Here is a 144,179-nt window from a genome sequence, read left to right as displayed (position 1 = left end):
AAAGGAAAAAACTAAGGAGGGGAGTGGATGGGTTAATGAATTGGAGGAATTCCATGTGAACTGGAATGACTTCCAGGAATTGATGCAGAGTGAAAGGAACAGAACCAGGAGAACATTGTACACAGATACTGATACACTGTGGTACAATCAAATGTAATGGACTTCTCTAGTAATAGCAATGTAATGATCCAGAACAATTTGGAGGGACTTATGTGAAAGAATGCTATTCACATTCAGAGGAAGAACTGTGGGAATAGAAACACAGAAGAAAAACAACTGCTTGATCACATGGGTTGATGAGGATATGATTTGGGATGTAGACTCTAAATGATCATCCTAGTTCAAATATCAATAATATGGAAATAGGTCTTGATCAATGACACATGTAAAACCCAGTGGAATTGCACATCAGCTACAAGAGGGGATTGGTGGGAGGGAAGGGAAAGAACATGAGTCTTATAACCATGGAAAAATATTCTAAATTAACTAATTAAATAAAATTTTAAAAAAGAAAATATTGGGAACTGTTTTTACATGTAATTGGGGGGGAAATAAAATAAAATTTAATCTCATAAAAAAAGAAAAATGAACCGGAGAAGAAAATGGCAAAGCACTCCAGTATCTTTGATCTATATCCCTGAGCACATCAGCTCACCCTGTTTGCCTCAGTTTCCATATCAGAAAAATAAACTGGAGAAGGAAATGGCAAACCACTTAAGTCTCTTTGCCAAGAAAACCCCAAAAGGGGTCACAAAGAGTTGGACACAATTGAACAACAGCTAACTCATAATAAATCTTAACTGAAGAAAGGTAGGGTTATTTTTGTTGGAGTAGAATGTTGTGCAAAAAGCCATCAAGTAATAAAGTCAGGTACTTTGTTGTTGAGAAAAGTAGGGCAAAATTTTCCAGTCCTTTTCTATCTTCTCTAACTAGTATAGGCCATGTAATTTGCTTAAAACACAAGGGGTAGGGTAGGAGAGTTAAAAGTCATTTCCTCATCAGCTTCACACAGTTTGCAGATTGCCAAATAGAGTCCTGGGAATATTTGCTGGAATCATGTAGTAATGTACCAAAACCAAAGGGGATTTATGGCCATGATTCAGATGAGAATTATATTGAAAGAGTCCGAGAATGTGACAGAATAACAGAAGTCCTCAAGGAACTATCATTTTAACCTGGGGGCTTTTGTTAGCTGCCTACTTGGGAATAGTGGTTTGGGGTATACCTAAACAAACCTTTAGCCCATTTTTGCTAAGGAGTTAGCAGATGGCCCTGATGAGGTTGAATAGTTTAAACCCAGCAAATGGAAGCAAAGGACACTTTAGGGACCACAGTCCTGTGTCAATGTCCAGCAGAGATGATTTAACAGAAAGTAAAGACTCAATGCCTGGCAATGCCTTATTACTGCTGAGGGTACCACATCTTCCCAATCAGCTAGGCTCACAATCTAGATATTCTCCTCAACTTTTCACTCTCTTATCTCTGCATCAAATCATTTGTTAAATTCTTTTCTACTTTTGTGGTATTCCTGTAGCTCTCTCTCTCTCTCTCTCTCTCTCTCTCTCTCTCTCTCTCTCTCTCTCTCTCTCTCTCTCTCTCTCTCTCTCTCTCTCTTTTCTCTCTCTCTCTCTCACACACACACACACACACACACACACACACACACACACACCAGTGAGGGAATCAACAGTATTCATATAATATCAAGTGGTTGATTATCTCAATTCAACAGATATTTAGTACCTATTGTGTACTAGACTTTATGCTAGATGCTAGTGTAAAACACACACACACACACACCAAAAAACAAAACATCAGATACTAAACTATTTCAGTCCTTCCAATTCTGAGATTCTGAGATCCTATGCTCTTGTGATATAGTTGATGCCCTTAGAAAGCTTACCATCTAATAGGAGGAATGACATATAGGCAAATAACCATAATGCAAATTGAAAGAGAGGAGTGGGTCTGTGATTTCACCCATGTGGGTGACTATTGTATTAGCAAGGGGGACTTTGAAAAGGAGGAACTAAAAAGTTCATCTAATTGGGGGAATCAATATATGGTGACACTTCTTTCTTTCCTCCACTCCCCCCCAAGTTGAGCTGTTACCAATGGAGTCAGTCAGTCTAGACTGTAGGGTAAGTCAAATTTTCTCTTAGTCTCCTTCTTGTAATGATGGATTTTTTTGAAGCTTCCCTCCTAACACATCGACTCTGATTCAAGTTCTATTATAAATTAAGATATATAATTTATTTGGGTATAAAGAATTGGAAGGATAATGGAAAAGGACAGTGGGAAGAGGAGGTCCCTAAAATATCATCCCTATATAGCTTTTGAGGGTTTTGACCCAAGTAATCTTCTTTAGAAATAAGCACTGGGATCCCTTAAGGGAAAAAGAGAGTCTTTATCCCAAAGACTTGGTCCAGTTGAGAATTTGAGATCTTCTTCTGTTCAAGCAAAGCATTGAGAGATTTTGGATATTCCCAGCCAAGTAGTTCTCCCTTCCTGCTCCAAAGAATCCAAGATAAGAAGAACTTTGATTTTTCTCCTCCAACTGCTTTTGAGCCTGGCTGGAATCCATCCCATCCCCCCAGGTCTTGTGGGGTTCCATTTGCTCCTCTTCTGAGCATTTCTTCCAAATTCAAATCTTCTTTGCTTCTGGATCATTCCTTTGCACACATTACTTGTGTGGAAATTACCCTGCTGATACAGACCAACAATTCTTTGGAAATTTAGAGTCTTAGAGAGTTGCCCAGACCATTATGAGATTAAGTGGCATGTCTGTGGTCACACAGCCAGGATGTTTCAGAAGCAGGAGTTGAACCTAACTCTTTCTGATTCCAAGAATGGCTCTCTATTACTTTTATACCAGTAGTTCTTAGCTTTTATACCAGTAGTTCTTAGCTTTTTTTGTGTGTCACAGACCCTTTGTGCAATCTGGTGATGTCAATGGATTCCCCAGGATAATGTTTTCAAATGCATAAGACAAAATACACAATTTTACAAAAACAACTATGATGAAATACAGTTATCAAAATATATTTTAAAAAATAAACCAAAGTCACAGGCCTCAGGTTTACAACTTCTGCTCTAGACTCTAATTAGAAGAGGTTGAATTAAGTGGCATTAAAGAATAAGAGGAGAGCCTCAGAGTAATTTCCATTTAGTTTTGGAATAAATTTGAATATGAATGTGTTTAATGTTCAAGTGTTTTACAAGAGTGTGCGTAGCAAGGGTGAATAAAGGAACCTCTGAATTGGTGGACTTTGGGCACCTCCAAAGGAGCTAGATATGCATCCTGGCCCCTTTTCTGAGAGACATGAACTTTCCTTACTGGGGTGACACAGGCTATTCCTGATTGATCTCCAGTGACTGTGATTGCATTGGAAGCTGATTAGAGAATGAGTTAGGAGGATAGTCTTTCCTAGGGAGAAGCTGCTTTTTCTGGTTGTGTGAAAAGCCTCCACTTTCTTTTGTTACTCTTTTCCAATGTTTTCTCTCCCATGGACTTTTCAGCAAGTTTGGAGTAGTATTTTTGCTACATAGGACCATTGCTGCTGGGATAGGAGAAGCAAAGGGCAGGAGTATAGGTATAATAATTTGGGAAGTGCCTCTGTCTAGCATGTTAATTCCCTAGATCATCCCTACTATGTTTAACCCATGTACTGAAGTCTTACTATGAAGTATTGGGAGAGGAAATGTAAAGCTATCCAGTTTCCCCAACCCAAGCCCTGGTCTCTTTCTACCTTATCCCCATCTCTATTGAGAATAGAGAGTATCACCTCTCAGACTGTTACCAAGAACTCACCTTTGCAGATCTTTCTGCTCCCTTTGCCTTTCTTCTCTAGACTGCCTGGACACGAAGAGTAAACAGAGATGGTAATGATGTCAACAAAGAATTTATTTAATCAGAGGTGGTGATAATGTCAACAGAGCTTGAAAACAAGGCTCGCCCTGAATAAACTATAATTCAGATAATGAAGATAATCAAGAGCTAACAGGAATTTGTTTTTTGTACTTTAAAAGATTATATATAAATCCTGATAAAAACTAATGGTGTAATGAGCACTGTGGGAGATATAGCTCCCTGGCAACTTTATGGGTATCCATCAGAGACTGAAAGTCTTGTTCGCAGGAAACTTCATTCACATTTAATGCCGAGCAAATGAGTAGGAAACAAAAGGCAGCATTTAATTAGAATGTAATTATTCATCCATAGTGGGCTCCCAGCACCATGTCCTGTTCTCATTAGAGGAACATCATCTCTTCATTAGCAAGCAGAGGCACTTCCCAATTTCACCTGCCTGAGGGAGGAATGGCTTTTTGGAAGGAACACCAGCTGTAGGAAATCACCATGGTGTGCCCCATGGTAGGCATTGAGTGATGGAACAGGGAAAAGGCCCTTCCTAGAAAGTTCCTTAGAAGTCACTTGTAAAGGCTACTCGGAGACCCAAGGAACAAGAAGTATTCCTGTGGAGAAGAGGGCTTCATGGAAAGTGTGATGGACTTGAACACATCTTAAGGCTGGATTCACTTATAGGGTGTGCCAGAGACTCATTCCAAGCCCTCAGTGGAAAACTTTGTCCTATGACATCTCTTGGCAAAGGGAGCAATATTGGAGGATTAAACAAGGAGGAAGAGTATGCAGTGAACAATCAGATCTTATTCTGAAAGATAATACTTATCCAGAAATCATAATAATGAGAATAAAGTGTGTATAAGGTTAAGAATAGCAAATAGGTCCTGATTAGAACTTGTGAACAATTATGATGCTAGAAGCTAGGTCTTAATTGGTGTTGACAAGATCCTTAGTGTAGTTGTATCATCCTCATCCTCATCATTTGTCAAAATTAAAATTATTTGTAAAATAAGGCAATTGGACTGAAAGTATAATTATATATAAATTGGTTCCATCCCAATTTGAATAGTGTGACCATTTCTCAGGATTCATTATCCATATTAATTTGATCTAACTGTAGTAATAGTAGTAAAGTAGATGACAATGATTTTCAAAGTATCAAATAAAAATACATTCAATGTTACCAAAACAGAGTTGGCTTTCCCAAGGCCATTAACAAAAAGATGAATACTTCATTAAAAAAAGGAAAAGGACTAATAGGTATGTATCCAGTTGATTGAAGAACAGGTCAAACATTTACAAGAATATTTCCTGAACCACTTCATTAGGATGTAAAATTATTCAATAGTACTTCAATATATTCAATAATAATTTAATAGTAAAAGTAGGATAATAGATACATATCACTAGGCTTACTGATTATAAATGGCATTGGTTCCCTTTGGGCTGGAGTATGGAACAGCTAAGAACCAAAAGTATAACAGCCACGTGAACTCAATCACACATGAACTCAACCACATATATTCTCACTATGTCTACAAAGAAGTATTGAACAAATGGCTCGAGTCAATCATATTTGTTTCTAGAAATAAAGGAGTTTATTATAACAATATGAGACTAAGAATTATTAAAAGTCTATCTGTAAGGAGCTTGAACTTAAGAGAACTGATTGCTACAATTCCATTTTTCAAGGAACTAGTAGAAATTGTCCAATATGTCAGTGTAGGTTACAAAACTTTAATACCTATTTAATACTTTAAAAAATATGATCAAAAGGGCTAAATTATATGCCTGGAGCTCTCTGTTTCCACTGTCTCTTTACTAGAAATACAAACCCCAAAATAACCGTAAGAATTAAACAAAAAAATCTGCCCCAGAACCAGAGTATTATCACAAGCAAAACTGTAACCCATCACATATAATATTAGATATAATATCGATCCACTCAATTTTAAGAACAATGTTCTTTTAATTTCTATTTTTTTAATTGCATGCAGAAACAATTTTGGACAATTGTTTTCTGACATTTTGCCCTTTAGATTCTCTTCCTCCCTTCTCATCACCCTCCCAGGCAATAAATAGTCTGAGATAGATTACACCAGTGCTTTCATGCAACACATATTTTCATATTCCCCATTTCATGACTGAAGACATATATTACACATACAAAAAGAAACTCATGAAGGAAATAAAATGAAGGACAGCATGCTTTGATTTGCATTCAAATTCCAACAATTACTTCTTTGTGGATAATGGGTTTTTTTGTTGTTGTTTTTTTTAGAATGAGTCTCTTGGAGTCATCTTAGAACCTTGTTTTGCTAATAATAGTTTAGTCCTTCACAGTTGGCCATCATATAATATTGCTGTTAACTGTATACTCTATTCAACTGGTTCTGCTTATTTCACTTTGCATCAATTCATATAAATCTTTCCAGGTTTTTCTGAACTTATTCTGTTTATCGTTTCTTATGGTGCAATAGTTTTCCATTTCAACATATACTACAACTTGTTCAACCATTTCCTAATTAATAAATCCCTGTAAGTTTCCAATTCTTTGCCACTACAAAAAGAGTAGCTAAAAATATTTTGGAACATTTTCCCCAATCTCTGATCTCCTTGGGATACAGATCCAATACTGGTATTGCTGGGTCAAAAGGTATGCATAGTTTTATGACCCTTTGTGTGTAGTTCCATGTTGTTCTGCAGAATGGTTATCAGTTCACAGTTCTACCAACAGTACATTAGTGCCTCAATTTTCCCACATCCCCTCTAACATTTATAATTTTCCTTTTTGGTCATATTAGCCACTTGATAGCTGTTAAGTGGTATCTCAGAGTTACTTTAATTTGCATTTCGCTAATCAGTAGTGATTTGGAACATTTCTTCATATGACTGTAGATAGTTTTAGTTTTTTTCATTTGAGAACTGCCAATTCATACTTTGACCTTTATCAATTGGGGAATATTTTGTATTCTTAGAAACTTGATTTAGTTCTTTATATATTTGAGAAATAAGGTCTTTGTCAGACAGACTATAAAAATTCCCCTTCCCCAATTTGTTGTTTTCCTTCTAATCTTGGTTGCATTGATTTTGTTTGTGTAGAAACTTTTAAATTAATGTAATAAAAATATACACTTTTCAAAATGTTCTCTATGTCTTGTTTGTTCATAAATTCTTTCATTATCAATAAGCCTGACAGGTAAATTTTTCTATGTTCCCCTAATTTGTTTATGGTGTCACTCTTTATTTTTAGATCAAGTATGTATCTAGATTTTATCTTTGTATAAGGTGTGAGATGTTGGCCTATGCTTAGCTTCTGCCATATTATTTTCATTTTCCTAGTAGTTTTTGTCAAACAATGAGTTCTTCCCCTCTAAAGCTTAGATCTTTGGATTTACTGAACACTAGGTTACTATGGCTATTAACTACTATGTGTTGATTTCCTAATCTAATCCATTGATCCACTATTTTATTTATTATTCAGGATCAGATTGTTCTGATAATTACTGCTTTATACTATAGTTTGAGAAATTTGTTATAGCTAGGTCTTCTTCCTTCATAATTTTTTTCATTAATTCCCTTGATATTCTTGACCTTTGGTCTTCCAGGTGAATTTTGTTTTTATTTTTTTCAAGTTCTAGGAAATAAGTTTTGTATGGCATTGAATAAGTAAATTAAGTTAAGTAGGATTATAATTTTTATTATATTGGCTTGGCCTATTCATGAGCAATTAGTATTTTTCTAGTTGCTTAGGTCTGACTTTATTTGTGTGAAAAGTGTTTATATATATAAATATAATATATATTATGCACATATATATGTGTTTATATAGTTTCTGGGGATTTATACATATATATATATATGTGTATGTGTTTATATAGTTGCTGGGTTTGTTTGGGTAAGTATATTCCTAGGTATTTTATTTTGTCTACAGTTATTTTAAATGGAATTTCCTTTCCTATCCCTTACTGTTGAATTTTATTGGTGGTAAAAAAAAAAAGCTGATGATTTAAGTGGGTTTCTTAGAACAATGCTGGGTTTTTTTCCTTTTGCTATATAACATTCTATCAATGACTTAGATAACTGCATACTCAATCATCATATAATAATGGACATTTATATGTTGCCTTAAGATTTATATGGCACTTTATTTACATAGATGACATATTTTCTATATTTGGAGATGACAAAAATATAAGGTGATTCCCATGCTGATAATTCTCAGACCTATACATGCAACCTTAATTTTTCTCCAGATCTCCACTCCTTTTTTTGAGCTACCATTCATTTTAATGTTTTATATATAACATATAGCAAAACAATACTATATGTTAATTATTATAAATAAGTAATAAATTATAACAAATATGTTTATCCAAGAAAAACAAATTCTCATGTTGGCTACATCCAAAGATTTATGTCTTATTCTTTTTTCCCTTCTCTCCCACTGATTTTGTGTTTGTCATTTATTATGGCACAATAGTATTCCATTGCTAATATAAACTACAACTTTTTCAGCCATTCTTCAATTGATGGACATGCCTTCAGTTTCTAGGGGATTTTTTTTGCCATCTTTTCTTTGCTACTTATTCTTTTTTCTCCCTCCTTCCCACTGTTCCCCCTTTCCCAAGAAGACAGGTAATATGATACAGGCTGTATATTTATTATCATAAAAGACATATTTCCCTGTTCCTCATGTTATGAAACAAGGCACATATTGCTTACACTAGAGAAAAATTCATGGAGGAAATAAAGTGAAGAATGGTATTTTTAAAAGAGCTACTATAAATATTTTAGAACATATAGTTCCCCCCTCCTTTTTCTTTGCTTATCTCAGGAAATAAATCAAATAAAGGTATTACTGGATCAAAAGGTATATATACAGTTTTATAACTTTTTGAGTATAATTTTTTAAAAATTGATGGTGCCATAATAAACACTTAAAACCTCCAAATTATGTCAAATGGAAAGCTCTCAAAATATAGAGAGTAAAGTTTCAGAGGGCATAGTGGAAAGGAAGACAAGAGAGGAATGACTGGGGGAGTATTAGGGCTGAGTTTTCTGTGGGTGGTTTGAGGGATGGCAGTGGGCAGTCAAGGCTAGGAGTGAGCAGCATTGGTTACTGATTCCTCTAGTCCATCCTGCACTAATTCCCCAGGGTTAGCCCACCTTATCATGATGAGAAGGCCTCCAAAGAGAGTCTGTGGTACCCTAGAGATACAGACTGAGAGCTAGGGAGAAAAGCTGGCAAGTTAGATAATCAGCAATGCAATCCCTACACTGTCCCAGACCTCATCCTCTAGGGGAAGAATCTTACTTCCTGGGAAGATATTAGCATCAGAGGTATAGCTATAGTCACTTCATGCTAATTCAGCTCTGGCTAAAATACATCATTCTTTCATTTAGGAGAGAACCAAGAGTAACAGGTGGAAGTTTCAAAAAAGTATTTTTAGTCTTCTTGTAAGGAAAAAACGTCTTAAAACTTAAAGCTACTTCAAAAGTAGAGTGATCCGCTTCAGGAGGCGCTTTAGTTCTCCAAGCAAAGACTAGACTTGTGTTGTAGGAGGGATTCATGTTGAAGCATGTGTGGCATTAGACTAGGGATTCTTAACATTTTTATATGTCAAGGATACCTTTGACAGTCTGTAAAAGCTTAAAGATACTCTCCCAGAATAGCATTTTTAAATTCATTTAAGGGAGCAGCTAGATGGCTCAGGGAATTGTGAGCCAGGCCAAAACCAGAAGGTCCTGGGTTCAAATGTGATCTCAGACACTTCTTGGGTGTGTGACCTTGGGCAAGTCACTTAATTCTCATTGCCTAGCCCTTACCGCTCTTCTGCTTTGGAACTAATACACAGCATTGATTCTATGATGGAAAGTAAGGGTTTAAACATTTTTTTAAATAAGTGAACAAATTAATTTTAAAGAAACTAGTTATATTATTACATATAGAAACATAATAAAATATTCACAATAATAGATCCTAGGTTAAGAATTCATGACTTCCACAATTTCTAAAGTCTCTACCATCTCTGATTCTGGTGGCAGGTGGGGAGGGGGTCTTGGAAACCATGCCATATTAAACTGTTCAAGAAAATGAAGATTGGTGGCCTACAGAGGAGAAGATTCAGGATGGTAGACAAACTCGCTATTTTCAAATATTTACGTTTGTTATGTGGAAGAGATATTATGTATCTTTTTTGACCCTAGAGAAGATAATTAGGACCACTGAATAAAATTTACAAAGTGACAGTTTTCTGTTCAAGATAAGCAATTCCTTGCAAGTAGTTTAAAAGAATATGAAATAACCTACCTCAAGGGTGAGTGCCCAACACTGAAGGCATTCAAATAGAGGCTAGAGGATCACTTGTCAGGAATGCTGTCAGGAGCTGGGAGAAGGTTCTTGCTTGGTTGATTTAATTCTGTTGAAAATGCTTCTGTGCTCTGGTACTTCTCTTGGTCAACATGACCTTTCTGATTTAGTTGGAATAGCATTCTCAAAAGTTTCTTAACCATGAATTTCATCTTACTCCACCTATGGGCTGCTTCCCATACTACCACTTACAGGTTGGGTTCAATGGGTGACTATTACTTCAATTTCTAAGTATATCCCTTTGACTCTGTAGTTCTAATGATTTTGCTCATGAGCCCCCACCAGTATGCTTTCCATTAATAATAAGGCAGCAGACTCAATTAACTCTTAGAAAAGTCACCTACAAAGATGGCATAGAAAGAACAGTAACTATGAAGAATCTCTCTCCCCAAACCTGGGATTCCCTCTCCCACAAAATATACACTGTGTTCGTGGGAAAAGTAATATCAACCTTAGAGTATAGTTATAATGAGGTACTTATGTGACATTCCTTGTGGCAAAGACAACTCATAACTTCTGGTATTGCAAGGTCTTTAAGTCCTTTCTTTCTTCATAGAATCTTGTGCTAGGTCCTTAAAGTCTATTCCTTTAGAGGTCCAAGTTACATCCTCCCTCAGATGATTGTCCCTCTATTTCTATGTCTATCTGCTCCCAGATAGTTACAAGATCACTGACTGGTTCCTTACCCTCTTCTTCTCCTACGGGGTGTTTGCTCTACTCCTGCCTTTTAAAGTCCCAGAAATTTTGCACTTCTGGATGGAGTGTTGCTTATCTGAGACTAGACACCATGACTGGTGGAAGAGAAAGAGGAAAGGGAAATCCCCTATTATTCCTCCCAGGGGTCTTAGTCCACAACTCTTCTGAGCTTTGAGTGCCTTGGTCTCCTCAGGGCTTAGTGATTTATGGCCCCATAGAGGCATGGTCAATTTATTTCCTCAGTCAGTCTCTGTTGTTCTCTTTTTGACTCAAAGATTCTTGCATTTCATAGAATTACTTAAACACTTCCTTAGTTTATCATTACATGGTAGGTCTTCTGTGACTACATCAATGGAAGCAGGGGAACTCAAGGGTATGCTGGTAAATGTTTAACAGAGAGCTCTCTGAAAAGAATGTATGTTGGACACATTTTAAAGTTTAATATACATTATTAATATTTTCTCTATCACTTTCATAAGTCAACAATCAGCAACACCACAAGTCAAAACTTGATTTGTAGTGTTTGTTGATTTCAAAGGTATAAATGCTCATGCTGAAAACTTGACAGTCAACTCTCAGAGCCAGTAAGGGCTGACCCCAACACACCTCTAGGGAACTCCATCACTTATACTGAAAAAATAAAAGCAAAGCACAACTCTGAGCACTTAATAAATTCTCATTGAATTGAATCCGAGTTCAAAGCCATTAGATTTGAGTTTTAAAAAAATTTTGGAGAAAAAACTGAGAGCCATCATATTTACATAAATAAGAGTTCTCTTCTCATTTCCCAACACTTTCCTTTACATGTCCACAGGTGATTGGCAGATAGATAATTATATCTTGCCTAGCAAGAAACCAGGTAGACGACTCTAAAAAGAAAGAGAAGGCCATGAAGGCTTGAAACAGAATTGGAAAGAATTAGAAACGGAGAGAGAGGAAAGAAAACATACATGAAGCCAAGCAGCTTTTCCCTGCTGCTACTAACAGGAGGCATTCCATACCTCCTCATAAACAAAGACACATATATAAACACTCACTTCCAAAAGGAAGCAACAAGGTCCTTAAAATACTTCTAGATTATGAAGGCACTGATGGAAAGGCACGTACTTCCCAGACTTTGGTGCTTCCAAGACTACAGAGATAGTTAGAGATTCAAGAGAAGGAAAAGTGACTCTGAAAAGAATTTGGGGGAGAAAAGAGACTTGTGGTAGCAATTGTTGAGGAAATGAATAAATAGAATGGAGTACTATGAATATCATGCTCTATCTACCTTGCCAAACCAAGAGTAAAAAGGTGACCCAAGAAACCACTTTTTGATGTCAACTTCCTTACAGATCTGTTCTCACCAGATAGGACAGACAATGTGTTCATTCAAGAGTCAACTATTTCTGAGTTCAAGTTGGCCTCAGATACTTCCTACCTGTGTGACCCTGGGCAAGTCCCTTAACTCCCATTGCCTTAGCCCTTATCGCTCTTCTGCTTTAGAATCAATATACAGTATTCATTCTAAGGCAGAAGGTAAGGTGTTTTTTTTTTAAAAAGAGTTAATTGTTGCTTCATTTAGTCACATGGGAGGTAGCAACCTTTTATTTCTAGAATAAGTACTAGGAATGCTTCCTATTTGACTTAACTCCTTGTCAGGGTTAAACAAACATTTATTAAGCTTTTATTATTTACCAGGTGCCAAGCTAAAAGGCAGAGATAGAAAGAAAAGTAAAAACACTTATTCTTGTCTTTAATTTTAAGTAAAAAAAAAAAACTTACATTGGTGCCATGTTTAATCCTGGTTGGCTATTGGAACATTAGAGGGGGAAATGAGGGGCTCTAAGGTAGTGATATATTTATGGTGAACCCAAATGGATTCTAGGAATTGATGTGTATATGTTGGGGGTCGGGGGTAGCACACATAGCTCTTTTATGTTTGTAAAACATTTTCCTTACCACAAATCCACCCTTGTTCTACCTGTGAAGAAATGGAGGTCCAGAAAGGTTAAATGACCCATCTACAGTCATGTAGATCCAAACATACTTGAATCCATGTCTCCTGATTCTAAATCTAGTCTTATTTCTCTACCTATCCTGGTTGATATACAAACATTTTTGGCTAACAGAAGACCCTAGAAAGGCAACAGAAAGAAAAGGATAAAAAATCCCATTTCCTCTCATTTTCCATTTCTTAAGTACCTCTCACTTCATTCTGAAAAAGAATTTCACTTTCTTCAATTTGGTTCTTGCCAGAGAGGTTAGGGAGGCACTCTTCCCAATCTTGCCAACAGTTTCTGAGCTTCGTCTCATCTCCATGTTTAAGTCAAGGACCTGAAAGGCCTGTGTACAGGATGCTGATTTTCAATAAACCAATGGGATGCTCTGCAAAGTCTCTCTAGATAATGTGCTGAAACATATTCTTCTAAAATATGAAACCGATAAGCAAAATAGCTTTTATTCTAACGTGCTCTGTTTCCTTGAACAGTCTTGCAGTAACAGCTCTTGCAGATTGAGCTGTCGTAGCCAAAGGCTCTGAAATTAATGGGAAGCAATTTTCTGCCATTTGTGATAAATTTCTTGCCTTTCTGTGCCTATGAAAGTCTTGGGGAAGAACAGCAGCAAAAATACAAGACAGGAGGACTTTTCAGCTGTGCTTCCTCCAGCCATTCCTCTATTGTTTTTTCCTGTGACGGGTGCCCTCAGCATTTTATTTCATACTGAATAGTTATAAAATAAATAAATAAATAAGAAACAATGTAATGTCACTGCTCAGTCGACAATGCAAACAGAATAAAAATGGTCTTTCAGACAAAGAGCTGAAGAATTTGGTTAAGAAAAATCATCCTGGAACTTCACAAAAAAAGTCACAGCAAAAGAACAAAGGCTATGAGAATAATGTACCTTTTCCAAGTGAGACAAAAGGACTCCTCAAAATGAGTCACTGGAATTTTATTTTTGCTTCTCTTACATCATTAGGTATTGTATCCAAACAACCCAATTCTTCTCCCAATTCTTCTCCCAAGAGCTTCTGGATTTGGTGACTTATTAAAAGCCCTACTTTCTTCCCCATGTGCCATTCCCTGAAATGTTGATAGAAGGCACCATAGAGATCTAATCTTAGATAGAAGTCTGATTAGCTTACTCTGAGGCCAGTTCTCATCAGTGGTCATCTCTCAGTCATATGACTGGTAGGGGGCTATTTATTGGTTTTATCCTGCTACCTACAGACCAATAGAGCCTCTACCCAGAGGTTCTTGTTCTCCCATAAACATAAAAATAGAACATGTTTCTCTGCTGTTAGCCCTAAATGGACTCACCCAGAGACACAGGCACAAAATCACTTAATGGGTCTGTTAAGAGAGAGGGATTGTGTACAATAAATAAGGGGAATTCCCTAGTGAAGAATGTAAGCAGTCACCATATAAGATTGAAAGTGTTGATGAAGTAATAGAAATGGTCAGTTTGTCCAGCAGCCTGTACCTTGCTTCTTGGTCTAATATTGAATTCCTACTCTTATTTCATACTCTAGCAACAAGAATTTCTATCTAACTTAAACTTAGATCGTTGAATTTTGGCTTTCTGAAAAACACCATTACTGGTTTATACTGGCTTTTTGGTTGGCACTTGCATGGATCCCAACTTGGACCTCATTCCTCCTCAAGGGGCAGGATATGCATTCGTCTGTTCTGGTATTTGCCTGATCACCAGGCATTTATTAGCCTTCCTACCACCCCTGTGAGGTGTATAGAACCACCATCTGACTCCTTTAATACATGCCTTACAGAGGCTAGGTATTCATTTGTCAGGGATGCTGTAATTTGCAATGGCATGGCTTCTTGCTGTGCAGTAGGACTCCCTAGCAGGAGGTTCAGAGACTAAGTACCTGGAGAAATAGTTGTCTCAGATGCCTAAGGAACTGATTCCCTTGTAAGGTGCATTTGCTATTATGATGGAAGTGAATTTGTAGTCAAACAATTAGATGGAGTCACTGACTTTGACTCCACATCTTATGTGGAGTCCCCAAACACTTTCATTGATTGGATGGGTCCACTCTCCAGATTTTTGGTACAATGCAAATTGTGGAATCTCTAACTTGTGCCAGATTCCCAATACCTTGGTGATTTCTAACTAGTGAGAGATCTTTCCTGTCTCATAGAAAATAACACACAATTGGTCTATGTGCCTTCAGGTGCCTATGGAGAACTTCATATGGAGAACCTTCCCCTCCCCCCAATTAGAACCAAGATTTCTAACAACATTTTCAAGATTCATTAGATCTGAAAGATGACAAAAGTGCAAAGTTTTCAGAGTAACGGAATTCCAGAGTTGGAAGGGACTTCCATAACCATCTTCTCCAAGTCATTCCTGAAAAAGAATTCTCTCTATAATATACTCGACAAATGATTATCCAGACTTTAATTAAAGAAATCCAGAGAGGGGGAACTCATTGCCATCTAAGCATTTCAACCTTTAGCACTTCTGTGAGGGAATTAAAAAAAAATTTACATCTTAATTTTCTTTTTCACAACTGTCACCCATTAATCTCAGTTCTATTTTTCCTCTAGATAAAAAAGCCAATTTATTCAGTCAATCACTATAGAACATTATCTTTAGATCCTTCATTATTTGGGTTTCCCCTTTTCTAGACAGTCTCTGATTTACCATTCCATGTGGCACCCAGCAGAAAAAACAAATAGGTGCCCTTCTATTGGAGGAAAGCTAGACAAATTACAGCATGCAAATGTAATTTAATATTGCTGCATTATCAAAAGTGAACAAATATAGAGAATTCAGAGAAACAGAGAACCATTTATCAACCGATACATAATAAAGTGAGAAGAACCAGAAAAATAGTATACACAATGTCTGATTTGCTCTGGTGTCTTTCTTAGGATACATACCAGAACACAAAGTGTCATTTACTCCACTATTTGCCATGTCAAGCTGATCATCACAGTTTTGAAGAGGGTCAGTCCATAACCTTAGACTGTCTAGTCTGTTTCTTAGATTCATAGGAGGACTTTCATCATATTGGTTAAGATGATTACTCAATAATACCAGAATGCAATAAACAAAATTTTAGGATTCTGGTCAGACCTCCACAGTTATTATGGTAGTATCATAGCACCCTAGAGTCCCTACTGTACATCATCTTTGCCACTATTGTCTTATTTTTCCATTATTTTCCCTATAATATGAATTATGGGCTAGACTTTGGGGGGATTCTGATAAAAATTCTCTATCCTGATATTATTCTTTTTATTTTTTAACCCTTACTTTTTGTCTTAACAACAAATCTAAGAGAGAAGGGCAAGAACTGGGCAAATGAGGTTGTGATTCACTGGGTCACACAGCTAGCAAGTGTCTGAGGACAGATTTGAACCTGGTTCCTCCCAACTCCAGGCCTGACACTTTATTTGCTATACCATTTAGCCATCCCTTTTGTATTATTCTTTAAACTTTTTATTTTTAAAAAATATTTTTCCATGTTGACTTGATTCATTTTCTTTTCCTCCCCCCTCCCAGAGTTGACAAGCAATTCCACTGTGTTGTACAAATGTTATCATTTGATACTTATTTCCATATTATTCATATTATTCTTAAATATTTAATATTCTGTAGGGGGATAAAATTATGATCTTTTGTAATTGAATAAAGATAATAAGAATCTATAGTATCACTGAAAAGATCTTTAGGATAGCTTCAGTAATTAGCATACAGGGTCACAGAAATGGCATGTACTCTGTCTTCGTGGTTTTCATCTCTTTTAATGTCTATATTTTTAAAGCTTTTTATTCCATGAAATTTGGAGATGATGAGTATTCAACATGGAAAAATGTATTAAAAACTTTATTCCAGGTATTTTGGGGTGGATTCCATATTCAATGTTATGTCTAGGCATTTGTGGTCAGCAGTTCTACCTATAATGATGCTCTTACTCCAGTATGCTTCATTTGCTAAAATATATTTTGGGGTTTATATTTGTAGTATGGGAATTTTTCAGCTTTATTTTGTAAAGGAAACAAGGTTTGGGCATATACTTCTAGATACCTGCTTTTATCTTCCTGGGCATCTAGTAGATGCTAAGAATCTGCAACCTGTAGTGCTATGTTGTATAGTTTCCACCACTTCATTGTATAAGCTGTGTTGATCAATAAGCCTGAGATCCTTGAGGATAACCTTTCTGTAATTTCTTGTGGTAACCTGAACTTGAATCATTATCATTATTACCAAACACTTAAATGGATACGTAGTCTGAGTATTTTAAAAGTTCCCTCTACTATGGCAAGTTGTAGCCCATCCATACTTGCCTAACCTGTGAAATCCTTGTCTACATCTTCCGATTTCCTCACTTGTTTCTGACATTGAGAAGATGCCAGTGGAACACTCTTGCTATCAGCCTGTCATTCCTTGCTCTCATCATAGAGCCTGTCCATTTTCTTTTCCTATCATATAATTCCTTTTGATGACATATTTTAACAACAACAACAACTACTACTACTACTACTACTACTACTACTACTACTACTACCACAACTACTGCTATTATTACTGTGCCTGCTGCTACTACTAATGTCGTTTTTCTACATGCCATCTCTCTCACATCATTTCTAATCATGGTCCCCAGTTTATCACACACTTCTGTTCTGTACTATTCAAAGCTCTCTAGGTAAAGATCCACCTCCTTCTATGATATGTCATTTCCAGATTGATGGTTGGGCAGAAAATATGAAATAAAGTTTTAAACAATGTCTCTAGTGATGCATTTTGTATCATCAGATTATTGGGCTACTCTACAGCTTGCCATAGAGTTTTCTTTTAAATGATTCATTTCATTCATCCAGATATGGACTATGGCTTTTGCCAGCAGTTTTTTTTCCTATATTCATCTTTCATACTTCAGTTTCTGTGATCAATAACTGCCTAAGGGCTGATGAAAGCTACCCAGATGGGTTTGAAATAAGCCTAAAAATTTCAAAGAGAGTACAGTCTAAGGAGTAACCACCATTGTAACCACAAAGAACCCTTATGCATAGGGGATTAGATCTGGTTATCTTTCTCATAAACTCCTATAAAGACCTTCCTGGAAGCTTCTGGAAAACATGGTGGACTCCTTTCCCATAAATCAAATGGTAAGTCCTATAGCCTACTAGCCAGGGCTAACCTTGTTATTCCATGTATACCTCCCAGTTTTATTCCCTTTTTTTAGGATAGGATCACCTTGAGCTAATCTATAAGCTTCAAGTTCTTACCCATCACTGCTAATTATAAATAGACCAGAGAAGTATATTGTTTAAAATACTCTCAACATAGGATAGGATGTGGCCCTGAGGAGTAGATATGAACATGACTCAGGCAATACACACACCCTGGAGTTGATAGAAGTCTTTGACTTGTATCATACCACCAGATTCCATCTGAGCAAAAGAAAGCCCAGCAAAAGAAGGCAGATAGGGTACTCTTCCTCTACTCCAGTTCTCTCATTTGCCCAATCCATCCAAGCATTAGGGGACCCAATGGGAATTGGCAGTGTGGGAGATCTCACAAACTTCCCATTAATTCTTCATTGCTTCTTCCATCTAAACACTGACGCCCTCCTCATTTCCTACTTTCATGAAGGAACTGAGAGTCCCTTCTGATCCTTAAACCCATTATTTCTTTCCCAAAAGTAGTGGGTTGGACACCCTTAACTGCTACCCCATCGCCCACAAAGTGGATATAATCACTCATCCTGCCACTTGGTCTGCCAATGCACACTAAGGACCCCTGAAATCTTAACATCTTTCTTGTCAATAAACCCCTTAGTTTGCCAGACACTTTTATTTGCTCTTCAACTGAACCTTCTTAAATATGTGGTTTCCCCACACTACAATTTAGGACCCTTGAAAAAAAGAGATTGTTTTATTTTTCTATATCCCTAGTACCCACTAGAGAACTTTACACATGTTTTTTATATAATTAAAATGCTTAATAAATGAGTTTTCATTCACTTCACTCATTCACTCAGCCATTGCCTTGAAGTCCAATAAAGCATTCTGTGTGGAAGGATAGTGCCTGATGATTATCCTTACTAACAGTTGAATTATGAGGTATTGTGTCAGATCTAACCTAGAACTACACTGAATATCAGTATTAGAGATAGATAGGGGATTCAAGCATCTTCCATAAGACCGGGAATTTAGGGAGGTAATTTGAGGCAGACAAATCAATTTCTTAACATTTTTCCTCATCCACAACTGACCTTCTGGCCCAAAGAACTGTCCAGAAAATTCACTTTACCCCACATCTCACCCCCTTAGTTTTCAGCATTCCAAGGAAACCCTGGTACCAATCTATTTCTGACTTCTTGGTTTATGCTTGTGTTGATTCCAGTTTGGATCTTGCTTTTCTCCCCATGAGGGGATTGTCCTTCTTCCAGTTGAGGGTTTGGCTAATCATCATCATATAATGACCTTCCCTGGACAATTCAAACCACCATAGATCATTAGCATTAGAGGTGTCTGACATTTATTTTTATAGGCTCAGGCTAATGATCACCAATTGGAGTAGGAGTTGATAACAGCTGTACCGTCCATATGATCATTCTCCCTTTGCCATATGCCTGCTCTCTTTCAATCTTTTTGCTCTCCCTGTGTTGACAGTCAGCACTGCTGACTATAATTGCACGGTGTATATACCTTTCACTCGGGATTTGCTCACTTCTGAGCTAAGTGTTGGCTCCCAGAGCCCTGGGATGTTTCCTTCTTGTCAACCTCAATGAGCTTCGGTTGCTGAATCTATTCCCTCAGTCTAGAAGTCCAGATCATCTCTGAGCCTGACCTGAACATGCCAGTCAGTTAAAAAAACATTTGTAGAACAGCTGGTAATAAAAGAAATTATATAGCCAATATGAATATAACCAGGGCTTTAAAGTTTACAAACCATTTTTATATACACATGATCGTATTTTAGCCTCACAACAGTGGTATGAGGGGAATATTATAGATACTAGTATCCTAACTTTGTAAATTTAAAAGATCAGTTGGTTAACCCAGTGGAAAATTCCATGGTGATTTGTGTATACCCTATTGGGTGCTGACACCATCTGTCTTATGTAACCCTGGGTAATCGATCAGTCAGCAAGTATTTATAAAACTCCTACTATGCATGCAGCACTAGACTTAAACTTGGTTTCAAATTCCAGCTCTGCTATTTACTTTTTTTTACCTTGGGCAATTTATGTAACCTGCAATGTTTCCTTGGCTATTAAATGATGGAGTTAGACAAGGTGATTTTAGAGATCCTGATTAAGCTAAGATCTAAGATCCCATGAGTACTGTGGAACTTCCATTATGGAGTTCGTTAGATTGGTTCCATTCAGTAGACGGTAACTACCTTGGGGGTAAAGTCTATGTTGTTTTTGTTTTTGTATCTCTAATACCTGGCTTTATATATATGCTTGATAAATGTTTGGTGAAATAAATTAAATTGAACAAAGAGGGTGAAAAAGAAAACTACCTCCCAAAGGAGATATATTGATTGGGAAGGACCTAGATGGATTAGTGATGGAAAAAACCCAACTAGGGACCTACCCAGGGCCAATAAAGCACAAAACCCTTGAGACTATAGGAAACCAAGTTTATTTTACTTATTGAGGTTAGGGAAATGATAGATAAACTCTACTGGGTCCCTGTCTCTAAAAAGCTCAACCTCCACCTACTTTTCTATGCTCCCCTCACAAGGATGCTCTTCTGGTCTTCTCAAGCCTACTTAACAGCTTCCTGATCTTTCTAAACCCAAAACACCATCTGACTACCTTGCTAAACTAAATATCCTAGACTGTCTCTAAAAGGCTGAGGAAACAGGATTCACAGGAAGACAGAGTCCTTCCACAAGCCTAGGCTTGGCTTCCTAGGTAAAACCTAAAGTCCCAGATGTAAAACCCTCTGCTTTACCTTAGCCAAATTGTCACAGCCAAATTATTCATAACACTTTATGGAAACACAGATCTCCTCCAAGGTATTCCTCCAGACCCAAGAACCTCCTAGTTTTTCCACAAAACTAGTTAATTCCCAGGAGTTGATGGAGTAGCTGTTCTCCCTTCCAGCTCAGAGAGAAAGCAGTTCAGGAGAGACTGTTTTTCTCAGTAAATTCCCCAAACCCCCTTTTGCAGAGCTCCCCCTCCTAGAATCTTTTCCCTGGGTTTGTGGCTAAATTCTCTTCTCTTCCTCTTAGAGACAACCTTTGCATTTTTCCCTATACCTTATCCCTTATCCTTACAAGGGAACTAAAGGTAGGATGCTAGACCAGCTTGAGTCCCTGGGATGGTAGAACTCAGTGGAAGTTTTAAGGGTTCCTACTTGCCTTTTTTGATGAATTTTGTCTCATCTACTCTTTTTATATAATATAGATGCCAATTTATAGCTTGAGTTGTCCATTATTGTGTCTCATTCTTACTATATGATTAGCTTGCCTTCTTCAGTCATAAAAGTACTTCTCATATTAAAATTACCTTTGGTGATATGCTGTAATTTTGCTATTTTCTGATTAACTGAAATACATGTGTATATGTATATATATATATATACATATACACATGTATATATTTACATATTCCACTATTGAAGGAAATCTCAGAGGTCCATCTGTATAGGAAACTCCTCTAAAAAATCAATTGTTTCCCAAATTTCTCAGTTCCTGTCAAGGGCACAGATATCCTTTAGGTCACTTGGATTCACAGCCTTGGAGTCATCTTCAAATTTTACTCTCTCTCACTCCCAACAGATATCTAGTCTGTGGAAAAGAAGGTTTAAAGGGAACAGAACAATAAAAATAAATAAATGACATAGCAATACTTAGGGGAAATACAGTAATTAAAAATAACTGACATATATAGGACTATAAAGTTTACAAAGTACTTTACATACATTGAGCCTCACAACAACTTTATACGTTTGGTATTTTAGATAATAATAACGGCTAGCATTTCATTTTTCATTTCCCTTGAGCCTAACAACAACCCTGTTAAAGAGCTACTATTATTATTCCTGGGGGCAGCTAGATGGTGCAATAGATAGAGCACCAAGCTTGAAATAGGAAAACTACTCATCTTTCTGAGTTCAAATCTAGCCTCAGACATTTACTAGCTGTGTAATCCTGGACAAGTCATTTAAACCTGTTTGCCTCAGTTCCTCATCTGTAAAATGAGCTGGAGAAGGAAATGGCAAACCACTTCAGGATCTTTGCCCAAAAAAATCCCAAAAGGGGTCACAAAGAGTTAACTAAAGGAAACATCAAATCACTCCAGTATCTTTGTCAAGAAAACACTAAAATGGAGTCAAGAAAAGCTGAACATGACTGAACAACTAATATCCTCATTTTACAACTGAGGAAACTGAGGCTAAAAGAAGTTAAATAACTTGCCTGAGGTCACATTTCTAGTGTCTAAGACAGAATTTAAATCAAGTCTTTTCATTCTAAATCCTGAACTTTAAAATTTTCTATGCCACCTAAATGCTACATGTTACTGCCTTCATTTTATATATGAGAAAACCAAGGTTCTAAAAAATTAAATAATTTTTCTATGGTTGCACAGTTAATAAATATCTGAGGCAAGATCTGCACCCTAATCTTCTTTCTGACTTCAACTCCAGTGCTCACTCCTTCAATTATTTGAAAGATCACCCTGTGGAGAAAATATGAAATTTATTCTAACTGACCTGAGAGAGAAGAACTAGCAGTATTATTGAGAAGATACAGAGAGACAGATTTAGGTTCAATGTAAGGAGAGTCTACCTAACTGTTAGACTTTTCTCAAAGTGGAATTAATAGCTTTGGAAGTAGGTACTCCATCTCTCGAGCTATTCAAACAGAATCTAGATGATTCCTCTTCAGATGGAAAGTTGGACTATATGTTCTTTGACGCCTTTTTCAACTCTGAGTTAAAATTTTAAGATCTACCAGGATATTTCCTTTGACTGGTCAAGGACTCCTGTGCCAGGAGCTCCATAAAGAAGGATCTATACCTCCTCCTTCCTTTGTACCTTTATCCACAGTACCTAATTTCCAGCTAGATACATAGGGAATTTTCAAGATAAGGTAGAGATTACCTTGGCTTCCCAAAGGATATCTAATCTTTCAGGAAAAATATATCTGTGTAAAATAATCATCTAATTAATTTAAAACATCTATTAAGTGTGGAATCTGTGCCAATCACTGGGCTAAGTACTGGGTATTCAAATCCAAAAAAGGGAGACAGTCTCTTTTCTCAAAGAGTTTTCCTTTCAGCAAGAGAAGATAACACACATGGTAGTCAGGGGAAAATATCTGGGTCTGGGAGGAGTAATTAGCATTTATATAGATCTTACTATATGTGCCAGGCACTGTGTTAAGCACTTTACAAATATTATCTCAGTTGATCTTTACAACATCGCTGTGAGTTTGCTAGTATTCACCCCATTTTACAATTAGGAAACTGAGGTAAATAAAGATTGAGTGACTTACCCAAAATCACATAGCTAGTAAGTATCTGATGCTGTATTTGAATTTAAGTTTTCTTGACTTCCGGATAGTAACTAGGTGGGATAGAGTGTCATGCTTGGGATCAGGAAGACTCAGCTTCCTGAGTTCAAGTTTGACTTTAGACCCTAGCTGTGAGACTTTAGGCAAGTTGCTTAATCCTCTTTGCCTCCGTTTCCTTATCTGGAAGATGAGCTGGAAAAGGAAATGGCAACCCATTCCAGCATCTTTGCTAAGAAAACCCCAGATGGAGTCATGAAGACTCGGATATGATCAGACCTACTGAACAACTTCCTGTCCCCAGGTCCAGAACTCAGTCTACTGTACCACTTAGCTGCTATTTGAGAATTGACAGTCATGCACTTGACAAACATTTACTAAGCACCTATTATGTGTCAGACTCTGTGCTAAGATTAATTTACAGGAATAGTGAGTGGAGTACATGAGTCTATTGAAACTTCCTTTCCAAATGAGGGGGTGTCCCTCAGTTGGGGAATGGCTGGACAAATTGTGGTGTATGATGGTGATGGAATACTATTGTGCTGTAAGGAATGAGGATCTGGAGGATTTCTATATGAACTGGAAGAACCTCAGTGAACTGATGCAGAGTAAAATGAGCAGAACCAAGAGAACATTGTACGCAGAAAGTGAAACATTGTGGAACAAGCCAAAGTAATGGATTTTGCTACTAGTAGCAATGCAATGATCCAGGAAAATCCTGAAGGACTTATGAGAAAGAACGCTATCCTCATCCAGAGAGAGAACTGTGGGAGCAGAAACACAGAAGAAAAACATATGACTTATCACTTGTTTATATGGGTATGTGAGTATTTTATGAGTATTATTATATTATATATTATATATATAATGAGTATTATATGACTATTTTGGTTTTAAAAGATTACCCTATTGCAAAAAATGAATAATATGGAAGTAGGTATCAAGTGATAACATTTGTATCACCCAGGGGGAATTGCTTGTCAGGTCTAGGAGGGGGGAGGAAAGAAGGGAGGGAAAGAAAATGAATCATGGAAACATGGGAAAATAGTTTTTAAAAAATACAAACTTAAAAAAACCCAAACAATAAACTTTTAATAGAAATGTCAAAAAAGAAAGAAACTTCCTTTCCAGAAACAATGTTAGCACTGGTTTGATTTCTATGCCCAGTGCAAGAAGTGAAAGTGGGTATATGAGAGATGGGGGAAAGGGCTGAGCCAGCAGAGTAGTAAACAAAAAAATGACCAGAGTAGCTGGTTGGACCAAATGGTTATCGAGATGGTCTAGCGTTGGCTAGATATAGAAGGGTTATGTGGTGTTGCCCTCACACAACCTGTTCTAGTCAGGAGTTCTAAAGCTGAATGCATTAAGACTCCCAAGGCATAGTCTCTAGAGGTTCAGGATTCTAATGCTAGGTAGATGGCAAGAATATAGTTGGAGCGATCAGTATATGACCATGTCAAATCCCAGACGATAGTATCTCAACACTAGTAGACTGATGGATGCCCGGCTTTGACTTTGCTCTGGTTAGTATTACTTGTCCCCAAATAAAGCATGTAGGTATCATTGATGCCCATATTAGCACTTGCAAAAACCTTCAGATGACTTTTTTCTGTTCTGGGATTAGGGGCAAGGGCAGGGAGCTCTGACCCTTACACCTAAGGAATTCCTTTAGAGAAGAATTTCCCATCAATTATGAATCTGTAACCTTTCAGCAATTAATTAATCCCGCTGTTGAATGGGCTGTGCTCCTCCATTAGGCCTCTGGGGGACCAACTCTGTTTGCAGTCATGAAGACCAGGGCCTGGGGTTCCTGCTTTAATCCTAGGCTAGCCCATTTGCCCCCCCCCCCAAAAGAGAAACTTCTCTCTATTTTGAAGGTCACAACCCAGCCCAGAAGCTGGGCACCCTTTGGGGCTTTCCTAATCCCTCTGACCTTTGCATAAGCAACTAATCTCTTTAGCAGACCAGAATTATCTTCTGTCCTTTTAAAACTTATTTACATGTTGTGTCTTATTAATAAATCTATCACGTTTATATGTTTGCATAATCGCATCTTGATTAACGTACAAACTGAGACACAAAACACACATACACACAAGTCTTTCATCCAGAATAGCAAGGCATATAATATGGGGCTACGGGAAGGGGAGATATTACTAGTATAGAGGCAATATATATGTAATAGCTCTCATACTTATGTAGCACCATAAAGCTTTCAATGTACTTTCTGATGTACATATACAAAATAATTTTTGCAATAAGGACTGGCATTTTTAGAGAGCTTTAAGGTTTACAGAATACTTTAAAATTTTCATTTTCTTCTTTCAACAACCCTGTGAGGTAGGTGCTATTATTATCTTTGTTACATAGTTGGGAAAACTGAGGCTATGAAACCATTAAGCAATTTACCCAGGGTCATCTGACTAGTAAGTATCTGAGGCAGGATTTAAACTCATATCTTCTTGACTCCAGGTCGAGTATTCTATCCATGAAACCATCTAGCTTCCTTCATAAGGAGGTACTACAAATCTTTTTTGTCCTCATTCTACAGATGAGGAAACTGAGGCTCAGAGCAATGAAGTCTGATACCCAGAATATGTAGATAATCGCTGTTTTGTTTTATATTGTGATCCAGTAGTAGATATTGAAGCATTATCTGGTCACACCTGAAAGAGCGTGTCTCAGAGCCCTAGACTTAGAGTCAAAAGATGCCAAAGACCAAAGTTTTAGTCTCTATTCTGCCATTTGTTAACTGAATGACCTAAGATGGGTCTCTTTTCTGACCCCAAAGCTAGATCATCCCCCACTTCCTCCTCCACTCTTCTTCCTTCCTTCCTTCCTTCCTTCCTTCCTTCCTTCCTTCCTTCCTTCCTTCCTTCCTTCCTTCCTTCCTTCCTTCCTTCCTCCCTCCCTTCTTTCCTTCTTTCCTTCCTTCCTTCCTTCCTTCCTTCCTTTCTTCCTTCCTTCCTTCCTTTCTTCCTTCCTTCCTTTCTTTCTTCCTTCCTTCCCTCCTTCCTTTCTTACTTCATTCTTCCTCTTCTCTCTTTCCTCCCTTCTTTTCTTCTCCCACCCTCCTCTCTTTCCTTCCTTCTTGTATAGATAGAGATAGCCTTATATCCCTCTTTAGAGAAGAGCAGAGTGACCAAGCTTCTGATCCCAACTTTCTGCTTCCATTCCTGGCAGGAATTAAATTCTTCCTTGGAAGACAGTCAAGTGACAACAGGCTAGAGATGTCTATTCTGCTTCCCTTTGAGTCACACAACAATACCCTCATGCTACATATGGGGAAGACAGTCTCACTGCATACATATCTAAAAATAGATATTGTTATAGGCAGATATATCATATAACTTAAAATTTTGTAGCCATATATCTGTGGTATCTATAGATATGTGTGTGAATATATATGTATGGGCATACATAGACATATACACATAAATGTATTTCTATATATACAATATAATTTCTGGTAGTAGAAAGCACTAACAACTTGGGGCATCAGTAATATCTCTTATAGGAAGGGGAATCTAACTGAGCCATGGAAGAAGTAAAGGATTCTATGAAATGGAACAGCAAATAGGCTTAAGTAGAATAAGTGGATGGTGCATAGTAATTCCAGATGGATAAGCTAGAACCAGATTGTGAGGGGCATCAAGAATCAAACAGATGACTTTGTATCTTATTCTGGGGGAAATAGGGAGTCACTGAAGCTCTTGAGGCATAGAAGCACCATGGTCAGATCAGTGTCTTAGGCATAGAAATTTCGCAGCTATTGGGGAAAGGAGGATAGAGTGGAGAGGGGAAAGACTGGAAACAGACTGATTAAGAGGCTAAATAAATAGTCCAAGTCAGAAAAGATAAGGACCCAAACCAGAACTGTAACTATGTTGACAAGGGGTTGAATATGAGGGATGTTTTAGAGACTAAAACACCAGATTTGTAGAACAATTGTATATGAGAGAGAGGGCAGAGAACAGGATGACTGAGATAAGTCTTCCTCATTACCCCAATCCTCCTCAAAGGAAATAGTGAAACTTGGGGTCAAGAGATAGTGTTAGGAAGAAGATAGTGAATTCCATTTGGAACATATTTGCCATGCTGATTGATGGGGTATCCAGGTGGAAGTATCCAGTAGGTAGTTGGTGATGTGGGACTGAAGTTTAGGGAAAAGAGTAGGGCTGGGGCAGCTGGGGGATTCAGTATCTGATAGAGTGCCAGGTCTAGAGTCAGGAGGATCTGGGTTTCAATGTGGTCTCAAACACTTCCTAGCTGTGTGACTCTGAGCAAGTCACTTAACTCTATTTGCCCAGCCCTTGCCCTTCTGTCTTAGAGTAGTTGCTAGGACAGAAAATAAGGTTTAAAAATAGGGCTGAATATATAAATGTAGGAGTTCCTTTTAGAGATTATAATTGTACTGATGGGGCCTATATAAGTCACTAAGAGAGTACAAAGAGAAGAGATGAGGGGACCCAGGACAGAGCTTTGGAGGATGTCTATATCCCCAATGTATGGATGATGATCCTAAAAAAGGAAAGGAGTGATCAGAAAGGAAAAACAAGTGAAAGCAGTGTCAGGGAGGACTTGGGAGGAGAGAGTATTCAAGAGGAGAGGGTGGTTGACTGTCAAAAACTGCAAGGAGGTCAAGTATAATGAGGAGTATGAAAAAGCCATTATATTTAGCAGTTAAGAGGTCATTTGTAAAGAAAAAGAAAGAGTAGTTTCAGTTGATTGGTGGGGTCAGAGCCAGATTTAAGGGGCTGAGAAATGAGTGGGGGATGAGAAATTGGAATAACACAATGCAGATTACTTTCCCTAGATAAAGATGACAGTTAGATAGACAAATAGTCAGACAATAGATAGAAAGACAGACAGACAGATGACAGATAGACAGTCAGAGAGATAGGCAAATAGACAGATGATAAATAGCAAGAGAGTCCGACAGATAGTCAGAGACAGACAGACAGACATAAGATAGATAGATCAACAGACAGATAGACAAAAGATATAGATAATTGATAGATGGATGGATAGATAGATAGATAACAAATATGTAGATGATAGAGATAGACAGGTAGATAGCTAGGTGGATAGAAGGGAAAAGGGAAAGAGGGATAGACAAACAGATGGACAAATGGATGGACAGACAGACAGATTTATTAAACACGAATTCAAGTAAAAAGTGTTTAAACAGTCCCTAAACTTAAGGAATTTATATTCTAATATGGAAACAGCATGCAAACAAATATATATATATACATATGTGTCTGCATATATATTTACATATATATGTGTGTGTATAGATGTAGATCTATATCAGAGTACATGAATGATCCTCTGGGAGGGGAGGATGTGCTGGAGGCAACCTAGAAAGGCTTTCTGAAGTATGTGGAAATTGAGCTGAGTCTTGAAGGAAGTCAAGGAAACAAGGGAGGACTGAGCATTCCAGGTGGAGAATCAGAGGTGAGGGGTGAATGGTAGATAAGGATAGCTAGTAGAAAAGAAATAAGATGAAGTTCTGTGTTTGAGAAACAGCAAGCAGGCCAGTATTTCTGGAATGTAGAATACATGGAGGTGACTAAAATATCATGCAATGTGATTAAATAATAGTTTTATCCAATGGGCCCACTTACATGAGCCCCCAAATCATAAACTGACAATAAAAAACAAGTGACATTATTACAGTAAGGTATAAACAAAACCCACACTGTGGAAGGACCTCCTATCTTTCACCTAAGTGTGTCAAACAGCCCACTTCTCTCACTTGACTCGATTCTCTAAGGGCCATAAGATGGGAGCAGGAACAGAAGCCAAGGAAGTTCCTTCATTATGGAACAGGTATTCCAGAGGGTACAGTGGAGAGGGCAGGCACATGTGAATGGGACCTAGTCTGCAGGAAGGTGGAGGAGAGTTGAGGTAGATAGATTAAGAGAGTTGAACTTGGAGAAAGGGGTTTGTAGGTTGGCAGCTGGGAAGTTCAGAATCACCAGGACAGGAAGAGGCCAGGGATATGCTAAACATTGAGGGGTGAGGACAGGCAGAGCATCAGTGTTTGGACAGTGATCATTCTCCAACTTTGGGCATGGCATAATACAAGTCTTCTCTTGAGGTTCATCCTGGTAGCAGAGGTGATGCTCTATGTCTTGTGAAGCCCCAAGAGCCCAATTGCAAAGTAAATAGAAGAATCAGAAACTTGGTCAGGAGGCTAGGGTTCCTTACTTGCTGTGAGAAGGAGTTGAAAGAACTTCTACTCCCAGAAGCCAGAGGACCTCATTGCCAAGGAAGGTGGTCAGTGAATTAGATACCAGAGCCTGAGGAGACAACAGTCAGGTGATTTTTTAAAGGATAGGGTATATCTGGATACATTTGTAGGCAGCAGAGAAGGAGCCAGCAGAGGAAGAGTCACTGAAGACAAAACAGAATTATGGGAACAAAGGGGCAAACTCCCCAGCAAAATGGGAGAGGGAAGTGTTAAAAGTACAAGTAGAAGGGCAGGCTTTGGGGGTGGGGGGTGGGGGGGTGAGGAATGTTCTACTTTTGCCTCAGAAATGAGTAAAAGAGGAATAAAGAGGTAGGGAGAAGCAGGGACTCATAGTTGTTGGCTTCTATTTTTTCATCAACACATGAAGAGAAATCCTCAGCTGAGCATCAGAGAAGAGGTTGTATAAGTACTTGAGGGCAGAAAAGAAGGCTTGAAACTCTCAACTACTGAAACATCTGCCTCTCAGGCTACCATCCATCTGCTCTTTATGTATCTTTGATCTTCCTATTGATACAGTATAGGTTATCTTCCTTATTAGAATATAAGCTCTCTGAGGGCAGGGATTATTTTTTGCCTTTGTATCATCAGCACTCAGTCCAATGCCTTGTACATATTGACTCTGTTTTGTTGGTTTTTTTAACCCTTTCTGTCTTGGTAACAATTCTAAGACAGAAGGGCAAAGGCTAAGCAAACAGGGTTAAATGACTTGCTCAGGATGTGTCAGAGATCAAATTTGAAACCAGGTCCTTCTGAATCCAGACCTGTCTCTCTAGCCACTGAGCCACCTAGCTATCCTCCATAGCATTTTAAAAGCTTGTTTTTCTTTAAAAAATATTATTATTTCTTAATAAAAACTTATTGATTGATTGATGTGTGGGAACATATGATAAGTAATCAGGGAATAATAAAAGAAGTGTGAAAAGTATTGAGGAACCAATTATGATTAGATAACAATAATTTGTGGGGGCAACTAGGTGGCTTAATGGATAGAGTACCAGACCTGGAATTAGGAACACTCATCTCTCAAAAGTTCAGGTCTGGCCTCAGACACTTACTAACAGTGTGACCCTAGGCAAGTTGCTTAATCTTTTTTGCCTCAGTTACCTCATCTGTAAAATGAGCTAGAAAAGAAAATGGCAAACCACTCCAGTATCTTAGCCAAAAAAAAAATGGAGTCACAAAGAGATGTGTGTGTGTGTGTGTGTGTGTGTGTGTGTGTGTGTAAAACCCAGGATTGGAGTTTGTTGGGGGCAATATGAGAAGATGTCAAGAGATCCAAAGGTGGAAGATAGTGTGTTGTTAAGCTGACCAAGAGGAACAAAGAGGCAAGGTCATAGTCAGGTGATAGAATGGCAGAATGAGGAGAAGTGGGAGGATTGAAGTTGAAGATGAGATGTGAAATACTGGAAAATGATGAAAGGGTTGGAGACTATGATGCATGGGAAGAATTTCAGAATTCAGGTCATGGAATGTTGTGATTGATGGTAACATCTAAGGTGTGTCCATCCCTGTGGTAGAGGAAAGATGTAGGTCATGGAAGGGCAGAGAAGCTTGGCAAACTGGGTCCACAAGACCACAAGCATAAAGGCAGGGGTTGAAATAGAAGGGAAGAGTATGAACCAGGACTGGGCACCTCCTAGGAGCTTAATAAAGGCTATGGGCAGGGGGGCAGCTAGATAGCACAGTAGATAGGACTCCACCAGTCCTGGAGTCTATTTGAAAATCAGTTGAAATATGGCCTCAGAAACTTCCCCAGGTGTGTGACTCTGGGCAAGTCACAACTCCATTTGCCTAGCCCTTGCCCTTCTGTCTTAGAGTTATTAGTAGGACAGAAGGTACTGCTTTTTCAAGCTATGAGAAGGAAAAGAAAAGGCTACAATAGATGGATGAGTGCTGAGCAAATATGTAGTGATCTTGCCTGAGCAGGGTTAACTGTTGAGTCTTCACAGGGAGATGGGTTTTGAGCTATTTGGGGGAGGTGAAAGCTGGGCAGGTGTCCCAGGTTCCCTGAGCACGTTCACCTGTAGGTTGCCTGAAGTTACCAAAAACACAACATGGTAACCAGTCCCTAGGTCTTCATAGGAAATTGAAAAGACTTTCAACAGAAACAACTGACTTCCCTTTATTGTGTTTTTTGGCTCAGTTTAGTCCAATGAATAATGAACACAACACATACACATGCCCACCCTCCAGGTGAGCACAGCTGTGAGGGAAATTATGGGTTTTTGCCAATTTTCAGGTACAAGTCAAAGAGAAGTGGAGACAGATAGTACAAGACAGGGCATCCAATCCACCTCCCGCCAGAGGTTGGGATATTCATGATGATATCCATTTCTCAACCCCTCTACCTCATCACCTTATCTCCCCTCTCCATGGATGCTTTCTTTGGCACTTGGACTGTATGGCTCTTTGATATTTTGTCCTTTGATTCTGCACCATCTTTGCCCTCTCCCCTTCTATAACTCTCCGGAGTAATGACTCCTCTTCCATCCTTTCTTTTTTGGCACCAGTCTTAACTCTTCTGATCCTCCTGCTTCCCCTCATCCCTGGGATGGCCGTTTAGTGAGGAATGCATAGGACCATATAAATTTGGTATCTGAATGCTACATGGCTCTTCCCTGGAGAAGTGGGTGAGTCGAATCCTCAGCACTAAAAAGATGGAAGCTATGTTGGAGGCCTTGGAACCCTGAGAGCAATTCTGGATTATCTAGTAAGTATTCAAGCCCCTTTCCTAGGGGCAGTCAGGTGCCTAGCTACCCAAATTTAGACAGAGGGAAGCGAGCAGCCTGAGTCCCTCTCTTCACAGGTCAAGAATTTCCCTTTGCATATCCCTAGGGTGAATAGGCATGGAACAACTTCTGTTCCACTTAACTCAAAGTCTAAGGAATATAGACTGTTCAGGGATTGGGAGGTATAGATACAAGGAGGAATACAGAGGCTTTGGCTCCTCAGTGACTCATAAGAACCATGATCACACAGAAAGTGGTCATAGGGTCAGAGGCAAAGAGATGGAAAGTCTTTGGTCATTTTGTCCAACTCTCTTATTTTACAGATAAGGAAATTATGGCCCATAAATGTTATGACTAACCCAAAGTCATGTGGGTAGAAAGTAGCAGAGTTTGGGATACTAAGTCAAGTTGTCTGGCTGCCAATCCAAAAGTCTTTCTACAGTACCTTGATAGGACTTCCTTCATGGAGAAGAATGCAGACTAGAAAATCCCATTTCCTTTTCTTCTATGAGATATTTCTGACTACTTTCAAGAATTTAGACGTCAATGAAGATCTTAAAAATAACTTACAAATAAAATAAGAACACCATAAATCTGATGTCTACTTTTTATGTATTATAATTTTATGATTTTTTTAAGTGAGAAGCAGAATGATTTAATGGATGAAAGTAGGACTCAGACATAAGGATCTGGGTTCAAGTTCTGTCTCAGGCATGAAATGACTGTTTGGACTTTGGATAAGTAATTTAACCTATTAGAGCCAAAGGCAACTGATAAATTATAGATCTCAACAGTAGGGAATCTTTCTTCACCAGAAAGGATTTGTTTATGCTAATGAAATCACAGCTTAACACCCATTTTCTAAAGTTTTCCAGGATATCTTAGTTTTGATTTCCTTGTATTTAGGTCACAAACTAAAGTTGAGACTCATGAAATCTAGGAGCCAAGGATCCTAGAATAGCTGTCATAATGTCAGTATAAGTCATAGAGTTAGCTGCTGTCATAATCTCCCATCTGGAGCCTTCTTTCTGTGGATCTTTCCCTACTCTCCTTCATAGCCCTGTGGTGTCTACTACCTTGCTGCTGCTTAACACCAACTCAGAAATTCTAGGAAAGTCTATCCTCCCAGCTATATTCCCCACCACTTTCTTCTTCTTCTTAAAATTGTATCTTCTTTCTAAGGACTGATAATAAATAGCAGTTCCAAGACAGAAGAATAGTAAGGGCTAGACAATTTGGGGTTAAGTGGCTTGTCCAGGGTCAAAGTAGCTGAGGCCAAATTTGAATCTAGGATATCCTATCTCTAGGCCTAGGTTTCTATCCACTGAGTCACCCAGCTGCCCCCCCCATCCCATACCAATTTTTTCTCATCGCTCCCTATGCCACCTCCACCAAAAACAAAGCAAAAGTGATGAGGTCTCCTTAGAAGCAATTGACTACCCAGTGGGATAGCAGTTACCTGTAGCCAGAAACTTTATTGGCATGTCAGTGACACTGTCAGGTTGTTTGAGGGATCTGGCTGAGAAACACATGCAGTGATGTGTACGTAGGATCAAAATTACTAAAATGCAACAAAATATTTTCCCATCGGGAGCCTCCTCAGCCTTATTACTGGAATTCTTGAATAAACACTGTCCTCAAAGCAAGTTGGGCAAATCTCTACATCATGGGTTATAGAATTGAGAGTCAGAAGGGACTTTAGAGTCAGGCTGGTTCAGTTGCCTTGTTTTATAGAGGAGGAAACTGAAGCCCAGAATGTTGGTAATTTGTTTCAGATCAGATAGATAGAATCAGAACCAGAATGTGATCCCAGATTCTCTGATTCTAGATGCAGTATTTTTCTCCTCACCAAACTTAGTCCAAACATGATAGATTAGCCCACCAGTAGTGGCACTGAGGTCATTTGTTTTTCCTGAAAAAAAATTTTTTAATGCTCATGTTATTCTTCTCACCCACTCAGAACCTAGTATGGTTCCTTGTAAATAGTATGTGTAAACCCTGTCCCAAAGACCATTGGTATGAAACTCTCTCTTTACTAGTGGAAATGGAGGTCCTTCCCTGCATGAGGGGAAGAGCAGAGTTGGCAAGAGCTTCAGTTTTCAGTTAGTTCCTATTTGGAGACTCTTCATGCAAGAGTTCCCCTTTGGAATTCTCCAAGCTAAAGTCTTTTTTGAGTTCAATTCTATTTTGGACAGAGAAGATGAAAGAGGCCAACTTCAAGAAGAAGAAGCATTTTGGGAGATATGAGAAGATATGGGAGAAATGTCCCATATCCAGCTTGCTATTTAGAGACTTCAGGGAGTTTTTTCTTGGACATTTGGTTGAGCTTAGTTATTGCAACCCCAATAGGAGAGATCCTTCCCTCTGTATTGTCTGATATATATTCTCCTATGAATACCTTCTCTGATTTCTGTTTTATTATTATTTGGATTAAGAGATTCTTTACTATTCACTATGTATGTCCATTGTGGAATTGGTATTAGATAGGAAAGGAGTCAAGATAGATAGACAGACAGACAGACAGACAGACAGACAGACAGAGATAGAGATAGAGAGCTTGGAGTCGCCCTTCCCCTAAAATGACAAAGTGATCAAAAGCCAAATAGAACTTGATCATATGCCTTAAACAAAAAATATTTAAGGAAGTAGAAAAATATACTTCTAGACCAGGATCCCTTCTCTTTGAGGAGAGCAAAGTGACCTCCAGCTCCAACTTCCTGTTCCTCTTTCTGGCAGGAATGAAAAAGTCCCTCTGAGAAGAGTGGGGGGAAGAAGCTAGAAATGTCCATTTCTCCCTTTCAGCAACACACAAAGACAGTGTCCTCAAAAATATACATGAGGTCCCTTTCTAACTTAGACAATGAATAAATGTCAACTGAATAATAAAGAAAGGAAACAGGAATTTACTTAACATTTACAACTAGGCAAGTTTTCCCAATAAAACAGGTAAAAGATTTCCTTCTTTCCACTATTATTTGACAGTTCTTGAAATGGTAGGGATAACAATAAAATAAGAGGAAAAATAAAGATAAACATTAGCAAAGAATGAACAAAATTTAAATTATCCCTATGTGTATATGACATGATGCTTTACTTAGAAAATCTCAAAGAGGCAGAAAAATAATTGAGATAATCAATTACCTCTGTAAAGAAGCAGGATTTGAAATCAATCCACAAAAATCACAAGTATTTCCATGTAGAAAATAATAAATCTAAGGACTAACAGAAGGAGAACTTCCATTTAAAATAATTATAAAATATATAACATATCTGGGAGTCAATCTATCACAATCAAGACAAAAATAAAATTGCAAAATATTCTTTCCAGAAATACAGAACGATAAAAACTCTACTAGCCTCTAGATCATTCTTCTTCCTTTTTTGAGTTCAGTACCTGGTTCATTGTCTTCCACCCCTACCCAATTCTTGCCATTATAACTGGGGACTCCAGTTAATGTTGATACTCACAGTGCCTGGACCATAGCAGATATTTTCTAAATGTTTATTGATTAGTTGATAATTGGAGGAATATTCATTGCTTATAGTTGGGCCAGACCATTATAATAAAAATGATGATACTACTTAAATTAATTTACAGATTTCCTGCTCTAGCAATCAAACAAATTTCAAGTTTCACCTGTTAAAAGGAAATGTTAAGTTAAGGAGGAAAGTGTGTACGTTTACAAAGGGGAGTGGCATGAGACCAGCAGAAAAGATTCTGGAACTTGGAAGGAAGGGTTAGACTGCTACTGAGGCTGTTAGTTGTCTCCCTCTGGAGATATCTAGAGGTGGTGGCTGCATTTCCTTAGTGGTTGATGCTATGCTTGTTCCTGTCCTGCTTGCTGTCTTGTGTGCTGGATTTCATCGAAGCAGAACCTGGTGATCCTGCCCAACTGTCTGTAGTGATTGTGAGACCAGATCAGGTCCTTTTGGATCCAGACCTTCCCTGGGCCCTACTAAGCTTACCCAGACCAGTTCCTTATGCCAACTAAGGGGGGGTTTTAGTTGTAGCTTAGCCAAGAACAGGGATGGGCGTTTTTTTTAGGAAGGGAGGAGAGGATTAGAGTAGAAAACCCACTCTATGAAGAATCTCCTTCTGAAGACATTAGATCTTTGGGGGTCTTAGAAGTTTAGCTGTAGGATTATTTGTACCCCCTTTACCTAGTCTCTTTAATTAAACCTACTTTCCCATTTCACTGAGTGGTCTGTGTGTGTAATCTCAGACCAGGCTCTGCCTGTCTGGATTTTGTTGGCCTTCCCAAATCACAGATAAACTTCTGACACTGGTCCAACACATCCCTTCACATCCCTAAACTGCCCTCCCTTTTACACATCTCACACTTGGCAAATAGCAAAGATGACAAAAGATGTAAATGATCAATAGTGGTGGTGCTGCAGGAATAGAGACACTCTGATATACTCTCCGTGGAACTGGGAATCTAAACATTTCTGGGAAGCAACTTTGAGTTGGGTGAAAAAAATGACTAAAAAAAGATGTCACTGCTAGGCACATGCTCAAAGGAAAGCAAAGATAGAAAGAAAGGCCCGTATACCCAAAACTGCTCATAACATCAATCCTATGGTAGTAAAGAGGAGGAAAAAGAGTAGGTGTTTATTGACTAGGAAATGCCTAAACAAATTGTGGCAAATGAACATAAAGGAATATTTTGTCTCATAAGAAACAACAAATAGGAAGAATTCCAAGAAGCAGAGGTGCCGGGGAGGCAGGGAAGGGAATGAGGTAGCTAGGTTGCACAGTGGTTAGAGCATTAGGCCTGGGGGGCTGAAAGATCTGAGTTCAAATTTGACTTCAGATACTTACTAGTTGTGTGAACCTGGACAAGTCACATTTTGTGCCTTGGTTTCTTTACGTATAAAATGAGCTGAAGAAGGAAATGGCAAATCACTCTAGTATCTTTGCCAAGAAAATCCTAAATGGGGTCATGAAAAGCCAGGCTGAAATAACACAACAACAAACAAAATTAGAAGATATATGAACTGGTCCATAGTGAAGAGGACAGAAATCAATAAAATAACACCAACTGTAAACAAAGGACAAAAACATGTTTTTACTGTAATTACAATTATCAAATCTGGCCCCAGAGAAGACTGAGGAAAAATGTAGCTCCTTCCCCTTAAGTACTGAGATAGGGAATATAGTTACAGAATATTGACAGACTCTGCAGATGTTTGTTTTTTTTTCATTTTATTAAACTTTTTTTTTCTTATTTTATCTTTTTTTGTAAGGGATGGCTTACTGGGTAGGGATACAGGGAGGGATGTATTCAGAAATTAATGTAGTATGAAAACAAAAAGCATTAATAAATATAAGATTAAAAATTAAATAAATAACAAAGGAAGCTTTAGAGGGGATTTTTAGAAACAAAAAAAGTATGAAGCCAGAGAGATCTCTTTTCAACTGGGGAAACAATTAAGGACAGTTTCATCAAGAAGGTAATACTTGAGCTGAGTCTTAAAGATAAAAGACTTCCAACTGGCCAAGTTGTGGAGTATGTTATGCTTGGAGGGTCACCTGCCAAGGATGAGCAGAGGTGGGAGAGGGCAGGATAAGATCAAGAGACAGTTGGGAGTCTAGTCTGGCTGAAATTTCCTGAGCATCAAATGTAATAATGGATGTGAAAGCTCTTTGTAGCCATAACTTGCCATGTGAATATGAATTGTCATTGTGCTTTTCACAGAATGTCTGTTGTTTTCTCTCTTGTCCTGCTTATCTTCTGCTTTCCTTTGCTCTGTTTTCTCAGCCCATTAGGTGTCATTCCCTGGTTTTGCAGCCCTGGGATTAATGTCACCATTTTCAGTAGAATTAGAGCTGTGGTTGGGAGGTGATATTAAGAAGACTTGGTGGGACAACAGAGCGAAAGGAGCAGAACCAGGAAAACATGGTACACAGAGACTGATACACTGTGGTACAATCGAACTTAATGGAATTCTCCATTAGTGTCAATGCAATGTCCCTGAACAACCTGCAGGGATCTATGAGAAAAAACACTATCCACATTCAGAGGACAAATGTTGGGAACAAAAACATGGAAGAAAGGCAACTGCTTGACTACAGGGGCTGAGGGGATATGATTGGGGATGTAGACTCTAAATGAACATCCTAGTGCAAATACCAACAACATGGAAATGGGTTCAGATTGGGGACACATGTGATACTCAGTGGAATCGCGCATTTGGCTATGGAAGGGGTAGAGGGAGGGGAGGGAGGAAAAGAAAATGATTTTTTAATTCAATGAATAATGTTTGAAATTGACCAAATAAAAATAATGTTTAAAATCTAAAAGAAAGAAAGAGAGAGAGAAAGAGAGAGAGAGAGAGAGAGAGAGAGAGAGAGAGAGAGAGAGAGAGAGAGAGAGAGAGAAAGAAAGAAAGAAGAAAGAAAGAAAGAAAGAAAGAAAGAAAGAAAGAAAGAAAGAAAGAAAGAAAGAAAGAAAGAAAGAAAGAAAGAAAGAAAGAAAGAAAGAAAGAAAGAAAGAAAGAAAGAAAGAAAGAAAGAAAGAAAGAAAGAAAGAAAGAAAGAAAGAAAGAAAGAAAGAAAGAAAGGAAGGAAGGAAGGAAGGAAGGAAGGAAGGAAGGAAGGAAGGAAGGAAGGAAGGAAGGAAGGAAGAGAGAGAGAAAGAAAGAGAGAAAGAGCAAGAAAGAAGGAAAGAAAAAAGGAAAGAAAGAAAGTTGCTAAGAAAAAAAAAGAAGAAAACTTGGGAGGCAAAGAGATCAAATAAAGAGGGGAGTGATCCATAAGTACAAAAAATTTTATAGCAGTTTTCTTTTTGTAGATGCAAAGTAGATGCTTAGAAGGGACTGGTTGAACAAATTATTGTATATAAATATAATAGAATACTAATGTGCTATAAGAAATAATAAAAGGAATAGTTTTCAGAGAAACTGGGAAAATCTGTATGAACTATCAGAATGAAGTGATCAGAACCAGGGGAATAATTTATATGATAACAATATTGTAAAGACAAACTACTTGGAATTAAGAATTCTGATCAACACAATGAACACTAGCCAGAATTCCAGAGAACTCATAATGAAACATATTGCCCACCTCCTGGTGGATGATGGACTTCAGGGTGCAGATTGAGACATATTTTGGACACAGCCAATGTAGGAATTTGTTTTCCTTGATTACGTATATTTGTTACAAGGTTTTTTAATTTTTATTTTTTAGAGCAGGGGGGAGGTGGAGGGGGACAAAAACAGAGAGAGAGAGAGAGAGAGAGAGAGAGAGAGAGAGAGAGAGAGAGAGAGAGAGAGAGAGAGAGAGAGAGAATAAATACTTGTTAATTGAAAAAAATAAAACATTTGAAAAAAAGACTTGAGAGGATTGCCACAGAAGGGAGAGAGGGGTTCCACACATTCCCCATTAACAGAGCTAATTGCTCAGTAATGCCTTTGTGTCATTATCAGAAATGTATCTGGGAAAACAGTCAGATGCCCCAGCAGACGCTCATTCTTTGCACAGAGATACTTGCATGACATTTCAGAACAAATGAGCAATTTCTTCTTGTGGAGAGAAACTTTTCAAGACCAAAAATTTGGCTCTAATTTGATCTATTGGGAGCTTCATGGGGGAGGAGGATCTGAGAGTCTTAGTGGCTCAGCACCTTTCCTCCCTGCTTCCTTTCCCTTTAGTATCTTCAGCTCACAAGTTCTTAGAATGGGGCAATGTCTTCTATGTCCTTTGAAGAACAGCTCCTATTTACTGTATATTCCTTATCTTTTATATCCCCCAAGCAAACTTTGTATTGGAGAGGGGTCAGAAATGTGTCCCTTTTAAAGAAGAGAAAGCTAAGGATCATGGAGTTTAAGTTATATGTGCAAAATAAGAACAGTGTTATCAGGCTAGGAAAGCCAGGGAAAATCTATGTGGCGTAGTAAAATGAATTCTGAATCTGGAGTCAGAGGATCTGAGATCTAGTCCTGTTTTTGTCAATTACTCCATGTGGGCCATTGGGTAAGTCAGTCTTGCTCCCCAGACCTCAGTTTCTTCATCTAAAAAATTAAGATATTAGCCTTCTAGGTGATTTTTCAGGTCTCTTTAGACTCTAAATCTTGTGATCTGAGAGACAAGTGGAAGCTCTAGGCAATATCCCCCAAAGTGACACGAGCCCCTCTCTTGTACTTTGAGGCTGCCTGCATGTAGCAAATGCAGTCAAGGAATGGCAGAACAGTGTTACAGGATGGCCTGTTACATTGTGGTTGAATAGCTGACACCATTGGGATAGAGTGAGATGAAACCTCTTCATGGCAAATCAAAATAGTTTTAAAAATCAAGGGTCTAAATTTCCTAGTATTCCTCAGCATCACGGACTGACTGCTGTAAGTTGTCTAAGGTTTAGGGTTCAGTGACCAATGAAGGGTTTGAGGGGAATATCAATAACAGTAACTAGCAAATATCAGTAACAATGGCAATAACAACAATTATGACAGAGCATTGGTGGAATGGAAAGCATGCTTGACTTGAAGTCAAGGTTCCCCAATTCAAATCCAACCCCCCCATACTTATTAGATGTGGCTCTAGACAGGTCATTTAACCTCCACTTGCCTCAGTTTATTTATCTACAAAAAGGAAATTCAACTGCATGGTATAATTCATCTGAGTGATGAAGTAGAAAGAGTGCCAGATTTAGGATTAGAGGACTTACCTGTGTTTGCGTCTTGGCTAAGCAACTAGGTGGCCCAGTGGATAGAGTGCCAGGAAGACATGAAGTAAATGGCAAACCACTCCAGGGTCTTTGCCAAGAAGACCCCAAAAGGGGTCACAAAGAGTGGCTGAAAAATCACTGAACAACACTCATGTTTGAATCTTTGCTTTGCTACTTACCTTCTGTGGAATTTGGGGGAATATGACAATCTCTTTGGACCTTTGCTTCTCTCTTTATAAGATGACTGGATTGGTCTAGATGACCTTAAAGGTTCCTTCCAACTTTAATTTTATGATATTTGTGCTTCTCTGCTCACACAATTATTATAAAGTACTTTTCAATTGTGAAAACACTATGCTTTTATTTATCACTATTATACCAATAATCGTATTATATTAATATTAGTATTGCAATAATAGATCATATTTATGTAGCCCTTTAGGGTTGACAGAGTGCTTTCCTTACAATAATCCTTTGAGCTAGAAGGGAAAGGAGAAATCATTTATCTAGTGCCTACTGTGTCAAGTTCTGGCCTAAGTACTTTACAGATTTTATCTCATTTGACTCTTACAACAATCTTGGGGGTTAGTTGTTATTATACCTATTTCACAGTTGAGAAAATTGAGGCATACAGAGATTAAATGACTTGGGTCACATAGCTGGTAAGTGTCTGTGGCTGGATTTGAATTTGGGTCTTTCTGATTCTAGGACCAGCACCAATAAACTGGAATTGATGTTCTCCTTCATCTTGGCCTTAGAATGACATCAAGAAACGGTTGAGAGGAAATTCCCCATTCATTCTGGAGAACAGAGTGATTTTGGAAAAAAATGTCTCCCTTTCCTGGATCTTCTAGGACTTTACAACTGGATGTCTGCAGTCTGACCCACCAAGGACTCTGTGTGAGAATCTGGGCTCCCTGTTTGGACTTATCCTTAGTTAGCTTTAGTTAGCTTTAGTTTAGTTTAGACAGGTTAAGCTTAGTATAGGAAATTATTGGGTTAAGTATCTTAAATTCCCTTTAATAATATAAACAGCATGGCAGGGAGATGTGGAAGACCTTTAACAATAGTAGCTAAGAGTTCTGGTATGGTCATTCCATCTATCCCTACTCCAGTAAAATCTAAACCTTAAAGGTAACATGACAAACATTGGAAAATGTCACGTAGAAGCTCTAGATGTCTAGGACCTGGAATGGAAGAGAAACCAGTGAACCATAAGAGGTAAGCTTCTAGAGGCTAGTAATGAAGAACAGCAGAATCAAAATGAAATCCTTGCTGGTATCTCATCCAGGATAGTACCATAAGTGAAAAGCAATGTACATATCTGTGAAGGGACAGTGATCCAAGGGAAATGGGGATGTTTCATGATTCACTATGGACCCAGATAGAATTCTTCATCCCTATCTTGGACTCTGCTCGGGGTAGTACTATGTCACTGGAATATACGGGTCCCTTGGGGGGAAATGGTCCAATGGAAAAAAGATGTACCAGGAGAAGAATTTACAAATAAATAAGAAAAAGAGAGCATTATAAGATGCAAAATGGATGATTTTTATTACATTAAATTTTAAAGGTTTTGTACAAATAGAACCAACTTAACCAAGAAGACGGAAAGCAGAAAACTGGGAGGAAAATTTTGTAGACAGTTTCTCAGATATAGGTTTTATATCTCAAATATATAGAGAACTTTGTCAAATTATAAGAATATAAATCATTCCCCAACTGATAAATAGTGAAAAGATATGAACAAGCAGCTTTTAGAGGAAGAAATCAAAACTATATATAGTCACAAGAAAAAATACTCTAAATCATTACTGATTTAAGAAATGCAGATTAAAACAACTCTGAGATATCTTGTTTCTATCAGATTGGATAAAATGATAGAACGGGAAAATGACAAATGTTGGAGAGAATGTGGAAAAATTGGGGTACTAATACCCCATTGATAGAACTGTGAATCAATCTAACCATTTTGGAAAATGGTCTGGAATTATGTCCAATAGTTATAAAACCCTCTAACCCAACAATACCACTATTAGGACTGTTTCTCAAGGTGATCGGGAAAAAGGAAAAGAACATATTTGTTCTAAAATATTTATAGTAGCAAAGAACTGGTCATTGAAGGTATGACCATCAATTGGGGAATAACTAAACAAGTTATGGTATATGATCATGATGGAATGCTATAAGAAATGATGGTTAAGTTAATTTAGAAAAACAAGGAAAGACTTGCATAAAATAATAGACCGAAATGAGCAAAACCAAGATAACATTGTATGCAGTAACAGCAATATTGTTGAAGAATATCTGTGAAAGTCTACCTCCAGAGAAAGAACTGATAAATAGAAATATGCATGGTATCATTTTACATATTACATGCACACACATCTATATATATATATCTTTCTGGTAAATGGTATCCTTTACTAGTGCAAGGTGGAGGAAGAAAGGAGATAGGTTGGAACTTAAAATATAATCAAATGGGCAAGGGATATGAATAGGCGATTTTCAGATAAAGAAATCAAAACTATCAATAAGCACATGAAAAAAGTGTTCTAAATCTCTTATAATTAGAGAAATGCAAATCAAAACAACTCTGAGGTACCACTTCACACCTAGCAAATTGGCTAACATCAGAGCAAAGGAAGATAATAAATGTTGGAGGGGATGTGGCAAAATAGGAACATTAATACATTGCTGGCAGAGTTGTGAATTGATCTAACCATTCTGGATGGCAATGTGGAACTATGCCCAAAGGACTTTAAAAGACTGCCTGCCCCTTGATCTGGCCATACCACTGCTAGATTTATACCCCAAAGACATAATAAGGGGAAAGACTTGTACAAAAATATTTATAGCCTCACTCTTTGTGGTGTCAAAAAAAACGGAAAATGAAGGGATGCCCTTTGATTGGAGAATGGCTGAACAAATTGTGGTGTCTGCTGGTGATGGAATATTATTGTACTAAAAGCAATAATGAATTGGAGTAATTCCATGTGAACTGGAACAACTTCCAAGAATTGATGCAGAGTGAAAAGAGCAGAACCAGGAGAATCTTTTTTTTTTTTCATTTTAAACATTATTTTTACTTGGTCAATTTCAAACATCATTCATTGGATACAAAAATAATTTTCTTTTCCTCCCTCCCCTCCCTCCCCTCCCTCCATCCCTCCCATAGCCAAAGCGCGATTCCACTGGGTATCACATGTGTCCCTGATCCGAACCCATTTCCATGTTGCTGGTATTTGCACTAGGATGTTCACTTAGAGTCTACATCCCCAATCATATCCCCTCAGCCCCTGTTGTCAAACAGTTGCCTTTCTAGGGTGTTTTTACTTCCACAGTTTGTCCTCTGCTTGTGGATAGTGTTTTTTCTCATAGATTCCTGCAGATTAGAACCAGGAGAATCTTATACACAGAGAAGGATACACTTTGGCACAATCAAATGTAGTGGATTTCTCTAACAACAGCAATGCTATGATCCAGGACAATTCTGAGGGACTTATGAGAAGGGATGCTATCCACATCTAGAGAAAGAACTGTGGGAGTAGAAACACAGAATAAAAACAACTACTTGATCACATGGGTTGATGGGGATATGATTGGGGATATAGACTCTAAATGATCACCCTGGTGCAAATATCAATAATATGGAAATGTCTTGATCAATGACACATGCAAAACCGGGTAGAATTGCTTGTTGGCTATGGGAGGGGGCTGGGAGGAAGGGAGGGAAAGAACGTGAATCACATAACCATGGAAAAAAATTTTCAATTAATCAATAAAATTAAAATATATATAATCAAAATATTAAATTTAAAAATTTAAAAGGGGATATTGTTTGACTCCCTTTGTTCAAATGTATATTGTTTCTGTGACCTTTATTATGTAAATAAAACTGTTCTTTATTTTGAAGCTTTTAAGTCTTAAGTGCTTGTAAGGGGAACTCATGACAACTCTTATTAAAGTTCTCAGGTTTTAACAGTTGGGAGAAACTATGTGTGTATGACCATAAATTATCATATAAATACATGGAATATTGTATAAGGTATGAAATAATATATCACATATGAAATATATTATTTGTATCCTATAATATCAAATAATGTTACATTTATTATTTATGTGTACATCATCTCCAAAATATACTTGGACTCTATGTGTCAGGAGGGAGCCTCTAAAACTAGGGCTATATTACATTCTTCTAGTTTTCCTATTTCTTTATTTGATAGATGTCTTAACTCTCTAGTCCAGTCATGTTTGCCCTTTAGAACTTAAATAAACTAATGGCCTGCCATTAGTTTATTTAAATTCTAAAGGGCAAATGTCACACATTCTATTTCCTCCAATCCCTGAGACAGGGCTTTGCATACCAGACATGCTCATTCAATGCTTTTGACTGACTATTCCATGAATCCTTTGTCCATCCCAAAGTCAGTGGATCTGGAATTCAGGGAGTCTGTGTGTCATGCAAAGGAAGTTTGGGGATTGGGTGGCGAGAAGTCACTTGTTCTTCACCCTTGAATAATCAGGGATGATTGACTGACTAGACAGATTTGCTCTTTCCAGGGGACCCAGCTCTCCTTTACCTCCAGGGCCCATCAGGCCACCAATCAGAAGCCTGCTTCATCAGAGCCCCCTGAATTCTGCTAAAATCAAAGATTAAGACTTCCTCAGTTTGACAGGGCCTTTCCAGGTTTGTCACTTTAATTAGCTCTGGCATTTTATCTGGTTTATTTTCATTAGCAGAGCAGCCAGAGTCCTGACATTGCAAACTCTCTCCCTGCTCCTTAGGGAAAATTCCAGTCTTTGAGCCCTTATTCTTACAAGAATCTCATCTTGGCCCTTTCCAGGAAACTGGTACATTGACAATATGAAGCAGTCCAGAGATCCCAGCCCCAACTCACCATTCTATACTCTAGGACTTTAGTCCAACAGGGCAAGACTCATTCAAGAATGAGATCATAGACCATGGCTGCAAGGACCCCCCTGGGATCGGGCCACCAACTTTCTTTAACATGAATGAGATGAAGAGGTTGTATAATATACTGAAAAGAAGGGGCAGCTCCATGGCTTGGCGAATATTGAGTCAGGTCTGAAGACAGGAGGTCCTTGACGCTAGAAAGTCACTGAACCCCCATTGCCTAGCCCTTACCCCTCTTCTACCTTGGAACCAATACATAGTACTGATTCTAAGATAAAAGGTAAGGCTTTTAAAAAAGAAAGAAAAATATGTAAAGTTATTTGTAACCCCGAAATACTATATTGATGTGAGTTCTTAAAGAAAACTCAGATAAACAAATCAAGTCAAATAAAGGGAATAAACAGGGTCAAGGCCAGCCAGAGGCAAGACTATGATGTATGTGAAATTTGTCTTCTGATCCTTTCTCATTGTTCCCTGAGGAAGGCTCTGGCTCTCCAGGCTGTAGCTGGCCTGGCAAGAGACCAAAACCTTGGAGGACTCAGATCTCATCTGATTATTTGAAGAACAGGGAATGACAGGCAAATATAATTTAGTACAGGTTGAGAACTGGGGACCCTCTGTGGAAGGGGGCCAAAACTAGATCCCCTGGCTAACTTTGTGACCTTTGAAATATCCTTTGCACTTTGTGTAGAGGTAAAAAGGGTCCCTGGAAACACCACTTTATAGCCTGGTTTATGAGCATTTGTTAATCGGCTTCAAAGAGGACCTCTGCTTGGATGGGGACCTGGAGTGGAGGAAAGATGATTTCAAGTGGGATTGAAGACCTCTACCTCGACCCCGAGGCCTTTATACTGATTTTAGGGGAAAGGTCACCAATATTTTTTCCACCCCTATAACATATGTGGACCAAAAATCTTGACATCACCACCATTAAGAGCCCAGTTCCCACTAACATATATTTTCTCAGAGTTAAAACAAAAGCCTCAAGTGCAGAGGCCTTCAGGTAGATAGTATGCATGACACAATGGGGATATGGGGGTGGATGAGGGCCTAATGACTACAAAGAATTTGGGGTCAGAATTTCCTTTTGGTTCATACCAGAGCCGTGTAAATCAATGATGTGTGTGTGTGTGCCTAAACATTAGACAATCCCCAGGTACTAACATCAGACTGCTCCCTTTAACTCCATGCTGGGGGCTTAGAGGGGAGAAAGGGAGGGGGTAAGTGCTCCCTTTTTATAAATCACATAGAGAAGAGAGAGAGAGAGTATGACACATTAGCTCATGTCAAAGAAACTGTTCTTCCCACCCACTGCAGCAGTGATTATCTACCTGGGCTCCATTTAAAAATGTATTTATTATTTTATTTGGGCAAAACTTCACTGGATAATACTGGAAGGTGTTGTGCCCAGAGGGAAATCAGAGAATTGCTCCCTGAGGGCTTGGAAATAAAGGCAGGGGAGGGGAGAGGGAGAGCTCTGTACCTTGGGCTTGGCCTCCAGAATGGGGGATGACTTGAGACTTTCCAGAACTATGGCAGGGCTGGTTTAGCCTTTCAGAGACTGCTCCATGAGGATTTGAGTCTCAAGAAGTTTCATCCATAAGAGATTGTGAACAACTTACAGATGATATGAAGGGATGGGAGAGAGGGACAAAGAAAACAAGGAGCAAGGAGAATGCTGCTTCAGGCTTTGCTATATCTATTCTGCTGTTTCTAAGCCAGGGTAAGTAACTATTAAGCAATCCTTGGTCTCCCCTTATCCCACACTTTTTCTTTCTCTTCCTTTTCCCTTCCTTCCCCCATCCCATCTCCTAATTTTCCCAAAGCAGATAGGTATGAGCCAGGGGACAGGCAACTCAATCTCTGCCCCATCCCACTTTCAAGACTATAAGTCACCAACGAATGACTGTCTTAATGGAAGGTGTTTCTATACTGGAAATTCCATATGTGGTACTGAAAAAATTACAATTTCTTCCACAATTCACATGTCTGTTATCCTGACAAAATTATGAATGTTATGGTCCCAGACTTCTGAAATGCGCACAAGAATTATTTCAGAAACTGTTTCTGTCTCAGAGATCTCTGCCTGTCTACATCTCTTTATCATACACACATACACACACATACATATCGCAAATTCGATAGCTATTGACATGACCATAGGAGCACCACAACCTTTTCCACAGCAGTGTCAAGACAAATGCTTTTTCCCATTTAAGCTGAGAAATACCAGGTCCTGGTTGCTGCTGTGACCGCAGGAGACACTGCAGGTCCCAGCTGCCTAGTGTGGGGGATGAATCCAGGAACAATGAGAAATTATCTGTTAATTCTCTGCTCTCTGTGGCTCTTGCCTCCTGCTCTGCTCCGAAAAGGCTCCTTTGCCTTCTGTTTAGATGCAAATTCCCTGACTAGTTGTAAGCAAAATATTGATTTCCCTGCATCACAGGCCTTGGCTGTTGGTGTGGTTCTGTGTTGTTTCACTCTCTGGAAAAGCAAAACAAGGGCTTTGTTCTCCCAATTTCCCCTGTAACTCAGGAGGGGGAGGAGAAATCTGAGAATACTAGCGTTGTTATAAACATGAGGCGAATTACTCTTCAATTCTATTTTACATAAATACAAACACTTCGTTCCTGAAGAATCTATTGAGCACTTTGCTGGGATCTGGGGGGGGGGTGACTCTTTGAATATCTTCTCTGGATTGATAGGGTCTGAAAGTGGAAGGGATGCAAAATAAGGTTCACTTAACACCTTAGTTAGGCCTTAGGAATCCGTAGACATTAGCCACACACCTGAACACACACACACACACACACACACACACACACACACACAGAGTATGGCTTGGGATTTAAACAGTAAAATGCCACCAAACCTTCCCTTCAAGAAGACTTTCCTGATTTCAGGGTGTGCTAGAATTGGCAATCCTCCTGCAGCACAACCACCTCCTTTTAATTTTTCGATTCCTCCCCCATGCTTCCTCGGTCCACCCCCACCCCATCACCCCTACTTAGGGGCCAAGGCAGAAGTGTGGTCCCTTCCCAGTCATCACGTACCTAGCTAGTAACATTATGAACTCAGCTCCATGCTGTTCTTACAAAAGGAAAAGAAAAAAAGATAATCAGCACCCTGGACAGAGGTGGGGACCCGTGGAGTGGGGACCAGGAAACCTCGAGAACCAGCTGAAGTCTTTTTTTCCCCCTCTGGTCCCTGCAGTCCAACTATTTCCCCTGCGATGGAACTGCGTGTCCAGTTGGGGAACTCTAAGGGGGTGGGTTGGAGTAAGGACAAAGGGTAGCCTGCACTTTGAAAGGGTCCGCTTGGGTTGGGGGTGGGATGGGGGATGAAGGGGCTCACAGATGGCGCTTGCAGTTGTTACCGCCAAAAGCCCTCGCTGAGAATCGCAAAGCACCGGAACGTGAGTCACCGCCCGAGCCACTTCCAATTAGTGTGTTAATTAGAAGTAAAGACCCTCCTCCCCCAACCAACCCGGGAACAAGCCAACCCCGTGGCTTCCGGATGCTACCGCCAAAGAAAGACTTTCAACCGCTGGAAAAGGAAGTGGAGACCACGGCTAAAATGCCAGGCACAGGACCATCCTTCCACTCCGAGAAAATGGAGCGTACTCTACTGAAGAAGAGATGCTCACCACATCTCATCCTTGCCCCTGCCTCTGGGCAAAGTAGCTCCTCCCCCAACCTATATTGTCAAGCAGCCGCAGAGTGGGTCTCTCCAGAACGGAGAGATCTATCTCCCGAAAAAGGGAGGGGGTTACAAGGGCTGAAACGTCCTAAACTCATTAGCCAGCCTAGCTGGTGCTTCATCTCACACTTCACGCTGTAGGGAAGTTCTTCGTTTTGTCTAACCTCAAGCCTTCCCGTTATATTTTGAGTCCATTTCAAATCTTTATGGTGAAGCTTCCCGAAGACACCTGGGAAATGAGGTGCGATTCGATGGCGAGGGAGGGGGACGAACTTGAAAAAGGACGACCTGGTGAAGTGTCGTCTCTTCCCCCCCCCCCCCATTCTCCTGAAACTTTTCCCTCCCGTTGCCATGGAGAGAGACAGCCGATGCCTCTTGTCGCCATAGCAACGAGTGGGTGACGCGACCAGCTGATTGAGGGGCTCTGAAAGCCACTGAACCCCACTCTCCCCTTGCTCCCCAGTCTTGGGGTTATGGAAATTAAAAACGAAATACTGCAAGTTTAACCAACTTCCCTCGCCCAGCAGTCCCAGCCCCTCCCTCAGTTCTGCTCTTATTGAGACCTGGAAACCATGGGTTCCTCTCTCGGGAAGACATGCCCTTAAGATCCTATTAGTCCTGGGCTCAATCACCCTTTATTCTTTTATTCAGCCTTTATGGTAGCAGGCTCTCCCCCTTTCCAACCCACTCCCCCAAAGACACAGAACTCGGACAAGGCTCTAACCAGACACTAAACGTAATGAGGGTGCTGAAAAGGGGAGCTAATTTCTCTGTGGAGTCTGGATCTCACTGAGGGGCGGAGACCCCGTAGAGAAGTGGTTAAAAGCCTAGACTGGAAATGCAAGTGCAGTGACTCGCTTGGGGCTGTTTGGGGGAGGGTCTTCTAGCGGACCCGCCCTGTCCCGCCCCAGCCCGACGGCAGCTAGGGACCTGGAGCAGCTGCAGGGAGCTGGGTGGGACGGGACTAACCCACAGTGTACTAAACAGGGAAGGGGGGAGGGTCCGGGGCATGAGCGGGGTGGGGGGGTCCGAGGAGGCGAAGTGCCAGGCGGCACTGGGGATCCTGGCCTCGCTATGTCAGGGGCAGCCGCCCCCCCAGGGTCTGGACTTGGAGACTTGTCGGAGTTTCGAGCTGCAGCCCCCAGAACGGAGTCCAAGTTCTGCTGATACAGGTAACTGGGCGACCCTGCGTCCTCCCTACTTAACCCTGCCACAACCCCTCTTCCTAATCTAGAGCTTCTCTTTCTGAAACTCTTCCCTCCCCTAAGCGCAAAGCTTAGATTGCACTGGACACAACTGATGCATTTCTTGGTGCCATGCTCTGGATTCGGATCTTGCCAGTGTCAGAATAGTAGGGTGCTGGGGAGTGGAGTTGGAGAAGGGGATGCTTTTCTTTCCTCATTTAGAGTGAGAATTGTGAAACCCCTACTGTGGATACAGTTTCGGCTTTAGTTCGGGGACCCTTTGCAACTCTGGGGAGTGTGCCTCAGTTTCTCCTCTTTTTAGGATGGGGCTACTGTCTCCCCCACAAAGAGGAGGCGAAATACCCAGATAAAGGTCAGCGAAAGAGATGAGAGACGTCCCCAGTTGCAGACAGGTTTCTGTCTCCGTGTCTCTATTTCCACATCTCTGTCTGCGGGGAGGTACAACTAGCCCCCCCAGATGGTAGCGAGAAACTTGCGTTGAGTGTCTGTCTCGCTCTCGGGTTTTGTGTACCAGTGCCTCTCTCTGGCTGTGTCTATTTCTCCGTCCCCGCGGGGGGGCGGGGGAAGAGGAGGGGGGGAGGGTGTCTCCGCGTCCCCGTCCCACCCCCTACCACCACCACCTCTATAACTCGCTCGCGCTCTCTCCGTGACTCACTCGGACTCGGGGCCGGTGCGGGGACTGAGCCGGTTCCTCTCTCTGACTTTCCGAACCGGGTGCCTTAGTTCCGGTAGACCCCAGAACCCGACACCCGGAGCCGGCCCCAGAGAGGCTGCGGAGCCAAACCCGAGCCGGGTGAGTCCCGAGCCCGGAGCCCCTGCGCTGGGGCCCGGCGCGCGGCCGCAGTGGCTCATCGGAGTCGCGACAGAGGGTTACTGGGCAATCTCGACACCAAGGGGGACTTTGTGGTGCCAGAAAGGAGGCGGAGGGTGGGGGGCACTGGGTCTAGAGTAGGAGGAGGCGTTTACCTAGGTTCTAAGGACCTGATGAGCTTCCTGCAGTCACCACCACCCCCACCCCCGCCCCCAGTCTTGGTCTGCAGATGTTGATTCTTTGTCCGGATTCCAACATCTGGTTGGGGAGGCAGCCCAGCAGAACAGAGAACTAAGGTGGGGGCCTCTGAAGGGGCGAGGGTATTCGGGGTTGGCCCCCACCTGCGGGGAACACAGATTCTTAGTGGGGAACTGGGGTCGGCCGGGTGGGGGTGGAGGGAAATTCTCCATAGATGAAAAAGAAAATTGAGATGTGTCTGAGTCCCCTAAGCCCCCCTTCCTTCTCCTAAGCCCCTGGAAGGACAGGGGTCATTGTGGAGTACCGGGGGAAATCTCTCAGGGCCCCTCCAGCAGGAGTGTCAGCCTAGTGCTGGTAGGTAGGTACAAGCCAGCGAGTGGGGCAGGGGGTGAGAGAGACAGAGAGAGAGAGAGAGAAGCTGGAATTTAATTCCCACGCTCCCCACTCCCCATCCCCCATTCTTGGAGAAACTGAAGCCCTAGAGCCCAGTCCTCGGCAGCAGAGGTTGATGGTGAATTCTTGCTTCATGCTCTCTGGGAGTGCAAGCCTGGGCATTGGTTCTTGTCTTTGCTCCTCTGGGTCAAAGGTGAGAAATCCAAAAGGACTCGAGGGGGCTGAGAGCTAGGATCTGTCACTCAGTACTGGGAGGGGATGCTGCGTCGAAGATTTGGGTCAGCTGAAGCTTAGTTCAGCCCAGATGAGTGGAAGGGGGCGCTGTTCTCTTTTATCTCCTGAATCTTTCATTAATGGGTTGATACTGCTGCAGAAGGAACTGAAGTTAGATATTAAGAACTTCTAGACAATAAAGTAAAGCTGAACGCTCATATAATGCTACATAGACAGTGATGGTGGTGGTGATGGTAATGGTACTAATAATGATTGTGGTATAGAATTTAGGGTCATAGAATCATAAATTTAGAACTGGGGGGAACCTTAGAAGGCATCTAGCCCAACCCTCTTATTTTGCAGACGAGAAAACTGAAGTCCAGAGAATTTAAGTGACTTGCCCAAGGTCACGGATTTGAACCCAAGTCCTCCAAGTCCTAAACTAGTTCTCTATTCACTATATTTCCTCATTTCCTGTTTCTAGTCTTTTTGGGCCCTTACAACCAGACAATTCTATGTTGCTGGTAGACAGAGCAAGGAGATACCTTGGCTTGGGAGACCTCCATCCCACAAATAAATAACATCCTGACATTCTTCCAATTTCCTCCACCAGTTCTATAATCTCTCAGTACCCCCCCCCCCCAGATCCTCCAATTGCAACCTTCCTTTTAAAATCACTTTCCTTTTGAGGCCTGTTCCACCAAGCCACCTGTCATCCTCTGGAAACTTGTTTCCTCTATACTGACCCAGTGAGGAGGTGAGGGATGATTGACTGCCATTTTTCTACAGAGGAGGAAAACCAGTCCTTCTTCCACTGAGGGTTGGAGCTGCACTAGCGGCAGCCTGAGGGATGGGTATGAACTAAAGTTTGCTGACACTCAGAGGATGGGATGTACAAGTCGTGGCCAGATACTTTAAGCTAGATCACCTCTTTGTCTTCGTGGCTAAGTCCTAAACTAATGGGGGTAGCTGGGAGCCGAGAGGAGTAAATACAAGGGGAGGTTCTGAGGATGGTTCTCCCGGCTGATTCAGAAAGCAAGTTTGAGTTCTCCCCCTAGGGGTAACTTTGGCTGCTGAGTCATTGACAGCCCCAGGCAGAGCTGGGTGCCTGGGAGAAGGGGCTTGATTTTTGCTTAGGGCTTAGCTTTCCTACTCAAAATCTCTTCTCACTTCAGGTTTTCTCTGATACTTAAGGCCTCATTCTGTCTCAGTGGCCAGCAGAGAGCACAGATTTAGATTTGGTAGTAATGAGAAGAACGTTTGTGATTTTTGTTCATTTGTCTAATGACTCCAGAAATAACTTCCTATTCACCTCCGTCTTTGAACTTGGTCCCTTTCTAGTATAAAGATGCTTTCCTAGCTGATGATGGCAAATTACAAGCAAAACAATTTTATTTAAAAACTCACACCCCTATTTCCAAACTTTATGACCAAAAGCTTCATCAGTGTATTACAGGAAGATACTTGCAATTTTTCCTTCTGGAAGTAGAGACTTCTGTTAGTCCTATTCTAGCCTATCCTATCCTATACACACCTTGTAGGGACCTGGAGGGGATCCTAGGTTCACAAAATTGAGCCCAAGCTTTGGCAGATTTTATTAAGCTGAAAGGGATTCTTCAAGTATCACTTTATTGACAGATTATCTATTGTTTGAGGACCAGCCAGTCTAAATTCAGAATAGTCATAGGATGAGCATTTTTTGTTTTTGGCCTCAGCAGCTCTCTAAGACTATCTGTTAATCTGGAAAGGGGTTGCAATTTACCTTGTAGAGAAAATAACCCAGGATTATGAAATCATAGATTCTTAAAGAATTAAGGTAAGAAGGACTCTAGTGCCAGGATCCTGGAGAACCTGGTTGAGTGATATTTCTCTACCAGAAGGAGCTTTGTTTTCCAGAGTTCTAGAACCCATCCTCAGATAGTGGTATGTTCAAGAACACCTTGGCTTCTGAGACTGAAAGCTCTGTTCTCCTCGTAGAGGTGGTAGAAACTTCAAGACAGGGGTTCTTAATTATTTTTGTGTCATGAGCATAAAATAAAACACATAAGATTACCAACAAAATCCAATTATGTTGAAATCATTATTAAAATTTTGTTTTTGCTTTATAGGTGATAGTTAAGAACTCCTACTTTAGCATAAGGGATGTTGGGCTAAGAATGTCCCACAGTAGAGCTAAGTTTTTAATTTCCTTCCCTCTCCCCTGTCCACAGGGGCTAGGTTGGGCTGTTGTTTACAGTTAGGAGTTGGGACAGAACCTTTTAGGGTTGGTGTTACATACCAGGACAATCACTAAGATATGGTCATGGATGGAGCTGACCCAGAGCCCCTGAGGTCCTGCCTCAGAAAGAGGCAAGCTTTTAGGAATGCATTTTCATCTAGTTAGGAATTTAAATAAGGAGCCTTTGTAGGAGGAGAGGCATAGCTCTTGGTGTCCTGATTTACACTTCTACCCTATGATTTAGTGGCTTCTGAAGGTAAATCTTTGCTTGAATCTTGTCCAAAGACTCACTGATGTCAATTGCAGATAGAGAGGGGCATGACTATTATTCTTTCACCATCTCTACACGTTCCCTTCTCTTTTTTAGCAATAGCTAGTATGCAATAGTGCTTGACATTTGATCCTCATAACAACCCCATTAGGTAGGTGAAGTTGTTGTTTCCAGTTTTACAGATGAGGAAACTTCAACTGAGAAAGATTAAGTGACTTGCCCGAGGTCACACAGCTAGTATATGTCTGAGGCAAGATTTGAACTCTAGTCTTTCTGGTTCCGGCACTCTATTCACTATGTCACCTACCTACCTCCATATTTCTCTTCTCTATTTCTCCCTTTCCTTCAATTTCTTCCTTCCTTCCTTTTTTCTTTCATTCTTTTTTCTATCATCAGTCTTTCAGTCACACTCTTTGCCTGCTTCTCCCTTTGATCTCCAACTTTAGAGTTTCAAGCAGTGGTTGAGCTGACAGAAAGCTCTCATTGCAATCCACAAAAATAATAATACTAATAATTTCTAAATTACAGCCAGAGTTCTATTAAATATAACACCTTACATTAGTCTCCTATTTGTCTCTGAATCCCCTTAATGATGATGAAAACAGGCATGCAGTCATAAAGCTCAGTGTTTCAGTAATTAGTCCACTATTGTCTTCCCTCATCATAGCTTCATTGGGGAACCTTCATCCCTTTCTCTGTTTGGACTCTGTTAATTATCCCCATTGGTAACTAGGCCTGAATTTCTCAAAGAAGTGAAAGAGAGCAAACATTCAACCCCCCAAAACCCTGAATTTTAATTACATTGGGCTCTTCTAATGAATTTGCAAGCCAAATGGACCATTTTATTAATGAGCTGAGTCTCAGTGCCTCAGAATAAGACAACACCCTAGCTCCATCCATCCCTGTTCTTCCAAACACCACTGCTCTCTTTTATCCCTTCATATGGGGGCACACACATGTGCATACACCCACATGCACACATACGTACATTCACCCTTGCTTTTCAGGGGCAACCAGAGTTGACCCATTCTACAGGGCATTTGGCCAGTTGCCTGATGGTCTGTGAGCTGGTTTGAAGCTTTGTCACTTTCCCAGTGGAGGGAGGGAGCTGAAGTGGACAGACCCCAAAGAAGGGCTTCAGGGCTTGGGGTGTAGAGATCATCCACCCTGGAAAGATTCTGTGAGCTTCAAGGAATTAATTTCTATTCTCTGACCTCCTCTTGCTCCTAGCCTTTAATTCTTGACTCATCAGTTGGCAGAGGGCCATAGTTATATGGTATTGGTCCAAGTTTTTTCTCACCATGGACCAGAACCATCCTCTGAAAACTTCCATGGTCTCTGTCTTTCATTGTGCCTTGATCAGTATGGATGTTTCTATATCTGTGGGTCCCTGCCTCTTGTGTCTCTGCCTTTGTATGACTCTTCTAAGGCTCTGAGTCTGTCTATTTCTCTGTGACTCTGGCTCTGTCATTGTGTGTCTCTGAGCTCTGAGCCTGGATCTCTATCCCTAACTGGAGATTTCTGTTCCTTGTCTCACTATCTCTATCTAACTTGTTTCTAAATCGACCTTCATTTCTGAGTATCTGTGTCTATATGTGAGCACTGTTCTTCAGAGGCAGCATTAACTATCTCTGTAGTGTCGGAGTGGGATCTGCCTCTAAGGGTCTCCCAGAAGCCCCAGACAGACCCTGATGCCAAGCCCACCCCATCTCTAGAGTAAGGCAAGAGAAAGAGCCTTCCTTTAGCTTTTCCTCCCTGGTTTATCTTTTCAATTACAATCTATTTGCAGGAACAATTGTTACTGTAACAAAATGGATTTTCCTGACATGGGAGCCGGTTTAGAAAAATGGTAACAATAGCAAACGATAAGAGCAATGATGAAACCTAACACCAAGGGAGGAAGGCATCTGGTGCCCAATCTTTGGGGAATGAGGTGTCAGTATGGGAGATAAGGCTTTGGCTGCTAATTAATAACCTGTTGTAATTTCAGAGTGGGGGGGGGGGGGAGGCCATAGACAGGTTTCATAAGAGAGCTGTCACCCTGGCCATGGTGGGATTGATACAAAAAGGGACAAGATGTTGGCTTGAAAGCCTTTGGAGAAAATAGGTCCTTTTTAGGAGTGCAACAGGGGACTGAGGGTTCCAGCAGACTCTGTTGAGGATTCTGGTTACCCTGGAAATTTGCCAGGCTCAGGGGTCTTCTCTACCAGATTTGGAGCCAAGGACAGAACTCCAAACAGTGTCAGCCCACGAGTCGAAAGGTATTTCAGAGATTCTAAAGGCCATTCCCAGTGCAGATCACAGAGATTACAGTCCTGTGTCTAAATGCTAGGTCTTGATGCTCTCCATCTCCTCTCCTTGCTTTGACATAGGAGAAAACTGTGGCCCATGGAGGTAAGATGATTTATCTGAGGTCATAGAGCTAGCTAATGGCAGAACTAGGACTGGAGGTCAGTCTCTGGTTTCCTAGGTGGTTTTCTGAAGCATGGACTTTCAGAGCTAGGAGGGAGTTCAGAGGTCATCTAATCCATTCTAACCTGTAGAATTTGTGGAAACTCAAGCTTCTGGGGTTTCCTTTTTCAACCCAACCAGGTCAGGAAAGGGCAGGTTTCCCCAAAGGCCTTGCACAGTTCTGCACAGGATCATAGATTTAAAACAAGAAGGAACCTTCAAGGTCCAACCCCTTCATTTTACAGATGAGAAAACTGAGACCAGAAAAGTTAAATCACTTGCCTGAAGTCACATAGGTAGTAAAGAGCAGAGAAATGATTCAAATAAGACTCTTGCAAGGCTCAACTCCAAATACCAAGTCTATCAATTATTATCTCTTGAGATCTTTTGATAGTTAGGATGATTCCTGATAATTGTTTGAAAAACTGGCTTCCAGGACATTGGAGAGATAGACAAAGAGAGAAGGAGAGAGACAAAGACACAGAGACAGACAAAGAGAGAGATACAGAGACAGAGACAAACAGTCAAAGAGACAGAGGGACAGAAAGAGACAGAGAGTTGGAGATGGGGAAAGAGAGACACAAACAGATGAACAGAGAAATGGAAAGAGATAGATAGAGAGAGAGAGACAGAGAGAGAGAGGGGAAGAGAGAGAGAGGAGGGGAGAAAGAGAAGGAGAGGAGGGAAGAGAAACAGAGAGAAGGGAAGAGAGAGAGAAGGGAAGAGAGTGAGAGGAGGGGAGAAAGAGAAGGAGAGGAGAGAAGGGAAGAGAGAGAGGAGGGGAGAAAGGAGAGAGAGAGAGAGAGAGAGAGAGAGAGAGAGAGAGAGAGAGAGAGAGAGAGAGAGAGAGAGAGAGAGAGAGAGAGAGAGAGAGAGAGAGAGAGAGAGAGAGAGAGAGAGATTTGTGGCGGTCTTTCTTATTTGTGTCCCATAAGCAAGTATGGGTGCTAATGGGTTAACTGTAGCAGGTCCACTGGGGGGGGGGGGCGTGTTTCATGTCAGGAGGGCCTGTCGGTAGCACTCAGTATGCCCCTGCTGGCCTGGATGTTGAGCCATCACTCACCCCAAACCCATTGTGACCTGGGGCAATGGTGAGAAGACTGGCTAGATTTCAGTTCTGATGTTCTGAAAGGAACAGAATCCATCACCCTGGTCTCTCTGATATTAAGCTCCAAACAGCTGAGCTAAACAACCCTGCCCATGGCAGAGATTTGTGAACCTGCCTCTGTCTTTCTCCCTGAAGAAGTCCTCCCAGAGAAGCACCTTCTGGTTGACATTAAACCAGTGTGGACTTTGGGGTTATCATTCCTAATAAGTAAACCCCATTTGCTTTGAGTCAGCCTGAGAGCAGCAGCCTGGATTCATGGCTGTCAGAGAGCATTCAAAATAGCAGCTCCCCAGATCAATTAATCTGGATTCAGGTTTTTGTCAGACTGAACATTTAAATACACTCTGTGTTCTATAGATTCCCTGCACTCTCCCCATTCACATTAAAATTCTAATTATTATCAGAGAAAAGAAGGCAGGATCAAAGGGAAACAAAGTCCTAGAAATACCTTGTGTTTTAAGGTGACTCATATTCTTAGGGATTTCATCCAGAACAGCTGTAACAGGGAACAGATGCGAAGTATCTAGAAACGCCCGACTCCTTACAATAAAGGCATCTTTTTAGCTGATTTTCCCCTTGGATTGTTGTTGGGTGCAAAGCCCATTGTGGGTTCTAGAATATACCAGAAAACTGGCTTTCCAGGCTGCTGGACAGTCCTTTGGGTGGGGAGCAATCCCAGGTCCTCCGGAGATGTGCCCCAATGCAGCCCTCTTCTGCCCCCCCCCCCCCGAATTGTGGCCCATGTGTTCGTTCTTTTATCATTTCCCTCACGTAATGACTTCGGATTGTGTAATAGCTGGGTTATGATTGTCTCGGTGCTCTATCGTAATAACACCATATGTACAAACCTACCTTGGCAACTCTCTTCCAAATTGCCTGATGGGCTTTGCAGACCGGAGGCCCTTTGCTTGGCCCCAAGAGAGGAAGTTTAGGGCTAAGGAAGGCTCGTTTCAGATCCCTGGAGCCTGATTTAACTTGCTCCCAGGGAGTCTTAGGCACTCACTTAATGCCTCAGATTCACGGACTCATTGAATATTAGAGCTGAAAGGAACCATAGCAATAATCTAGTGAAATCCTGTCATTTTAGGGTGGAGGAAATGGAGACCCAGAGCAAGTGTAGATGCTTGCCAGAGTTGTGACAAAAATCCCAAGCCAGTGTTCTTTGATAAGGCCCCGGTGCTGCCTGGAAGATTTGGCTGAGGGAAGCGGCACAGTTTTCTTCCTCTGTCCTGGGTCTCCTCTGGCCTTTCCACCTGGAGTCAGGTGTTTGGATGTCCCAAGCGTGGTGGGTGTGACCTTGGTTTGGATGTGGGGTGCGATGGGTAGCCTCCATTCTCTACCCTACTCTAATTAGCCAGCCTCTTCCTTGGGAAGTTTTGGGGGGCCTCTTCCAGAGGTGTGATGGGAGGAAGGGTGGGAAGGATTCGTCTGGCCTGACTTCATGGGTCAGCAGTAGCTCTAGGGTACTGTCCCAGGCCGCTTGCCATAACATCGAAATGAGAAGGTTTTCCAGTGAGACTCTCAATTATCCACATGAATGAAGATCCAAACCACTGCACAATAATCTCAAAGAGCAGATAAATCCCTACTATGGCCACCAAAAAAGGCAGGGGGTTCTTATTTCTTTTTTTAATGTATGCCCCTCTAAGATAGCCCATTTCAGTGCAAGTAAATGGCACTGAACTGCCTATAATGCTGAGCTCTAGACTAGGCACTGTGGGGAGGGGGGCGGGACACAGAAGATGTTTAGGATTCAATTCCAGTCTTCAAAGAGCCTACACGTTGTTTAGGCAATTATTCAGTTATTTTTCATTCTTTGAGAACATACCAGCCAACAGGGAGAGGAGGAAGCCTAGATGTATACCAGGAGATGGGGGCAGCCTGATGTGGGGCAAAACCATTTCTACAGATAATCCACAAGACGGAAAATTGAGAGTTGGCTGCAAAACCATTTTTTTCCCTTTTGACCTGGCAGCTTTCTCATGACCACTCTTTTCTTTTCTCCTTTCTTTGTCCCTAATGTGTGCTCCCTCCCTGCTTCTCTTCCCAATGCCACTCCCTCTCTCCCTTCACTCCTGATACCCTTGTCCCCTCTGCCATCTCCTTCCCCCTATTCTGTCTGTCTCTGTCTCCCCCGCCTGCCCTGTCCCTGCTGGTAGGCGCCTCCATCAGCCTCCTTGCTGTGGTAGTTATTGTGTGTGGCGTGGCCCTGGTGGCAGTTTTTCTCTTTCTCTTTTGGAAGCTGTGTTGGATGCCCTGGAGGAACAAGGAGGCCTCCACCCCCTCTTCCGCTAACCCTACCTTGGTGGCCCCCCAGAGCCCCAGTCCCAGCCCCAGAGACACGATGGCCGACAAGCTGAAGGACCCCAATACCCTCGGCTTCCTGGAGGCAGCCGTGAAGATCAGCCACACATCGCCAGACATCCCAGCAGAAGTGCAGATGTCTGTCAAAGAGCACATCATGCGTCACGCCAGGCTACAACGGCAGACCACAGAGCCTGCCTCCTCCATCAGGTAAGGGGTCTCCCCTCTGGCCTTCTTCAAGTACATACCTCCCCACCCCTGTACCTATGAGGAGGTGCAAAGGAAGCGGAAGGGGGAAGGGAACAGGCATTTATTAAGCACCCACTATGTGCCAGGGACTGTCCTAAGCACATTACAAATATAATCTCGTTTAAGGATGGCACAAAATGTTTTGCTTTAACCATAAGGAAATAGGAACTTAAAAAAAAAACCCTCACCTTCTGTCTTAGAATCAATGCTTTATATTGGTTCCAAAGCAGAAGAGTGGTAAAGGCTAGGCAATGGGGGTTAAGGGACTTGTCCAGGGTCACCCAGCTGGGAAGTGTCTGAGGCCAGATTTGAACCTTTCGGACTGACTCTTAATCCACTGAGCTGCCCAGCTGCCCCTGAAAGAGGAATGTTTGAAAGTGATTTGAAAGCATTTAAAAACCAGGTTAGTTAAGAGAACAAAATTGTGTTTACTGGAATTCGTCAATCCTGGCTTTTGGGAAATGAGGGGGAAAGGCTTGTGGCTGTGTGTGCCTGAAAGCGTCTTCTCTCAAACCCTAGTCTCATCCTCCCTTCTCTCACCTCCAGGTCTTTGCACTTGGCATCCCCTCTAATTAGCACGGATCCCAACTCCAACCCCTCTTCCTGTCTCTGCCTGTTGAAACCTTTTGTTCTTTCAGAGACCAGCTCAGGTTCTACTTCCGCCATGTTGTTTTCCTCCCCACCCCCGAATGAAAGGGATCCATCTCTTCCTCTTCCAATCACTCAGGCAATTTGCTGTACTTCTATTCACTTATCATGTCATTACTTGTATTGGCTTATCTCCTTATATTGTGCAGGTTCTTTACCCCTCAACTGAACTATTGCAATATCCTCCTAATAAGTCTTCCCACCTCCCTGCCACAACCCCCTGCCTAAGTTCTTTTTTTTTTTTAAACTGTACCTTCCATCTTAATTTCAATATTATGTATTGGCTCCAAGGCAGAAGAGTGATAAGGGCTAGGCAATGGGGTTAAGTGACTTGCCCAGGGTCACACAGCTAGGAAGTATCTAAGATCAGATTTGAACCCAGGACCTAAGCCTGACTCTCAATCCACCGAGCCACCTACTTGTCCCCCAACCAAGTTCTAATCCATATTTCACTCTATTACCAAATTGACCTTTCTTCTGCATAGATCAACTATTGTCATCATGCTAAAAAAAAATCTTCAGTGATTCTCTACTGCCTATTGAGACAAGTTCAAATTCTCTCCCTAATATTCAAGACCTCCACAATCTGGCATCTCCTTGTCTGTCCAGACTTATGTAGTGCTACTGACTTCTGCATCCTCTGTGGTTTCTTGTTCAGTCATGTCTAACTCTATGTGACCCTTTGGACTTTGTTCAGGGCGTTTTCTTGACAAAGATAATGGAGTGGTTTGCCATTTCCTTCTTCAGTGTGTCCCCATTTTACAGATGAGAAACTGAGGCAAAAAAGGGTTAAGTGATTTGCCCACGGTCACACAGCTAACAAGTATCTGAAGCTGTGTTTGAACTCAATTCTCTATCCACTGTCCCACCTAGCCACAAACGCTGCCTCCAGCCAGACTTGGACTCCTCTTGTACCATCCCACCTCTTCCATGAAAATTGCATTTCTAAAGGACTTTGTGATTTCCCAAGCATTTTCTCACTATGCCCCTGAGATAGCTTATATAAAGATTATTACACCCATATTATAGGTGACAAGGATACTGAAAAATTAAGTTACTTTCATGAGTCAAGCAGAAAGGGGGCAGCTGGGTAGCTCAGTGGATTGAGAGCCAGGCGTAGAGATGGGAGGTCCTGGGTTCAAATCTGGTCTCAGACACTTCCCAGCTGTGTGACCCTGGGCAAGTCACTTGACCCCCATTGCCTAGCCCTTACCACTCTTCTGCATTGGAATTAATACACAGTATTGACTCAAAGATAGATGAGGATTTTAAAAAATTAAAATTAAGAAAAAAAGTTAAGCAGATCACAAGTGGCCTGATTCCAAGTGCTCTATTGACTGTGCCACACAGCCTTCTTAATTCCACTCAGTTGGTAAGAGCATTCCCTTCTTGGTCCTCAAAAACTCACATTTCTTTGACTTCTCTTTTACATTTATTCAGTTTTATACCACTACTATTACTACTACTACCATTTGTATAACACTGGAAGGTTAGCAAAGTGCTTTAAATATAATTATTTAAAATTACATAAATACATTCATTATACACATGTAATATAACATATAGCATATGTATTATATATAAAGTACTTTGTATATATTTATTTTAAATTATGTATATTATAGAAATATATAATGTGCTTTATTTGTATTTTAATTACATATATGATATACATATATGATATATAAAGTGCTTTATATATTTTAAATTATACTATATACATACTATATGATACATATAACATACTATATACTATACTGTATGATGCATATAACATATAATGTGCTGTATATGTTTATTTTAAACATGTATATATTATATTTGTATAAATACATATATAATGTATACTACATAGTGCTTTATATATTTATTTTTAAATGCATATATATTATATACTCATTATATAATGTATACTTTATAAAGTGCTTTTTATATTTTTTAAATTATATATATACATCATATAGATATCTATTATAATACATGCATATTAAATATAAAGAATGTTATAGATATATTTTAAAGTACATATATTATATATGTGATATAATATATAAAGGACTTCATAGATTTATTTTGAAGTACATATATTGCACACATATATAGCATATAATATGCATATATAGTATGTATATATATTTATTTTATAGTACAGCTATTATACACATATGAAATAGTATATATATAATATATAATGTTATATAATAGTACATATAATACCTTTAAAATTGCAAATGTATAAAATATATGCTATATTACATATAATATATATTAGATATAATTTGACTGTCACAACACTGTAAGATAGCTATTTTTACATATAATTTTATATTAATATTTTATACATATATTTTACATATAATTTTATATTCATATTTTATATATTCATACATATATTTTACATATATCTTTATTTTACATATAATTTTATATTCATATTTTAAACATTTATACATATATTTTATATATAAGGAAACTGAGGCCCAGAATTTTACATATAATTTTATATTTATATTTTATACATTTATATATATATATTTTACATATAAGGAAACTGAGGCCCAGAATGGTGAAGTAAACCTGCCAAAGATCCCAGAGCTTGTAAGTGTCTGAGGCAGGATTTCAATCCAGCTTCCCTGTCTCCAAGCCTACATTCTATCCACTGTGCTACCTAGCTGCTTTAGTCATTTATGCAGAGGTCCCATGTCCTTTCTGGACTATAAATGCCATGAGGGCAGTATCAAACCCTGTCTAAATTTTGTATCTGCCCTAGCTCCCAGCAGTCTGCTATGTACAGAGTAAATGAATAATATGTGCTTATTGGTTTTAAATGTCTTCAATACCTTTTGGGCAAGAACTGTCTTATTTCGACTCCGTATCCAGTTCCTTGCACAGAGTAGGTACTTAAATGTTTGTTGAATGAAGACCTAACCTCTCTTTCCCCTTCCCTGCCTGCTCCCAGGCACACCTCCTTTAAGCGCCACCTGCCCCGGCAGATGCATGTCTCCAGTGTGGACTATGGCAATGACCTGCCCCCTGCTGCCGAGCAGCCTACCAGTATTGGCCGCATTAAGCCCGAGTTGTACAAGCAAAAGTCTGTGGATGGTGAGGAGGGCAAGAATGAGGCTGCCAAGACTTGTGGCAAGATCAACTTCAGCCTGAAGTATGACTATGAGAACGAGACCCTGGTCGTGAGGATCCTGAAGGCCTTTGACCTCCCTGCTAAGGACTTCTGTGGCAGCTCAGACCCCTACGTCAAGATCTACCTCCTGCCTGACCGCAAGTGCAAGCTGCAGACCCGTGTGCATCGTAAGACCTTGAATCCCACGTTTGATGAGAATTTCCACTTCCCTGTTCCTTACGAGGAGCTGGCTGACCGGAAGCTCCATCTCAGTGTCTTCGACTTTGACCGCTTCTCCCGCCATGATATGATTGGGGAGGTTATCTTGGACAACCTCTTTGAGGCCTCTGACCTGTCCCGAGAGACGTCTATCTGGAAGGACATTCAGTACGCCACCAGCGTGAGTACCCGTCTATTTCTTGTAGTTCTTGGGGGTAGGATTGGCTCCTCTCAGAAGACAGCTAGTCTTTTTCCTGATGGTCTGTTGAAGAACCTTCAGGTCGGGGAGGGAACCTCAGGCATTGGAAACTCTTTCCATGAATGCCTGGCCAACTCTGGAAAAGTCATCTGATCCTGTTCCAAGTTGTGAAAACCAAAACAGAGCCAGGACGTTAGACCTAGAAAATGGATTATAATGATGGTGCTTCTGTTCCTGCCTTATTGCATGTTTTGAGACTACTCCTTAACCATCAAGCTTCAGTTTCCCATCTTTAAACCAGGTGTATATAAATCAGGTACCCTAAGGGACAAGAGTAGGAGGTAGAGGCACAGCTAGGTGGTTCCATGGATAGAGAGCCAGACCAAGAGATGGGAGTCAAATCTGTCATCAGATACTTCCTAGCTGTGTGACCCTGGACAAGTCACTTATCCCATTATCTAACCCTTACCAGTCTTCTGCCTTGAAACAAATACTTAGTATTGATTCTAAGACAGAAGGTAAAGGTTTTGTTTTTTTTTTAAGAGTAGGTTTTATGGTAAAGTCCACCAAATAACAATATCCACAAGTCATATTACCTTTTTGTTTTTCTAATTTTAAGTGCTTGGAACAGATAATAAAGAACTCCCATCATCTCTTCTCTTGATGAGCTCTAAGACTAATAAGAAAAAGAAAACAAATCCAAATGAAGATTCATGGATTCCATTTGAGATGACAGTACACAAATACGTGGGGGCTAGTAGAACTGTCAGGAACTATATGCACAGGGGCCAAGGAAGTGCCAAAGTAAACCCAATGAGTTGAGATTATTCAGAGAAGGCTTTCTGGCACTCAGTCTCAAATGGGTTTTGAAGGCATGACTTGACAAAGTGGCAAAGAGAAAGAATTTCAAGAGGGATTTTTCCAATCACCAAGAGCCTTAAACTCGAGGCTTTATCTCTAATCCCACCTCTCCTATGCCCTCCAATTACCTACTTTTCCCCAATGTGATCAATTATGTCCACTGGTGATAAACTCTTCAAAATGGCAGCAAAGTGTTACCGAGTGTCTTTGCCATTGTATATATGTGCTGTGGCTTCTGGGTCCTTGTTGTATACAGGTGGAGGCTTTGTGATATATGGTATCACTGGTGTGGTTGGATCTCCTTACTTTAAGTAATGGTGTCTAGATCTGTCTCCTGGAGAACCTGAATATGCTGGCAGGCTGAACATTTCTAGTCACATAGTTTTGAATAGAGTTCCTTTAGTGGTTGCCAACCAAAACCCTCCAGTGCTATTTCATGTCCAATGTCACTGGTGCAATGGCACCTCTGCAAAGTAATTCTCTCCATTTTGAACCTTCCTCTTTCATAGAAGATAATCAGTAAATTCGAGCTGAACTATATTGCTAAATTACATTGAGTGAAATCCTTAAGGGATTTTACGCTCCTTGAAGGCAGGGATTCTTTCATTGTTGTCTTTGTATCTCTGATATGTGCTGTGTCAAGGAAGTTCATCCCCTCTTGAGTAACCTGACCTGGCCATCATACATTCCTGACATAACACAGTTTCGCCAGGTTTGCGGCCCTCTACATGCTGTATGTCAATAAAAGTCAAGGCTTTGGGCTTGAAGGAGGGAGAATCAAGAAGAGAAGGAAGAAGGAAGAAGTTGGGAACAGAGTAGGCAGGTGAAAGGGAAGGAGGAAGGGACTTGCAGACTAGGGACCATGTGGTCAGGTTACTTATAGCAATGATTGTCTACCCTTCCCAATAAACTTTATAAAATATATATCTGGGTAGAAATATTATTTCAATTCGTACAGTACCACTGGGTCTGGTGTGTAGTTGATGTTTAATAACATCCTTATTGATTGATTAATTTAGGAATGCACTCTGAACTGATAGAGAAAGGGAAAGAATTGTTGGTGAGATAGAGACAGATGTAGAGAGACACTGAGACAGAGTCAAAGAGAGATAGAAAGAGAAGAAACCATTAGATCCCTAGATGACCCCTGCTTCTATCTACCCTGGAGTGACCACACACACACACACACACACACACACACACACACACACACACACACACACAGAGGCACACACGCACATACACACACATACACATACACACCCCATTCCTAGAAATGGTAGTGGTTCCAGGTGGTAGGTAGTCATAGATGGAGTAATGTTGCTTTCTTGGAGCTGTCAATATGTGTTCCCTAAGAACAATGGCTTTCTCCACTCCACCCCTCAGGGCTCCTATCTAGCCATACATGGCTTTTCAACATCCCTTCTCTGTCTGCATCCTCAACAGCTCAGGGAGCAGGGCAAGGAAGACAAGAAGGAAGGAATGGCAAACTCAGAGTCAGTCAGCCCAGAGCCGAGGAGCTCTAGTCTATAAATCACTTGGAAGTTTACATCTGTTTCTGCTCTTGCCTCTCAGTCTCCCAAGAGACAGAATCCATTATGGTGACTATGTACATCCTGGAGAGCAACTCTATCTCCACTCTGGAGGGGAACTGCCCAGGGGAGAAGAACTGAGAAGAGGCAACAGGCTTCTGCTCCAACAGAGGGACAGAAAGTGAGATGGTAATGAGAATAGAATGGAGGGATTAGGGGGAAAGCTTCTTATACTTTGGGGGATTATCACCTGCCCTCTGTCTGCTTCTGCTTCAGAAAGGAGATTTGAGAAAGGGAGAAGGTGTTATATCAAGCCTACAGTGGACAGAGAGCTAAACTTAGAGGTCCCTGCCTTGACACTAATTGGCTATATAACCTTGAACAAGAATCATCATCATTGGGGCAGCTAGGTGGCTCAGTGGACCCTACAGTGGATAGCCATGTAACCCTGAGCAAGTCACTTGACCCCCATTGCCTAGCCTTTACCACTCTTCTGCCTTGGAATCAGTACACAGTATTGATTCCTAGACGGAAGGAAAGAGTTTTATGAAAAAAGATCCCAATGAGTATTGACTGATTTTTTATGGGAGCTCCTTAAGGATGGGGTACAGGGAAGGGGAATTTGAGTTGGACCTTGAGATATAGTTTGGCCTCAGCTATGTAGAAAGAAAGGAAAGACTAATCCAAAAAACAGGGATGGCACCAGTGTAGGCCTTCTCAATGTCTGAGAAGTCATTCTGCTCCAAGGAGTCCTGGACCTCAGGGAATGGAAAATATTAATCTATTCACAAGACTGCTTCAGAGCAGGATGGCATAGCTCAGTGGTGCAGGGGATAGAGCACAGGGCCTGGAATCAGGAAGACTTGAGTTCAAATCTAGCATCAGATACTTACTAGCACTATGATCCTGGAAAAAGTTGTTTAACCTCTATTTGCCTCAGTTTCCTCATCTTTAAAATGAAGATAATAATAGCATTTACCTCCCAGAGTTATTGATCAAAAAAGATAATAATTACAAAGTGTTTAGTGCAATCCCTGGTATATAATAGGTATTATTTTCTAAAAACACTTACCTTCCATCTTAGAATCAATACTGTATATTAGTTCTAAGGCAGAAGAGTGGTACAGGCTAGGTAATGGGGTCACCCAGAGTCACACAGCTAGGAAGTATCTGAGGCCAGATTTGAACCTAGGACCTCTCGACCCAACTCTTAATCCACTGAGCCACCAAGCTGCCTCTAGTAATATTATTATTGTAGCAATCCTTAACCTTTACTCCCCAAAAAGAGTCTGTGAATAAATTTCAATGGATCTGTGAACTTGGTTCAGAAAATAATTACATCTTTATTTCACTACCTCTGGCTTTCTCCATAATCCCCTGTATTTTATGATTTTAAAAATCTTATTCAGAGATGAGGTCTATCAGCTTCACCAGACTGTCATGGGGGTCAATGATACAAAAAGGGTTTGGAGCCCCCTATCTTTAAGGAATAATTCTATTCCACAGTCAGTTCCCTGGATCTCCTCTGGGCCTGCCCCATGAGGAATGATTCCCCAGATTTGCTCCACTTCCCTGAATGCTGGCCAGTTTCACTGTTCTGAAGTAAGCCTGGCAGAAGGCGGATGCCTCTTCCAAGAACAGATCATCCTGCTCATCTTAAGATACATCCTCTGCCACTTTAGGGGAAAAGAAGAGGGGAGGAAGGCACAGAGGGCAAGTAGGCTTTTTGGTTTGTGCTGACTCTTAGAAATCCCAGTTTTTTCCTGGCTTAGAAGTCCCAAGTTGACCTGACTACAGGATTGATGGAGTATCCAGAGAACTAGAGTAGTTACTGAGGGGATGGATACAGATGAAGGACCTGCCTGTGGTGTCTCTCCACTCTCATTCATCCTGCACATGCCACCCGATTAATCTTCCTAAAGTATTGTTTTCATCATCTCCCTTCCTGCTTAAGAACTCCAGTGCCTTCAGGATGAAGCCCAACCTCCTCAGCGTTCCACAGTCTTGTAAGCAGAGCCTATCAATCCAACTTTATCTCCCTTTTTTTGCACAAACCCTTTTTTCCACTCAGGCTGGTCCTTTCTACCAAGCTCATCCTTAGATTTAGGCCTTCTCTCTGCCTGTCTTCTTCACCTTAGAATGGTCTTCTTCTCTGCCTCCCCTTCCTTCAAGGTCCAACTCAAGATCTACCCTTCCCCTGAGGCCTTCCTATTCTATTCTTCCCTCCCCACAAAACCCTTCTGTAGACATAATTATCTATATGAGAGGAGTCAAGCATGTGGCCCCCTGCCACACTGTGGGGCCCACAACCCTCATGAATATAACCTGAAACAATAAAATGTAATTGGACATATGTAACAAAATAAAAACACAATACAAAGTGATACTAATATGTGGTTTTCTAAATTAATATGTGGCCTGCAGAAATCCTTATATACAGTTTCATGAGCCCTTTTCTGAGTTTGATACCACTGGTTTACATCACCCTTTTGGGAGGAAATAATCATATTCTGGGCAGCAAATTAAATGACAACAAGAAGAATCATATCCCAGCTATTATAATATTCTGATTCATTTATTTATGTCTTATTGCTCCAACAAAACCAGGATATTCCCAAAGGATCATGTCCTAAGATAGAATCTTGTCTTCCCTGTTAGCCCTTCTCACAGTTCTCCCTCCCCATTTGAGAAGAGAGGATGTTGGTACAGACTATTAGAGTACTCCAAAGAATAAATTTGTTCTTCTGATGCTGGTCATCACTTTATAGTCACCTTGTAGTCCTAAAGAGTTGCCTAGAGCATTAAAAGGTAAAGTTACTTGCCTGAGGTCCCCTGCCAATATGGGCCAAGATAGGATTTGGTCCCAGTCTTTCTGATCCTGAGAGCAGCTCTATATGTCCCAAACCACACTACCTCCAACTCTGGAGAAGGCTTCACTACCAAAGCTTCCAATGTATATAGCACATCAGAGTTTCTAAAACATTCCTCACAACACAGCTGTAAGGCATGAAGTTACAAATATGATTATTCCCGTTTGGGGATAAGGAAACAAATTCAGAGAGGTCAAATGCCTTACAAGTCCCATAACCATTTCCTTCTCCAACTCATTTTACAGTGAGAGGAAACTGAGGCAAAAGGGGTTAAATGACTTGCTCAGGTCACATAGCTAGGAAGTGTCTGAGGCTAGATGTGAACTCAGGAAGCTGAATCTTCCTGATTTTGGACCCAGTACTCTATCCATCGCACCATCCAGCTGCCCCATTCTCATTTTACAGATGAGGAAATTGATGGTCAAAAAAGTTAAGAGCCTTGCCCAAGGTCACACAGCTATAGTCAGTGGCCCCTTCATCTTTCTTCTCTTGTGCTCTTTGCATTTGAAAGAATGAGGCATGAATTAGTGAAAATGATTTGAGTAAATACTAAGGACTCTTGTGTAGTAAAGAATGGATCAGAACTGGAATCAATTGTGATTGATTCAGAATCAGCGAAGGTTTCCTGAAGGAAATATTGCATAGCACTTGATACAATGAGTATTGAGCAAGGTTTTGAAGGAGGATTGGAAGATGTATAGAAAGCGACAAACATGATAATATGGCTGGATGGAAACTCCTTGCTGGAAAATGACAAAGTAGTGAGAAAAAAATTGGGTGACACCAGAATCATTGGTTTCCTGCTGGGAGGGATTTTAGAGTTCATCTAGTATAACTCCATTAATTTACCAATGAGGAAACAGAGGCTCAGAAAAATGAATTGCTTACCCAAAGTCATACAGACAGCATGTTATCCAACTGAGATTTGGACACAAGACTTCTGTCTTCAAATCTGATGCTATTCTGACTGTTCCATGCTGCCTTTGGGAATTGAAGGTGCTATGGTGTTTAGAAGCTTTGAAGACAAGTCGAGAAGATTTTGGGGGGTCAAATGAATTCTTTAGTTACTGCTCCTGTATTGCTTTGCTCTTGCAGCAAATGGGTCTGAATAGGTCAGGGCCAAGTGGACAAAGTGAAGACCCTCCCTGTGCTTACCAGTATGGTCCTTTGTCCTACCTGTCTCCTTTCTGCAGTGCTCACCTTAGAATCAGATTATGAAGTACAGGAGTGTTTTCATGCCCCCCCAACAATTCTTTTTCAGTGACTAGATAGTAAATAAAAAGAGGCCTGAGAAGTGGTTTCAGTTGACCCTTTGATGAAAATTCCAGAAAAGGTCCTTCTCCTTTACTGGCTGCCAAGTAAACAGAGCCCCAGGGTCCATGTGCTCACATACATTCTCCCATTTCTCACAAAATTCCAAGGTTGCTTAATTCAAATTTGTGTCCAAACCTCCCAGCCTCTCCATGCTGGGTTAGATAGGCAGATTGATTCTTTTTTCCATTCACTGAATCATAGAAACTCAGATTTGGGAGCATGATCTCAGGCGGTCATTGTCTTTCCCCTTGCTTTGAGGCCACTCAATTGTGGACCTAAGCAGGAGACATTCTCCTTCCCAGCTATTGCCTCTCTTTACCTTTAAGAAGGACCACCAGTAATTGATCACATATTCTGGTATTCCTCATACCTTCCTCCATGTACTTATATTGATAAAAAAAAAAGGTCTATTTCCTACCCTGGCCCCAACCCCCCCCCCCCATTCTGGCCCAGTCTTATTATTTCTATATAAAGCTGTAGATTTATCATTATAATGGAAAAGCCGTCATCTGGGTTTGCCAACATCTCTGTAATATTGTTGTTATTGCTGAGGAGGCCTTAGACCCTCATGTATACGGCACGGCTAATCCTACTGTGGATTCTGTTCTGTGGCAGGGGAAGAGAGTTTGTAATTGGCACCATAAATACACAGTGTAGTGGTGACCTTAGTGAACTCCTCATCTTCCTGCCTTTCAAGGGTCCCAAGCAGTCCAAAGCTAGGTGAGAGTGCTAGAAGGGAGGCAGTAGGTAGAGGGAGAAACTGTACTAATTATGCTCTATGCCTTTTGCTTTGAGGTGAGGGAGGAGGGCAAAGAAGCAGGGCCTTTAAGGATGGGAGGTGGCAAGTACAGATCTGAGAGTCAGAAAACTGTATTGGAGTGCCAATTCTGCTACTTAGTAGTTGTATGATCTTGGGCAAGTATTTTTACTTTTCTGGGCCTTCACTTTCTTATTTGTAAAGTTTAGGGGTTGGACTGCCTTCTAAATTCTCTTCCAGCTCAAACAGTATGTGACTCTACCACAGTGCTTTGGAGAATGCACTTGGTTCCCTGGCTTTCACATCAAACATGTTGGTGTCAACAGCTCAAGATTCCAATTACAGACATAAATCTACAGGATGCCAGTTGGGCATTGTTTCAGTACACCCTTCCTCTCCTAAAAATAATGTAAAAAGTATAGGGGGAGAGAGAGAGACAGACAGAGGCAGACACAGAGATGGAGGGAGAGAGAGAAGGAGAAACGGAGAGAGGGAGAGAGGGAGAGACAGAGACAGAAAAAGAGACAGACAGACAGAGACAGAGAGAGAGAGAGAGAGAGAGAGAGAGAGAGAGAGAGAGAGAGAGAGAGAGAGAGAGAGAGAGAGAGAGAGAGAGAGTTATGCCAGGAGCTGTCCTTAGTGCTGACAATATGAATAAAATTTAAGATGGCCCCTACTCTCAAGAAGCTTAAATTCTAATAAAAAAAAATACAAAACATAAAGGAAAGCTAGAAAGTGGAGATGGGGGGGGGTGTCTAGAGAAGGGTGCCCATGCTAGAAGTGAGAGGAAGGAGGCATTTGGGGGAGAGGTACGAGTAGTCTGGGGAGTAAGCAGATTTGGGAGTAAAGTGACAAGCATGGCTGGAGCCTCTCAGAAATGGCAGTCTTTAAGGAGAGTTCTCAGTTATCTTCTGGGAGGTGAGGAAGTTTATAGTATTAGGAAGTCCACAGATGGAATAAGAGAACAAGAAGATTAAGGTGTTAATTGACCTTATCTCTTTCTTCCTCTTCACATTTGCTACTGCCCTGCACTTCTACTGACCACCCTCCTCAACTCCCTGCCTCCTTGTTTTTGTGCAGTAGGAGAAATTAAAGACTTTTAATGTTTGTGGGAAATTAGAGAGAGCCTATGGTCACATGACTAAAGGCAACCATGGAGTGGGTCCCCATATGATTGAACTTAGCAAAAGACTTGTTAATGGAGGTGTTTTCTTTCCCTTTTAGATGACTAATTGATAGAATATTAGAAGTAGAAGAGACTTTAAAGATCATGTAATCCAGCTCCCATCCTTTTTCCTCTCCAAACTCATCAGCTGAGGAAGGGAGGTGGGATTCTTTTGTGGGCATTTTCCTTTTTCCTATGGTTTCTCCCTGCTGTTGTTCTTAGTAATATCATTCTCCCAAGCCCTTCCATGTGCAGGCTCCTATCCTGAGCTGTGAGTGGGGGGGATAGAGATAAGAAAAGGGAAATAACTTAAGAATATATAATGAGATGTGTAGATGTGTGCCAACTAATCAGTTCCTAAACTTAGCACTAAGACATCTGCACAGTGGATAGACCATAGGGTCTGGACGTAGGAAGACCTGAGTTCAAATTGAACCTCAGATACCTCCTGGCTACAAGATGTTTACATATGTGACCCTGGGAAAGTAATGTAACCTTTTGCCTCAGTTTTTTCATCTGTAAAATGAGGATACTGATTTCCCAGGGTTGTTGAGAGGATCAGAGAGACAGTAATTGTAAAGTGCTTAGCATAGTACCTGGTATATAGTGGGCACTCTGTAAATGTTAACTAGTATTATTATTATATATAAAACAATGCTGAAAGGATCCAGTATAAAGCAATGAATAGAATTTTATTTGGACTCATCAGAAAAGACTTTCTGAGATATTTGGGGATTTGAGGATGGAATCGAATGATTGTACTTGGAGGGATAAAACACAAAGAGAGAGGCAATGGGCCTTGGCTTCTTTGATTGTTTTTGGAGAGTGAAGCTCTTGCTCAGGGTTGAAAATCTGAGAGGCAGAGAGATAACAGCTTCTTTTGGACAGGTCTAGACTTGCATCTGCATAACCCCAGGCTGCCCAAGTGAACAAACTATGTCCTCTCTGACCCCAGCCATGTACAAAGAGGGGAAATTTGCTTCCCTGGACAGACTTGTGTGGTTGAAGAAATTTTCATTTCATTCCTTTCTTACCCCAGGATATTCAAGCCAAAGGAGGCTCCATAGTGGCTCCCACATTTCTTCACATGGTAGGTGAAAAGACCAGTAGTGGACCAATGGATCTGCAGCTGTAACTCAAAATCACACTAGCATAGAACTTTTCAAAGCATCATTAACTAGGAGCTTTGAATGGCCCCTACAAAGTGCTAGGTTTAGATGTGAAGACTCCCAGCTCTAGTTTCTTTATGGAGGAGAACAGGATGGAAGTGAGAGAGACAGAGAAAGGCATAACCTGGTTACTCTCTGATGATATATACATACATATTGATAAATGGATAGATACTGATATTGCTACATACGGATTCTGTATGCACATGTTATGCACTTGGACAAACTTAAGAAGAGACTTCTCAGGTCTTTGCCTTCAAGGAGTTAATAATCTGACAGGAGATAAAACAATTACACATAATTATCAAGGTAGGTTGAAAGTTAGCATGGTGTTATGAACAGAATACTAGTCTTGGAGCCAGAAGAACTTGGTTTGAATCCTGGTCTTGATACTTGAATTATATGTCATCAGAGTCAGGTCCCTTAATCTCCTGAGTCTTGACTATAAACTGGGAGTAATGATTGTGCCACCCAAAGTGAGGAGGTTGTTGTAGCCAGACTTGGTCAGACTTCATCTGGAATTTTGTGGATCAGTCCCTGGTGCTGCATTTCAGGAAGGATATTGAACAATTGGAGCATATCCAGAAGAGGCGGAAGAAGATGATGAAGAGATCGGAGGCCATGTTATATGAGAATCAGTTGAAGGCATTGGGGATATTTAGTTTAGCGATGAGGAGACTTAGTGGGGAATGGGATAGTTTATCTTTAAGTATTTGAAGGGCTGTCATGTAATAGTAGGATTACAGAATAACTCAATGCCAGAGCTGGAAGAGACTTTCGAGACCATCTAGACAAGTTCCTTCATAAAAACACAGGGGTTGGCCAGTCCGTCAGGTTGGGGCAAACTACATAAGGTTGCCCAGGGAGGGGCTACTATGCTCTTCTACAAATGAGGACACAGAGGCCCATACTGCTCAAACTTAGAGGGCAAAAACCTATAGAATAATGGCTAAAAGTTGCAGAAGGGCAAATTTAGACTCAGAATAAGGGGAAAGATCTTAGTCATCAGAACTGTCCCAAAAAAGGACAGGAGCTAATGGATTTCTTAATATGGAAGGACTTTAATAGTAATAATAATGATAATAGCTAACATTTATGTGGTGCTTTCAAGTTTGCAAATTTCTTCGCATATAGTATCACATTTGGTACTAACAATAACACCAGGGAGTCGGAACAATTTTTATCTTCATTTTATAAATGAGGAAGCTAGGACCAAGAAAGGTTCTAAGACCTTACTAGTCCCAGTACTAGTTTCTGAGATAGGATTTGAACTTGGGTCTTCCTGACTCTAAATCTAACACTCTAGCCACCTAGCTACCTCCATTTTAAGTGGATCGTTTGTCAGGGATATCGTAGAGAAGATTCTTGTTCAGGTACGGAGTGGACTAGATAGTCTATGAGCTCCCTTCTAGCTCTGAGATTTGGTACCCTTAGAACCCACAGCTCTGGAGGCAGTGGGGTGTAACATACCTGGCACTGGCAGCAGAAAAACTTTGATTCAAGCCTTGCCTCTAACACATACTGACTACATGAGCAGAGGCAAGTCACTTGATGCTCCATACCAAAAAGAGTGCTGGGTTCAGAGCCAAAGAACTCTGGGTTTGGGTCCCTAATATGCCAGTTACAACTTGTGCTACTACAGGTAAATGACTTATCCTCTCTGGTCTCAGTTTCTTCATGTGTAAAATGGGAGGATGGTTTAAATGACCTCTGAGGTTCCTTATAAAATCCATAAAACAATATAGCTTAACCTCTCAGTACCTTGAGGCAGCTCTCAGGAACTCTTTAAATCACTGAGAAATGGCCAGTCAGTATCATTTTGTGGGGGGCAGGGAGGGGACAGAGAAGTGGAAATTTTCACAACAGGAGTTCCCCACACCAGTTAAATCCCATATCTTAGATGAGAAAGGACCATAGCTAGAACTGAAAAAAGATAGAAATAGAGAGTCATCTTAAAAAGGTCAAAGGACAAATCTCCATCCAAGTCCCAAGAGGGGAAAACCAGGAACTGTACCCAGGCTGCTTGCCCAGACGAAAGACAATTTCTCTCCCAGCCTGCAGCCTGGGCTGCCTCACCAGCCTGCTCTGAATAATAGATGAGGGAAAGCCAATCCCAACCCAACACAGAGGCTGAATGAGCCACCACGGCTGTGCCCAGCTTGTTGCTGGTTGCCTGATCCCCTGCCTTCAGCTCAGCCAGGCCTAAGGCTGGGCTTAGGTTAAGGGGCTTCTACATTACCCTGTTTAGCAGCCAACTGGCAGGGAGCTGCACAGCAGCCTGATTGCCTTTCCTGGATTTTCATTTATCCCTGGTCTCTTGAGCCCAACCTCATTATCTTCATTATTCTTTGGCTCCAGTACATTGCTCCTCCAGTTCCTTTCTATAGCTCAGGGGTGGGTGGCACTGTTTGGCCCTTAACATTCTGTGCACCCCAAGCCAACCGAGGCTGTGGACAGCAAATATCCCAGCAGGCTCTGTTCCCAGGCTGGGCCAGGAGCAACACCCTGGAATCAGCAAGAATCCCTTTCCTCGCCTAATTGACAGGGAAAAGTAAGGAGAAGAAGAGTGAAGGCATTTCTTGGCCAAGCTAGGAAGATCAAAGTGATGAATCACTTTTGCGGATGACTAACAGGGCCATCTCATAGTCATCTCTAGCTCTATAATAACTAGGAAGCAGACCAGGAAGGAAGAAAGATGCCAGAGTACTGAGCAGGTTGGACGAAGCTGCCTGATCTCAGGATGACTGAGCCAGAGTTCTGTCTGCTCCCCAGATCCTGAAGCCTGGATTCAGTGTCATGTATGTACTCTGGTGCCAGTGGCATCTGGAGGTTGGAAGTTAGAAGCAGTTGCTTTGGGTCCAAGGTATAAAAAGTCCTTGGCTATTCTGAGATAGAACTTAGCTAAAAATCCTTGTGAAATAGGAGAAGGCAAGTGGTATATTACGCCTTCTCAAAACATCACCATTAGCCTCTCTCTGAGGTTATACAAGCAACTAGATGGCTCAGACCTGAGTTTAAATGTGGCCTCAGACAGTTACTAGTTGTGTGACCCTAAGCAAGTCACTTAACCTTTGTTTGCCTCAATCCACTGGTGAAAGAAATGGCAAACCACTCCAGCATTTTTGCCAAGAAAATCTCATTGACAGTATTGGCATGTTGTGGTCCATGGAACTGTCTCAAAGAGCTGGACACGATTGAACAACAGCCATAATAAGGTTACATGAGGAGAAATGGACTATTCTTATAGACTAGGTATGCTAGCAGACTATGTGCCTTGAATTTTTCTCCAGGTAAATGGATCATCATTTACCAAATCTGCATTGATCCATATTCTCTCACGTAGTCTTTTCTTTACAAATAGTGTTAAGAGTTTGACAGGGCTTGAGAAAACCATTGCTTACTGATCCACTAAGGGATCTGCCCTTGGCTGCCTTGGTGTTCTACACTAATCAGATGACCTCAGTAACTGCAGCATGGGCGTAAAATGTTTTCTCCTACTATTTCCCACTTCAGCTTTTCACATCAGGAACTTGGACCTTCCCTTTGGAACCTCAAAGGAATTGAATTTACAGCTTGCTGGGCTAATGAAATGGATAAAAGAACCCTTCTCTTCTCTCTCTTCCACCCCTAAAAATATCTTGCAATCATATTGATTAAGCCAGTCCTAGTGGGTTCGTGTAGATCCAAATTCCATTTCGTGACAAGGCTGTATCTTGTGTCTTTCTCCCTTCTTTTTTTTTTTTCAATTTTGTCTTATGACTTAGAGGAAATGTGCTAGTCAAGTAGCTGTGTGACCCTGGGCAAATCACTTTATGTCTCTGTTCTTCAGTTTTGCTATCTGTGAAATGAGGGCTTCAATTGCATGATCACCAAGGTCTCCCCTTCCATTTCTAACTGTCTATGATTCAAAGAAAATAACAGGCCATGCCCTTACGTTAATAAGGCCTTCATTGGTATTCTGCACACCCGAATGATATAGATATCTAATCTCTTCCTTACGAGAATGAATGGGCAATCATTTGGCCATAGTCTCATGCATCAACAAAAATCTCTTTCTCGAACATGGGGCATAGTTTTTCCTCCATTCTTTCCCCTGAATACACATACACTTGTCTCAGTGCTTCCATCACCTGATAACAAACAGTGACATTTTCTCTCAGATAGAGATTATGTGGTCACAGGGGAAGCAAGCAAACCTCCCCTCTGCACACAGTTTCAGATGCATCGTATCCCAGACTCCTTCTCGAGGAAATGACATCATTGGATTCTCAGTGAGTTGGAGTGATGGGACCACAGTGCAGAAGTGTGATTGGGGTTGAAGCAGCCCTGAGCAGAGACTTTGGTGGCCCCTGGAGAGTTCTGTAATTTTCTTACCTTTCTGGTTTGCTTTCATTTTTTTCCAGTGGATGCTGTTCTTTTTACCAAATTCTCTGGCTCAGTTTTTCTCATTAACCTCCTGTCATGTCTCCTGTGTGATTCAATTGAAGAGACATTTGTTTAAGGGGGCAGGAAGTGTGGTGTAGTGGAAAGAAGGGAAGAGAGAAAGGAATAAGCATTTGCATAGAGCCTACTAGGTGCCAATTGCCTTACAAATATTATCTCATTTGATCTTCTCAACAACCCTGGGAGGTAGGTATTATCCCCATTTTTCAGATGAGGAAAATGAGGCAGACAGAGGTTAAGTGACTTACTCAGGGTCAGGTAGCTAGTACGTATCTGAAGATGGATTTGAACTCGGAGTTTTCCTGTCTCCAGGATGAGTACTCTATCCACTGATCTACCTAGAAGCTTCAGAGAATCTAGATTCAAAAATGTTGCTTCTAATGCTCATTATCCCTAAAACCCTAGGCCAGCCATTTAGCCTTCAGGGGTCTGTAAAATCTTTAAAATGAGGAGCTTAGACCAATTAGCCTCTGAAGTCCTTCCAGCTCTACACATAGTCCTTTAAGAATGAAGGATCACTTTCATGTTGGAGGAATCAGGGAAGACTTCATAGAGGAGGTGGCTCCAGATCTGGGTCTTGAACTATGAAGATTTCAGTAGATGGAAGTGAGGAAGCTGGTGAGATGCTTCAGAAGACAATAGAACAAGGTCAGGGAACAACTAGTCCTCTGCCATAGAGGGGAAAAGGAATGATTGAAATCAAATAATGTGAAAGACACAGGGAAAGGCAAGTCAGAGCCAGATTGTATAAAAGTTTAAAAATATCAGGCTAAATAGATTCTATTTTATATTATAGGAATAAGAGGGAGGGGGGAGAACACGCATTTTTTAAGCACCTACCTATGGGTCAGGTACACTACCAAGTGCCTTCCTTATAAATATTATCTCCTTTGATCCTCACGACAACCCTGGGAGGGAGGTGCTGCTCTTATCCTCATTTTGTAGTTGAAGAAACTGAGCCTAACAGAGGTTAAGTGACTTGCTCAGGACCATGCAGTTATTGATTCTTAGGTGGATTGGATTCTTGGATTCTTAGGATCTGAACCCAAGTCTTCCAGACTCCAGACCCAGAGCTCTAACCACCATGCCATCTATGACAGCAGATAGCCATTAGAGATGCATGAGCTAGCAAGTGACACAATTAGGAATTAGGAAGTTAATTAGGAAGACTATTTTGACAGCTGGGAGAAAGATGGATTGAAGAAGGAAGAGGCTGAAGGCAAGAAGACTCTGTTTGAAGGATATTACAACAGGCAGCAGAGAGGTGATAAGGCCATCCACTAAAGGAATAGCAGTGGGAAGGAAATGATGAGGATGGTGCTGGATGGAGTAGATATTGTGGAGGTAGAGGCACTAGGACTTGGCATCTGATTGATTGGCTGCAGGGGGTGGCGGGGGAAGAGTCAAGATGACTCAAGTTGTGAGCCTGGGTGACTGGAAGGGATGCTGGTGCCGTCAATAGATAGAAGAGAGCTGGGAGGAGGGGCAGGTTTGGGAGCAGGGACGGGGGACGATGATAAGTTCAGTTTCTGACTTGGTGAGTTTGAGGCATCACTGGGGAATATGGGTGGAGATGTTCGACAGCCATTTGAGAGTTCAAGACTAGAACCTGGAGAGCTTAGGGCTGACCGCCTGGGAGAGAGCCATCTTCACTGAGGTGACAATTAGGAGGGGAGTGAGACAGAGACAAACAGAAACAGAAAAAGTCAGAGACAGACAGACAGAGAAAAACAAAGAACAGTTCCTATTTCTCTTGTCTTACTTTCTCCTACACACCGGAGACCCAGCACAACTCCCCTTGTCCCTTCTATCCCTTCAAGTTGGCATCCTATATCTTTCCTTTTCATTATTATACTTCTACCAAGAGTTGTCTATATTCACTCTCTCCATTTCTTTATTGCTCACTTATACATCAGGTTCTTACAATCTGGCTTTTAACCCTATTGTGCAACTGAAAATGTTCTCTGTTAGGTTGCCAAGAGGTAGAATGAGCATAAAATACATGGATGGGGTCTTGTGATTATCAGGAAAAAAGGTAATTATCAATGATCTTCTCACTACTTCACCAGGCTCCCCCTTGAAAACTTGGCTCAGTGGATTGAGAGCCAGGCCTAGAGACAGGAGATCCTGGGTTCAAATCTGGCCTCAGACATTTCCCAGCTGTGTGACCCTGGGCAAGTCACTTAACCCCCATTGCCTAGCCCTTACCACTCTTCTGCCTTGGAAATAATACCCAGTATTGATTCCAAGACAGAAGGTAAAGGTTTAAAAAAAACTTGACAGTTCAAAACTAGAACCTGGAGAGATTAGTTAGGGCTGACCACATAGAAGAGAGCCATCTTCACTGAGGTGACATAAATGAGGGGAGAGAAACAGAGAGAGACAGAGAGACAGAAAAACAAAGAACAGTTCTTATTTAGAAGAGGTAAAGGGGCATCTAGGTGGCCCAGGGGATAGAGTGCCAGACCCGGAGTTCGGTAGACTCATCTTCCTGAGTTCAAATCTGGCCTCAGAAATGTACTGTGTGGGCAAGATTTTTAACCCAGTTTGCCTTGGTTTCCTCATCTGTCCAATGAGCTGGACAAGGAAATGGCAAGCCACTCTAGTATCTCTGCCAAAAAAACGCAAATGGGTTCATGAAGAGTCAGATACGACTGAAAAAACGACTGAACAAAGGCTAAGAGCAGTGCAGAGGTGATGTATGCTCTGAATCACTCCTCATCAAATAGACAAAATATTGTTTAGGGCTTTTTTATCATTAGCAACAATGCTGAAAATGTGGTCCTCTGGCTAGTCACGGTCACTCCCCTTCTATGTCCATCTGGACCCCATTTATCCTAATCAATTTCCCAGCACAGTTTCATTTTATTCTTCTGTTTGCCTATTGATTTGCATTCAGCCCCTGAAACTGTGCCCCTCTGTTGAATGGTAAGTGCATCGGCAGAGGAGCCCAGTTAAAACCAGAAGGGAGCACATGTAAGTTCTTGCTGCTTTCCAGGGAGAAGAGCCAGCGATTTGAGGAGCTAAATTGATATGCATGTCTCTAATACGTTCCTGTATTGTCAATGATGTTGGACGCTGTTTCCCTGAGCCTCAAATTCCCCTAAAACGATGCTAGTGATTGGGACCGAATGGCCACGTTCATTTGCCTTCTCATAAATGTGTTGCAGTAGAATAAACATTGGACTGCAAGTCAGAGGATCTGAGTTTCATTCTGGCTCCTCCACCAAGGGGACTTTAATCAGGCAACTGATACATTCTAATGCTCAGTCCCCGCATCTATGGAATGAGGAGGCTGTACTAAACAGCTGCTAAGAGTCATCAGAGCTTTATCCAGGATCCTGCTTTGCCTAGTAGGGACTTATTTGGGGCTATGGGTTGGCCTGGATCACTGCTATAGACCTGCCACCCCTCAGGTTCTTTGGTCTTTTGAACTCATGCCAATCTTGAAGTTCTAGATTGGCTAATGTCTTGGCTTGCCCTTACGTCTACAGCTTGGCCACGGTGCTCAGCCCAAGAGGCATGTACATCATGCTAAATTCTGGGATATGATAAAAGCAAAAATCAAGATAGCTCCTACCTTCAGTGAGCTTACATCCTAATGGAAAAAGGAAATGCATTAACTTGAGATTATATAAAGAGAGATTATACAAGGTACTCTTTGGGGCAGCTAAGTCTCTTAGTGGATAGAGAGCTAATCTGGAGCCAGGAGGACCTGGATTCAAATCTCATCTCAGACACTTTCTACCTCTGTGACCCTGGACAAGTCACTTAACCCCAATTGCCTAACCCTTACTGTTCCTCTGCCTTGGAGTCAATACTTAGTATTGATTCTAAGACAGAAGATAAGGAGCAAGGAGCCAGGTGGTCCAGTGGATTGACAGCCAGGCCCAAAGACAAGAGGTCCTGAGTTCAAATGTGACCTCAGACACTTCCTAGCTGTGTGACCCTGGGAAAGTCACTTAAACCCCATTGCCTAACCCTTAACACTCTTCTGCCTTGGAACCAATATACAGTATTGATTCTAAGATGGAATTAAGAGTTTGTTTGTTTTTTTAAGAGAAGAAGAAAAAGAAACAGATACCCTTCAAGGATATGGTGGAAAGGTCTGGAGAGGCAGAAGTACAACTGGGAAGGGGATGAAACATGAACATTTGTGCCCCTCTGCAAAATGGAGACCCTTAGAAGAAACTCACAAGAGGGGAAAGGGGGCTAGTATGTTGGAAGGATGTTCCAGGATAAGAAGATAGTAATAAAGACTTTTTGATGAATTGATTGATTGTAGTTCTAACCTCCTATGGATATTAATTGGCTTCTTCTAGAACTATGGTTGGAAAAACTGGGGGAGGGACAAAAGTTTGCTTATCTCCCTGGTGGTAGCCGGTGGAGGGGACTCAAGCGGTGCCTTTTCCCAGAAACCCAAAGGAGAGGGTCTGCCAGAGACACAACCCACTCCTTCCCTATAACCAGGTTTACTAATAGTTCCAGTGGTGATATTTTGGACCACACTCCAGGAACTTTTAGTGAGAGGAGAACAATTCAAATTGAGTGGTGTAAAGGGATGGCAATCTGGGGCTAGACTTATAGGTTCCATTTTTAAAAAAAATTTAACTCCTTACCTTCTGTCTTAGAATCAATACTAAGTATTAGTCCTCAGGTAGACATGCTATAAGAACTAGGCAACTAGGGTCAAGTGACTTGCCCAGGATCACACATATAGGATGTATCTGAGGTCAGATTTGAACCAAGGACCTCCCATCTCCAGGTCTGGTTCTCTATCCACTGAGCCACCTGAGCTGCCCCATGGACTCAGTCTTAAAAACTGGAGAGAGCTCAGATACTATCTCATACAAACTACTCACTTTGCAGGTAAGGAGGGGAATGGGAAGGTAATAAGCATTCATATAATGCCTACTATGTGCCAGGAACTGTACTAAGAGCTTTTACAAATATTATCTTATTGACTTTCATCACAACCCTGGGAAATAGTTGCTCTTATTATCCCCATTTTACATTTGAAGAAATTGAGGCAAACAGAAATAAAGTGATTTACCCAAGGTTACGCAACTAGTAAGCATCTCAGGCTAGATTTGAACTCAGATCTTCCTGACTCTAAACCCAGAGCTCTATCTATTGTTCTATATAATTACCTCTAACTGAATCAGAATAATACAATTTCAGCACTGGAAGAGAGGTCAGCAGCCAGCTAGTCCAACCTATGCTGCACCCCAAAGAATCCCCACCATTACACACCCAAGTGCTCATCCAACAAGAGGCCAAAGTGATTTTTAACCCCTTACTTTTCATCTTAGAATCAATACTATGTATTAGTTCCAAGTCAGAAGAGCAATAAGAGCTAAACAGTGAGGAAGTTAAGCAACTTGCCCAGGGTCACACAGCTAGGACATGTCCAAGGTCAAATTTGAACCCAGGACCTTCAATCCTTAGGCTTCTCTCTTAATCCACTGAGCTACCTGTCTTACAAAGTGATTTCTCACTAAATGTTGGTCTATGTCACTCCCCTACTCAATAAATTCCAGAAGCTCCTTACTACTTAAAATTTCAAATATCAACTCATCTGATTGGCACTTTGCAACATGCCATTACCTACATTTCCAGCCTTATTCCACATTCCTCCCCTTTACACGCACTGGAAGTCAGCTAACTTTGCCTCGTTGTATCTCAAACACAAGACTTCATCTCTCATCACAGCATCTACACTGGCTGCCCCCCATGCCTGGAATATCTCTGCTTCTATTTCTTAGAAGCCCTAATTTCCTTCAAGACTTTGCTCAGAAGTTACCTCCTACTTGGGTCCTTTCAGATGCCCACAACTATTAGTGATACACACACACACACACACACACACACACACACACACACACACACACGCGTGCGCGCGCGTCTTCTACTTGGCATAGAACTATAAAATGAATGTGTCGTCTTTCACAACTAGACTTTAAACTCCTTACTAACAAGAACTATTTTGTTGTCTTTGAATTCGCACTTAGCACAGTAGTTATTCATCAAATGGTTGATTCATTGACTGATTGATTGAAGACCACTAGGGAGAGGGAACCTGCCAACTCCTGAGGCAGCCCATTTTACCTTTAGATAATTCCAATCATTCAGAAGGTTCCCCCCAAATCAAGTCTTAGTTTGCCTCCTTGCAACTTCTACCTGGAAGCTTTGGAAAGGTTAAGTGACTTATCTAAGGTCTCACAAATGGCCAGTGAATACAACAGCTCTGGAACTCAGGCCTAAAAAAATATAACAACTAGGGATAGCTAGATAGCACAGTGTATGGAATTTGAAGCCTGGAGTTGAAAGGATCTGGGTTCAAATCTTACCTCAGATACTTCCTAGCTGTGTCACCCTGGGCAATCACTTAATCCCTATTGCCTGGTCCTTACTGCTTTTCTGCCTTGGAACCAATACTTAGTAGCAGTTCTAAGACAGAAGGTAAAGGTTTATAAAACAACAACAATATAACAGCTAGCATTCATGAACACTTTAAGATTTACAAAGTTTTTTCCTGTTATCTCACTTGATTCTACATGGCAACTGTGTCAAGATTATATTTTATTAGATTTTGTATTTTATTGTTTTATAGAATAAAATTGTATTATAGAACATATTTTGTACTATAGGCAATGGAAGGAAGAGGGGAGAACAAGCATTAAATGCCTCCTTTGTGACAGGCACTTTGCTAAATGCTTTACAAATATTATCTATTTAGTTTTCACAACACTGGGAGGTAAGTGCTGTTATTATCCCCATTTCACAAGTCAGGGAACTGAGGTAGATAGAAATTAAATGATTTGTCAAAATTGACACAGTTAGTAAGTGTCTGAGGAAGGATTTGAGCTCAGGTCTTCCTGACTGCAGGTCTAGCTCTCTACCCACTATGCCACCTTGCTATCTGCGGTTCTGCTTGGTTTGAACTCCACCAGATGTTCTCCTCCCTTTTCCAGCTTCCTTTTTATATATTGCCTTCCATTATTAGACTATGAGTTACTTGAGGGTAGGGATTATCTTTCTTTTTCTTGTTTATATACCCAGCACTTAGCACAATGCCTGACACATAGTAGGTGCTTAATAAATGTTTGATGATTTAAATGGAACCTAGCAAGCTCATGCATTTATTGAGTGCCTACTTTGTGTCAGGCACTCTACCAAAGAAGGAGGATACAAAAACAAAGAAATAGTCCCTGCCCTCAAGGAGTTTACATTCTACTGATTCCTAGTGAGGTGCTTTTTCCATTACAATCTTCCTCTGACCTTTCACCACTTTTCACCTTTCACTAGGTGACCTTTTATTCATTTATAAAGAATCTCAGATCCATTTACAGTTATACCCTCATTTATAATAACGTCCTGAATTACATGAACAACAATGGTGAAATCAACAGATGCTCTTATGTTAGTCATCTCATTAATACTTTGATGCTAAAAAAATTCATTATGTTAGGCTGCATGTATATTTGAGTGAAGACAAGGAAGGCAAGTGGTTTTCAAAAGACTGAAAGGCGGTGCTTATGTCTCATATTCTCTTCCCTTTCCTAACATGAGAGTAGTCTCCCTCTATAAAAAGGAGACATTAGCTGAAGATAGGGCTGGTGCCATGATTTGGGACACTAAAAGGATTACCCATCCATCCAAATTTCTTCCACCAAGTCTGTTCTAATGCATGAATCTCCTCCCCAGTAGAGTCACTCCTGTGAGTTAAAGCAGAGTTGTAAAAAGAAGGCTCCAGTTCATTTTAACTCATGTGAACAGATTTCCCTACCCCATCCATATAATTAGTCGATCATGTTAACTAGATGTCATTGTGGATAGCAGAGAGCAGGGGCCTTGGAGGAATCACACACACACACACACACACACACACACAGGATAAGGAAGTTTTGAGTGAGGGCAGGGAATGCATTGCCTGGGGATCATAAGTCCCCCAAAAGTTGGGAGTGGGCGGCATCCCATGGAAAACATGAACATGGAACAGTAGGGTTGAAAGGTGAGGCCACACTACTTAGACTTCACAGTTTTGTCTGGGATCAGTCCTGGTTCAATCACTTCTAAGGAGCCCCAAGTATAGAGTAGTCTGGTACTAGTGAAGACTGCCAAGAAGGAAAGCCAAGTTCCTCTGACATCTCTGCCATAGGCTTTTTTGATGGCAAAGGGGGAAAGTGAGAGCATGGAGGAAGGTGCTTTTATCATGTCATCTACTAAGATGGTTTTGATAGATTCTAGATGGGTAGACACTAAGCTCCTGTAAAGAGTTAGATATCCCCCAAAAGGGAGAAACCCCGTGTGAGGTTTTCTGATATGTTCTATCTTCTCCTTTTCCTCTATCCAAAATATATTCTTTTAAAAAAATCTTTACCTTCTGTTTTAGAATCAATACTGCATTGGTTCCAAGGCAGAAGAGCAGTTAAAGGCTAAGCAATAGAGGTTAGGTGACATGCCCAGGGTCACAAAACTAGGAAGTGTCTGGGGCCAGATTTGAACCTGAGATCTCCCATCTCTACGTCAGGTTCTCAGTCCACTGAGTCACATAGCTGTGCCCCCCCAAAATATTCTTTTAACCAAGCTGCCTCCTCCCTCCACAGTAAGCCTTTAAGAAGCAACAGCAAAACAAAATGTCAGAAAACAATTATTGAAAATTGTTTCTATGTGTAATTGAAAAAATAAAAGGAATAGATAAAAATTTTAAAAAGAAGCAATAGCAAAGGGAAGTCTTGGGCTTCCTTGCAAAATTACCAACTTGACCTTGTCCCATGCCTTCTATTCACCCCCAACCCCACTTCCCCCTACCATGCTATTGAAAGATTGTGTGCTTCAACCCTGGACACTGAGTGTTTTGGGATAAACAGAGGGCTCAGTTCCTATTAAAAGCTTGGCCTATCGACTTTCTGTCACTCACCTCAGAAGGGTTTCAGTCACCAAGTGAGTAGCATTTGGGGCCACCTGAAGAAACTACATTTTGAGAGCAAGGATTCAAGGGAGTCCACAGGGGTAGGCTTCTGTTAGGGAGTGTTTTGTGGGTAGGGAATAGGTCCTGTAGCTTTTTTTAGCATCCCCTCTAGAGAGGTGGGTTTTTCTTTTTCCCTTTACAGATGGGGAACCTGAGACCTTGAAATGAGAACAGATATGTTCCAAGGTGTTCAGTCAGTTAGATGGGCAAAAGCCTCTACTGAAGCCTCACAAGGTAGATGGTGTGGCATTGCCTTTTGGAATGTATGTTAAGGAGTAGATATGGCCACTGGCCTCAAGGGTCTTCTGATCCAATGGCAGTAATAATAGCAAATCACATTTTTCAGTCAATTAGTCATTTATTAAATGCCTGTTTTATGCCACAAACATGTGATAGATGCTAGGGATTCAAAGACAAAAATGAAGCATCCTCTGTTCTCAGTGAACTTGCAATCTATTTAGGTGGAGAGGGGGATGGATAGATGGATGGATGGATGGGGAGACAGAAAGAGAGAGAGATTCATGTTCAGTTGGGGTTTTTTTAACCCTTACCTTCCATCTTAGAATCAATAATGTATATTGGTTCCAAGGCAGAAGAACAATCAGAGACATACAAAAAGAGTTAAGTGACTTGTCCAGAATCACACAACTAGGAAGTATCTAAGATCTGATTTGAACTCAGGCCCTCCCATCTCTAGACCTGGTTCTCAATTCACTAAGCCACCTAGCTGCTCCTATTTCAGCTGCTTTTCAGTCATGTTTGACTCTTCATGACCCTATTTTGATTTGGCAGAGATACTCTAGTCGTTTTCCATTTCCTTCTCCAGCTCATTTTACACATGAAGAAACTAAGGCAACCTGGGTTAAGTGATTTGCTGAGGGTCACACAGTTAATAAATGGATGAGGCCAGATTTGAACTCAGGAAGATAAGAAAGAAAGAAAGAAAGAAAGAAAGAAAGAAAGAAAGAAAGAAAGAAAGAAAGAAAGAAAGAAAGAAAGAAAGAAAGAAAGAAAGAAAGAAAGAAAGAAAGAAAGAAAGAAAGAAAGAAAGAAAGAAAGAAAGAAAGAAAGAAAGAAAGAAAGAAAGAAAGAAAGAAAGAAAGAAAGAAAGAAAGAAAGAAAGAAAGAAAGAAAGAAAGAAAAGAAGGAAGGAAGATGATGGATGGATGGATAAATGGATGGATGGATGGATGAATGGATGGATAGATAGATAGATAGACAGAGTCTAAATATGCAAGAAAATCTCACTAATTTAGAATTGTTGATTTTTTTGCCCTTAACAGAACTCAAGTTTGCCTTTGGGTTGTCTATTTTAAAAAAGGCTTCTAAACAAATTGGTTGTAAGACAAAGGTTGGAAGGGGGATGTTTCATGGGAAGGCTCTGTTTTTGAGTACTCGCAGCACCATCTTATGCAGAAATTACCTAATGTGCTAATTACAACCCATAGCTAAAAATCATTGCATTTTAGAGTAGGGGAAAAAACCTTAAGGATCATCCAGGTCAAACTCCATCATTTTCTATCACATAAAAACTGGCCTTCTGGGGCAGCTAAGTAGCACTGTATACAGAGCACCAGGCCTGGAACAGGGAGGAGTAGGGTTCAAACCTAGCCTCAGATGTTTCCCAGCTGTGTGACCCTAGACAAGTCATTTAATCCTAGTAGCCTAGCCCTTACTATCCTTTTACTTTAGAACCAATAGTTGATATAAATTCTAAGAAGTTAAGGGATTTAAAAAAATAGCGGCCTAAGGGTTTCAACTAGATAATACCTGCTATATCTGATGGTGTAGGTAGCCCAACTTCTGTGGGCCTCAGTTTTCTCATCTGCAAAATGAGAGATTTGGAACATACATACATACATATATATATATATATATTCCATAATGTATATGTGTGTTCCATGTTTTATAGAGTTTGTAGTTTACAAGAGTTAAGAGTGAATAAAGTTCCAAGCCTTAAATACTGGAATGAATGAATGAATGAAAAAGCATTTATTAAACATCTCCTATGTACCAAGGGCTATGCATTTCTGGGGATGCCTAATCTAAATCTAATCTCTACCACTGTTTAGAAATTTATCTTTTCTGAGTCCTTATTTCCTCATTTGTAAAATGTGGAATTTATCCTATGGATCAAATGAGATGAAGTTATGTTAAGTATTTTACAAACCTGAAAAGGCACTAGGACAGTGATGGCAAACTTTTTAAAGACTGAGTGCCCAAACTGCACCCTCACACCACATGTGAGCTGCGCTATTACCCCAAACAGGAGAGGAAGGAAGCACTCCCATTGGGCTGCTGGGCTTAGGGGTGGGTGATGAGAGAAATGTCCTCAGGCACATGTAAAGAGAGGGGAAGGGAGAAGCCCCCTCCAGCATCCTCCAGCTCATGTGCCATAGGTTCACCAACATGGCTCTAGGATATAAGGTAGAATACTTGTTTACCAAGTGTTTTCCTCATCACAACTCTGGTTGTATACTGTTCAATTGTAAATAACTTGTGAAGTGTTTATAGTTCAAAATTATTATTCTGAGACCTAGAGAGGTTTTTTTTCAACCTGTCCCCAAGTCATATAGCTAAGCAGAATTAGGTCTAGAACTCAAATCTAAGTTTTATGGTTCCAGGTCAAGTGCTATTTTCAACAGACTAGACATATGTAATTGCTAAGATTAGAAGCATAATAGTAGATGATTACAAAGTTCTCTGAGCGCATTGTGAAAAAGCATGCATGGAAGGTGGTGCTGGAGGAGTGAAGAAAAGGCTAGGCTAACTAAGGAAGGCTTTCTAAAACAAGTAGCCTGAGTGATAATCAAGAGAAAGAAAGGGATGGACAGGGGGATGGGTGAGGGGTGAAAAATTGTCCTGGTCTGTAGGATAGAGAGGGTATGAGCTCAGAACAGAGGGAATCCCAGGCAGAATGGGAACCAGGCACAGAAGTCATTCATCTCACCCCTTCAGTCCTGGACTCAGTGACTGAGGGATGCTAATTCTAGCCATCTTTCCAAAGCTCATAGGTATGGCTAGATTAATCACTGTGAGGACCTCAGTGGAAGCTGGGATGAGGCAGGGGACAAGAGATAGCCAGCCTCTGGCCTTACAGTTGATGAAATCTGAGACCCAGAAGGAGATTTGGGTGATTTGCCAGGGGCCTCCCTGGCTTTATAGGGAACCAGTGACCTTTTCTCCACAGCTGATTTTCTTCCCCCTCAGGCACCAACTCTCTCTCTCTCTCTCTCTCTCTCTCTCTCTCTCTCTCTCTCTCTCTCTCTCTCTCTCTCTCTCTCTCTCTCTCCCTCTCCCCCCCCTCTCTCTCTCCCTCTCCCCCTCTCCCTCTCCCTCTCTCTCCCCCTCTCTCTCCCCCTCTTTCCCCCCCCTCTCTCTCCCTCTCTCTTTTCCTCTCTCTCTCTCTCTCCCTCTCTCTCTCTTCCTCTCTCTTCCTCTCCCTCTCTCTCTCTCTCTCTCTCTTCCTCTCCCTCTCTCCCTCTCTCTCTCTCTCTCTCTCTCTCTCTCTCTCTCTCTCTCTCTCTCTCTCTCTCTCTCTCTCTCTCTCTCTCTCTCTCTCGTTAGAATGAGTTGCTTCTCAGGCAGGCAGCTCCCAGGAGAACCAAGTCCCTGGTGCTTGGAAAGGGAAGCATGAAGCCTGTGCTGCCCCTCCTCCCCTCCAGCACAGCATCAGGCAGCTCAGATAAACCATCAAGTGCCTCCATCAGAAGTGAGAAGAGCTAGCTCATGGTTATGGCAAAGCCTGGGTCCTAGTTGCTGAGACCCCTGAGCCTATGTTACGGGATCTCAGGTCCAGACCACCCACAATGCAAGTGGCCTGAGCTAGAAGGTGCAACAGCAGGGTCTCCTGTTCCCATGGTGAGCCACTGATGGGGGGATGGGCAGCCAGTGGAAAGCTGCCTTCCTAGGTCCTGCATCTTGGAAAGGGCCCAGCAGACAGAGCCTGGGCTAGCCAGTAAACACATAAAGCCCCCATCTACTCCATGGGCTGTATGTTCAACTTAACTACAGCATTCAAAATCAGTTTTTCTAACCTCCCAATATTTTTAAAAATTAGCCTTATGAGAGAGATGCAAAGAAAAACCTCCCAGCATGAAACTCAGCATCCTCATCTGGAAAATGGGCATAGTAATCATTGCACCATTGACCTTTCATAACCATCATGAGGACCATGCATTGTGATCTCTTGAGGTTACATCAATGTGAGCCATCACCTCTCATGACAGATCCACCAGGGTTCCCAACAAGTTTCTTAGTAGTTCAGAGAGGAGGCTTCAGAGTCAAGGAATGGCTGTTATATGAGTAGCAGCATTGGAAAAAGCCATGGCTCAGAAGTCACGGAACCTGTGTGCCAATCCTGCCTCTCACTCATTACTTGTATGACATTGGATAAATTCCTTAACTTCTTGGGCTTCTGTTTTTTCTATAAAATCAAAGTGTTGGGCTAGAGTACATTGTGGTATCTTGGTGTAGAATTCTGGACCTTTCTAAAATAAGCAAAGATTTAGGTTCAAATCCCTCCTGGCTTGTGATTTACTAGCTGGGTGATCCTACCAAGTAATTTAACTTCCCTGCATTTCTGTTTCCTCATCAGTGAAACAAAGATAATAATAGCATCTACCTCATGGGGAGGAACATTACCCAAGGTTGCTAGGAGAGTAGGTAGACCTGATTCTGCCTTTGACTTTGGTTGAATGACCTTGGGCAAGTCCCTTAAACTTTCTCTAAGATAAACCTTAATTTTACGATTTCTAAGCTCTAATTTAGAAATCAGATGATGCTCCCTTTTTACAGTCTTGCCCACAAGGAGCTTACACTCTGAGACATGCCGAGGTACAAGAACACTGGTTACCTATTTGCTGGTGGAAGACAGGGACAAAAGCAGACACTACTGGTTACTGGGCTGACAACAGCATGCACTGGTTCAATATAGCTAAGGGTCATTGATGTAGGGTTAGAGGTCACCTTAGAGATCATCGGATCATAGGATTATAGATTTAGGATGGGAAGGGATCATCAAAGTCTCCTAGTCCAGTACTGTCATTTTACAGATGAGAAAGGAGAAGCCTAAGAGGTTAAGGGATTTGCCAAAGGTCATACAAGTGTGAGATTAAAAATGAATACGTACTCAAAGTATTTATTATATTGGATTTAATAATAATAACAAAGTGAGTAAGAAAGGGGTTAATTAAGCCAAGTGAGCAGAGCACAGAGCCAAAGAGACCCATGCTTGCCGCACTTCACCAAAAAACCCAAGCTCCAGAAAAGAGCCCCGCAGCGTGGGTCTCAGCCAAATTTATCTTCCAAGCCTCCATACATGAAATGAGGACATAACTTAAAAGGATGCTGGGTAAATACATTTACCCAGTTCAGGTGTAGCAAATTTCTATTTGCACACAAGTAATGAATCAATGGTAGGATCTGAACCCAGGTCCTGTGACATCAAAGCCATGGCTCTTTCCAAAGTATCCTACTACCTCTAATCCTCTCATTTTACAGGGGAGGAAATTGATATTGAGAATAGTGCAATGATTTGCTGAGGTCACTCAGGTACTAAGTGAATCACACTAGACTCAAACCCCTGACTCTAAACGTGGGTTCCTTGCCAGGGCCCCGACACTGTCTCTCTGGCTCCTCTAGATCTGTGAGATTTTTGATGAGCACAGGGGAAAGGAGCCAGAGTCTGCCTAGGGAGAAAGAGGAGCCCCAGCTGGGTGGGATGAGAAGGAGGCAGGCAATCCTACCTTGGCTCCCACTCCATGGCCCAGTCACCTCCCTTCCCCTGGGAATGGAAGCCTCAGCTGACACAGGCAGGAGATGATGGATGTCTGGTGTGTGAGGAGAGGCAGATGGAGGTGGAAGGAGGGAAGGAAGAGGTGAGAAGGGGATTTGGGAAAGGAAAGGCAATGATAAATGGTGTGTAGGAGGGAGGAAAAAGTTTTGCATCAAGAAGGAAAAGGAGCTGAAGATGTAGTAGGATGGGGGAAGGAAGGGGAGTCAGCTCCCCGGGAGCATTATGGCCTGGAAGGAGGACCCTGGATTGGGAGTCAGCAAGCCTGTGAGGCTGTGGGGGCAGGAGTCTACCATGGACAGGGTGGCTCTGGACAGAAGTTATATACCAAGGGGATGCTGTCTTTGGGCAGTCTTTGAAATCTTTATGAAAGTTTATCTCAGCCCCCAATTATGCAGTTGAAGGCATTTTTTTAAGTCCTCTGGCCTTAGGATTAAAATTATGTAGCTCACATTTAAATAGCATTTCACAGTGTATAGGGAGCCCTTTCCTCTCTAGAGACCTGTGAGGTAGAGGATGGAAGTCCCTATTGGCCACAGATAAGGAAACTGAGGCTCATTGGTTAGGGGATTTGGCCATGGTCACAGAACTAGGAAGATGGAGATCTCTACTGTCCCCACTTCACAGATAAGGAAATTGAAGCTCAGCAGTTAAGGGACTTGGCCATAGTCAAAGAACTAGGAAGATGGAGGTCCCTACTGTCCCTATTTCACAGATAAGGAAACTGAAGTTCAGCAGTTAAGGGACTTGGCCATGGTCACAGAGCTAGAAAGATGGAAGCCCTTGTCCCCATTTTACAGAAGAGGAAACTGAGGCTCTGTGGGTAAGGAATTTGACAGAATAGGACTTATAAGTGACCAAGGTGGGAGAAGAACCCAGTTATTTGGTCTTCAGTGGAGTCTCTTCAGTTTTCCCTGCACCCCAAGTGGTCCGTAGGATTGGTCAGAAATGAGTTCTTGCCATAAGGGAACTCAAAAACCTGTGGCCCCTAGATAAGGGAAAGGTGTTTTTAGCTTCTGCTGAGCTCTCTAATCTCTCCCCAGGAGCTGGCTGCATTGCCAGCCCCTAATGCCTATTCTGTATTTGTTCCCGTCCCTCCAAGCTTGGTTCCTGGACAGGCGGAAATAGCCATCAGTGTCACCTGCTCAGTGCTGGGAGACGTTAGTTGGCACGGCCAGAACATACATTCTGTAATTTCTCGAGGAGTAACAATAATGGGGCTAATTTGGGGTTTCATCATTTTGTTTCTAGGGGAGTGATGGGGACAAGGGAGGGAGGGCTGAGACAAGGCTGCATATTGGTGACAGCCCTCCAGAGAAAAGGCTGTAGATTCCCGAGGGACGGCCCCTTTCCCTCACCCCCACTGTATTGTGTCTCACGCCACTCGCCTCTCCTTCCATCCCATTATTGTCTGGGCTGGAATGGCTGGCCAGACTAACTGTACAGCACCGGGGAGGGATGAAGAGGTGGGAGTCAGGGCTGATGCCTCTCCTTCTAAACCAGGAGACCAAAGTTCTAAGCAGACTGCTTGCCGTTGCCTCCCTTCTCCAACTCTCGGTCCTGATCCCTTTTTACCGACCTTCTAAAACTGTCTAAAAATCATGGTGCTCCAATGGCCACCAAACAAAAGCTCTGTTTGTACAGAGATTTGTTGCTGTGCAGTCGTTTTCAGGCACCGCTGACACTTTCTGACCCCATGTGGAGTTTTTTGGCAGAGATATTGGAGTATTTGCCATTTCCTTCTCCAGTGCATTTTACAGATGAGGAAACTGAGGCAAAGATGGGATAGGTGATTTGCCCAGGGTCACACAGCTAGTAAGGGTCCTGAGACTAGATTTGAATAAAGGAAGATGAGTCAACTTGATCTCAAGTTCAGCGCTCTATCTGCTATTCCACCTAGCTGCCCTTGTATGAAGGTGTATTTATCTAAAATAGTACACGGGATCTTGACCACCATGTCTAAGGTACAGAGCTTAGGATCATTCCTAGGGGCAAATTGCACTGGGTGCCTTCCTGCCCCTTGGAGGGGAAAGAGTATGGGATTTAGAGTCAGTGGACTTGAATTCAAATCTTGACTATGTTTCATTTGCAAAAAAAGGGGTTTGAATCAAATTTTTGAACTTTAGGAATTTTTAAATTAAAAACATTTTTTGCTTTTTTATTCCTTTATTGTGGGGCTAATAAAAATTGTCTTTAAATATTTTGACAACTGCATTTCATTATAATTGGTTTCCTAAGTAAATCTCTGTATTTTATTTTATGCATTTAAAAATATTTTTCTGAGACGGGATTCATAGGTTCTACTGGCTGATCAGAGGGTTCGATAATATACAAAAAGGTTTTTAAAAAATGGTTAAGGAGGCAGCTAAGTGGCTCCATGAATTGAGAGCTGGGCCCAGAGATGGGAGTTCCTGGTTCCATCCAATCTGACCTCAGATACTTCCCGGCTGTGTGACCCTGGGCAAGTCAACTTAACCCCCATTGCCTAGCCCTTACCACTCTTCTTCCTTAGAACCAATACATAGTATGGATTCTAAGACAGAAGGTAAGGGTTTAAAAAAAGAGAAATGGTTAAATCCCCCTGGATTAAATGACCAACTCTAAGTTTTAGGCATAGCCTCATGGATTAGGCATTGAACGTAGAGTCAGGAAGATCTCGGTCCAAATCATGCCCCAGGTACTTACTAGCTATGAGACCCTGGACAAGTTACTGTACCTCTTGGCCTCAGTTTCCTTCTCTTGCAAAATGAGGGGGGTAGACTGGATGATTTCTTAGGTCCCTTCCAGCTCTAAGATCCTCTAATCTTATACTTGTAAGAGAAGTCAAAGAAGGTTAACCAGCCCTTTGATTTAGTGAATAATAACAATTTCAGATGTGTCTAAAGATAGATTTTGAGTTTCCAAGGTGCTTTCTCAGTATGTTATTTCGCTGGTGGAAATCTGTGGGCTTATGGCATGGATGGGAACCTCAGGTCTTCTCTAGACTTCTTTCCTGGGGCTACTTCCATTCTCTCTCTACTACCCCACCATGCAGGAATCTGGGGAAATAATTTTCTTCAATAAAATTCTGAGCACACACCATAAATCTAAATAGCATAGTGGAAAGATGCTCCAGCATCAAAGAATCTTAAGTTCAAATCCAACCGAACCACTGAGAGACCTTGGACAAGTCACTAAGCTTTCAGGGCCTCTCTCCTCTCATCTATAAAATGAAGTGGTTGGTCTGAGTGGCCTCTGAAGCCCTCTTTAGCTCAAGGCTTTCAATCCTATAGTCAATTCCATTTTCTCTTTAAGATTTTTTTTTTACATGTTACTGAGACCTTCCTTGGGACCCAGTGTTAGTCCTTCACCGGTCGGTATACCGATGAGGGGTCTGATAGGAGGCTGTGGGACTTGACTCTAGATAATGATAATAACAATAATAATAAAGGGCTCTAAGGACAAGTCACTAAACTTTCCAGAGTCTAAAGTTGCTCACCTATAAAATATGGGGTTGTGACATACTTTGGAGTTCCTTCTAACTCTTGACCAGTGAGACTCTACTGTCTGATGTTGTATGTGGGTCAGCAATTGGAGAGATCTCTATGAAAAAATCTGATACTGAGGCAGTTGGATGGCAAAATGGATAGAGCACCAAGCCTGGAGTCAGGAGGACCTGGGTTCAAATCTGAATTCAGACACTTCTTAGCTATTTATCCCTGGGTTGACCACTTCAACCTGTTTGTCTAGCCCTAGTTGTCACTAAGACAAAAGATAAGGATTGTTTGTTTTTTTAACCCAACACTATAGCAATCCCTTTTCCCATCTCCCCATCCTCATCCTCTCCCTCTAGTATCAGTACTTACTTTCTCGGTAACAGATTTCTAGTCCCTTCTCCCTGTTTTTTTTTTCAAAAGGGAAGCAGTATAGTCTACTCATTGGGGTATCGAGATGGTACAGTGGATAGAGTATTGGAGTTGGAAGATCTGAGTTCAAATTTGATCTCAGATATTTACTAGCTGTGTGATCCTAGACAAGTCACTTAACCCAATTTGCTTCATTTTCCTCATCTGCAAAATGAGCTGGAGAAGGAAGTGGCAGACCATTCTAGAATCCTTGCCAAGAAAACCCCAAATGTCATGAAGAGTTGGCCATGATGGGAAATGATTGAACACCAACTACAATACACAGCTATTAAGTATCTGAGACTATAGTTAAAAGCAAGTCTTCCTGATTCCAAGTCCAATGCCCGATCTATTCTATTAATCTAGTTTCCTACTTGCCTCAGTTCCTCATCTGTAGAATGAGGACATAGTGGAGAAGGAAATGGCAAACCACTCCAAAATCTTTGCCAAGAACACCCCAAATAGGGTCGCATAGAGCTGAACACAACTAAATGATAATACTAGTGTAATAATAAGGATTCTGCACTTGGAGTCAGAAGACAACTGGATTTAAATCCTGACACTAATACTTTCTGGATATGCGACAATGGGAAAGCATTTAACCTGTTTCCTCGAAAAATATGGGAACAATAATTCCTGTTGGATATAATCTCAGAGAGTCATGGTGAGAATCAAATTAGACATCTGTATTATACTTTTAAAATCTTTCAATATGATATAAATATTTATTAGTAGTTTGTTATCATCCAGAGTCAAGTGTCAGAGTCTCTTACTGGACCCCTTACAGAATGTCATACCAAGATTTGAATCCTATTCCTAAAAGACTAGCAATGGATCCTGGGGAAAGTCAGGGGGACAGATGACTACCCACCCCCCAAAAAAATCTTAGAGGGATAAGGAAGTGATCAAAGGATGAAAGGTCTAAAATCCAAAGGGACTTTAGAAGCCCCTCATTTTACAGATGAGGGAACAGAGAGTCCGCCAAGGTTAAGTGACTTTTCCAGGGTCATGTAGGTAGGGAACAAGATTTCAACATGAGCCGTGGGACTCCAAAGTCACTGTTTTTTCTGCTGCACCATACTGAAATGAATTTATCTTTGCTAGAAAAGAGGCAGTTGAGTAGAAATTAAAAAGCAGCCTTACAGTCTATGAAAAGACAATGAATAAGTAATGAGTGGAGCTGTTCTCTCTTTTTTATTGGGAGTAGGACTGGCAGGCAGGGCTTAAAACTGCATCAGGAACCATTCATTTGGGTTAGACTAGAAGAGGGACTTTTCCAGCACTGGGCTTCTGAAAAGGGGCTAAGAGTAAAGTGTGTTTGTGGGGTTTTTTGCTTATATTGTTTTTAAAGAGTATAAGGCAAGAGGAAAGCAGTTTGAGATCTTCTTGCCCTATAGTCTTGATATAATATGGTGGGGAAAATTGGAATGACACAGTGGAAAACCAGGTCCCTGGTGTTAAAGGACCTGGGTTCAAATCCTACCTCTGATGCTTAATGTGAGTTTAGACAAATTCTTTCTCTTCTCAGGGACTCACTTTCTTCACTTAAAAATGTCTCCTACATTTGGACTAAATGACCTCTAAGTTCAGGGTTTGTTGTCAGAGGATCTGGATTTGATTTCCATTTCTGACACTATTCATGTGACTTTGACTGAATCTGAGGCTACCTGTCTGGGCCTCAGTTTCCTTCTTATTAAAAAAAGTTATATATATATATATATACATATATATATATATATATATATATATATATATATATATATATTCTGTCCAAGTAACAATTCTAAGATACAAAGGCTAAGCAAATGGGGTTAAGGGACTTACCCAGAGTCACACAGCTAGGAAGTGTCTGAGACCAGATTTGAACCTAGGTCTTCCCAACTCCAGGGCTGATGCTCTATCCACTGAGCCATCTAGCAGCCCCTCTAAGGTTTCTTCTTTGTTGTTTTTTTAAAATAATTATTACCTTCCATCATAGAATCAATACTATGTACTGGTTCTAAGGCAAAAGAGCAGTAAGGGCTAAACAATGAATGTCAAGTGACTTGACCAGAGTCACACAGGCTAGGAAATATCTGAGGCTAGATTTGACCTTAAGTCTTCCTGATTCCAGCCCTGATGCTCTGTCCACTGAAACCTAGCTGCCCCCTGCCTCAGGTCCCTTCTTTAAAAGAATGGAAATAAAAGACCAATGAGATCCCTTCCATCTCTAAATCTGTGATTCTAGAATCTGTTGATTTTATGGTTTCTTCTCCTTGAAAAAAACCAGCTTTCCCTTTCTAAGAAAAACAACCCACAAGAATTAGATCGTGAATGAGATGCTTCTTCTCACCCCAGGATACCTACAGGGAGGCACAGCCCCTTCTCAGACCTAGGCAAGAGAGAAAAAAGAAGTGGCCCACAAGCTTTAGATCCAGAGAGGAGGGGAAACAATTCCTCCTCCTCCTCCTCACATCCAACTCACCCTTAATTTCCCATTCACTCGTGGGCTCCCCACCAAAATCATCTTGTATTTATTGTGTCTCTCTTTCGTACTCCCTAGGACTGTTAAGTCACAAAAAAGGTGTTGACATGCATTTGGTGGGAGAGTTCCTCATCTGGGACTTCTCTATACCAATAAAGTCAATCACTCTGTCACCTAGATTTAAAAAAAAACAAAACTTTCCCTTCTGCCCTAGAATCGATACTAAATATCACTTTCACAGTAGAAGGGCAGTAAAGGCTAGACAGTTGGGGTTAAGTGACTTGTCCAGGGTCACACCAAGAGTATCTGAGGTTAGATTTGAACCCAGGAGACCTCCTGTCTCCAGCCCTAGTGATCTATCCATTGAGCCACCTAGCTGCCCCCAAGCAGCATTTATTAAGCATTGGGCTAAATGCTAGGGATATGAGGAATGGTAAAAAACAGTCCCTGCCCTCAAGATGCTCCCATTCTAATGGAAGGGATGGCATATAAGGGCTATACATTGTAAATGCCTCAGAAGGAAGACATTAGTAATGGAAGGAATGAGGAAAGGTCTCTTAGAGAAGGGGAGATCTGAACCAAGTCTGGATGGAAGCCAGGAATGTCAGGAGGAGGAGATGAGAAAAGAGAGCCCAAGTCCAGCCTCCATCTCACACCCTTTGTATATGCCTAGATACGTTGTCTCCCCAAATAAAATGTCAACTCCTTAAAGGCCAAGATTCATTCAGTTTGTCTTTGTATCTCTGTTTCCCCAGCAGACAGTAGGCATTTAATGAATGTTTGTTGATTGACTGATTGATTGACTATGGGCTTCCCCCTCCCCCATAATCATTGTGCAAGTGAAGGGGCGTAACCAGCCACAGCTGGGTGAAGGAGAAACTTGAGGTCCTCCATTCTGCTATGAAGTCAGGCTCATTTGTGCAAGATGGGGCTCCTGGGAGTCATTCCACCTCAGTGCTTCAGGGAATTAGATCTTTTGGAACAATGCCTCTGCCCCCCCCCTGCCCCGGACCTAGCTTCCCCTCCCAATGCTACCCCCCTCTCTCCCACAAGGCAATGTCCTTTGAAGCAATTTAGCACTTAGTGAAAGGATGACATAACAGGCATTTTCCTGAGAAATGACAGTCTAGGGCCAGTGTGCTGGCACCGGGCAGGTTGGAGTGAGCAGGAGATGGATCCCCTTGCAATCTGTAATGCAGTCTGACACTACCAATTTGTCTCTCTTAGTGGGTGGGGGAGGCAGGGAAGTAAATACTCCAAGTCCCTGTGCTTTCTCCACTCCCTTCCGGGACTCAGGTTAAATCAATAAACATTTATTAGGCACTTACTATATACCTGGCCATATCCTAAGAGCCAGGGCTCCAAAGAAAGGCAGAAGGCAAGATAGTACTTGCTGTTAGGGAGCTTACATTCTAATGGGGGAAGACGTGGAAAAGGAGAGCTGAAAAGATGGCAAGCTTGGGTTGAGATTCCCAAGGAAGGCTTGGTGGTGAAGTCTAGAGGCTGGTCTAGTCCTTTCCTAAAAGCAGAGGCTACAGGAAGAATTTACCAATGGGAAAAGGGAGCTATAGAGGATAGTGGAAGAAGCAGCTGAGATATGGAGGGGAAATCAAGAGAAAGAAGCATGCCTGCTTGGAATAGGTATTCTTATCAGTGGAAGAAAATGGACTTCTGGGACAGAAGGAGAAGCAGCTGAGGCATGGTGGGAAAGTCCAGATGTGAGATAGGTGGTATGAGAAGGGGATTGATTGCCTTGCATGCTCACAGAGGATGGGCTGACCCAGCTGAGTGGTCACTCCCTCGTCAGGGAAGTTATAGAAGGGAACTCTTGTTTTATGAGGGTGCTGAGCTCCTGGGAATAAGAAAGCCAGCATCCCAAAGCTGGGAAGGCTCTTGGTGGCAATCGCTCTCCTACACAACAGTAGAGGAGAGGATTTCAGGTTCCTGTAAGAGAAGCCTATGACTTGAGCTGGTAATCTTTAGAGACGAAAGCCTGTGTTATTCAATCATTTCAGTCATATCTGACTCTTCATGACCCCATTTGGGGTTTTCTTGGCAAAGATGCTGGAGCATTTTGCCATTTCCTCCTCCAGCGCATTTTATAGACAAGGAAGCTAAGGCAAATAGGGTTGTGACTTGCCCAGGGTGACTTGCACAGCTAGTAAGTGTCTGAAGCTAGATTTGAACTTAGGAAGATGTCTTCCCAACTCCAGACCCAGCATTCCATCCATTAAGCCCCCAGAAGCCTTAGAAGCCTGTTAAAGAAGCAGCTGAGCTGATAGTCCTCTGGGTATATCATCTTAGGTTGCAGGACAACCTTTACTAAGTCTTTTTGTTTTGCCAATTCCTGGAGTGTCTGTTCCCAGGGATGCTTGTTCTAAGATGGATTTCTTCATCATCAGTCATAGGACAACGTTCCTAGCACACACAAGGCTAGGGTCAGCACCCCCTTGCTTCTAAAAGCCCCTATAGACAAGGAATGCATGGAGGGCCATAGGGAGAGATTCACCACTGAGATGCTGCCCTCTTCCTCGTAGAAACCAGTCGTTCAACAGCACAATAGTTCAAGGCAGCAAATGAAGACAGATTCTCATCATTAACTCCATTAATATGCCATTTACTCCCTTTTCTTGTTCTTTAATGGAGATCATTGATGGAGGGAGCAGACCTCAGACAGCCTAGTGAACCCCTGGCCATTTCCTAAGACCGGACAACAGTCCTTGCTCCAACAGCGGCAGGCTTCCGGATGTTCCATGTCAGTGGCCCGTGTTTTCAGGCTCCTCAAGTTTACTGAAAACCCCACTTTCCCCCACCCTCCCTAGCCTTCCGCCCACCTTTTAAAAAGTCATTAGGAGGAAATCTGGTGCCTCCCAGTGTGATTCTGACTCACGAATATTTGCCCAAAAGTAATGGCGTGTGTGATACACCAGACCTCCTTTCAAGGTCAGGTTCACAAGGCAGAGGCTCAGGGAAAGTTCCCAAATGAAACCATCTGCTTCCCTGAAGATACTTAGAAATGGAAGAGTTTGCTTGCCCCCCTGCTGCCTTGTTTTTTTGCCTCTCAACTCATCCGCCGAGGCTGAGCTGGGCCACCCGAGGCTCTCTCTGGAACGGACTCCTCCAGGGTCCTCAGTGCCCTGGCCCCCTTCCAGCCAGGCTCTCTCTCGGTGGCCGCACCCCTGCCCAGAGTCATGGGAGCTGGAGTTTATTAGAGTATCACTTAAGACACCTCACTTAGGCTCATCATTTATTCATAAAGCCGCAAAGCCCTCAGGGTGGGAAAGCATTTCGAGAGGCACAATACAAAACAACTACAACCTACCCCTGGAGCTCACAGCTGGGAGCCCCGAGCGTCACAAGAGACACATGTGCCACCCTGCAAAGCACAACCGCCCCCAGACTCACTGCTTGAGCCCCAGAGGGCTAGGCTTGACTAGGAGGGAAGCACGGAAACCACATCACCCAAGAGTGCAGCAGATTCTCTCACAGTCACTTTGGGGGGGGGGGAAGAAAGAGAACCCTGGGGTGCCTGAGGGGGGCAGAGGGGGCTCATGCCCCTTCTGCTCAGTTGCCCATGGCAGAGCCTAGGGATGGAAGGAGGCTACTGGCCATCCCCAAAGCCAAAGCCAGTCCTTTGTCTTCCTTCCTTGGATGAGCTCTACCCATCCAACACAAGGGAACTGCTCTTCTTGCCCAAGTGCATCAGATGCAGTCTTGGTCTCCTGTGGTTTTTCTAAAAGTGTAAGGGATGCTCCTCAGCTGATGATGAGAGGTGCAGACAAACCACTTAGAGGTGAAGATACCTAAAGTGTTCCCTGAGAGTCAGGGAAGAAGCAGCCATCCTCTCCACAGCTCAGATTTCCCGTGATGGCAAATGGCAACATTGGCTCCATTCAAAGCTTCTCCAAAGGGGCATGGAGAGGTAGTAAAGTTTGACATGAGGGGATGCATGTTTGGTTTTCCTAACCTCATCAGCTTCGTTTAATGTTTTGGAAAGAGTACTGGATTCTGTGCCACAGGACTTGAATCCAAATTCCATTTCTAACATAACATCCAGGATGATAAAAAAGGAGTTTAGCCTTTCTGAAATCTAATTTCCTCATCTTTAAAATGAAGGAGGGTGGGAGCAGGTAGGTGGCTCAGTGGATGGAGAGCCAGTTCTAGAGATGGGAGGTCCTGGGTTCAAATTTGACCACAGATACATCCTGGCTGTGTGACCCTGGACAAGTCACTTAACTCCCATTGTATAGCTCTCACTGCTCTTCTGCCTTGGAACTAATATACAGTATTGATGCTAAGATGGAAGGTAAGGGTTTTATAAAAATAAAAATAAAATAAAATAGGGGTAAAGTGTTCAAACTACTTATCTCACAGAGATACCAGGAAAGTATTCTGTAAATCTCAAGTGGTACAGAAGTGGAATGTATTACTATCTTTTTTTTAACACTTACCTTCTGTCTTGGAATCAATACTGTGTTTTTGGTTCCAGGGCTGAAGAGTAGTAAGGGCCAGGCAATGGGGGTTAAGTGACTTGTCCAGGGTCACACAGCTAAGAAGCATCTGAGGCCAGATATGAATATTGGTCCTCCTGACTCTATGCCTGGCATTCTATCCCCTGAGCCACCCAGCTGCCCGAAGGTGTTACTATTTAAAAACCAAACTGTTGGGTTTCCTAGCATAAGTGAATGAGACCAGTTAGAAATTTTAGTAATGGTTGGTGTGAGAGTTTTCTGTCCCTTCCCATTTGAATCATAGAACATTAGATGTAAAGAGATCCTTTGAGATCATCGGGTCCAGCCACTGTAACTTACAAATGAGGAAAGAAAAGCCTAGAAAAGAAAAATCACTTTCCCCAGGCTGTTCAGCCCTCAGAAGCAGAGCTAGAATTAAGATTTATACATCCTGATTCCTAAGCCAATGCCCCATCCACCATATCACACTCAGATTTCAGCCAGTAGGCAGGAGGATATGCTTTAGCATTGATGATGGGCCAATGGCGACCAGGTCAAGCAATGCTTTGTTGTGGGCTGGTCCTTAAAAGTCTCCTCACTTAGAGCTCCAGAAATGGGAGCAAGTTAATAGCATTGGCACCATCATCGTGTGGGCAGGTTGTACTCAGGGAAAGATTTATTGAAGAGCCAACATCAGCCTTCCTCTTATTCTGGCTATAAAGCCCTCCCCATCACCCCTCACTACAAGTACTAGCAGGTGCTGTTTCCCAGCTGCCACTCAGCCCAGGTCCACTTCACTAGCCCTCAGCTAGAAGGAGCCAAGAGCACCACCCTGGTTTCTGACCCTCTCCTAAGGACAGATGATCTCCCTAGCACTGAGAACCTCGTTACCAGCTGGTGATCCCAAAGCCATCCTCACCCAAAGGCGGGCAAGAGATGGAGGCAATACTAGAGCAGGCACTACACATCCCTTTTTGATCCCTGATTTTATTTTTGGCTGATGTCTAAATATCTCTAATTGGGATAAAAAATGGGGGAATGTGCAGGGTCTAGGGACACAATGAATGCAGGAGAGTTAAACTTTCTGGAAAAGGAGCCCAGGCAGAACAAGAACTTGCCAAGAAATGGTCAGCAGAAGAAATAGAGAAAAGGAGAGGCTTAAGACCTGAGGGATGGACTGATTTGAAGACAGAGCTAAGTACTTTCCAGAAAAGGAGAATAGCCTATCAGGAAATGGTGGCTCTCTGGGTTTCTTTAGCTCTTTCTTTTCTATTTACTTTTTTTTAATCAACCTATTTATATTTCTGTAACAGACTAGATTTCTCCAATAGCTTTAATAACCTGAGTACAAATATCCCTTTCACTTAGATGAGCCATGAATGCAAGTCTAGTGTGAGTCTTCTTTGAATAAGTCATGAAGAATGAATCAAAAACACTATAATTAAAAGGGCAGAATCTGTATCTATTTGTGTGTGTGTGTGTGTAAAATATGTATATGTGTGTATATATATCTATATGGAGAGAGACAGAGACAGAAATGGAGAAGGAGGCAGAGACAGAGAGAGAAGGGCAAGTTGGGGAGAAGAGAAAAGAACAAGGTTGGGTCCTAATTATAGCCACTGCACCAAATCTTTAAGGTTTAGTCAGGTGATAGCATCTCAGAGGGACTGACCTGTCATCCCAAAGCATCACTACAGTCCCTCTGATTACTCAAAGCCCAAGAGAAATAAAGAAGAATTTTTCATAGTAAATTCTGCCATGGTTATCAAATGGCTTCCCTGGTTGAAGAGGGTATGTTGGGGAGATTATATCTTTAGAGGTTAAGTGAATGGTGATTCAAGAAACCCTGAGTTAAGATTGAGAAAATAGCAAATAGATAAATATTTCCAGGACTTTAATCTAGATTCAATTTTCCATCTGCAAAATTGGGGAGCAGTCCCTTTACATCTTTGCAATGGCTTAGTGAGAGAGTTACTCTGACCAAATTTCCCAATTTGAATCAATCACCCAATCAATTGATCAACAAGCATTTGTTAAATACTTCCTGTGTGCCAGGTTGGGGGCAGTTTCAAAGATGAATGGGAATCTGCCTTTCCCTGGAAGGAGCTTACATTCTACTAGAAAGGAATAGTATAAACACTGCTTCTCTACAAGTATAGATTTATACGCAGTAGATGCTAGTTTATGGAGGGGATGGGGCACAGGCAGCAGATGGAAGATGGCACTAAAGCTGCATCTTAAAGGAAGTAGGAATTGTGACATGCAAAGGTGAAGAGGGAGTGCAATTACAGCGCAGCAATCAGTGCGATGGGAGCAAGTTTATTCAGTCATTTTTCAGTATTGTTCAAGTCTCCATGATCCCATTTGGGGTTTTCTTGGCAAAGATACTAGAGTGGTTTTCCATTTCCTTCTCCAGCTGATTTTACAGATGAGGAAACTGAGGCAAACATTTAAGTGATTTGACCAGTCACATTACTAGTGTCTGAGTCTTGATTTGCACTCACTCCAGGTCCAACACTGTCCACTGAACCACCTAACTGCCCCTACTTTAACTGGGCTAAAGGATGATAGAATATCAGAGCTAGATGGAACCTTAAAGATCATCTGACCCAGCTCCCTTGTTTTAGGGATGAAGAAACCAAAGGTCATAGAGGAAAAGAACTTTGACACAGAAAGCAACAGAGCCAGGACCCTTAGTTCTATATCTGTGGTAGGACATAGCCAACAGAAGTTACAATCTTGAAAGGAATAAAATGACACCGATGTTTCTCAGTTAGAACAAGTGGGGGCGGGGATGGGGGTGGCAAAAGACCTAAGATCTGTACCACTTTCGAGAACTATATTTGTGGTTGCTAACTCATTCATGTCCCTTTTATTCATTCAGGAAAATTTAACTGAGCACTCACTGTGCTCAAAAATCTGCGTTGGGAGCTGAGGAGAGAGGGGGAACAGAAGCACCCCAAGAATAAGACCTGGTCCCACCAGTCTAGTCAGGAAGGAACATGATGGGTCTGAATAGCTGTTACAAGGCAGGAAAAAAACAGTGTCCAATTCATTCAGGAAAGGGAGAGTTACTCTCCTTTCTTGGCCCCGAATGCAATTCTTCTCTCAGGGAGGCTAAAGATATTGGCTCCATCTTCAACAAATATTTACTGAATATCTAATATGCACAAGTCAGTGGCTAGGAAGCTTCAGGGAGATCGAGCAGTGTGAGGCAGTAATCTAAAATTGAGGGTTCGTGTCTGCCAGAGAATAGGGAGAGATCAGTTCAATTCCAATCAGCTGACTTATATGAGGGGGCAGCTAGGTGGTGAATGGATAGAGTACTAGATCTGCAGTCAGGAAGATTCATCGTCCTGAGTTCAAATCTGGCCTCAGACACCTTCTAGCTGTGTGATCCTGGACAAGTGACAACCCTGATTGTCTCTGTTTCCTCATCTGTAAAATGAACTAACTGGATGAGAAAATGGCAAACTGCTCTGGGATTTTTGCCAAAAGGAAAAAGCTCCAAATGGGACCACAAAGACGGGACATGACTGAAAGGACTAAATAACAATATGTATTAAGTGCCTACTTTGTGCCAGACAGAGAGAGTTCAAGTGACTTTCCCAGTCCCACAGCTAGTAAATAGACCAGTTGAATAAAGGTGGGGACCTGAATGAAGGTGGCAGAAGTGTTGTTGTAAAGGTAAAAATGACAAGATTTGACAACTCGAAGTTGCAGTCTATGGTCCGAAAGAACCCATATTCCCTCAGAGATAATTGTCAGCCAGCTTTGGGGCTGAAGGAATTTCTCTCTAGTTTAAGCCTTTGCTCACAGTGCCCAGAACACTCTTTGCCACTCTTATCACTGTCTCTTGAAGTCTTTCTCTTTCTCCAGGGCCCCACTGAGGTGTCACCTCCCTCAGGAATCTTTCCCTGACTCCATCCCCCAGATAAAGTGATTTCTCCTTATCCAGAAATTTTATAGTGCTTGGCCTGGACCTCTCAGGAAGAACACCGGATGTAGTCAAAAGAACTAGGTTCATGCTAGCTGTGTGGTCACACTAGATGTGTGATCAAGGGTCAGTCACTTACCCCTTCCAAGCCTCAGTTTCCTCATCTGAAAAATCAAGATAGTACATGACAGGACTCACAGGGTTGTTACATGGAAAGTATTGTGTAAATCTTAAAGCCCAATAGAAATGTGAGCTGTTATTAGCTCCCTCTTATGTTCTTATTTCACTCTCATGTTATTTATATCTGTCTTTCTTCTTATTAGATTGAAAGCTCCCTGAGAACAGGGTCTATTCATCTATCTGCATTTTTATCTCTGTATCTCCCTCAGTGCCTAGCACTGATTAGTAGTAAATATAGTAGGCATTTAATAAATGCTTGCTGGATGATAGAATAATTGAATGAATGATGGCTAAACTCTGCTCACTGGCCAAGAGGACATATTGCACCTGAAAAGGACCAGGCTGGGACTTTGCTCAGGACCCTCTCCAGACTATCTGATAACCACTTCGTTGTCTCCCTGAGATGTAATTCTTTTCTAGGAAAAAACTAGTCATTAGCTTTTGAAAGAGAATGCCATCTAGAGGCAATCAGGCAGACCTAGGGTACAGGAGACCTTGAGGTCCAGAAATGGATACCTGAAAGAGCTTCATTCCAGAGACCCTATTGGTCATTCCATGTTCTAAAATCTAAAGGAGAATGATCCTCTTTGGGAAGTGAAGCAGGACCCCAAGAAAGGCTAGCCAAACAAAGCCAGAGCTCTCCCAAATCCTGAACTCTCTAAGCCTGCCATCAGGAAGCTCTAATGCAGAGATGGAGATAGGGATGGAGAAAGGGAAATATCTTTACAGCAGGGTGAGTTGTATATCTCCAAATATAATCCATTAGAAATGTATGATCCAAGCGTGAACAAGTGAGGAGCTCAAAGGAGGATTAAGAGAGGCATCAGGCAAGAGGGTATATACCCCACCAGAAGGGAATCTCAGAACAATGCTCCCCACTGTTTAGAAACCTCCTTAGGTAGTTTGACGTTTGACTTCTTTAAAGAGAATGATATTCTTTTTTCAATATTTTATTGATGTCTTTTGTTTTTCTATCACAGTTATTTCTGGATGTATACTCCCCCAAACATGCATCCGGAGAGAGAGAGAGAGACAGAGAGAGAGAGACAGAGAGAGACAGAGACAGAGAGAAGAAATGAATATTTTATAACTTTTATAACAAAACAACAAAAACAGTTGAGCAATGATAGAGTGAGGATGTCAGACGATGTAGGTAATAGTCTACCTACTTGTCCCCTCCCTTTCTTCTGAGAAGAGTGAGATATGTTTCCTTATCTGTTCTCTATAACTAGGATTAGCTTTTACAATTAATGAGAGTTTGCCTTCTTTTCTTAGTGCTTTTTCATTTATATTATCATGGTCATTGTGTTTAGTGTTCCTCTGGTTCTGCTTTAAGAACTCTGCATCAATTTATGCAAATCTTTGCATGTTTCTCTGAATTCTTTGTCTCTATATTTCTTTACTGTACAATACTATTCTGTGGAATTCAAGTACCCTAATTTATTTATTTGAAAAATCTTTACCATATGTCTTAGAATCCATACTAGGGATCAGCTGTAAGGCAGAAGAGCAGTAAGGGCTAGGTAATTGTGGTTAAGGGACTTGTCCAGGATCATACAACTAGGAACATCCCATCTCTAGGAGCTCCCATCAATAGCCCTGGCTTTCTTTCCACTGAGCCACCTAGCTGCCCTTGTACTCCGATTTATTTAACTATTCCTCTGTTTTGGGGGACCCACTTTGCAGTTCATTGTTCACCACCAAAAAAAATAATAATTAGTATTTGGGCATAAATTATACCTTTCTTTCTGTCTTTGAAAGAGGATGAGTATTTGACTGAAAAGGACAAAAGTATATGGTGGAGAGATCTCTGACCATGGAATCAAAAGACCTGATATTGAAATCTTGCCCTGCTACTTACTTGCTCCATGATCTTGGAAAAACCATATTCTCTCTCTAGGCTTGGTTTCCTCCATCAAATGAGGGGTTTGTATGAGATAATCAAGGAGACACATTCCAGCCAGGAGAGTTCTGGAGCCAATTTGAACCTACTTTTGAGAACCAATTGTTATATTTTCAGTGTAGGCATATACACTTTAAAAATCAACAAATATCATAAATCAGAGATTACTTTATTGTTTTGTTGATCATCTAGACTTAAGAAAATGATGGAAAAACAATAATGCAGATTAAACCTAAAGGTGTATTGTGTATATAGGTTATTTATTGGACAGCTGGTTATTAAACATTTCCCAGCACATCACTAATTCCAGACCTAAATGCTCTGATTGTTTGCTGCTTTCAGCCAGGTGCTTTCTCTGCCCCTGATCCCTCTCTGGCTCTGCTTTTTTTTCCAGGAGAGTGTAGACTTGGGAGAAATCATGTTCTCCCTCTGCTACCTGCCCACAGCAGGCCGCCTCACCCTAACTGTAATCAAATGTCGGAACCTCAAAGCAATGGACATCACAGGCTACTCAGGTATCGTCCCTTCTTTTACCTCTTAACCTCATGGAATTCTTGGGCTGAAAAGAGGTAGAAAGAGGAGGAGAGAAGAGCTATACAACATTTCTCTGAGAGAAAGATAAGACGAGAAGGAAAAAAGTGAAAAATGAAAGAAAGGGGAAATAGGAACCCCCAAAAGCTCATGACTTATTTTATCAACAGGTCAACAGGAAGGCCATGCAGACGTTTCTCTCTCCATCCCTAGGTCTGCATTACCTGCAGTTAGTCAGCAAGACTGGATTTATACAGACTTTTTCTTCTGTATAATAGGATATTCCATATAATAGTATATACAGGAGTTTTTCTGCATTTTTTAGCCTCAGTCTCAACCTCAGGAGTCCTATCTGGGGCAGCTGCAGCACCCACTGCTCCTCCTTCCTCCTCCATCCAGCAGGACACCCCTAACCCTCCAACCTGTCCTAGATACTCTTATCTCCAGAGCAGCTGCAGAGACCATCTCAGAGGGACCTTTTCTGTCAGTTGTGTTTCCCCGACCCACAAAGAGGTGTCTTGGGAAAAGAGATAAGAGTTTAGAAAGGAGACGGTGGTGTTAATTGAGATTCCAGCTACCAGAAAGTAGATGAATCCTGGTAATCTCTCCCTGAATCAACCCAATCTATTAGCTTTTGCCTTGAGAGTTGAAATGGGGTCATGCTACTGAGAATTCCCCTCATAGGTCTCCAATAAGGACTTGATTCTTTTAAGGAAAATAGGAAAAATTTAAGTAAGAACTAAGGACCCAACCACCTTAAATAAGCCCGTCCTAGTATTTTAGTTCAACATTCAAGGGCATTCAGGAATGGGTCCCAAATTTGCATGAGACAAAATTTAAGATTGGCTGTTTTTGTGTCTTGCAGAAAAAAATGTGTTTAATATCATTTCAGTAGCCACAGAGAAGCGATATCCCAGTTTGCCAACATCGGTGTCCAGATGTAATTTGGGGCACTTGGAAAAAGATAAGGTATCAGGCCTTGAACATGGAAATTTTTCAAGGAAAGGCAACTGGGAAGTTTTGCTTATGTATAAATATATAAATACACACACACACACACACCTGCACATGCAAGTACATGCACACACGCACGCACACACACACACACACACACACATCTTTGAATCATGCTGAGATTCTGCTGCTGACTCTATTGTCCCTCTGCTAGGCTTACACCTCTGAGGGAGGCTGATGGCCAAAATCTTCCCCACATAGCACCAGCCCAGAAAGACCGCCCTAACACCCCTTCTTTCTCCAGTTCTATGCACCATTCTTAAGATATGGAGAGAAGCTCAGAGAACCACTTCTGGAGTGTGAAAAGACTCTTATGCGGCAGGAGCTCGCCTTCCCCCAAAAGATATCTAATGTATATTTCATTTTAATATCAAAATAAGTATGTTCCAGGGATGGAAATTCACTGAGGACTCTTGAAGCTGCAGAGGGAAATAGGGTTTTGCTGCCTAAGTCTCTACACCATCTTCCCTGATGTAATTAAATTGATGCGTTGGGAAGCTAGATTGTAGTAATGCCACTGAAATTGCTGTAAAAAAAGCTGTTCCAAATCAGAAGGGTTTTTCTTTTTATATTGAGTTAAGTTCACTTTTCCCTTCTATACTCATGCTTCTTCTCTACTGAGAGCTAGGGTTTGGTATTACATCTGGGCTTGATTAACAACAACAGGGTTAAAAATAAAGCTCCCCTCATTGTGTCAGAAACTGGCACTTCTGGGCTCAGGGTTTGAAAAACTAATAAACAGAATGATGCTGGGTCCCACGAGCCTCATGGTTGATTCTTCTCTTTTCCCTTGAGCTAGGATTCAAGATAGTAGAATAAGGTAGTGAAAAGAGGACAATGTTTAGATTCAGAGAACCTGGGTTCAGATCCTGCCTCTGGCATGTACTGAGTGTTAGACAGAACCCAGTCCATTCTGTTCCCCTATAGACCTTGTTATTTCCTCGGTAAAGTCACTGCTGTTGCTATTCTATTGCTTAGTGTCTGGCTTGTGTAAAAGTTTGTGTAAGAGCCTTTCTAGACTTTAAATTTCTGATCTCTGATTATAGTTTGCACCTCCCACCTTCTTTCTGTTCCCTGTTGGTGATGTGAGCCCAGTATCCCACTGGGATGATCCGAAGAGATTTCTAACTCTGCCACACATATAAGTTCACTCAGAAGCATGAAATATGGGTCTAGTGTGGACCAGCTGCTCTGGCCTGTGCCTGCTTTTGAGACACAGTGTGCCCTGGCTCCCAGGCAAGAGGGCGTCTCAGAACATCAGATGCTCAAAAGCTATTATTACCTGTGAGCGCCCTCCTGTTTCTTCAGCTGCAGAGCATAAATAACAATTATGGTAGGGCCTGAGACACCTGTGTTAGGAGGGACAATGGTTGTCAGTTCCCTCTGATAACATGGAAAATTTCAGGGTATAAAGATGATCCTGAAGTATCCCTGTTGGGAATAAAAGAATAAGTGGGGGTAGGCAGAAAGAGGAAAAATTGGTCCAAAGTATCCATCTGGCCACCCAGTGAGCCTTTGGAAGCAAGGAAGAGTCTAACCTCTTCATCTTATATAACATACGCAAGACATCCCTAAGGAATAAATATATCACCATCCCTCTCCCTGAATCCCCAGAGAGACCTTTGACATTTCCTCTCAGCTGCCCCACTGCCCTTTACTCATTGGAGAAAATTTCAGGGATGCCAAGAGGATCCTATCCCCCCTTTCAAGGCCAAGTGACAATGTGACTGTTGGGGACAATGGGCCCCGTAATCTTTCTGTCAGCCAGGGAAGACAGGAGCAGAGTCCTGCTGGTCTCTGTTCATTTCATTCTGACATATTTATTTCTACTTCTTGGGCTTAAATGGGTTCTATTTTTACCCCCTAATCTAAACTGCTTTGGTTAATGGTCCTGGCAAAACCCCCAGAGAACAAGAATCCAAATAGGTAAAAGAAATAAACTGGCTTTGTTCAGCCTCACCACCTTTCCAAGCCCAGGAGTTCTTCAGGCAGCCAAGCATGGGGCCAGCAATTGAGGACTCCTGGTTTCTTCCCTGAATACCCACGGACAATTCACTTGACTGCTCTTGGGCCTGTTTCCCCATTAGTAAAAGCCCATTAAGTTATCTCCCAAGGATGCCGAGGAACTAAAGAGACCATGTTTATTAAGCACTGATTGCTCCTTGGAGACAGGTGTTCTGTATAAATACAAGGTGATATTATTATTTTTACCAATCCACTGATACCATCTGACAAGTCACAGTAAGTCTTGTACACATACTCCTCCTTTGTGCAAACACTGTTTCAGGAACATCTGCTTAACAAGTTTCTTTCCTCTCCCCGGGCTCCCATCCCATCCCACTGCCACCATCATCACAGATCCCTATGTCAAAGTGTCCCTACTGTGTGATGGACGGAGGCTGAAGAAGAAGAAGACCACCATCAAGAAGAATACCCTTAATCCGATCTACAACGAGGCCATCATCTTCGACATTCCACCAGAAAACATGGACCAAGTCAGCCTGCTCATCTCTGTTATGGATTATGATCGGTAGGTATGAACCTATAGCAAAGGCTCTTGTCCTTTTTTGCATGTCATGGACCCCTTTGGAAGTTGGGTGAAGGCTCTGGCCCCTTTGAAGAATAATACTTTAAATAAATCAAATAAAATACATATGATGGGTTACAAAATAAATCATACCTATTGAAACATAGTTATATATATACATGTATTATTACATAAAATATATTTCCATATTATTTATTTTTGTAAAGGCATAATCTTATAAAACCAAAACCCAAGTAATCAATTGATAAATCATATGCTTTCACCTACTCAAACAGTTCTTTCTCTGGAGGTGAATAGCATTCTTTGTCACAAGTCCCTCGGAATTGTCTGGATCATTGCATTGCTGTTAGTTACAAAGTCTATCACATTTGATTGTTCCACAATATTGCAGTTACTCTGTTTAATGTTCTCCTGGTCCTGCTTATTTCACTCTGCATCAGTTCATGTAGGTCTTTCCAGCTCTTTCTGAAATCATCCTGTTTATCATTCCTTATAGCATAATAGTGTTTCATCACCCCTATATACCACAATTTGTTCAGCCATTCCACAATTGAGGAATGTCCCTTTAGTTTCCAATTCCTTGCCACCACAAAAAGAGCACCTATAAATATTTTTTTTTAATTTCTTTGGGATACAGATCTAGTAGTGGTATTACTGGATCAAAGCGTATTCAGTCTTTTATAGCCCTTTGGGCATAAATCCAAATTGCCATCCAGAATGGTTGGATTAATTCACAACTCCACCAGCAATGCATTAGTGTCTCAATTTTGCCAAATTCCCTCTAACACATCATTTCCCTTTACTTTCATATTGGCCAGCACTTCTTAATAGGAACTACCTGCTTCAACCAGGCTTGTATACACACTGTGTCCTTAATTTCATACTATTTCCCCATTTCTGGGGTCTTCTCATTCTTTCCCTAAACTTATCTAAATCCTACTGAACCTTTAATAGCTAGTTCAAAGCTCACCTCTTTATTTTTCTCTTGTCTTCATGTCTCCATCCCTTATTATAGTGTTTAACATATGGTACATACTTAATAAATGTTTATCGATTGATCTTTTCCAGGAAATTTTCTATGATTATGCTCTATCCCTTCCATAACACCTAGTATAATGAACATTGAACAGATGGTAGGAATTCCAGAAAGTCTTATGGCTAAAGTTAAAAAAAAAAAGAAACCAGGAAGCCAAGCTTCATCCCAATTTGTTTACTGCATGCCCTTATATGTAATAGGTGATCACTAAAAATTTGTTGATTTACTGCTTTGTGAATAAATCACTTTATCTATCAGATTATTATACATGCCACTCTGTCCCTGGAAGGCTTGAAACTACAGGTGGGCAGCAAGCCAGATTTAAAAACCCAAGCAGCTAGGTGATTAGGCCTAGAGGTGGGAGGTTCTGGGTTGATAATCTAGACTCAGATACTTCCTCTGTATGTCCCTGGACAAGTCACTTAATTACCTGTTAATTAATGTGAATATTAATTAAATTGCTTTAATTGCCCAATTGCCTACCCCTTGCCATTCTTCTGTCTTGGAACTAATATTTAGTATCAATTCTAAGACATAAGGTAAGTGTTTAAAAAAAAACCCAATTAGGTATGGAAGACAGCAGGAAGCAAAGACTTGTGGGGAGGTAGATTTACTGCATTTTGGAAGTCTCATCTGAGACTCCCAAGTTATACTGACAAAGTAGAAAAGCATACATATGATGCAGATTTCCATTCAAAGATGTAGGAAGCCAAAACTACAAGGAACCCCTAAGAAAGCTCATCAGTTCACCAGTATTGTATCTTTTGCCTTCTTCTCAGAGTGGGTCACAATGAGATCATTGGAGTCTGTCGTGTAGGAATCAGCGCTGAAGGCCTGGGGAGAGACCACTGGAATGAGATGTTGGCCTATCCACGGAAGCCCATTGCACATTGGCATTCCTTGGTGGAGGTAAAGAAATCCTTCAAAGAGGTGGGTTTGGCCCCTCTTGGCCCCTAGAAGGCATGGGTTATGCATGGCTAACTGGCTAGAGAATGGCAATCAGCTTCTCTTTAGGTTCAAGACATTTCCTGAGAAGAGAGGTAGTTGGAGGGCCACGAGTTGAGGTGTGTGTGTTCTTTTTTCCCCCATTTTTCTTTTTGGTTTGGTTTTGATTCTTTTGCCCTTAAGGCTCAAAGCATAGAGAACAAATAATGAATATTCCTCCTTTGAGATGAAGGTGAAAAGTCACCTGAAAAAAAGGTCATTGAGTCTCTAGAGGGGTATATGGAAAGCAATTAACATTTCACAGTGGAAAATAAAATAGGATCCTGCAATCTTGTAGTAAGTAAGGTGAAGAGAGATCATCACATTTGGACTTACAAGATCTGAGTTTGAGCCCAACCCTGCTACTTGCTGATTGTATGATCTTGGATCACCTCATCTGTCTGCACCAATGTTTGCTCATCTATAACATAAGGGGGTTGGACTAGATGTCTTCTAAGATCTCTTCCAACTCTATATTTATGACCAAATAATCCTATTAGAGCAATCATTGAAATGACTTCAGAAAGTGCCTCCCATTCTTGATTAAGATAGAACTAACATTAAGAGGGGGCAGAGAGGGGACTCAGTGGTTAGAGTGTGGAACCTGGAGTTAGGAAGACATATTCCTGAGTTCAAATTTGGCTTCAGATGCTTACTTACTGCATGATCCTAGGCAAGTCACTTAACTCTGTTTCCTCATCTTTAAAATAAAACTGGAGAAGAAAATATCAAACCAGTAACTTTGCCAAGAAAACCCCAAATGAGGTCATGAAAAGTTAGATATGACTGAAACAATAACTGAAACAATAACTCATTAAGAGGGGAGGCATGAAGATGATTATATGATCTCTCTACAGAAAAGAGACCCTGGATGGGTGGGAAGAGGGGCTTCATTCCCAGACTCTATTCCCAAAGTCCTGAGAGAAATCTGATGCTGTTTCAGTCCTAGTCAGTACCCACCTTGCCTTTATTAAGCTTGGGATAAAGGAGACATGTTTGGTTCCCCCTCTAGAGAAGACAAAACTCTATTATCAGCATCATCCCATAATTCCTGCCCAGTTCAGTGCAATGAGCTACATCTTTTAGAAATGACAGAATGACACAGAGGAAAAGGGAAGCTACATGACTTGAAGGATAGGAGGCTAAACCCCAGATGGGAAATTGCCTCCCTGTAGGGATGGTCTCTGGGGCCCAATTTAGTCTTTTGGCAGTTTTACAGCTTTGGGAATTGTGAAAAACTCCCTTCATAGAGACTTTTTGTTTCTTACAGTCTCTGGGGAGAGAAATGCAAGTGAACAAGCAGCACCAACAGGAGTTTCCCTTGTGGCATTTAGGTAGCCCTCAGGCCAAGGCTGTAGGGCCAGGTCTAATAATAGTGAGTGCCATGTCTTCCTGAAAGCAGGAGTTCTAGGCTTTAGTCCTAACTCCAGCCCCTAGCTATGGCATGACTTTGGGCAAGACCTCTAAGCTTAGATTTTCCCCACCCAAGAAATTCATTGGGTTAAACTAGATAGCCTCTCCAGTAATCCTCACTCTACCTCTCTATCAATCCCTCAAATGCTATGATGTGATGATTCTGCTTCAGGAATGCCTATTCCCTTCTTCATTCCCAGTGAAAGGTTGGAACCTCCTAATACTACAAGGCATCAAAGCACACAGAAAGGTGCAGTGGAAGCTAGTCCTTCTTCAAGCAAAGGATGTCAGGGATGTTACAGAGGAGATTGTTGTCTGGCAGGGGCTTGACTAGATGACCTCTGGGGTTCTGGGCTTCCCCCAAATTCATGAAGACTTTTCCTTTCCTCATCTCGTTTAGGCTTCACATCTGATAAGACCCTGGATATAGACAAAGGATCTGTCAATCCATGGACCCACTGCCTTCTCTACCCTACCCTCAAATTTAAAAAAAAGAGGAAGAAAAGAAAAGTCTTGACAGTGTAATTCTCCTATCCTGCAGCCCTTAATCCTAAACTGTAAAAGCCATTTTCCTGCTCCATTCAATGCAATCAGAGTGGAAAATGGAGAGAGCTCAGCCCTGTTCAAGATGTTGTAGCTAGCTCATTTCAGGAGGGTAGTAGTATGCCCTAAAAAACTTAAAAGTGGGCTACTACTAGGATCCAAGCACAGAAATAGAGAAGGAAGATGGGGAAAGCAGGTGGGGAACTAATTGATTCTCTCTCCTTTTGTAAAGCTTCCCTGATTTGATTGCCTTTTGGGTTTTCCAAGAGGGAGTAAGGCCAGAGGAACAAAATGTTTCTTATTCTTGGTGACTTGGTTTTGCTTGACGTTCCCATATCTATGTTGTCAGTCTTTGCCAGAGCAGTCCTTCCACTGTCCAGAATCCCCTCCCTGCAGGGAAGATTCTCATCCTGCAAATGCATCTCCCTTCCTCTTTTCATCATCCTGTAAGTGCTACCCTCTTTCTCAGAAAGGTGTGTGACTTCCTCTATTGACATCTCTCATGTAAGCATTAAATGAAGTAATTGAGAGAGGCTGGGGTTCCCTCCCCACCCGACAACCTCATTCTAGTTACAGAGTAGGTACCTGTATGTCTGGAATGGTTTAGGAATATGCTGTCCAAGAGCAGTGGGTCCCTCTTCTTTGCTTTGCCACTAAGAGCTGTGTGAGTTTAGACAGTTTGCTGAACCTCTCTGGGCTTCCCCATTGCTCAACTGTGAAATGAGGGCATTGGATGAGAAGATCTTTAAGGTCTCTTCCTAGTATGAAAATCTATGGTCCTAGAAAACCAGTATCTTCATGATTCTAAAATTCAGCATTGTAAGAAACTACCCTATAAATCCTGGCCCTTCTGTAGATTGTCCATGGTACATTAAAGAGCAGTGACTGCTGGAGAGGCCAGTTTGGTGGGACTACAGTGGAGATATTTGACTCCAGAGGCTCTTCCCTTCATAATAAATGCAAAATAATGAAGCCAAATAATTGCCTTTAAGTTGTATTTTCTTGAGATTTTAGATGTAGGAATTCATGCTGAGAAAAAGAAAGAAAGGAAGGAAAAGAAGAAAAGAAAAAAGATAAAGTGGACCCAAGACCTTGGAAATGAATTTTTTATGAGATAATAAAAGGAAAGTAACAGCACAAGGAGAATAAATTGATTCATATCGCTAGGTTTTCTTTTTTCTTTGTCCTCTTATACTCAGTTTCCAAGAAGACCCTCCGCCCACTCTCCCACCCCCAGGAGCCATTCCATATTTCTTTCCAATTGATAATCATTCCTCTGCCTCAAAAAAAAAAAAGATGAAAAATATCATACTTCTTGGCAAGAGGATTTTACTGGTATTCATTTACATAAAATTCCCACCCACACTTCCCGCACCTGGTGGTTTAAGGATCTTTGTAAAATTTTTTTTAAAAAGGCACCTAAAACGTCAGCTTGATAGTAATAATCCCTCTGTGTTTCTGTCATTTGAAGCACTTTGCTGTGGGTTATTGCCTCTAACACCTTTGGAGTCATCCAAAGGGAATCCTTACCTGAGAGCCCAGACCCCTGGGTCTTGCTCTTCCCTTCCTCCCTGATACACCGGGCCATTTTGCACAAGTATTTTCTTCTCCCATCTCCTGCTTCTCCATTTGTAAGATGAAGAGAATGATCTTGATTCCCTAGTTCGTGGGAAGATAAATGAGATAGTATCTGAGAAGCACACTCTATTTATGTAGCACCTTTCTTAGAGGAGCTTAGGGTGCTGTGATTTTTTTTCCTAATGAGAACAGAGAGCACCATCATTGCTTGGTTGTTTTGGACATAAAATAATGTTGAGGGGGAACAAATTATGTGAAAAAGACATTTTTCCCTGCTGGGAATTTTTCATGAATAAAAATTAATTAAATCACAGCTATCCCTCCCTTCTCAAACAGCAGCTGCTACTGCTGTGATGGCCACCACTGCTACCCATCCCCTTCCTTCCCATTTCCAGCCCTGACATGTCATCTCAGCCACAATAGCAAGTGTCTAGATTGGCTCAATGGCCTCCTCCGGGAAGGCCAAGCTCGGATCATCAGCCAGGGATGGTCATCTCTGCTGGAGTCTGACCCATTTCAAACCAACAAAAGGCCCCCTGCTCAAATTGCCACAGTTCTGAACAATCATTTCAGTGCATGCTGGGGGCTATTTCTTCACCATCTCTGAGTCTCTAGGAGCATCTTCCCCGAACCAATCGCTGACCTTGTCATTGTCCGGGAATTCTCCATCCTCTCTTTGCTGAGTCTTTCTTTGAAAAAACAACACCAATAACAACAAATAGAGACTAGCAAGGGAATCATCAGTCCATGCCCATTAGCCCTAGCTGGACAATTAAACCCTGGTATCCCTGTGGCTGTTTCAATTCCCCTGCCTCTTGCCTCTATCAATCAACCAGTAGATTAAATAGCATTGCTTACCTAGGGAGAAAATAGTCATTTCAATATACCTTTTACTAACATTAAAAGCTGTTATAATGGGAAAAAAAGTAGACGTCTTGAAATGTGTATTGCGTGCAAGGGGTAATAGAGTCAATCCTATTTCACCTCTTGAGTCAGATTTCACAATGGGCGCATGGAGCCCTCAGCAACCAGACAATTTATTTATCTAAAATATTTCACCAGGGAAACCCTCGATTGTGATTTCATTCATGTGGATGCTGCAAGCAGAGACTGTCACCTGGAGTTAGGAGTAAGTACCACTGGGGTGGGCCCAATAAGACCAGGCTTCTTGGTATGCTTTCTGCCTTCTTGGCCCAGGGTGGCCTCGAGCAGAGATGGTGATGGAGTGGAAGCAGTACTGGTTTGGGAGTCAGGAGACCAGGTGGTATTCCTGGCTTTGTCACTAGCTAGTTGTGTGAACTTGAGAAAGTCACCTATCTTTGAAAAGCCTCCCTTTTCTCATCTGTCCAATGAAGGGTTTCAACCATCTAACTCCTTTTTCTGAGCCCTTCTAGCTCAAAAATCCCCTGAGGGTATGATTATTCACTAGGAAGCTTTTATATGATTTAGAATTTGGAAATTAGAACTGAGTGGACATTATAAGCAAGTCATGGTGTCTCACCTCATACCAATCCAGTTGGCTTTACAGCCTTGTGCTCTCAGGTTGTATGATTAGTGGTCATCACTAACTGCCTACCCAGCACCTCATTGTCACCCAGGGCCTTGGTGCTGGACAGTACTCATGGCACCCAGAGGAGTGTGAAAACCAGAGCCTTACATGGTACAAGGTCATTGAGTCCAGTCTTGCTCTCCCCTGGACCAAGGGAGAACTCAATAGGTCCAATGGCTTTGGAGGCTACAACCTTGATTTGGGAGGCTTGTCATCCATCCCATGGGTGAGCTCATCCATCTGGCTTGCTCAGAGACAAGTAGTCCAACACTGCTTTGGAGTCTTGGCCCTAGTGTTTGGAGATGGTGGATGGTGTCCACAGGAAAGATGAGAAGAAGAGAATGGAACATGAGTTCCTAAGGACCCACCACTTTGAGAAGTTGCTGTCTCCCTTAGGAGATCCCAGCTTCTCTAGATTTCACCCTTAGGGAATTTCATTCCAAGAGAGAGCCTGTATCCTTGAATTCACCATCATTTCCACTTCCTTTCTGTAGATCTCAAAACAGTTAAGCCAAGTTGGGAGCAGCAGGACACTGCAGGGAAAATAAGAGCTACCATAATTTAGGAGGCAGTGTTGTGCAATGGCATGAAAGGAAGATTTCAAATCAAAAGACTTGGATTCATATCTTGATTCTGCTACTTAATGTGACCTTGATCACTTAACCTCTATGGACCTCAGTTTCCTCATCTGTTAAATGAGAAGTTTGGACTAGATAGCCCCTAAGGTCCCTTTCAGCCTAGGAGCAGGGCTCAGACAAAGTCCCTGGAGTCATAAGGGCTCCCAAGCAGATCAGGATTAAGTCATTAAATCAGATCCTTGACAGTAAGACTCCTGCCTCTGTGAGTTGATTTTTAGTTTAAAGAAATAGTTGAATCATGTAGAACCAAAGTCCATCCATCTTCATTCCCACCCCTCAACTCATTACAACCATCGTGCTCTGCAGAGAGATGAGTCAGCCATGTGTGCCTCTGTGTGTGTGTGTGTGTGTGTTTGTTTTGGGAAAGGGGGAAAGGGTGGTGGATAGAGACACCAAAGGGGAGAACGGCTGTGGGAGTAGTCAGGGGAAGGGGCTGCAAACCTAGAAGTTCTCCAGTCCTGATCTCCTCCCATCGCTTCCTTCTTCCTGTCCTTAGACTGCCTACTGCCTCTTGGGTTAGGTGTGACTACCCAAGGCAATGTAAATGAATGGTCAGATCCCAGAGCAGAGCAGAATTAGTTCTTAAGCTGGACTAACAGCTCCCAGACAAATTGCTAATAATTCATGATTGTGGGTTCCTAACAGTCAGGGCACACATCATCGCAGACTGCTCTTTTTGGCTGCCTGCATAATCCGATTTTCAGCTTGAAAAATGACTGAGACACTCAGGAATGGCTCAGTCTCAGGACCTCATTAAAACACACACACAAACAAAACAAGAGAAAATAAGAGAGCTTTAATTACTTTTGCTGTAAGTCTTCTTCTTCTTTTAAATCAGGAGTCTGAAAACGGAACAGTAAAGCTGTTTCCTTTACTTCTCTGCATGGCCTGCAGCAAAAATTCAGGAAAGCTTATAAAAGCTGGGAAAGGTGAATTCAGTGCATGAAGGCCCAATAACTGTTGGGCATATATTAAAAAGACCAAATCCCTTGACAGTGACCTGCTTCCAGCCTTCCTGGTATAATAATAATAACAAGACCTTCTCATTTCTCTCTAGTGGCACGGCCGAGCTGCAAGCTTTGACAGCCAGGGTTCGTGCCCATCTCCAAAACCTCCTCCAACACCGTGAGATGCATGGCCGTGGAACACCAACGGGACTAAGCGATGTTATTTTTGCCCTTGTTCAACAGTCCAAGTGCAGGCGTTACCCACAGCAGTCGCCAGTCACTCACTCCAGAGTTTTAAATGTTCCTGCCGTAGGTTAAGGCTGAGAAATTTCTTGTGTGGTCAGATTTGTCTTAGTCTTTTCTGTCTCCCAAAGTGATTTTTTGTTTGTTTGTTTGTTTGTTGGGGTTTTGTTTGGGGTTTTTATTTTTTTTGTCGTTGTGGTGGTGGTTTTCACTTTTATGGATCTGCAGTCAAGAAAAAGATGAGGGGTAAAGGAAGAATCAATGAAGGACAGACAGCCCCAAGCTTTGTCAAATAAAGTCTAGAATAAAAATGTTTTCTGTTGGAGGTGGTGAAGCTTCAAAATTCTGAGCCTCCATCAAGGTCACCCCCCATCCCTGAGGAGAAAAGGATCTGGGCTGGGCTAGCCCTTTCATTTTCAGAGGTCCCCACCAATGGGGTCACTCTTACGTAGCCAGCGTTGGGTTGACCTTGATTTACCCAACGCCATGGCTGGCTGGTATTTATAAAACCCAAGATTCAGACTCAGTGTCCTCATTTAGAAATTTTAGCCAAATTGGAGAGAGTTGTGAGGTTTGCAAAGGGGGGAGCACCCTGCGTTTGCTTTTTTGCATGAATCAAAATAAGTTGCCTCTTCGTGAAAACAGAAATGTTTTCTTAGGGAAGAGTTCTGCAGAAGCCAAACATGCCGAGTGTTTCCTGGATCCCAGCAGCTAATGGTGACATTTGTTTGCAAACGGGAGCTTTGTTCTTAAAATGCCCCTAATTATAAAGAAAGAAAGGCATATATAACATATGTTCGGGAATGATTCGCAGTAATATATAGTTTCCACATTTCCATGAGATACCAAACCAAACAGCTGCTGAAAACATTCAAATGGGCCAAAAGGAAACCCAGATAAAAGGCAAATTTCCAAACAGTAAGTCTTGGGATCTGGGGTAGCACCCTCTGTCCATCTTGCCGTGGAACCTATATTTTCTACCGAGGTCAAGTCAGCTAGTCTGCTTTGGCAAACTATGGACTTTGGAGACACTTTCCATCTTCAGCTTTAGTTCTGTAAATTGCTAAGTACTTCTGTGTTGTTTGTTTCCATGTTAATAAATGGGTTTTCTTTAGCTATCTACTTTAGGCCAAATTCAAGGAAAAAGCTGATAATCTTCTGTAGCCACATTTATGTTAAGTCTGAGTCAGTGATGGATTTGGAGCCCGCCGGCGGGGGCCAGGGGCTCAGCCTCCATCTGAATGGCATTAGTGAACATTCTGGAGGGGAATTTCCATGCCAGATCAGAACTCACTATTGCAAACTTGGGAAACCAATGTATTTAAGACTTACTGGAGCTAAGCCGGAAAGACCCTCTTTCAGCCGGTGGAAGGTCAAACACATAAAACTCATTCACCAACTTTGTGTCTCCCTCTTTATACATGTTACATGCTATTGGAGCAGTTAATCAATAAAGTAAACCCTTGTTTTAAACTGAAATAACAGGTTTCGTTTTTGGAATCCCTTTGGGAAGTGCCCATTTCTAAGACTGTACCAAAAAGAGCTAAACAGGGCATCAAAGCATAAGATCCAGAGTTATTGGGGACCTTAGAAGTCATAGAGTTCATCTGCCCTTATGCTGCAGATGGGGAAACTGAGGCAGGTGAATGAAGAATTATTTTACCTGAAAAAAAAATGTAGATATAAGCCCAAACCTCTCCCTGCCCCCCTAGACTAGGAAGGGTTAGGGAAGGAGAAAACAAAGCTCCCCTTGGTAGGTAATCCATGGTTAATAGTCATAGCAAGGAGATGAGTCTGTGGCTAGATGGCTCAGAAGACATTACTGCTATGACTAGTCATGAGTGGTCAGGGACCAGTTGGCTTAAATTAATTCCCCAGATCTAGATTATAAAGCCAGATGTTTGAATGAGCTAGCAAACATCCAACATTTTATGTTGCCCAACAATATCTATGGCAGGCAGAGATGAGGTCCCTTGATCACACAAGAGACCAAGCAGTAGATCCAAACAAATCCAACGCTCCTGAAAAACTCATCTCCTTTTGGCAACATTGCCTGATGTTCCTTTTACTCTTACAGGCAGGTGACAGTTGCTGGTTCTAGCCTCAGACCTTATAGAAAAGAAGTTGATGGATGTAATATTTTAGTATTTGCCAAGCTCTCCATTTGTTAGTAGACTAAGTAATACCTCTCCTATATCTTCCTGCCCGTGAACTTATAGAGAACCAAAAAAAAAGTAGGCTAAGAATAAGCTGCTGTACTTTTTTCCAACTACAGGGCTGAGCCTTTGTGCTCAGGATACCAATCTCCCTTCTTCTTTCCCCCACTCCCATTGTCAATTAATTATATCATCATTTTAAAAAATATGCTGTTGATCATTTCTTAGGATCTTCCTATTTCCATCACTGAGAGTATTACTTCAACTAAATCTCTTTTGGGGTAGGTAGGTGGCACAGTGGATAGAGAACCTAAACCTGAAGTCAGGATGACCTGGGTTCAAATCTAGACTCAGATACTACATAACCGTGTAACCCTGGGTAAGTCACTTAATTCTATATGCCTAAAAAAATTAAATATCTGTCTCTTGCCCGTTTTTATCTGCTCATTTCACATACCCATGATCTCAAAGTTAGTAGGTAGACAAACTCATACACAGGACCTGGGGAAATCTTGCTATTTTTAATCTTTATTTCACAGAAGTTACTGTGTCATATGCAAAAGGGCTTGTTTCTTTTCCCTTTTTTTTTGGCCCCAGTAACACTTTTGCATGCCACAGCACGCCAAGTCACCTGTGTATTGTAAAATGTAGCTCACAGGGTACTTCCACCATGTAGGACCCTGCTGTTTCCTCAGCTGTTCAGCTCTACAAGCATGGCTCTCCAGATGCCAACCACCCCCCTGAGGAAAAGACTCATGTACTTGGTGTCTGTAAGATGTGGTACTTTTCCTACAGTGAGAAAGAGGATTCTGTTTTATCTCTCAAAGCAAGCTTCCGGATGCAATATGGAAACCAATGACAGTCAAGAGGAATGAGGGAGAGTAGAGAGACAGAAAGCAAGTGAGCTCCAACTTCTTTCCATTCATTAATTTAGCAGTTTAAGTACACTATGTGGAGAATTGAAGGTAACTGGCATTTAGGCACATCTGCATTCAAATTACAATGCTGAAGGAACTGAGCTATTGAATTACGGTCCTTGTCTAAACTATCAGTTCTCAAAGTATGACCCAGGGAACTATGGGCATTCCCAAGACCCTCTCAAGAGGAGGTCAAAATTATTTTCATAATAATACTAAGATGTTTTCATTTCTAATGTGGATCAATATTACCCACATAAACAAAAGCTCTCTTTAAGTTTTAAGACTGCAAGGGGGTCCCAAGGCCAAAAAAATCTGAGACCCACTGATCTGAAGAAACATATCCTTAATAACAGAGCCTATTTATGAGAGTCATAGATCAGCCCAGCAGAGAAGTCACTTACATTTTGGCCAAAGAACCGAGGGAGACAACATAAACCTTATAGACCAGCAGAGTCCAGGAGTGAATAAATGGCTGGTTTCCCATATCTAATCAGAAGACCCAAACTCATCCTGGTAAAATCATATTAATCTTGATAAAGGGGGCAGCTAGGGGTAGCTCAGTGAATAGAGCACCAGGTTGGCTATGGGGACCAATCTGAACTCAGAAGCTTCCTAGATACATCACCCTAGGCAAGTCATTTAACCCCAATTGCCTAGCCCTTGCTGCTCTTCTGTCTTAGAATGGATACTAAGGCAGAAGGTAAGGGTTATTTTTTAAGTCATGATCTAGATATTTCTATAAGTATACCTATATAAGTTTTAAGTAAACCCAATAGGTAACAACCCTATTCAATAAAATCTATGAAAGAAGGAGTACTAATTTGATCTACCTAAGGATTCACCATAGCAAATTCCTCTGCCGTCAATATTTAAATAGATCTAGGATCTCATCAATATTCCCATAGAAGAGATGGATAGCAATCCATCCATTCTCACTCACATCTTCCATTATATCCTTAATAGAGAACACACTTAGTATATTACAAGTCTTCCTTAGGCTCTTTTAGTATTTGGTTGGAGTTTGGTTTCTCCAGGGATTTGTCAATTCAATTATTACTCTAAGATCATGCTGACAAAGCATCAACAGTTATATTAATGTCTACAGACTGTATAGAAACTGTCACTCAGTTCCACCTCCTCTGCCCCTTTCTCTATCACTTCATAGCCACTGTGGAAGTAAGAAAGGAAATAGCCACACAATATTGAAGGCTAATAAAAAATGCATCCCTTGTGGATCAGAGCCTGGCCATGAGTCTCTCTCTGTGTAGACTGGTCCTTGAACAACAGGATTCTGTTACCACAGCCAAAATGAGAGCCTTTCCATTTGAATAAGACTTGTGGGAGCTTGGGTCTCGCGGGCATGACTTCCAAGACTCTTTAAGTCAGCAAGAGATATTAGTGCAGAACTTTAGTGGAGGTCTCACTCACATAGACTGATGAATCATCCATCACAGGTACTCCTGCAACAAACTGTGAAAACATGAACCCCTGCCCCTCACATACCTTGAAATAAATCTGACAATAAATATTCAATAAGCATCTACTATATTCCAGAGACTGGGATAGAATCTGGGAGATGCAAAATGGGAAATTAAGAGTCTCTGTCCTCAAGGAGCTAAAATTCTACTGAAGAGGGTGGTGGGGTAGGAAAAAACATCCATGGTAAGTAAAATTAACATGTATGTACATAATTTCTGGAGTAGAAGAAAAGGAAATGATAACCCCTAGAGAAATCAGGAAAGATTTCTTATAAAAGATTGCATTTGAACTGAAAAATGAAGGGAGCTTTGGATTCCAAGAGGCAGAGGTCAGAGGGAAGAACATTTCAGACAGAGGGAACAACCCATGCAAAAGCCCCTCAGGTAGGAGATGGAATGTCATAATAATGCCTATACCCATCATGGGAAGAGGTCAAAGAGACAAAAGCCGATAAAATATGCTTCTATTTTAACTGAGCAGCATATTTTTAATAATACTAAATGATTGCCTAACTAAATATTCACACTTCCCAAATGAAATAGTAACACATACTTATAAATATAAATAAAAATTTAAAGCCACTAAATAAAAATTATAAATGAATGAATTAAAAGTTAACAAATTAATAAAAATAATGTGGGTGATATAAGTATTGTCCTTGAGTTAGTTGATAGATAGCCTCATTAGGAGTGGGTATTCCTTCCTTCCACCATTTTAGATGGTAACACATATACTCCTTATCCCTGGAATGGTTCTTATCCATGTCTTATTATATATCTTATCACCCCCATTTTGTAGATGATGTAACTGAAATTAAGGGATTTACCCAAGACCACACAACTAGCAAATGGCTAAGCCAGGACTAGAAATCTAAATGGTGTCATGAAGAGTGAGATATGACTAAACCTCAACAACCACACAGACACAGTCCTGGGCACTGGGGTTACAAAGACAAAAAAAAGGAACCATCTGTGCTGCCCTCAAGGACCTTACCTTCTCTTGGAAGAGACAACTCATACATAAATAAATACATATAAAATAGACAAAGAAAGTTTGGGAGGGAGGGCACTATATGTGCTGTGGAGATTAGGTGATTCATATAGATGGTGGTGCTTGAACTGAGTTATGAGGGAAATGAGGTTCTAAGAGGCAGAGGTGAAGATGGAATGTGTTCTAAGCAGGGTGGACAAAGTATAGATGAATGGAGAAGTAGATGGAGTGGCACATCTGAGGAAGAACAAGATGGCCAATACAATGGAGTCAGAGAGTATGAAAAAGGGAAGGATGGGAAGGTTGGAAAGGTTGATTAGATCTTGGTTGTGGAGAGCTTTAAATGCTAAACGAAGGCGTTTTTACTTGACCCTGGATGCAATAGGAAGCTAAATGGAGTTTATTGAGCAGAGCTTTGACATAGATCTTTACCTTAGGAAAATCATTTTGGCAACTATATAGAAGACAGTTTGCAAAGGGGAGAAACTTGAGATATAGAGGAAGATCCTCTACATCTCAAGGAGGTACTCATGGTACTCTAAGGAGTACCATAATGGTCTTGGGAAGAGGTGATGTGGACCTGAACTAAGGGAGAAGCCTTTTAAGTAGACACAAGAGTCAGATTCAAGAGATACTGCAGATACTGCAATGACAATCTAGAAGTATTTGCTAACCTCCTGCTATGTGCCAGGCATTGTGCTACGCACTGGGGATACAAATACAAAGAATGAAATACAAATAAATACAAAGAATGAAATAATACCTACTCCCAATCAGTTTAAATAAGAATTTCTTAAGCGTCTATAATGTGCTAGGCATTGTGCTAAGTGCTGGGGATACAAAAAGAAGCAAAAGATGTTTCCTGCCCTACTGGAGCTCAGAATCTAGTAGGAGAGACAACAAGCAAGCAAATATGAACTATATAAAAGAGAAATAGAAAATAATTAACAGAAATAAGGCACTAGAATTAAGAAGTTCTGGGAAAAGCTTCTTGTAGAAGATGGAATTTTAGGGGCAGCTTACTTGCTAGCACAGAAGATAGAGCTCCAGGCCTAGAGTCAGGAGGTCCTGGGTTCAAATCTAACTTCTGGTTACTTCCAAGCTGTGTGACCCTGGAGAAGTCACTTAGCCCCAATTGTCTATCCCTTACTGCTCTTCTGCTTAGAATCAAGCCAGGAGGTAAGGGTTAAAAATAGTGAGTTTAGAGAAAAGTCCAACTTGAATAATAGTTTAAGGGAATGATGGTGGTGGAGGGCAATGGGCAAGCATAATAAACAACCTCATAAGGACACACAAATAATACCTTTGGCTGTCTTTTCTTGCCATACCTAATTTCCCTTTCAGTTCTGGCTTCCCATCAAAAATCTCCCACAGCTATCTCAAGTTGGAGATGACTAATTCACAATAAATTAGTACCTGGGAGGGCTGTGACTCTCTTCCCTGAGGTGGATCTTTTTTTTTTTTTCACACAGCCTTGGAAAGTCTGGTGACATATTAAGGATTATCTATATACGCACCAAGCACATAGACGCACATACGTGGGCAGGCAGCCCGAGGCTTTCCTGAGACAATGTGCTATTTCTCCTTCAGTGTCTTCTTCTTAGAAGCTGTGAAAAGACCAGGTTCGTGAGACCCCTTCAGGTCTAAAGAACTGGGGAGGAGAAATTCTGTGACCTTCAGAGGGAAACGCTATCAGAACTATTTCTAGAAATTTGAATTGCTAAACACGCAAAGAACTTGGCAATCAGCCTTTGAAGGGCTATCTTCCTTTGTACCACCACCTTTCATATCTCCAGAGAAATCACTGACAGTGATACACAGCAGTTAAAACTGGTTTTGAAATCAAAGAGCAAGACCAGCTGCAGCTTCATGCATCGAGTCACCTTCTCCCTGGACACGTAAATTACCAATATGCCTCTTTTCAAGATGGGTCAAGCGTGTCCTCTTGTCGATTCAGAGAGATCCTTCCTTTCCTTTGTGGAAGGCTACCCAGCCTCACCCCTCTGTCCTCGGTGGCGATGGCAGTGGTACATGCCCTGGCTCTTTGCCTACATCTGCCCTCAGGGACCACCACCAGAACCTGATGCTATTCTTTGCCAGGTCTGCGGCTTGTAGGGTGGGAACGTCATATGACATCTCCCTCTGTGGCGCTGAGGCTTTTAGTCAACCTTTTCTGGAACACAAAATAAATCTCTGCAATTCTCCTAGATTGGTTTAAGAGTCAGGCCCCTGGGGGGCTGTAAAAGCCAGGTAGAATTGGAATAGGCTTGGAACCCTACTTGTTAGAGCTGCTTGTGCTACAGGGACAAGGCATACAAACATTTGAAGTGACATATTTAAGCTTTCCTTACTTTCAATTATATTACAGTCCACATGGATGGAAGGGAACAGCGCCATCACATGAGTGGACCACCTGGGCTTTGTTCCAGTTTGCTAATATCCAGGGAGAGCATGCTTTCTCTCAACAACAGCCTGGAGACCGCTATCCCAGTGCTTCACAGTCCTCCACCAAAGATGGGCAACCCCATCCAGTTCCACTCCCAGGATCCCGTAACCATGGCACCCCTCTCCTAGGGACTCATGACCTCCTTCAGTGTTTGCAGGAGCATGAGCAGTCCTTTCTGAGAGATGGGCCAACCTCTTCCCAGTGCAACCGCTCTAGTATTTAGACTGGTCTCTGCACCACCACCTACACTCTCAACTGCTCCCTTCTCAGGTGAAAGAATTCCTTATTATGAATCTATACAAAAGCAATAATATGGATAATAGCCCAGATCCAGCCTCTGACAGTTACTAGCTGTGTGATCCAGGGCACATCTGACAATTAGATCTGTAAAATGGAAATGATCCCCCAAGGGTTATTATGAGAAACAAATGAGCTCATGGGTTCAAGTCTGACTTCAGATACTTCTTAGTTGTGTGACCTTAGACAAGTCACTTTACCCCCAATTGCCTAGGCTTTACTGCTCTTCCACTTTGGAACCCATTCTTAGAATCAATGCCTAAGATAAAGGGTAAGGTGTTATTTTTTTTAATCAAATGAGCTAACATTTGTGAAATGCTTTGCAAACTTCAGTTTGCAAATAATAAGAAGAAGATAATACCCAAATACTTCACACTACAAACTACAAATTTCAGTATAAGGAGTTCTGTTCTAGGGATGGTCTAAGGACCCGAGGTCTAATCCTACCCCTACCTCTACCTAGTCATGTAGTTTAGCATTTTCTGCTTTCACTCCCTTACTTGTAAAATGGGGAAGATGCAGGCTTGAGGTGAAGATTAAAAAAAAGATTAGAGGATATCCACTTCTACATAAATACGCCATAAATAAATATAATAAATCAACAAGCATTTATTAAGCTTCTACTATGTGTCAGGCACTGTGCTAAGTGATTTTTTTATAAATATCATCTCATTTGATCCTCACAACAACCCTATCAGCTAGATGCTGTTGTTATCCCTATTTTATTGCTGAGGAAACTTAAGGATGAGACCAAACGTGAAGTCTGTTTTGTTTTGCTTTAAATATTTCCCTTCTGCCTCAGTATCAGTTCTTTATTTTTAACTCTTACCTTATGCCTTAGAATAAATACTAAGTATTGGTTCTTAGATAGGAGAGCAGTAAGGGTAAGGCAATGGGAGTTAAATGGCTTGCCCAGGGTCACACAGCTAAGGAAAAATCTGCAGCCAGCTTTGTATCCAGGACCCCCATCTATAAGCCTGGCTCTCAATCCACTGAGCCACATTATTGCCCCCTTAGCATCAATTCTAAGGAATGAGTGTCAAGGGCTAGGCAGTCAGGGTTAAGTGACTTGCCCTGGGTGACATAGGTAGGAAGTATCTGAGGTCATATTTGAACTCAGATCCTTCCAACTCCAGGATGTTTGTTGACCAGCCCAGCTCATCAGTTTGTTGACTCAGTGGGGCTCATCATCAAAGGGTCAACCACAAGATGGTAATTTTTTTGTCTATAACAATTCCCAAAGACCAGCTACCATGAATGGAGAGCTTACAATGCACATGATGGAAAGTTATAACTACTCTAATGAAATCCCAGTTCCTCCAAGTGTTTGGATTCTTAATTATATTTATTTTGGGCCAAAAGTGAAATTGTACCAACTAATGGTAGAAGGAAATGGCCCTAATGGGTAGTTGAGTACCAAGGGAAAGGGAATGAGATGAAACATTTGCCAACATTAGTCCATAAACTGGATCTTCAAGTTCTCACTTGTCCAGAATCTTATTTCCTTCTGTAGGACTATGGGGCTGGGCTAACTTGAATGGTTTCCTCTATTACCAAGAGGCCCTCTTGGCTAGAGGAATGCCCAACCGACTGAACTTGGATCTGCTGCTTTTTTGACTTTCACAAGCTGAAATGCTCTGGGGACCGAAGGGAAGCCTCAGAGTCCTAGATTCAGCACCAAGAACAGTGGCCAGGCATAGACTATAAACTAAGTCAGATTCAGCAGGGATAAAAGTAACGTTTCCTCATCACTGAAATGTAGGTGTCCTGACTGTGATATTTCTCTTCTTGTGAAGCAGCAGGATATCATAAAAAGCCCCCTGAAGTTGGAATTAGTTCTGACCCTGAATCTTAGTTTTGCCACTTCCTAGACCAGTAACCCTAGGCTCTCATAGCCTCAGTTTCCTCCTCTATAAAATTAGGGATAAGTATGCTTGTGCCATCTGTATCACAAGGTAGTTTGAAGGATCCAAGATGAATATTTATAAAAAAAGTTCTTTGACTTGAAAATTATCTATCAATATGAACAGATCTTATTCCCTAAAGTTCATTATCCTCTTTTCACAACTTGGTTTCCTCTTAGTTTCCTCTGTAAAATGAGGGGGTTGATCCAAACAATTTCTTTTTTAAACCCTTACCTTTCATCTTATAATCAATGCTAAGTATTATTTCAAAGGAAGAATGGTGGTAAGAGCTAGGCAGTTGGGACTAAGTGATTTTCCCAGGGTCACACATCTAGGAAGTGTCCGAGGCCACATTTGAACCCAGGACCTCCTATCTCTGGGCCTGGCTGTCAATCCACTGAGCCACACAGCTGCACATACCACCACACATACACACACACACACACACACACACACACACACACACACACACACACCCCTAAATTATTTTTAAGTCCTCTTCCAGCTCTGACATACAATAATTGTCAGCATGGTGTAGTAGTTAGGAAACTAGATTCAGGAAAATCTGTCTTCAAATCCTGCATCAGATTTTCCAGTTTGAAATCAACAATCATGATTCTATTATCTTATGGTAACTGGGGAGGAAAACAGGAAAAGAAGAGTTAGAAGGCTCTTTTGGCCAGGGGAAGCTGGAAGGATCACAGAGATGGATGTAAAGAATAAATCAAGGAGCTGCATAATTAATTTAGGATAACTTAAGCATTGGATGTTGATGAGAGACAAAAGTGGTGACATTTAATGAATGTGCCAGTCGATATCTCAGTCATTCCAGCTGCCTTTGTTAAATGTCAAATATTTCACAGTTGCTTCTCCTTGCAGCTTTAAGGCCTACTTTAACATCCAAACAACAACAACAAAATCTTGTTTCAGACCAGGACGTGGAAGTCTGTTAGTATCATTCCATAGTCCTGGGATCCCTAGGACTATTAGAGTGGAGGGTGCACTGATTGCAAGCAGGAAGAACACAATGCCATGACCTCCAAACTTGGTCATGATCCTTCCAGCTGGGACAACTACAGCCTTCCTTTGGCTTGTTGGTGTACAGTTGTTTTAGTTTTGCCCAACTTTTCCTAGCAAAAGCCCTAGAGAGATTTGCCATTTTGATGTCAAACTCATTTTATAGATGAGGAAACTGAGGCAAGCAGGGCTAAATGACTTGCCCAGAATCACATAGCTAGCAAGTGTCTGAGTCCAGATTTGAACTCAGGGACTCTAGACTCAAGGACCAGGGTCCTATCTACTGAGTCGCCTAGCTGCTCCTTTCTTTGGGCATCCAGAATTAATCTAGACATTGCTATACTATTTCACATCATAAAAGTTCATGGAGTATTCACTCTAAAAGAAACATATCAAAAATTTATGATGGTTTGTGATTTGTTTAATGTGGACACTTTGTGTGGTTCTGTCTCCTTAAACTTCACTAAACTAAGGGGGGGGAGAGGGAAGGAGGGAGGGAAAGAGAGAAGAGAGAGATGGAGATGGAGGTGGAGACTGAGACAGAGAGAGAAGAGAGAGGAAAGAAAGAGAAGAGAGAGAGGAGAGACAGAAATGGAAAAAGAAGAGAGAGAGAGAGAAGAGAGAGAGAGAGGATTGAAAGGAGACAGAGAGAGAGGAGAGACAAAGGGAAAAGCAAGGCAGACAAACAGAAGAGAGAAAGAGATCCAGAGAGGAGAGAGATAGAGAGAGCCAGGGGAGAGACAGAGACAGAGAGACAGACAGAGAGACAGAGACAGAGACAGAGAAATGGAAGGAGAGAGAGAGAGAGAGAGAGAGAGAGAGAGAGAGAGAGAGAGAGAGAAGAGAGAGAGAGACAAAGACAGAGACAGAGACAGAGAAATGGAAGGAGAGAGAGAGAGAGAGAGAGAGAGAGAGAGAGAGAGAGAGAGAGGGAGGGAGGGAGAGAAATGGAGAGAGACAGAGGCAGAGAGAGACAAGAGACAGAGACAGAGAGAGAACTAGGAGGAGAATAGGGCACAATCTTCCACTGTTAAAAGATCAGTTCTGAGCTGACTGGCTCTTTGTTCAATATCCAAAGTGATAGATGTGTTCCAAATGGGGAGGAACAACCAGCTGAGTCTTCACTTCTGGGTTCTCACTTGTCCATAGCCTGTTTTCCTTTAGTTCTGGTCTGTCTTTTATACTTCTGCATTTGATATATGTATTGTTGATTCAAAGAGATGGGAATTACTAAAAGGCAAAACAATTTGGTCAGATAGAGGTAGCACCAAGTTATATTCCTAGAGAAAAGGCAACACTGACACCTGTGTCCTTGCTCCTTTGGAAACTGAGGAGGAAGAAATGGAGCACCAGGGCAGAGGGACCCTCTGGTTGGTTGTACCTGGCAATAGAGAATGAGTGAGGACAGAGGGGTGATGATGCATGGCATGAGGAAAGGAGTAGACTTCTGTGGAGAAAATGTACCCTACTAAAAGTCAGTGCCCTGGGACAAAGCCCCAGTGGACTTGTACTTGCTGTGGCTCTGTTCATCAGCCTGGCATCTAAATTCCTCTGTAATATGCCTCCAATCTACCCTTCTAGCCTTATCTCACCACATTCTCCTTCACACACATTCTTTTTGGGGCAACCTGGACTATTAACTGTTCCCTAATCTCATTCTGACTTCTTTAACTTGGTGGATTCAAACAAACTTCCCCATATGCCTGGAACATACTCCTTTGTCATCTCCACCCAAAGAAAGCCTGTTCTTTCTTCAAGACCCAACACAGGTACCAATTTCTCCCTGAAAATGTCACCTTGTACACTCCTACCTTCTAGCTCAAAGTGATCTCTCCCTTCTTGAATTTTCCCAGACCACTTTTCCTAATGATAATTCAACATGTTGAGAATACTGCACAATTTCCAAAGGATTTTGCTGCAGACATCCTGGAAACTAGTAGTATTATTGATATTCATTTATTTCAGTTGTGTCCAACTCTTCATGACCCCATTTGGGATTTTCTTGGCAGAGATACTGGGGAAGCTTGCCATTTCCCTCTCCAGCTCATTTTACAGATGAAGAAACTGAGACAACCAAGATTAAGTGGTTTGCCCAGGGTCTCACAGCTAGTGTCTGAAGCCAGATTTGAAACTCAAGAAGATGAGTCTTTCTGACTCTAAGCTCTACACTCTATCCACTTTGCCAACTAGTTACCCTTGTAGTACCAGCATTATTAACCACATTGTATAGATGTAGAAACTAGGACTTATAAAGGTTAAGTGACTTATCCAGGACTATATAACTAAATAAGAGGGAGAGCCAGGTTTTGAATCCAAGTCTGCTTCCTCCAAGATTAATTTTTCCATAATGTCATGCTAGCCCTAAAAGATCTCTTTTCATCCTCTCACGGTGTCTTAGAACATATTTGTTTGTGTTCTGTTGTGCCCCACCTTAGACGATACATTTCTTAAGGTCAGAGATTGTACATTGTATTTCACTGAGGCACCTAACAATTCCTTGGTCTCAGTAGATGATTACTCAATGATGAATCAATCAACAAACATTTATTAAGCATCTATCTTGCACCAGACACTAAATAAATGAATATATGACCAAAGAATAAACAAGAAGATTATTAAGTAGTCTAAGCAGGTTGTAAGGTCCAGGACACTAAAGTGCATTGACGCACACACACACGCATGCACCCACGCACACAACACGGAGCAACCAAGTGGAATCATTGTTCATCGAGGATCTCTATAGGAAAGGAGGTCAGTCTTAGCCAGCTTCAGCACAAATATCAACACCTCGGCTTTGTCCTGCACAGCTGTTCATAGGGGGGCAAGAGCAGTGATAGGTTAGGGAGGGATTGTTCTTCTAACATCAGATTTATACAGTTACTTCCTTGCACAGCCAGACCAGTGTGTCCAGAGCATCAAATGGCAATCCCTGTGTGAAAGCCAAGAACATGGAGTTCCAACACCAAAATGGATCCCATTTAATGAGCTGAGCAAAACCAGATGCTGTCCCATTTGTCTCCTCAAAGCTATCCAGAGCCTCTGACTTGTTAAACTTCTCTCAGTATTAACTCATTTTGACCTTTCTGTAGCATCTAATGTTGTTATCCACCTACTTCCACCCTTCTAACTTTGTTTTTCTTTTTTAACTTTTACGTTCTGTCTTGGAATCCATACTAAATATCAATTCCAAGGCAGAAGAGTAGTAAGGATTGGGCAATTGGGGTTTAGTGACTTGTCCAGGGTCACACAGCTTCAGGAAGTGTTTGAGACCAGATTTGAACCCAGGATCTCCTATCTGCAGGCCTGGTGCTCTATCCACTGAATGACCAAGCATCACAAACACACACCCCTTATTTCTTACAGCTTTCTCTTTCCTTGTCTTTTATGGCATTGTGTTGATTTCATTCTTTTCCTATCTCTTTTGCCATTCCTTTAAAGTGGATAGAACTCAGGAAAATCTGAGTTCAAACCCAACCTCAAATACATACTAGCTGTGTTACCCTGGGCAAATAACAACCCTATTTTCCTGTTTCTTCATCTGTAAAATGAGCTGGAGAAAGAAATGACAGATTACTACAGTATATTTGCCAAAACAAACAAACAAACAAACAACCCTAAATAGAGCCACAGGAGAATTAAAAATGACTGAAAAACAACTTCTTCCTCCAACCCTTTAAATTTAGGCAAGTCCCTAATCATAGTGTTTAAACTTCCATTTTTCTCTCCATACATTCTTCTTTGGCAAGCTCACCCCCTCTCATGGATACAGCTATCGTTTCTGTGTAAATGACTGCTCTCTCTCAAGATCCAGACCCACATTTCAGCTTTCTGATGGACATTTCATGCTAGATGATGCTATTGGTGCTTCAGATGATCTAGAGAAAGAACTCTGAGTTGAGGGGTTTTTTTTAGTAGACTATAATGATAAGAATAATGATATTAAGTAATTATATAATGCTTTAAGGTTTTGTCTCATTTGAACCACATGAGGTAGGTGATATTATCCCTCTTTTTCAGATAAGGAAACTAAGGCTGAGAGGCTAAATAATTTGCTTTGGGTCACCTGGCTAAGTGACTAAATTGGGATTTGAACTCACATCTTCCTGGCTCCAAGACCTAACACTTAACTTCTGTGACACGTAGACTTTTTAGAAGCACAAAGTGAATAGTATAATATGGCAATTCAAAAAATGAATGATTTGGGGATGAATTTTAAGAGGGCTTGTGTCGAAAATGTGATACCTGACAGTACTACTATATTTGCCCCAGTCAAACTATTTCTGGAGCATTTTGTCATTGTTTAGTCATGTCTGATTCTTCTTGATCCCCTTTGGAGTTTTCTTGGCAAAGATACCAGAGTGGTTTGCCATTTTTGTCTCCAGTTCATTTTACAGATCAGGAAACTGAGGCAAACAGGGTTAAGTAACTTGCCCAGGGTCACAGAGCTAATTAACATGAAAGATCAGATTTGAATTCACAAAGATGAATGTTCCAAACTCCCAACTACTCAACACTCAAACCACTGTACCTCCTAGTTGTCCCCCCTTTGAAATATTTAAGGAACATCACTGACAAACTGGACAGGACCAAATGGAAGGAAGAAGGAAGAAAGATTTATTAAGTCCCTTCTATGTGCCAGGTACTAAGTACTTTGCAAATATTATCTTACTTGATCATCCTGGGAAGTCAGTGCTCTTATTACCCTCATTTGACAGTTCAGGCAGATAAGGATTAAGCCACTTGCCCAAGGTCACACAGCTGTTGAGTGCCTGAGGCTAGATTTGAATTCAGGTCTTCCTGACTCAAGGCTCATTTATTTATCCACTAGATCATCTAACTGCCACATACTAAAGGGCATGGAGATTATACCATACTTGGGTTGACTGGAAAAACTGGGATGGTTGGTCTTTTAGAAAATGAGATTTAAGTGGCACATCATAGCTTTCTTCTTGTATTTGAAGAGCCATTATCTAGAGAAGAGGTATTTGATTTGCTTTGTTTGGCCTCCAGGGGCAGAACTAGACTAGATGGATATATTTGAATTTCATGTAAAGGAAAGCTCCCTAACAATTAGAACTGCCCAAAAGAAGAATGGGTTTCTCAGCAATCAGAGAGTCCTCTGATACAAGAAGGCTTCAAGAGACATGTACATGGCCATTTCGTAGGGAAGATTATTGGCCAGGTACAGTCAGGTGATCGAGGTCCTTTCAACTCTAAAACACCATGTTCCTGTGATGCTGCTAAACAGGCCAAGGGTTGGTGTCCAGAGGATGGATTTTTCTATTGAAATGGGTATCATCTTGACTTGTAAGATACTTCCAAGGAAAATGAGCTGGGACAGCTAGCTGGCACAGTGGATAGAGCACTGGGTCTGGTATTGGGAAGACTTGAGTTTCCCAAGTTCAAATCCAGCTTCAGACACTTAGTAGTTATATGACTCTAGGCAAATCACTTAACCCTGGTTGCCTCCATTTCCTCATCTGTAAAATGAGCTGGAAAAGGAAATGGCAAACCACTCTAATATCTTTGCCAAGGAAACCCCCAAATAGGGTTACAAAGAGTAGGATGTGACTGAAACAACTGAAGAACAGCAACAATTGAGATAGCTGATAAGGGATATTTCCCTCTAGGTTATGGTCTAAGATTTAGAAACTTTCCCTCACTTTATATAGGATAGAAATCCCCAGAGGAAAACAAAAAGGTTTGGACCCAAGATAAAGAATAAAAAGTTATCTTTCAATTTTGATAATTCTATAGTTTATGAACTCAACTGGATATCATAAGGAGGCAGCATGTAACAGGCAAGTCAAACTACTACCACCACCATCACCCCTCAGACTTTGATAAAGACATCCAAGATCCTTGAGCTTTGGGAAGAAAAATTCCTCCAACCCAGTGCCCTTGGCCATCAGCCTGGTAAGTGACCCCCAGGAGATTTTAGCCTGGCAGCTGTTCCGGCAGATGCAAAAGCCCCAGCTATGGTAGACCCAGGAAAGAATATTCTTGCTTCCAAAGTCCTTGGCTCTGTCAAGTAGTTTGACATAAAAAACAATGTGGTAGAAATTATATTAAAGAAGAAGCATTATTATCTGCTTTGCCATTCCACCCTTAGAAGCATGAGATGTTTCTCTGGCTTAAAGCTGAAATCTTCCACATGTTCTGTCTCCCCCTTTAGAATGGAAGTCCCCTGAAGGCAGAGACTATCTTACTTTTTTGTGTAACCCTAGTGAATAACCAAAAAACCCTCAAAACATTTATGTAGTGCCTACTATTTGCCAGACCCTGCGCTAAACACTTTTACCAAATATTTTATTTGATCTTCACAACAATCCTAGGAGATAGGTATTATACCAAGTTTACAATTGAGGAAATTGAGGTAAACAGAGTTTTTCCCAGGATCACTCAGCTAATGTGTGTCTTAGGCTGGATTTGAACTCAAGGCTTCTTGCCCTGAGCCTTAATCACTGTACCACCAGCTGCCCTATTCTGTGCTAAGCCGCAGTTCTTTCTACATAGTAATGCTTAATCAACGCTGTATCCATTCATTCATCATCTGTCTCAGTCGTTCATGTTCTAATATGGCACAGTCACAAATGATATTTGCATTAATGCTGTGTATATATATATACATATATATATACACAGCATTATATATGTATATATATATATATACACAGCATTAATGCATGTTAATATATATATATATATATTATCATTTCATTCCCTGAAAGGGAATTCGATCCTGAAAGGATAGTGCTCTAGCTAGGGTGGAGTGCTTTGTCTATTGACTCAAGATAAAATTGCTTTGTCCAAGTTCAAATCCAGCTTCAGACACTTGCCAAGTGACAAGCTGGACTGGACCAAATGGAAGGAAGGACACCTAGATGGCTCAGTGGATTGAGAACTAGGCTTGGAGATGGGAGGTCCTGATTTTAAATCTGACCTCAGATACTTCCTAGCCGTGTGACCCTGGGCAATTCGCTTAATTCCAATTGCCTAGCCCTTGCAGCTCTTCTGCCTTGGAACCAATACTTATAGAAGGTAGAGATTTAAAAAAAAAATATATCACTTTGTCTACACTCTCTGGTCTCTCTGGAGACTGGGGTCCTGTATTGAAGTTCTGCTAAGCTTTATGGACTGTCAGGGGTGAGAAAGGGTAATTCAATTCAATATAATCAAATAGATGTTTATTAAGTGACTACTAAAAATTAGCACTGTGCTAAGTGCTGGAGATACAAATAGGAAAAAGAGAGAGGGAGAGAGAGATAGTCCCTGTTCTCAAAGAGATTACAATCTAATGGGGAAAGACAAGACATAAAAAGGAAGTTGGGGGAAGAGGCATCAGGAAGTACCAAGCATGGGATATTTTCTTCCATAGAATGGAAGTTAAACTGAGCTGCTGGTGGAAGAGAGTCATCTTGATTGAACAGAATCATCTAAGAGTGTAGAGGGTCTATGATGAGGGTTGGCACACACAGAGGCCACATTTATCACAATTGTTCAGTTATTTCAGTTGTGTCCAACCCGTGGTGACCCAATTTGGTGTTTTCTTGGCAAAGATACTGGAATGGTTCACCATTTCCTCCTCCAACTCATCTTACACGTGAGGAAACTGAGGCAAAAAGGGTTACGTGACTTGCCCTAGATCATTCAGCTGGTAATTGTCTGAAACTAGATTTGAACTCAGTAAGATAATCTTCATATCTCCAGGTTTGGTGCTCTATCCACTGCACCATCTCATCACCCTTTACCTTTCACAATAAATGGGTACATAATCATTGGACTTTCATCTGAAAAGGACTTTAGAGATCATTTAGCTCAACCTTCTTATTTAACAGAGGAGAAATTAGTCCTTGAGAGAGTAAGTTGCCCCATCTAGCAAGCAATAAAACTAGAATTTGAACCCAGGATCTCTGACTCCAAATTAGTGGTGATGGTGATGTTTTCCTATTATACCAAGTTGTCATGGGAAAGGACCTCTGGGACCTACTATGGTTACCTTCAGGGTGAGTTTGCTCTGAAAGTGATCCAGTATTGCTCCTGGTCATTAGAGTGCCCTTTCCCAGGGACTGAAGCAGGAGGAGCCAGGTCCTTTGGAGGGAGACCCTGTCCAGAATCCTTGTGCAGATTTGCCGAGCCTGCTATGAGGAAGTCCTTCTATGCTGGACACTACTACAAGAGCTGTCCTCACTGCAACAGGACAAACCATCTGCTCTCCATTACCAAATCCTTTCCTGTCTCCCCTGTGAGGACATTAAAGTTGACAGGTTGATTATGGATGAGATGATCCACTCCAGGCTGAGCAGGCAGCAAGCCAGGGGGGGTGAGGGGAGAGAAGGATCCAAATACACCACCGGAGGGCCCAGAGAAAGAGGCCCAGTAACTGTTTCCTCATTTCCACCCACGAGGGGGTTGGCTGCTCCCAGCCCACCTCAGTGACTCAAGTCCCTCCAGCTACTTGAACCTCCATGTCTCAGCCTGTGAGAGAATGTCTTTGAGATGATTTGCAGCACTGACTTGCCCCTCTGGGCTAAAATCCACATCACCATGGTAACCTGAGATAACCCTGCATCATCCACACAGCACAACCCAGGAAGGCCCACACCTGGAGGGATGTAGAAGAGCAGATTTTTAAGGTTCTCCCAAAGTGCATCATGGCTTTCTCGATGGTACTGGGTCTAGTCTCCATGCCTGTTCCTTCTCATTGTGCTAGATTAGCTTGGAGATGCACGTACATATTCACCCAGGATGGGGTACCATTCACAAAGGCAGATCTCATAAATTCTTCTGAGCATAAGCCAGAGGGTAGAAAGCATATTGATATTTTCTCTTGGACCATGTAAAAGGGAATGTTATTGCACTGGCCATCAGGAATATGCCAAAGGCTATTCTTGGTGTAACTCAACCCAGAGTATGGCCCCTGGCTCCCAATAATGTGTTGAATTGAAT

The 144,179-nt window shown here is 41.5% G+C and overlaps 1 protein-coding gene across 2 annotated transcripts; it reads left to right on the top strand.

Moving 5' to 3' along the window:
* Nucleotides 1-50,118: 50,118 nt before the first annotated feature.
* On the top strand, nt 50,119-125,500 carry SYT6 (synaptotagmin 6). 2 transcript variants are annotated; one of them, XM_007485176.3, is made up of 7 exons: nt 50,119-50,866; nt 60,722-61,076; nt 64,723-65,281; nt 111,392-111,512; nt 114,901-115,072; nt 116,906-117,056; nt 123,889-125,500. In XM_007485176.3, the coding sequence occupies exons 1-7, from the start codon at nt 50,704-50,706 to the stop codon at nt 123,958-123,960; spliced, it is 1,593 nt and encodes a 530-aa protein (XP_007485238.2). In that variant the 5' UTR covers nt 50,119-50,703; the 3' UTR covers nt 123,961-125,500. The 2 variants fall into 2 exon arrangements, with proteins under 2 accessions (XP_007485238.2, XP_056675212.1); XM_056819234.1 differs by lacking the exon at nt 50,119-50,866 and adding an exon at nt 51,398-51,692 and having other exon boundaries at nt 60,805-61,076.
* The last annotated feature ends 18,679 nt before the right edge of the window (nt 125,501-144,179 follow it).

Source organism: Monodelphis domestica, chromosome 2 (assembly GCF_027887165.1).
Source record: "Monodelphis domestica isolate mMonDom1 chromosome 2, mMonDom1.pri, whole genome shotgun sequence".
Lineage (NCBI taxonomy): Eukaryota > Metazoa > Chordata > Mammalia > Didelphimorphia > Didelphidae > Monodelphis > Monodelphis domestica.
Note: the sequence above shows the minus strand (reverse complement) of the source record. Positions and strands in the feature narration are given on the sequence as shown.

Excerpts from the sequence above, each read along its gene's own strand:
- SYT6 (XM_007485176.3), top strand. The coding sequence starts at position 50,704 with ATGAGCGGGGTGGGGGGGTCCGAGGAGGCGAAGTGCCAGGCGGCACTG. Across the intron at positions 65,282-111,391 it reads ACATTCAGTACGCCACCAGC|GAGAGTGTAGACTTGGGAGA; the intron begins GTGAGTACCCGT and ends TTTTTTTTCCAG. Across the intron at positions 115,073-116,905 it reads TCTGTTATGGATTATGATCG|AGTGGGTCACAATGAGATCA; the intron begins GTAGGTATGAAC and ends CCTTCTTCTCAG.